General features: G+C 42.4%; 7 protein-coding genes and 2 pseudogenes across 10 annotated transcripts in view; 5 read left to right on the forward strand and 4 right to left on the reverse strand.

Moving 5' to 3' along the window:
- Window positions 1–973: 973 nt before the first annotated feature.
- Window positions 974–19031, reverse strand: LOC311135107 (CCR4-NOT transcription complex subunit 4-like). Its single transcript, XM_084168985.1, has 13 exons — window positions 18797–19031; window positions 16295–16512; window positions 15561–15758; window positions 13164–13250; window positions 10810–10911; window positions 10354–10479; window positions 9356–9483; window positions 9015–9236; window positions 6458–6515; window positions 5739–6000; window positions 5014–5577; window positions 4122–4385; window positions 974–3606 (listed from the first exon to the last, which is right to left on the reverse strand). Exons 2-13 carry the CDS (start codon window positions 16466–16468, stop codon window positions 3230–3232), a joined length of 2562 nt encoding a protein of 853 aa, XP_084025111.1. The 5' UTR covers window positions 16469–16512; window positions 18797–19031; the 3' UTR covers window positions 974–3229.
- Window positions 19032–19175: 144 nt separating this feature from the next.
- On the reverse strand, window positions 19176–29128 carry LOC311135108 (uncharacterized protein). 2 transcript variants are annotated; one of them, XM_084168987.1, is made up of 20 exons: window positions 29050–29128; window positions 25161–25245; window positions 24944–25044; window positions 24720–24834; window positions 24217–24391; window positions 24005–24116; window positions 23763–23869; window positions 23528–23654; window positions 23201–23321; window positions 22773–22858; window positions 22406–22548; window positions 22200–22259; window positions 22014–22077; window positions 21543–21637; window positions 21204–21332; window positions 20922–21036; window positions 20526–20663; window positions 20077–20243; window positions 19838–19920; window positions 19176–19728 (listed from the first exon to the last, which is right to left on the reverse strand). In XM_084168987.1, the coding sequence occupies exons 2-20, from the start codon at window positions 25199–25201 to the stop codon at window positions 19527–19529; spliced, it is 2181 nt and encodes a 726-aa protein (XP_084025113.1). In that variant the 5' UTR covers window positions 25202–25245; window positions 29050–29128; the 3' UTR covers window positions 19176–19526. The 2 variants fall into 2 exon arrangements, with proteins under 2 accessions (XP_084025113.1, XP_084025112.1); XM_084168986.1 differs by lacking the exon at window positions 29050–29128 and adding an exon at window positions 26149–26210.
- An 8204-nt stretch (window positions 29129–37332) lies between these two features.
- LOC311135130 (ragulator complex protein LAMTOR1-like) lies at window positions 37333–37809 on the reverse strand (the record flags this gene model as incomplete). Its single annotated transcript, XM_084169025.1, has 1 exon — window positions 37333–37809. One exon carries the CDS (start codon window positions 37807–37809, stop codon window positions 37333–37335), a length of 477 nt encoding a protein of 158 aa, XP_084025151.1.
- A 2853-nt stretch (window positions 37810–40662) lies between these two features.
- On the reverse strand, window positions 40663–44023 carry LOC311134846 (interleukin-17 receptor A-like; the record flags this gene model as incomplete). Its single annotated transcript, XM_084168624.1, has 6 exons — window positions 40663–41038; window positions 41161–41501; window positions 41776–41939; window positions 43138–43258; window positions 43386–43507; window positions 44008–44023. The coding sequence occupies 6 exons, from the start codon at window positions 44021–44023 to the stop codon at window positions 40663–40665; spliced, it is 1140 nt and encodes a 379-aa protein (XP_084024750.1).
- Window positions 44024–51563: 7540 nt separating this feature from the next.
- LOC311134847 (troponin I, cardiac muscle-like) lies at window positions 51564–55393 on the forward strand (the record flags this gene model as incomplete). Its single annotated transcript, XM_084168625.1, has 5 exons — window positions 51564–51614; window positions 52394–52525; window positions 54426–54515; window positions 54886–55056; window positions 55307–55393. The coding sequence occupies 5 exons, from the start codon at window positions 51564–51566 to the stop codon at window positions 55391–55393; spliced, it is 531 nt and encodes a 176-aa protein (XP_084024751.1).
- A 3964-nt stretch (window positions 55394–59357) lies between these two features.
- On the forward strand, window positions 59358–64186 carry LOC311135135 (troponin I, slow skeletal muscle-like; annotated as a pseudogene). Its single transcript has 4 exons — window positions 59358–59493; window positions 59579–59657; window positions 59811–59981; window positions 64111–64186. The product of its transcript is annotated as a troponin I, slow skeletal muscle-like (transcript).
- A 13607-nt stretch (window positions 64187–77793) lies between these two features.
- Window positions 77794–104900, forward strand: LOC311134848 (uncharacterized protein; the record flags this gene model as incomplete). The annotated part of the gene is made up of 11 exons (XM_084168626.1): window positions 77794–77804; window positions 84842–84896; window positions 85532–85663; window positions 85835–85924; window positions 86992–87165; window positions 90964–91031; window positions 101365–101449; window positions 102578–102709; window positions 104032–104121; window positions 104507–104677; window positions 104817–104900. 11 exons carry the CDS (start codon window positions 77794–77796, stop codon window positions 104898–104900), a joined length of 1092 nt encoding a protein of 363 aa, XP_084024752.1.
- An 818-nt stretch (window positions 104901–105718) lies between these two features.
- Window positions 105719–108050, forward strand: LOC311135128 (bisphosphoglycerate mutase-like; the record flags this gene model as incomplete). Its single annotated transcript, XM_084169023.1, has 3 exons — window positions 105719–105788; window positions 106480–107112; window positions 107875–108050. The coding sequence occupies exons 2-3, from the start codon at window positions 106512–106514 to the stop codon at window positions 108048–108050; spliced, it is 777 nt and encodes a 258-aa protein (XP_084025149.1). The 5' UTR covers window positions 105719–105788; window positions 106480–106511.
- A 33159-nt stretch (window positions 108051–141209) lies between these two features.
- LOC311134849 overlaps window positions 141210–144179 on the forward strand; it is a 32898-nt pseudogene continuing 29928 nt past the window's right edge. The window contains exons 1-6 of the transcript in view: window positions 141210–141406; window positions 142780–142920; window positions 143058–143191; window positions 143610–143746; window positions 143843–143936; window positions 144053–144152. The product of the transcript in view is annotated as an uncharacterized misc_RNA (transcript). The remainder of the gene's footprint in view (window positions 141407–142779; window positions 142921–143057; window positions 143192–143609; window positions 143747–143842; window positions 143937–144052; window positions 144153–144179) is intronic.

Here is a 144179-nt window from a genome sequence, read left to right on the forward strand (position 1 = left end):
ATCAACACCCACAGGCAAGAAGAATAACATAATATTCCAATTTTGTCACCACAGTACATTAATTAACGCATAGGGTGGGATCTCACAGGAAAGACCAGAAGTAAAATGATGAATAAGGTTGGATTCTTATGCCGTCATGATGCATTAGCGTAACCTTGACTATCCCTTATGTAACTAATACGAAGACATTCATTAATAATAAGGTAAACATTATTCTACCAGCGTGAGGTGTTGAAGTCACACCGGGATTCCGCCACCACAGTACATTACTGACAGTAGAGATATCACAGGATCAGTTTCCCCACTGTTACCTTAAATCTGCCAGAGGTCCTAGAGGGCAATGAGCTATAGCAGTACACTGCTATTCTGCTGCAGGTAGCTCCATAGTACTGCATAGGCTGACTGGCTGCATGGGCCAGGGTGCACTGCACAGGAGGAGGCTGAGGACTGCATACAGTATGCAAGAACTAAAACACACACAACTACATCTCTCCCTCTCAGACAAACACGTGCCATTTGGGACACATCCTAAATTTGGATTGCAGAGCTTCAGCAGGGAGTGAAGACAGACTATGCCCCCTAGTGGAGAGTAAGCTGAATTACAGTCCTGACGTTTTTGTGGTGGCACATTTAAGGACGTTCTAATTTTCTACTGGTCTTAAAATGCAGGTCTTCATGCTGTGGAGATCAAGCTTACGTTACATCAGAAACATTAAGGGTTTGTTCCCCGGGTGCAGATCAAGTCTAGTCCTGGACTAGAAAGCATGCTCAATGGACATTCTCCATTGAAATAGGTTTTTAGTCCAGGATAGGATAATTCCGTGTCCAGGAAACAGACCCTAGGAGTTGTTACACTGGCTGTATCAACATGTTATGCCAGTTTAGAACAACCAATGTAATACTTGAACTTGAATGACATGGAAACGTGAGAAACAGTGTGAATCTGTGAAACAAAAAGAGCCAAGTCGAGCACTGGGGTTTTCCGTTTTATTTAAGGTTTCTTTTTCCAGACCTGCAGAGGACAGTTCAATTCCTTTAAGCTCCTCAATGAGCGTTTAACTCAGCCCCATGTTAAAAACCACGGTAGTACGACGGACTATGTTGGTTTCTCCTGGATCAGTTCTTGTTTCTGGTGAATACTGTTTTAATAGGGGACAGCAGGAGAGAGAAAAAGGGAGAGATGAACAGAGAGAGAGAAAGAGGGACAGATCATAGAGTTAAGACTTAAAAAGAAAGAGGCTGTGAAGGGAGGACAGGTTATTCATTCTCTTGGCCCAGAGAAAGGCAGAGAGCTCCTTGGATTAAATTGCAAGCCGTCGTTTGTCATCTTGTCTTGTAGCACTTTCCGATATCACATTGCATTATTTAAAATTCTCATACTTTTTTATACAGATGCATATCAGAACATGGTGACACTATTTCCCAAGCCAATCACTCAAGCTCCTTTTCTCATTAATTCACGGTAAGGCCTCGTTGAAAGCCCTCACGGGTTTAACAGGGGGAAACTTGTTACGCTAGCGCTACCCTTATTAGTATTAGCTCTGACCTGCATATCTGGGAAGCCTTTTCATCAACCCCTTTTCTCTGTTCCATCTGCTTTCTGGTGACTCTCCTGATAAGGGTTTAGCTATTGTAGGTGCCACACAGTGGCACTGTGAGTATCATACTAAACCCTGGCTCTCAGGATGTCCCAGTATTAGCCTGTATCTTCACTCACAACACAGTCTTTAAATATTGTTCTTCGTTCTAACCTGGGACTCCAGCCGCTCTAAGTTTCCCCAGAATTAGCACTTAACGTGCCGAGGTCTGGTATCGCGAGACTAGGCCTATTCTTCTTCCAACCCGAGAATCGTGGTGAGACTATAACTCTTTAACCCCGTCGGCCGGACCTCCAGTTAGGCAGTGCTACATCCTCTGATACAGAGGTTCAACTGAATCTTCCCTCTACTACAGGATGGGGCACCATGACCCCTGAGCCCAAAGGGAACAACGTTGGTTTTAATGACCTGTACAAGACAAGTCATTGGTTGGGCGCGTTCCAGGCAGAGTACATTGTGGTTGCCTGCCAGATCTCACAACGCCTGGATTGGTGTTCTCAGCTAACCAGTTAATCAGGTATAGCTGATCGGTTATCTCAGCTAACCACATATATGATATAGCAGTCTGTCACCGACTTCAAAGTCGATCATTGGTTGCTGAGTGAGTGCAGCACGACTGCAATCTAGTCGGCCTGGAACGTGACCATTGCGACCCTGTCTAACATGGATCCCGTAGCATTTATAGCCTGGCTGTGCCCTCAACTCCCCCCTCCTAACGTCTTAGTCTGTGCCCATCTCGGTCCGCATCATTTTCTGTCATCTGAACTACAACAAGTCCCTCTCAACTATACTTCTCTAAAGATTCTCAACCATACCTCTTAAACCGTTAAACTAAGGCATTTTCTCCTTAAATGAACATGCCCAAAGTTAACCGCTCTGGGGCTTCTCTGCAGCGAGGGAGGGTAAACAATTTCATTCAGTCTCCTGTTCTGTTCAAAGGGGGGAGGATGAGTGTCTTTGGGGCAAAGCTTTAAGAGCAGATTTACCATTCAGCTTGTTGCTTCATCCTCAAAGAAGTGGAATTGTGACTTCATTTCTTTCACCCATTTCATATTTAATCATTAGTTTACTTCTTAAATTACTCACGTTAGCTAATCTTGTTTCCTGTGCGTTTGTAGTTATTGACTTGGGTGTCACAAAACCTAACACTGCTCCTGTTCTCATCTAGATCATAAAAGACGGACCTCAAGTGAAGCTCACAGAAGTCGGTCTGATCCCAAACAATTCACCTGGGTCGTATTCATTATGCACCAAACGCAAGAAAACTAACTGATACCGGCAGGGACTACATGGACTTATCTGTCCAGTAAGAAACACTAATTTCCCGTTTTCAAAACGTTTCACTACTGAACACCCCTGATTACTGGAGCTCACAGTAAGGCGGTTTACTTTAGACCAAAAGGGGTACCTGGCAATGCATGTCATGTGCCACGGAAAACTAAACGAACAAACAAATAGGCCGTCAGAACCGGAAAAAAATGAAGTTGGAAGGAGAAAGAAAGAAAGCTTTGTTATTTTGTTAGCTAATTATTTTTCATAATCTGATCATCTGTAGATTGGTGTGTGTACTGTATCTGTATGGCATTAGGTAGGGGATTGGAATTAGGAAACTGCTGTAATCCGTCTTTAGTTTAGTGTCGGTCCCCGGCTGCGGTACTCTGTAGCAGCTCTGCAGCGCTCTGGCCTGGGGGTCTGAAGGCTGTCTGGAAGCCTGGGGGAGGGCTGTGAAACTGGCTGGGGATGGCCTGTTTGGGCTGGGCCCAGCCGGAGCCGGCTCTGTGGTGGAGGGGGAGGTGTGGGTGTGAGGCAGCCTGGTCTAGGAGGCCATGGTGGTGGCTGTGGAGGGACTGGGGATGGTGCTGCTGGTTCTGGGGCTGCTGGGGAAGGGAGGAGCTAGGCAGGGCAGGGCCGTCCATCTCTGTCAGGGCCTGGAGGGACTTGAGCCAGTGGGGAGGGTTCTGGTCCTCTTGGAAAAGGTCTAAACTGTTACCTGCTGAGGCTGGGATGCCTGAAGAGAGGAGAGAGAGAGAGATGGGTGAGTGGGAACTGTAGGACAGGGTTTCCCAAACTCGGTCCCGGGGCCCTCCCTGGGTGCACATTTTGGTTGTTGCCCTAGCACTATACAGCTGATTCAAATAACCAACTCATCATCAGCCTTTGATTATTTGATTCAGCTGTGTAGTGCTTGGGCAAAAACCACAACGGACCCAGGGGGAGGGGAGTCCCCGGACCCAGTTTGAGAAACCCTGGAGTAGGAGAGTAGATGCCCCCACTTCCATTTAGTATCTTTAGTGCTTTCTACAGACCTCCCTGGAAAACAGTGACTATTGTTGGTGAGTAGAGTATCCTGGCTAAATAAAGATGAAATGTCAAGACTCTGCTTATAACACTTTCAAATGTATCTTAATAAGTTAATAGCGTAAATAATAACATAAATTGTTAGACAGAATGAATTTGATATAATAAAAGTAATCATCATCGTATAATACCTGTGTAATAAATGCGTCTGGGGTTACTCACTACCTGTGATGATCGCTGGGTCCATCCAGCTGGCCGTACCGTCCCAGCTGAGGCTGTGTGATAATCCCCCTGGCCCGTGGAGCCCACCAATGCCCCCCATGTAGTTGGGCCGCCCGATGTGGTTCACACTGGAGGAAGAGGAGGAGGAGGAGGAAGAGGAGGAGGAGTTGGGGAGACCACCGAAGTTGATGTTGATGTTGGGTAGGAGAGCTCTCAGGCCAGCCTGCCATTCTTTCACATTAAGGCCATCTATAGAACAGCTGCTTTCTAGAGAGAGAACATGTTTATTTCATTAAGGAGAAATTAGAAAATAAGCCGTGCTGATTTGCTTCTGTAAAAAAAATACATAAACGGTAGATATTTCTAGACATTTAATAAAGACGTTTGATGAATCCACATCTTCACAGGTGGCTTTGGACTGCCATCTTGTGGCCAAAACAGAACTATATCTACATGTAATTTGTTTCCCACAAGGTCAAAATAACATGGTAGAAACAGGGAAAATTATGACATTTTGACATTCAATGCTTGTTATGGTCATACTGGACAGATTGTATTAAACATGACTCAAACAGGTTTGGGGTCAATTGCATTTCAATTCAGTCCATTCAGGATGTAAACTGAAATTCCAATTCCAATTTTAGTTTACTTCCTGAATTGAGACAGGACATATAACTGACCCCTGACCTCAACACTCCCAGAAGACAGAGACAGGGTCTTATCCCGTGTAGCTCAGTTGGTAGAGCATGGCATTTGCAATGCCAGGGTTGTGGGTTCGATTCCCACGGGGGGCCAGTATGAAAAATAAATACAAATAAAATGTATGCACTCACTAACTAAGTCGCTCTGGATAAGAGCGTCTGCTAAATGACTAAAATGTCTTATAACAACCTACCTGATATGGGGATCCCTCCCAGCCCTGTACTGTGGCGCTGAGGAGGCATGCTCAAGTCCAGGAAGTTTCCGCGTCCCCCTCCAGCGTTGGCCGAGTGGCTCAAGTGTGAGAGGAGGTGGTTATTGCTGCGTGCCGAGGCCGAGGGAGGCATGTCCATCCAGGGATGCTGAGAGGCAGCGGCAGCATGGGCAGCCTGACCTCCACCATGATGACTGCTCTGACTCTGGGAACCAGGGAAACTAAAGGAACTATACATTTGCCTGTGGTGGAGCTGAGAAAGGCGGGGTGGAGGTCCAATGCTGCTGGGGAAATGGTTGGGGTTGGAAGGGGGGATGTGAAGGCCGTGGTGGGACCCGGGGTGGTGGAGGCTGAAGGGGCCAGGGGACCCCAGGGGACTGGGCTGGTCCTGGACTGACAGCTCCTTCTCTATGAGGTCAGCCAGGGCCTTCCGCGTGATGTCGAAGGGGTCGAAACCCAGGTCGTCGTCCTGCTGTTGTGTCTTGGAGGAGGAGCCGAAGCCGAAGGCCGCTTGCCAGTCTGTAGAGGACGAGACCGGTATTGTGTCTGGGGAAGGGAGAGAAGGATGAAACGTTATCTAGAGGTTATGTTTCAAACCATAATGAAGGCTGTCTAGCTGAAACGCAGTGGAGCAGACACTGCACTGTCAAAGGAAGCATCGTCTGCTAACAGTGTGTGTGTCAGTGTCTCTGCCCCACACAACCCACCTGATGCGAAGAGGCTCTGTGGTTCAGGGGTCATGGGCCAGTCGGATCCCCCTCTAGGCGAGCTGTGGAAGGGGGGCAGGCCGGACGGGATGGGGTTGGGGTGTCTGAAGTTACTGTTGTCTGAGAACAGGGACTGGGACTCTGCAGCGGCCCCCTCGAAGGGTGAGCGGGCAGTGAGGTCCACTACACTGATGGGAACCACCAGACTGCTGGGGGGTCTGGTCAGCCCCGGAGGAGGGGAGGGGGACTCACTGTTAGGCATCTGGAGAGGGGGAGGACAAGGGTAATGTCTGTGAGATTGTACTATTTGTAAGAAATAATAACTCATAATGAAAACCAACATTGGAAAAGGCTTAGAAGAGACTGTATACTCTGGATAGATATAACAATAATTTCCCTAATAACATCACTATGTACTTCATGTAATAAAGTAATTATCTATACATTTATAAAAATCATGAAAATACATTTAAAATTGTTAAATAATTTCTGTACTTCTACATGTGAATTTAACTCATTAGTAAAGGGGGCGGCAGGTAGATTAGTGGTTAAGAGCGTTGTGCCAGTAACCGAAAGGTCGCTGGTTCTAATCCTCGAGCCGACTAAGTGAAAAATCTGTCGACGTGCCCTTGAGCAAGGCACTTAACCCTAATTGCTCCTGTAAGTCGCTCTGGATAAGAGCGTCTGCCAAATGACTAAAATGTAAAATGTCTTCTTACCTGTTGTAAAGTCTCTCCATTCACCCTACCTATTGATTCCGGAGGTTTGTCGCTGGGACTAGAGGGAAACAGAAACAGACTATGATCTTCACGGCCCACCACCACCACCACCACCACCAGCATTTAAAAGGGACCAAAAGGAGACCAGTCTGGCCTGTGAGTTATAACCTTTTCACTCTATTGTGCTGACCTGAACCAAACTGGGCTGGCTTGGATTCTCTGTTCACACAGTCCTTTTCAGCACGTTTCCAGCAACAACAGTGAATGCATAACCAGTACAGAATAGTACTGCCTGGCTTCTCAGTACAGCTTGGTTTAACCCTCCACTGTATATTACCTGTTACTTTAACATTTCTGTTGTAATTGTAAAATGGACTAATAAAGTAATATTATTCTAAAATGCCTTCAGAAAGTATTCACACCCCTTGACTTTTTCCACATTTTGTTGTGTTAAAGCCTGAATTTAAATTAGATTGAGATTTTTGTCGTCACTGGCCTACATACAATACCCCATAATGTCAAAGTGGAATAATGTTTTTCACAATTTTTACAATAAGTATTCAAACTCATTGTTATGGCAAGCCTAAATAAGTTCAGGAGTAACAATGTGCTTAACAAGTCACATAATAAGTTGCATGGACTGACTGTGTACAATAATAGTGTTTAACATGATTTTTGAATGACTACCTCATCTCTGTACCCCACACATACAATTATCTGTAAGGTCCCTCAGTCGAGCAGTGAATTTCAAACAGATTCAACCACAAAGACCAGGGAGGTTTTCCAATGCCTCACAAAGAAGGGCACCTATTGGTAGATGGGTAAAAATAAATTAAGCAGACATTGAATACCCCTTTGAGCATGGTGAAGTTACTAATTACACTTTCGATGGTGTGTCAATATACCCAGTCATTACAAAGATAGAGGTGTCCTTCCTAACTCAGTTGCCGGAGAGGAAGGAAACCGCTCAGGAATTTCACCATGAGGCCAATGATGACCTTAAAACAGTTACAGAGTTTAATGGCTGTGATAGGAGAAGACTGAGGATGGATCAACAACATTGTAGTTACTCCACAATACTAAACTAATTGACAGAGTGAAAAGGAAGCCTGTAAAGAATAAAAATATTCCAAAACATGCATCCTGTTTGCAATAAGGCACTAAAGTAATACTGCAAAAAATGTGGCAAGCAATTAACACTTTGTACTCAGAACAAAAAGTTAAGTTTGGGGCAAATCCAATATAACACATTACTGAGTACCACTCTCCATTTTTCAAGCATAGTGGTCGCTGCATAATGTTATGGGTATGCTTGCAATCGTTAAGAACTGGGGAGTTTTTCAGGATAAAAAATAAACAGAATGGAGCTAAGTACAGGCAAAATCCTAGAGGAAAACCTGGTTCAGTCTGTTTTCCACCAGACACTGGAAGATGAATTTACCTTTCAATAACCTCAAACAGAAGGCCAAATCTACACTGGAGTTGGTTACCAAGAAAACAGTGAATGTTCCTGAGTGGCCGTGTTACAGTTTGGACTTAAATCTACTTTAAAATCTATGGTAAGACCTGAAAATGGTTGTCTAGCAATGATCAACTTGACAGAGCTTGAAGAATTTTGAAAAGAATAAATGGGCAAATATTGTACAATCCAGGTGTGGAAAGCTCTTAGGAGACTTACCCAGAAAGCTGTAATCGCTGTCAAAGATGATTCTACAAAGTATTGACTCAGGGGTGTGAATACTTATGTAAATTAGATATTTCTGTATTTCATTTTCAATAAATGCGCACAAATTTCTAAAAACATGTTTTCACTGTCATTATGGGGTATTGTGTGTAGATGGACAGAAATATATATATATTTAAAAAATATATATGAATTCAGGCTGTAACAACAGAATGTGGAATAAGTCAAGGGGTATGAATACTTTCTGAAGGCACTGTATATCAGGGGTTCTCAAAATGGGGTCATGGTACTGCATGGGGCCCGCAGCCAGATCTCTATATATCCATCTATCCACACACACATTTTTTAAATGAATATTACAAAGATACTTTTGGCCAAGGGATCCATGGATTAATTTACAAGTGTGTAATATTATTAATCTACAATTTAGGTTCTTAACCCTGGGCAACATGGACCTTGGAGGCTCACAGGCATAATGGTATCCAAAGTAATCCACCAATTATACATTTTTCAACTCAATACTATTCCCCCCATTTTTTTAGGTTTTACATAACTGCACTTTAATATAAGCTTTAAAAACAGCAAAGTTATCTCTGCCTCATGGCAAAATGTGTAGAATTACAGGAAATTAGCTTTAAAAGGTGCAACATTTTCTCTCCAATGCTAAGAGGTGTGCCTTTTAAATGTTTTTTTCCACGGGGCTGAGACTTGGTTCATCTGACCATACTACAGATGTCATAATAAAAACTCCTTGTAGGCGATTTTTTAAAAAAATGTTTAATCGCACTCAAGTTCTGTTCTGACTATGAGGGGGTGCTTTCACAAAAGGGGTCCACAGCCCCAAAACGTTTGAGAACCCTTGTTCCATATTACCTGTTGCTGTCACAGTTAGAGGAGAAGGGGGACAGGGCAGCACCCAAGTCAGTGTCCAGCCCCAGGCCAAGTCCTAACCCGTCTGAGGTCATGACATCTGGGTCCAGGCAGCAGTCTAGCAGCGGAGGAGACTTCCTGTCCTCTGACAGCCCATTGGCCAGTTTGCCACCATACCCCGATAGCGTCGGCCACCCATCCTTGCCATTGCCGTTGTTCGGTCTGCTGTGATAAATGGACAAATATCCAATAAAGGGATGTTGTGTGGAACAAATCGATAGAGGCCTCCAGGACAAATATTTTCTGTTGGGTAGAGGGAGGAGAACCAAAACACCAAAACATACCTTTGTGTAGAATTTGAAGATCTGCTTTTTGACTTTTCCCCTGCACACGTTGAGGTTTGTAGAAAGCTGGGGTTCATTTTGTAGAGGTCCTGGAGTAGTTTCTGCTCGTATTCTTGGTGTTTCCCGGCCTAAAGGACACAAACATAATAACGTTAAGTCATTTAAGCAGTGAATCATAACACACAATGCTCCCACTGTTCACCACAGACACCTGACACAAAGCTCCCACTGTTCACCACAGACACCTGACACAAAGCTCCCACTGTTCACCACAGACACCTGACACAAAGCTCCCACTGTTCACCACAGACACCTGACACAATGCTCCCACTGTTCACCACAGACACCTGACACAATGTTCCCACTGTTCACCACAGACACCTGACACAATGCTCCCACTGTTCACCACAGACACCTGACAAAGCTCCCACTGTTCACCACAGACACAATGCTCCCACTGTTCACCACAGACACCTGACTCAATGCTCACCACAGACACCTGACTCAATGCTCCCACTGTTCACCACAGACACCTGACACAAAGCTCCCACTGTTCACCACAGACACCTGACACAATGCTCCCACTGTTCACCACAGACACCTGACACAATGCTCCCACTGTTCACCACAGACACCTGACACAATGCTCCCACTGTTCACCACAGACACCTGACTCAATTCAAACGCATCACAGCTTCTACCTAGACCCAGATCTGGCATGACAACGACCATGTGAGTTGATTATACAGCACAAACAGATGTGGGACCAGGCTAGCTTCAAAATAACATTAATGCTGAGGTCCAAAGCCCCTTTAAGTAAGAACATGGTTGGAAAGGCAGATACAGAAACATCCTCCAAGAGAATAGGAAGAACATGATCTAACCCGGGACAAGGTAGACACACAGGCAAGTACACCGCATGACGTCAAGAGAAAGTACATCTGGCATCTCTAGTCACCCACCAACAATCACACAGGAAGAATAAAAGGTTTGTTTACCTGCATCTCCTCTTTAGTAAAGCTAGCTGCCTCATCCCCCAGCTCATGTAGATACATACAGTCTGGTTTGGGACACTGCATGCTTTTGAGGAAGTAACTGCAGTATTTTGTTGTACCTAAAGAAGCCTGCATAAAAAATAAAAAAAAACATACAGAAAGGAAAGCTCAGTTAAAATCTACTTGTGATGAATGTTCTCTTCAGTTGAGGTGCCCTCTAATGCATCATATTATTACTTATCCAAGACAAAGGTCATACAGCATTTAAGATTAGATAGTCCTTTATTTGATAACATTCCTTACAATACGTCAACAAAACAGTTACTTCTAGGACCAGTTTCCCAGACACAGATTAAGCCTAGTCCTGGACTAAAACACAAGCTCAATGGAATATCTCCATTGACAATTGTAATCCAGGATTTGGTTTAATCTGTGTCCGAGAATGTCTGTTCCGGTCACCTTGAGTGTTCTGCCGTCCACTACTACATTGTTTACACATTGTATCGCTCGGAGGGCGTCTTCAGAGCGGATATAGGTGACATATGCACTGGCACTGGGACCCTGTGGATCAGAAAACAGTGAAAATAATATTCAGAATAGGTCATAAGAAACACACAGCTAATTTTTTATTAGAGATGTAGTTCATGTCACCACCTTCCTATTTTACATTTGAGAAGAACCCACTTGCTTTTGAATTCAATCCCACTTCTTATGATCTCTCACTTAGCAGGCACTTTCCTCCAAAGTAATTGACAGTACAGTGAGTATGTAAACTCAGCAAAAAAAGAAACGTCCCGTTTTCAGGACAGTGTTTTTCAAAGATAATTTGTAAAAATCCAAATAACTTCACAGATCTTCATTTTTTAATTAAAAAAAAAAGATATATATATATATATATATATAACCTTTATTTAACCAGGTTAGCCAGTTGAGAACAAGTTCTAATTTACAACTGCGACCTGGCCAAGATAAAGCAAGGCAGTGCGATAAAAACAACACAGAGTTACATATGGGGTAAACAAAACGTACAGTCAATAACACAATAGAAAATCTATATACAGTGTGTGCAAATGTAGTAAGTTATAGAGGTAAGGCAATAAATAGGCCATAGTGCAAAATAATTACAATTTAGTATTAACACTGGAGTGATAGATGTGTAGAAGATGATGTGCAAATAGAGATACTGGGGTGCAAATGAGCAAATGTAAATAACAATATGGGGATAAGGTAGTTGGGTGGGCTAATTACAGATGGGCTGTGTTCAGGTGCAGTGATCGGTAAGGGTTTAAACACTGTTTCCCATGCTTGTTCAATAAACCATAAACAATTAATGAACATGCACCTGTGGAACGGTTGTTAAGACACTAACAGCTTACAGATGGTAGGCAATTAAGGTCACAGTTATGAAAACTTAGGACACTAAAGAGGCCTTTCTACTGACTCTGAAAAACACCAAAAGAAAAGATGCCCAGGGTCCCTGCTCATCTGCGTGAACGTGCCATAGGCATGGTGCAAGGAGGCATGAGGACTGCAGATGTGGCCAGGGCAATAAATTGCAATGTCCGTACTGTGAGACGCCTAAGACAGCGCTACAGGGAGACAGGACGGACAGCTGATCGTCCTCGCAGTGGCAGACCACGTGTAACAACACCTGCACAGGATCAGTACATCTGAACATCACAGGTACAGGATGGCAACAACAACTGCCCGAGTTACACCAGGAACGCACAATCCCTCCATCAGTGCTCAGACTGTCCGCAATAGGCTGAGAGAGGCTGGACTGAGGGCTTGTAGGCCTGTTGTAAGGCAGGTCCTCACCAGACATCACCGGCAACAACGTCGCCTATGGGCACAAACCCACCGTCGCTGGACCAGACAGGACTGGCAAAAAGTGCTCTTCACTGACGAGTCAAGGTTTTGTCTCACCATGGGTGATGGTCGGATTCGCGTTTATCATCGAAGGAATGAGCGTTACACCGAGGCCTGTACTCTGGAGCGGGATCGATTTGGAGGTGGAGGGTCCGTCATGGTCTGGGGCGGTGTGTCACAGCATCATCGGACTGAGCTTGTTGTCATTGCAGGCAATGTAAACGCTGTGCGTTACAGGGAAGACATCATCCTCCCTAATGTGGTACCCTTCCTGCAGGCTCATCCTGACATGACCCTCCAGCATGACACCAGCCATACTGCTCGTTCTGTGTGTGATTTCCTGCAAGACAGGAATGTCAGTGTTCTGCCATGGCCAGCGAAGAGCCTGGATCTCAATCCCATTGAGCACGTATGGGACCTGTTGGATCGGAGGGTGAGGGCTAGGGCCATTCCCCCCAGAAATGTCCGGGAACTTGCAGGTGCCTTGGTGGAAGAGTGGGGTAACATCTCACAGCAAGAACTGGCAAATCTGGTGCAGTCCATGAGAAGGAGATGCACTGCAGTACTTAATGCAGCTGGTGGCCACACCAGATACTGACTGTTACTTTTGATTTTGACCCCCCCTTTGTTCAGGGACACATTATTCCATTTCTGTTAGTCACATGTCTGTGGAACTTGTTCAGTCTCCGTTGTTGAATCTTGTTATGTTCATACAAATATTTACACATGTTAAGTTTGCTGAAAATAAACGCAGTTGACAGTGAGAGGACATTTCTTTTTTTTGCTGAGTTTATATATTTTAGTATGTGTGTGTGATCCCTGCAGCGATACAACTCAACTGAGCCGCCCTCCTCCCAACTGAGCCGCCCTCCTCCCAACTGAGCCGCCCTCCTCCCAACTGAGCCGCCCTCCTCCCAACTGAGCCACATAGAACCAGCTCTTACCTGTGAACCTGCATATGATGTGCTGTTGTTGATGACCACCTTGTGGATTTTCCCAAACTTCCCAAAATACTCTGGCCTTTTTAGAACCTGTGGAAAAAACGAAGACAGGAATGATGATTGAGACATGTTTCACAAACAGCGCTTAATAAATACAGTTGAGAGGGAAACAAGTACAGCTAGGTCAGCAGACCAGAAATATGATCAAGTAACAGAATAGTGAGATGAAATCTTCATCTAACTACTTAAAGCAGGGCTCTCCGACCCTGTTCCTGGAGAGCAACCCTCCTTTAGGTTTTAACTCTGACCCTGTTCCTGGAGAGCAACCCTTCTTTAGGTTTTAACTCTGACCCTGTTCCTGGAGAGCAACCCTCCTTTAGGTTTTTACTCCAACGCTGTTCCTGGAGAGCAACCCTCCTTTAGGTTTTTACTCCAACGCTGTTCCTGGAGAGCAACCCTCCTTTAGGTTTTTGCTCCAACCCCAGTTGTAACTAACCTGATTGAGCTTATCAACCAACCAATTATTAGTCAGGTGCGCTAGATTAGGGTTGGAGCGAAAACCTACAGGACGGTAGCGCTCTAGGAACAGAGTTGGAGAGCCCCGACTTAGAGATACTGCGAGATGTAGGTCCTTGTTCTACTTCCCCAGAGTCAGAAGAGCTCATGGATACCATTTTTGTCTCTGTGTGCAGTTTGGAGATGATTGAAATTAGCATATCGTTAGCTTAGCGCAATTGCTGGAAGTCTTCCGGTACATTAGCCAGCTCCTCTCAAAAGCAGGGAAATAAATCTAACTACCCAAAGCTGTGTGGTTGGTCATTTACTTACAAAGCTAATAAGCTATACATAGTCATCAATATTTCATACATTCGTTAAATTTTACTGATAATCTTTTAAAAAATAGATTTTATCCACTTCCTCATTCTCTGGCCCGTTGTCACATAGAGAATTATAGAGATCGCAACGTTGTATCCATCTGAATGGCACTGCCCACGGGCTCACAGACGCTGGCCACGGGCTCACAGACGCTGCCCACGGGCTCACAGACGCTGGCCACGGGCTCACAGACGCTGGCCACGGGCTCACAGACGCTGCCCACGGGCTCACAGACGCTGCCCACGGGCTCACAGACGCTGCCCACGGGACAGATACAACGTTGTGACCTCTATACATCTATATGAGAAAAACGACACCAAGTCTCGAAATCTCGCAGTATCCCTTTAATGACTGAAGCAAAGTGGAGGGGTGGGGACTTTAGGAGATTTGGCGCGTGTTCAAATTATTTCCAATCAATGTGCTAAATGCTTTTATCTCCATCGGCATCTGTGGACATCAAGTACTCTATGATACAACTATGTACTCAGCGCATAAGCAGCAAAAAACATTGCCCAGGCAAAAAGGTATGCATGGGTTAACTGTAGAGGGAATGGGATAGTATACTCACATTATTTTTTACTTACAGAAGAAACCTATGGCATTTAGCTGAAAACAGATGAGGAAAATATGGACATCCTATAACAACTAAGTACCTAGATGTCTCCTCCACTACTGGTGATGGACTCACCTCTGGGTCGGTGAGGCTTTAAGAGAAAAACCCTCAAAGGGTACTTCAACTAGGGTTACAAAACTCAGGAAACTCACAAAATCCCCAGGTTTTCCAAAAAATCCTAGTGGTAGGATTCCCAATTTCTGGAAAACCTGGGAATTTCAGGAAAGCTTCCTGGCATTTTGCAACCTTAACAAAAAACTAAAAAGATCTAGGCCTATCTTGATATAGTATATCTACATTGAGTATACCAAACATTAGGAACACCTTCCTAATATTGAGTTGCACCCCCTTTTGCCCTCAGAACAGCCTCAATTCATCGGGACATGGACTCTACAAGGTGTTGAAAGCATTTCACAGGAATGATAGCCCATGTTGACTCCAATGCTTCCTACAGTTGTGTCAAGTTGGCTGGAAGTCCTTTTTGGGAGGTGGACCATTCTTGATACTCATGGGAAAATGTTGAGCGTGAAAAATTAAGCAGCGTTGCAGTTCTTCACACAAACTGGTTTGCCTGGCATCTACTACCATACCCCGTTCAAAGGCATTTAAATATTTTGTCTTGCCCATTCACCTTCTGAATGGCACACACACACAATCCATGTCTCAACCCATGGCTTAAAAATCCTTCTTTAACCTGTCTCGTCCCCTTCATCTACACTGATTGAAGTGGATTTAACAAGTAACATCAATACGGGATCATAGCTTTCACCTGGTCAGTCTATGTCATGGAAAGACATGTTCCTAATGTTTTGTACACTCAGTGTATATTAATGTAGAAGGCTTATATTGTCGACTCGAACACTAGGTTTCTCTGCTCCATTTCTCTCTCGGTGTGTGTGTGTGTGTCTCACCTCTGGGTCTGCCAGCCTTTGAGAGAGCCCGACCACGAAGACCAGGTTTCTTTGAACTACCCTGACGCTGGCCAGGTGCTTCCTGTTCTCTGTCACCTTCTGTTTCTTCTCGGTCTGTTTCTGCTTCTTCTCGTTCTTTATCCTCTGGATCTCCTCCTGTGACAGAGGCTTGTACACCGCAGGGTCCTCCGGGTACGGCTGAATGTCAGGGGGAAGAGATAGAAAGACAGGTAAACTAACCTGTACATACTATAGGTATATCCTTCTGGGGGAGAGTTAGGAGCAGAGTAGAATCATTTCTGTCTCTGTTGGAAGAATAAAGTAGTATTACATTATAATACAACAGTACTCTCCAACTCTGTTCCTGGAGCGCTACCGTCCTGTAGGTTTTCGCTCCAACCCTAATCTAGCGCACCTGATTCTAATAATTAGCTGGTTGATAAACTGAATCAGGTTAGTTACAATTGGGGTTGAAACGAAAACCTACAGTGAGGGTAGCTCTCCAGGAACAGGGTTGGAGAGCCCTGTACTAGACTGTATGTCACATTTCCATAACCCCTGCATTGACATCAACATTTGTTCCTGGTCACCGTTGAACTGGGTATCAGTCCCCCACCCAGCCAGCCAGCCTATTTTCTGCAGGCGGGGCAGAGGCCGTTCTCGTCTGTGTGGCTGCGGTGCCAGCAGAAGTGTAGGAGAAGGGCTAGGGTTAGTGGTTAGGATAGGTTACGTACCTTTCTGCAGGCGGGGCAGAGGCCGTTCTCGTCTGTGCGGATGCGGTGCCAGCAGAAGCGGCAGATCTGGTAGCCGCAGGTGCAGGGGAAGAAGTTGACGTCGTCAATCTCCAGCGGCTCCATGCACAGAGGGCACTCCATAGGGTCTTCCTTAATCTCGGGGCTGTGGGACATCCTACGGCACGGTGAAGGGAGCAGGTGTCACGGCTGGTCACGGGCTGGGAGGGAGGAGCGTAGTATGGGATGGGAGAGGATCGAAAGTAGAGAGACAATTCAGCTACTTAGAAACTATCTGTTGTGTTCAACTTTAGTAAGAGATCAAGTTATCTTTATTGTCCCAATTGGGAAATGTGTTGTGCAGTCAGGATTCAACAATAAAAACAGTGACAACCATACAACCGATATACACATAACATAAAACAATGAGATCGATAAAAAGGAGCAGTCATTGTGCAAAAGTGCAGCAATAAATATACATTATTTCATTTCATGGGCAGATGAGACAGGATAGAGACTGGAAAGGCAATTCTGCTACTCAGAAACTATTTTTGGACTATTTTTGAAGTAGGTAAATAAATTGTAAACAATAGCTAGGCTTCCATTCAATAGGCAACAGATTTATGCAAATATTCTAAAATCTGCATAAAAGCAATATGCAAATGTTCCATCCAGAGATGTGTTTTCATCTAATTGACTTGTTGCTGATAACAGGCTGTGCGTGATGACCGAATAAAAAAAACACAGGTTCAATGTGTTTCCATCCCATTTTCAACTCTACTGATGGTTTTGGCACCAGCTCTAGCCAACAGCTCGCAGATACAGTGTGGGTTGGCTATCTACATGATGAGATTATTATGGACAAAAGAGTGACATTTTTATTTGTCAACAGCAGCCAAACATCGATCATCATGTCACCAGAATAAAACCCTCAATATTTAATGTAAAGGAGCATCAAGCTCATCACCTTACACTTTCATCACCCTGTTAAATTAATCATGTATTTAATCTGCAGCCTAATAAGGACCACACAATATCATCGCGTTACTCAAATGTACTTTGATATGATGGTTATTATATCAATAATTGCACATAAAAGCATTTCCGACGACATTTCTCGCAAAAAATTTTTTTACCAACACAAAAAGATCCCAACTCTTCTAGAGTATTTTGTTTAGTCGACATTTGCAAAATGTACTGACAAATGTGCTGTTTCCATCAACCCTGTAGTGACTTTTTATTTATTTATCTGACGTACTTTACTCGCATAAAAAAGGTTGGATGGAAAGCTGTTTAGTGGAGAACATGAATAGTACACTAGCGACAACGCAAAACGTAGGCCTAAATCAGACCTGCTCCCTTAGCTAGTGGTACTGGTAAAGGGATGTCTTAATATCAAGTAGTCTAAACTGAATGTTATGAGGATCATCACTAACTTCTGCCTGTGTTAGTTCCAGGTCATTGGCAACAGCTTGTTAACAAGTAGCAGATTGTGGTAAGGACAGCCAGCCACAAATATATTTTGTGGTGTTGTTTTGACAGTAGGAGGGCGTGCCATCTTGTAGCTGTCAACTGCAGTATATCAAAGGCTGATTGAAAAAAAAAAAACAGACCTATTGAATCTTGGGGTTTGTTGAGGATGAACTAGCGTTGGTCTTTAATGTAGATTGCAAATTGGTAGTCACTGAACCAGTGAGCTAGCTAGTTGATTGCAAGTAACTGTCATTGATAAACTAGCTACACTACATTCTAGCTAACGTTAGCGCCAAGGGTAACACTAGTTAGCCAACTAACATTAGGTACTTTCCAATACAATAAAATTGGTAAAATGCCTATTTCAAAATCCGTTGCTAAACTACAGCCGACATTCGCGCCCCTATCCACTCGCTCAACAAATGATGCAGGCGTACAAGTAAGCAGCAAATGTCAGATGACTGATACTATGTTAGCCAACTAGATAGCAAATTAACGTTAGCATGTTGCTAAAGGTTTTCAATGGTTCTCTCCTGTTTTAACTCGCGGCATAACATATGTTAGTTAGCTAGCTCGCAAAAAGCCGGTCAGATGCCCACACATTAAAATATGAGTAAGATCCAAGTCAACGAGTAAAATGCCGTCCATTTGGCATTTCGCGTTGAGCAAATACCCAAAGTTCACATGACAGGCACTGTCGTGTGAATACAAAGTGACAGCTTGTTAACCAACGAAAGTGCTAAAAGGCTAACATTAGCCAACAAGATAACTTCAGAACCAAGCTGGCATTCGGAGTTAGCTAGCTAGTTAGCGACTGCGGCCTACTAACGTTAGCTTGCGAGCTAACAGACTCCGACACAGTAAACCATTGACATTTCATTAAATCCACAACTAACTAGGCAACGATGCAAAAGGATGGCATTGAGGCAGAAACTGTATAAATTCGTTCATGCACCATGGAGCTAATGTTATTTTGCCACGAAATTATTAGCAGACAGTTACAATAATAGTTTCGACTAGCTAGCTACTTACTGTCCGTATTAAAGGGATTCCACTCCAAAGGGACAGTCACACCAAATTGGGCGGGGATTGCTGATGTCTCTGAACTGTCCAGTTTTGTATAGATAGACACTTTAGATTATGTTAGGTTTATTATTGCGCTATAATTCAAAAGGCTTGTTAGATGTTTTGCCCTTTTCTTGTTTTTTATCTGTAAAAAAGATACGCTTTAACCACCATCTTAGCTAGCATTAAAATAGGGAGGAGTGAATGGAGCGAGCATTCAGTACGTACTGAGGCTGCGCAGAAGGATACCAACAGTGCATTGTGGGAAATATAGTTAATTGATTTTTTTTATCAACATACTTGAAATACAGTAGTATAGTAAGTCGAAATACAGTAGTATAGTAAGTCGAAGTATTAAAGTATTTTATTGAAAATTATGACAAAATTGATGCAAATTAACAGCAGCCTGTCACCGTGATGGTAGGTGAGGTGGTTGAACTAAACCAGGGGTGTCAAACATAATCACGGAAAGGAAAGCTAGATGGTCGGGGACCATAATCAATTCCCAAAACGATGGATAGGGGATTTTATTTTGCAAATTTTGACAGCGAGGAAATATAACCAATGTTCATTGCAACCCTCTGGACCTCGTTGAAGACCCTGGGATAAAAAATGAGGTTGACACCCCTGAACTAAACATTGAGAAGTTATTTTGATGGTTCAACAAGATGACAACGTTATAATAACGGATCTTTCTTCATTGCTCCAGCCACAGGAGGTTGGGTTGAGGCCAGGGTTGGGGTGGTTGGACCTGGTTTGGGTCCACAGAGTCTGTGGTCAGAGTGGTGCAGATGGGGTGTGGGGAGGCCAGTGACAGGCGTGCTGCCAGGAGCCCCATCCTAACACAGCTGTGAGTGTCTCTGCTCTGGAACATCCCTGCCAATATCCCACCTGCAAGACTGAGGAGAGGGGAGAGAGGGGTGAGTGGGAAACCAACATTTCACCTATGGCGATACATTTTTTCATTTAAATTTTTTGGTTTACTCCCATCCCTAGATAGCTACTGACCTATCTCCGGCTCCTGAGACATTCACCGTTTCGTCTGCGGTCAGAGCCAGAGCAGAGTAGTGGACGGCACATAGCCGACCCTTCTGGAAAACAAAAAACATCATCATCATCACCATAATGTTTAAAGATATAAATGTTTGTCAAGATGCTCACGTTTAGTTTAGAAGTGAAACAGAATGTGAGAATGTGAGCTCACGATCAGGCTGGTTTAACAAGTCTATATAAAGGTATCCTATTACCCTTGTTCCTCTCCTAGGCTGCAGGTCTACAGACCCAGCGTTATGTTCTCCACACAGCAGCACTCCCATGGCACCCAGGGTCACCACCACACACTGCAGGTGGTCCAGCAGGGGGCGTGTGAGAGCCATGGCACAGCGCAGCACCTCCTCCACAGAGCTAGGCAGCACTGACACCACAAGACAAGACCACATTAAATCAGACAGCTCATCATCATGCACAAGCTCCTATCAAACAAAAACGTCATAGTGTGTGCATTACTTATTATATCTAGCCTGGTCTCAGATATGTTTGTGATGTCTTGCGAAGTGTCAACTGCTATGGTCATTGTTAAGCCAAGCATAGGAGTTGGCTCCACAGCACAAACATAGCTGGGTCCAGGATAATTCCGTATTATATACAGTAGGCTCCAGAAATGATCTCAGTGCGCAGGAATGACTGACTATCATACCTGCAGGTGTTGGGAGGCCCAATGCCTTGTTTATGGTACACAGCTCAGCCAGGTTGGGAGAGGTGTAGGCCAGGGCTTTCCAGCTGTCTGACAGGAAAGGCTTGCACGCCTTGTCACAATCAGTTGGCTCATACCACACTGCAACACAAGTTTATCACATCAGGGTCTGTATTCATATAGCGTCTCAGAATAGGAGTGCTGATATAGGATCAGTTTTGCCTTTTAGATCAGAATGAATAAGATTACATGGACAGGGGAGACCTGATCCTAGATCAGCACTCTGACTCAGATTCTTTGTGAATAGGGGCCCTGATCACACAGACATGCACTGATGGTGAGAAAATGGTAATCGATCACTATTGATGACTGTCAAAGCGGTCAGCTCTCCATGCTAACCTGGCACTGCATGCTTTTTGGCGAAGGAGCAAACATAGTCGATGGTGGAGACGGGTATATTGCCGTCCAGACACACGAGAGAGGCTGATGAGAGCTTCTCCTCAAACTGGGACACCTGTATATAGAGATAGGCAATGTGTTATTTTTCAGTGCTATTCTATATAAAAAACAAAACAATCATCATGACAAAAAACATTATATATGTGTACTTTTATGTGTAGTAAATCAGGTTCTCTTTACAGTTTAAAATGTAAATGAAGTACCCGCTTCAGAAATACTCACATACTGCTCTGTGATTTGCTGGTGGATGTCCATGTCGCCCAATCCGAGACTCAGATCCCCGCTCTCGGTGATCACGGCACAATAAGTAGCAGTCCGCTGCTCCTTAAGCCTAGCGACGCCACTGGTGTTCTAAGGAAAATCCAAAGAGGCAAGAATGTCATGCCAGAATACTACGGGAGAGGGATTCATTCCGCTTTGCATTTGGTCATATAAAATTGTTACTACTCGTTAAGGGCCCGATTTAGAGTTGAGATAAGTAACTCGCACAACTCTGATTTTAAATGGAAACGTGCTGATCTCAAGTCAGAACACCGCTCTAAATCTTCTCCACATACGTACCATGTGCCGACAGTAGTTCAGCACAGCATCACTGTGAGAGTCAGTTCCAATAGCTGAGATGAAGAGAGGTCTTTGGCCCATTCTGCTCAGAATGTCTGGTGGGTAAAATTTCACACAAGAACTCAACATTAAACTGTCTTCACTCAATGCAAAAGTTTGATTAACCTTTTCCGCATATAGGAGCTATGTAGACATAATTGCATGTTATAAACTGGGTGGTTCGAGCCCTGAATGCTGATTGGCTGACAGCCGTGGTATGACAAAACATGTATTTTTACTGTTCTAATTACGCTGACAACCAGTTTATAATAGCAGTAAGACACCTCTGGGGTTTGTGGTATATGGCCAATATACCACAGCTAAGGGCTGTATCCAGGCACTCCGCGTTGCGTCGTGCTAAGAACAGCCCTTAGCCGTGGTATATTGGCCATATACCACACCCCCTCGTGCCTTATTGATTAAATAACTAACCAGCGAGGTTCCTTCCTACTCCACCAAATGACTGGCAGACACTTCCAGGATTCGTCTGTCCAAACTGTGAAATATATAAACAGCCAATTGAGCAATCAAAGAAACCCATGTGTCATTGACGTTATTTGAATATTCTAGACGTGCAGTAGTAGATGCTTGATATAAGCAGGGTTAGTGTGAACGTACCACTAGCTTATCTGTTTTCCCCTTGGCAATAAAATCCACATTCACACCACCTATGACAACCTGTGATGAAAGAGCCACAGTGGTATTGTACAGCAAGCATGTTAAACACTGTCCATCAAGCTAAAACTAGAGTAAGAAAACTGATGTGCTCTACAAGACAAGAGTGGTTGGTTCATATCGATGATGAACACATGACTAGTACTCACAATGGTTGAGTGAGAGTCCAAATCTTTCTCTCTCTCCTTTGCGTGAGGAGCAGAAGGTGTCCTAGTCTTCTTCTGCATTCGTTCAGACAGTGCACAGGCTATCTGACTGCCCACCCTGGCATTATTATGGATGAGAGCGATATCTTTGGGAATATCAGATTAAGGACCTTAATTGTAATGATGATACAAATATTCAGTTATATATAGATAAAACAAGTTTAAAAAATCAACAATTATGATGTCAGATCTTTTTTTAATTTTTATACCTTACACTAAGAATGACTCTGATATGATCCCTCCCTCCCTCCCTCCCTCCCTCTCTTCAGCGTGGTTTTCTCACATCACGGTATTGATCAGAGAAGGATACTAGCCTGGAGGGACTTTCCTCGGGTCAGTTCGTTGACCTTTTGAAGGATGAAGGGCGTCACATCTCCTCCTCTTATACCTTTAGCACTACAGGGGAAATACGTACGAAGGCAACAGAGAGTTCATCGTGTGGCTGATACTTTTCTTCTCGTATATCAAGGCAACCAAACATAAACTCTGATAAGCAGACTTCCTGTGATGTCAGTCATGCAAGCAACTATCTAGAGATCAGGAAATAACCGTTTAGAAAACACCACCCGGCACAGACGGACCATGAGAAGTGCTCAATAAATAAGGCTTTAATGGCAATACCTAAGTAGGCAAAATACATGTATTGGGGATTCAACTACAGCCAAGATAGGTGGAAAGTTGATTTATGTTATATTTTGAGTGAAACATCCCTCTGAACCTAATGCATCGCTTCCTTACATGGCCTCTGCCAGTGCAGCCTGTATAGCGTCCTCAATCTGTTGTCCAGCTGCTGCATGCTCCTTAGGGATGGGCACAGCCAACAGCAGCCCACTCTGTAGACCCAGGGACAGCGTACCCGCTGTCGACCAGGGGGAAAGAGACCGGTGTAGTACATTATGATGCAGTCATAATACATTGGAAGATTTGTCGTAAGCACGTGTGACCCCCTTATAATGTCTTATGATCATGTCTATATTATCAGTTCAGAATGACCCTGAAATAACAGCAATATTGGGTCAGTTGAACATTTTGCTACTCAAGACATAAAATATTTATCTGCGTTACCAATGAGATCTGCAGCCTCCTCAGCATTGTTGACGTGGTAAGGGGAGGTAAACCCACTTTGTGGAGAGAAGAAAGCGGGGAAATTCTTGGAGGTCCCAAATGTGGCGACACACACACCCTGTGTCTCCTGAGAAAGTACACAATTGTTAATGATTATTTGCGATGCAATGGAATCTCTTGCAGTGGAATCTATGCATTTGACCATGTATAAAACCATCTAGCAATAACCACTAACCAAGTACTCCAGGGTGCGGCCAATGTCAAGGATGGACTTGACTCCAGCTGAGACCACAGCAATGGGAGTCCTGCCTAGCTCTGTCAGATCTGCACTGACATCCATACCTGAGAAGATGGTCAGTTAACAATTTCAGTACATTTTGTTGTTGTTTATTTCTGAATCCTAAGCATGAAGTCTCCCCACTGTGGATGATGATGTCATTTCACTGAGGCTACAGTAGCTTCAAACCAATAACGTACTATTCTCTCCATCTCGGTGCACTCCTCCAACACCGCCAGTGACAAAGACATGGATACCGGCTCTGTGTGCTGCTATCATGGTGCCCGAAACAGTGGTGCCACCACAGAGACCCTGGAGAACACACACACACCGGTAAGCAAGGTATTCAAACTGAATGAGACTGAATGGAGTGGCTTTTCGGTTGTTTGTCCAAACCTTGACAGGTGCTCACCTTGCTGATGGCGTAGGGCAGGTCTCGGCGGGACACTTTCAGCGATGTCTTACTCTGGGCTAGGTAGTCCAGTTCTTCTGAAGACAACCCCACATGAACCCTCCCCTGGAGCAGTCCAACAGTGGCAGGAGTGGCTCCCTCAGTCCTTACTATGGCCTCTACCTCTTTGGCTGTGCTGAATGAGGCAAAACAGTGACTGTTGAAGTAGTAACTTCCAATACTGAATTAAGGGCAGCAGGTAGTCTAGCGGTTAAGAGCGTTGGGCCAGTAACCGAAAGGTTGCTGGTTCGAATCTCTGAGCCAACTAGGTGATAAATCTGTCAATGTGCCCTTGAGCAAGGCACTAATTGCTCCTGTAAGTCACTCTGGATAAGAGCGTCTGCTAAATGGAGTAAATGTTGCCAGAATAAATTAGCTTTATAGCATGGCATTTTACTTTTTATATATCAGGAACTTTCTGTCTTACAAAGTCCTTCCCATTTTGACATCTTTGCAGCACATACCTCAGGTTGTGTGGGTATGGCATGCCATGGGTGATGATGGTGCTCTCTAGCGCCACCACTGGTCTGTTTTCTGCCAATGCCTGGGATACTGCCGGATGGACGAGGAAGAGACCATCTGGGGGGGGGGGGAGAATCCGACTTCAATACTACAATGAGGGTAAATTCAAAGTCAGTCTTTAATATTTTTTTTTATTATTCATTATTATAGAAGGGGCTGACTTTACCATTTTTGCATAATCTGCTGTGAAATGTTGAGATGCCACGTTTTAGGAGTTGTGCAGATACTTCTCTTAGCAACCTCAACTGAGAATCTCTAAGGGAAACACTGACAGCAGAATAAACAAATCAGAATTCAAGAATAACATTTTAAAACAACATAAATTACCAACGTTTTGTCAAATTGCATATCCAAGTTACAGAAAAATCTTCACAGGGAGTTACCTTAATTTCATGATGGAAAACAAAACAGATTTCTCAGCCATGGATTCCCGGCATCAAAAGCTGCAGTGAGTAGCGTACCACGTCACTGCAAGGCACACATACAATTCACCTATTAAGTAGATTTTCCATTCTCCAGTTAGTTGGGACTAACTAAGTCCCCCACTATTGGGCCCACACAGCGATAAATCTACACCCAAAACATCAGTGCAGTCTGCAACATTGTGAAATAAGTGTTTTGTGTTCTTATCGCTTTCTTATCCCACTACATTCAAGAACTGAACAAAGACCCTTTCCAATAAGGTATATGTAAAGTAAATTATTTAATTGTTCATATTAAGTCATAATGGTAGAGCAAAACACAGTCAACTGTTACTTAATAGAACTACTCCTTAAAAAACAAACTGAAGAAAGGGCTCTGTCAAAGACAGGGCCACATAATGTATCAACTTCACACACAAAAAAAGGCCTTATTACACATTATACAACAGGTGGGTCTAATCCTGAATGCTGATTGGTTAAAACTGCATTCCAGCCGGTGTCTATTCCACAAGTTACCACTTAAATAATAAAGGCTGAATCGTCACAGTTTGCATTTTATGCTAGACCAGCGGTGATACATTTAAGACTTCCATTCATTGCGTTAGCGCAATGAATGGAAGTCTACAGGAACAGCTAGCATGCTAGCTGTTCCCATGGACTTCCAGTCATTGTGCTAACATTTAGTTAGTAATTGTGCTAAAGCTAGTTAGCAACTTCCTTCAAACTGCACACAGAGACATAAAAATGCACATCCACAAGTTCATCTGACTCTGGGGATGTAGATAAAGGGTTTCATGCCATTATGATTTAAGACATACTCATTAATTAATTCCTTGATATCACTAACATATTGTATAAATGGTACCAGGCATTCCATTTCCCATAATTCATATCAGCTCATTATGAAATAAACCTCTTCTCTACCAACAATGCTGCTCTTAATGCTTACCTTCCCCAGCGTGTGAGAAATGAGAGAAACTGAGGAATGAGACTTTTTGCACAGAAGAGTGAGTGAACTTTGACCCTGCCATGCTTTTTGTTGACACAGCTTGCTTGCCTTTACCATAGAACTCTGGCCTCTATCTATTCACCCAGTATGACTGAGTTTATGCAACTGGAAATGAACATTATAAGAATAAGAAAACTGTATCTAAAAATATATCCGTTATCAATGCACACCGTTATACAATTTGCTAAGATCAGAGCTACTCTTGTATCAAAAAGTTTTATATATTATGAAACACATGAGTAATGAAATAAAATTAAGTCGATGCCACAGACAGACAAGCTCACTCTCCCTGCCTGTTTCATTAGGCCTACACTATGATCAGAGCCGGCTGCAGTCAATGCTTAGCTAGTGAGAAATCAGACGTTCAACCATTTGATGCCATATTTATAATTATATAAAATATATGCAACACATTTTCCACCAACAGGTTTCTGTGCCAATATATCACACAACCAATAAACAAAGCATACTGACTTTGGGCACTTCAATATCATGGTTTACATTTTCAACACCACAATAAATAGACTATGTCAATCTCGACAAACAGAACGAACATCCCACCCCACCTTGTAGGCCTACCCAGTATCGAAGGCTTGGATTGACAATCTCTGAATGCCATTAAACTTTTGGGGTGTTTTTAAACAGTTGTCTTTTTCAATTTATCAAAATGGCAGCTGCACAGTTTGGATTGATTGATTTTATTTGTCAGTAAAAATAAATACGGAACGTATTCAGACCCCTTGACTTTTTCCACATTTTGTTAAATTAGAGCCTTATTCTAAAATGGATTACAAATAAATAAATCCCTCAGCAATCTACACACAATACCCCATAATGACAAAGAAAAACAGATTTTTAGACATTTTTTCAAATTTATTAAAAATAAAAAACAGAAATACCATCTTTACATTAGTATTCAGATCCTTTGCTATGAGACTCGAAATTGAGCTCAGGTGCATCCTGTTCCCATTGATCATCCTTGAGATGTTTCTACAACTTGATTGGAGTGCAGCTGTGGTAAATTCAATTGATTGGACATGATTTGGAAAGGCACACATCTGTCTATATAAGGTCCCACAGTTGACAGTGCATGTCAGAGCAAAAAACAAGCCATGGGATTGAAGGAATTTTCTGTAGAGCTCCGAGACAGGATTGTGTCGAGGCACAGATCTGGGGAAGGGTACCAAAAAATGTCTGCAGCATTGAAGGTCCCCAAGAACATAGTGGCCACCATCATTCTTAAATGGAAGTAGTTTGGAACCACCAAGACTCCTGAGCAAACTGAGCAATCTGGGTAGAAGGGCCTTGGTCAGAGAGGTGACCAAGAACCCGATGGTCACTGACAGAGCTCTGGAGTTCCTCTGTGGAGATGGGAGAACCATCCAGAAGAACAACTATCTCTGCAGCACTCCACCAATCAGGCCTTTATGGTAGAGTGGCCAGACAGAAGCCACTCCTCAGTAAAAGGAACATGACAGCCCGCTTGGCGTTTGCCAAAAGGCACCTAAAGACTCTCAGACCATGAGAAACAAGATTCTCTGGTTTGATTAAATCAAGATTGAACTATTTGGCCTGAATGCCAAGCGTCACGTCTGGAGGAAACCTGGCACCATCCCTACGATGAAGCATGGTGGTGGCAGCATCATGCTGTGGGGATGTTTTTCAGCGGCAGGGACTGGGAGACTAGTCAGGATTGGCGAAAAGATGAACGGAGCAAAGTAGAGAGAGATCCTTGATGAAAACCTGCTCCAGAGCGCTCAGGACCTCAGACTGGGGGCGAAGGTTCACCTTCCAACAGGACAACGACCCTAAGCACACAGCCAAGACAACGCAGGAGTGGCTTCGGGACAAGTCTCTGAATGTCCTTGAGTGGCCCACCAGAGCCCGGACTTGAACCCGATCAAACATCTCTGGAGAGACCTGAAAATAGCTGTGCAGCAACACTCCCCATCTAACCTGACAGAGCTTGAGAGGATCTGCAGAGAAAAATGCGAGACACTCCCCAAATACAGGTGTGCCAAGCTTGTAGCATCATACTCAAGAAGACTCAAGGCTGTAATCGCTGCCAAAGGTACTTCAACAAAGTAGTGAGTAAAGGGTCTGAATATTATGTAAATGTTATATTTCAGTTTTATTTATTTTTTATAAATTAGCAAAACATTCTAAAAACCTGGTTTTGCTTTGTCATTATGGAGTATTGTGTGTAGATTGGGGGGGGGGGGTCAAGGGGTCATCATGGGAAAATCTGCCTCCTAGAGATGAACGTACTTTGGCACGCGTAAACAAGATGGCGTATTGAATAGAAATCGGTACAAAACACCTCAAGATAAAAACATAATATTCAAAATCAGTAAGTTAGACTAAATATTAGCATTTCATATATTCGCAGTTCATATAATTCAATCTGGATAATAACAGAAATAAGATCATAAGGCTAGAGAAATATATCGACAAATATTACTACAACAAGCAACACCCAAACATGACTGAAGACAAGCGTGGAGAGCCGATCCCCAAAAGAAAACGCGACTCATCGACAGATACAGATGATATATGCTTTTCACCACTAGGTATGGTAAGTGTGGAAAGCGACCTGTTGAAGTCGATAAATGACAAATTGGGCATATTAGAATTGGTCAGTAAAGACGTAAAAGAGTTGAAAGCGAGTCTTCAAATGAGTGACGAAAAAGCTTTGGTAATGGAGAAAGAAACCAAAGAAATAAAAGTGACAGTCTCTAAAATGGAAACGGACGTTAGGGAATTAAAAAAGGAGAACAATCTTCTGAGAGAAGCCTTACTAGACATCCAAACTAGATCGATGAGGGAAAATCTAGTACTTACGGGTATTCAGGAAAAGGAGGGAGAAATAACAGAGAATATTATGAAGGACTTCCTGCATACAGCGCTACAAATCCCACTCGAGGCTGTCGATAAAATCCAACTCGAACGTGTACATCGTTTCGGAAAAAGAGGACAGAAATGAGTTTTTTTATTGGTAAATTTACAAACATATATAATGATAAATAGACTTGAAACTTGTATCTCATTATGGTGTATGGTGAAATAAGTATAGCCAGTTATAATTGTAATGGCTTAGCTGATAATAACAAAAGAAGAACAATATTTACATGGCTCAAAGAGAAGGAATATAATATCTATTGTATACAGGAAACTCATTCAACAATTCGAGATGAAGTAGCGTGGAAAAAAGAATGGGGGGGGGGGGAAATATACTTCTCCCATGGGCAAAGAAATTCAAAAGGGGTGATGATATTAATTAATAGTAATTTCGATCCGAATGTGCAAATTGTCCAAATAGATACGCAAGGTAGATGGATTATTTTAAATATGGTATTGGACCATAAACAGATATGGCTCATTAACCTTTACGGACCAAATAATGATGATCCACAATTCTTTGACAATATATATAATAAATTATCAAGCCTGCAAGCAACTCAAGACAATATTATTATGGTGGGGGATTATAATACTGTTTTAAATGGCTCAATGGACCGAAAAGGAAATCACACCACAAACAATCACCCACATGCTCTTAAGGAAATTGTGAATGTCATGGATACATTAGAACTAGTAGATATATGGAGGCTTAAATATGCTGATCTAGTGAGATATACATGGCGGAGACTGAATCAAGCTAGTCGTCTTGACTTCTTTCTTATCTCATTCTCGTTGGCACCAAAAGTAAAAAAAGTGTTGATAGGGGACAGAATGCGGTCGGACCATCATATAATAGGCATATACATTACTCTGACTGATTTTCCACGTGGGCGAGGATATTGGAAATTTAATCAAAGCCTATTAGATGATAATTTATTTATAATTAGAACAAAGGAATTTATAACTGACTTTTTCCAACATAACATAGGTACAGCGAATCCCCTTATTGTATGGGACACCTTTAAATGTGCCTTTAGAGGCCATTCAGTACTCATCTCGAAAACAAAAGCAATTTAGGTCAAAAGAGTTTATACTAAGAAAGGAAATAGAAAGTCTAACAGAACAGATAGATGGCAATAAAAACTGTAACATAGAGGCTCAGAATAAATTAGAGGAAAAACAAAAAGAAATGGAAAAACGTATTCAAGAAAGATCAAGTGTAATATATTATAAAAATAAAGCAAACTGGATGGAATATGGGGAAAAATGCACAAAATTCTTTTTTAATCTTCAACATAGGAATGCTACCAAAAAGAACTTAATGAAACTGGTTACAATTGACGGAGTCACCCATAATTCACCTAATGATATTTTGAAGGAAGAAACAAAGTATTTTAAGCATATGTTTTCTTTTCAGTCGCCTCCATCTCCTCTAACTGAAGCTAATTGTAGAGATTTTTTTCCTATTGATAATGTCAAATTAACAGCCACACAGAAAGACTCATGTGAAGGTGAAATTACAGAGGAGGAACTTCTGGATGCAATTAAAGACTTTAAGTCCGGGAAAACTCCAGGGTTGGATGGCATACCAATCGAGGTATACCAAACCTTTTTTGATATACTAAGAGGACCGTTATTAGCATGTTTTAACCACTCCTATGTAAATGGTAGATTATCTGACACTCAAGAAGGTCTGATCTCATTATTACTGAAACAGGATACAAGTGGAAAATATAAAGATCCAGTCCATTTACAAAATTGGAGGCCCCTTACACTTCAGTGTTGTGATGCAAAAATCCTAGCAAAATGTATAGCGCATAGAATTAAAAAGGTATTGTCGGATATTATTCATTCTAATCAGACAGGTTTTTTACATGGAAGATACATTGGAGATAATATAAGGCAAGTATTGGAAACAATAGAACACTATGGAAAATATGGGAAACCAGGCCTGCTATTCATAGCAGACTTCGAAAAGGCATTTGATAAAGTTTGACTGGAATTTATATATAAATGCCTGGAGCATTTCAATTTTGGAGAATCTCTTATAAAATGGGTCAAAATCATGTATAGTAACCCTAGGTGTAAAATAGTAAATAATGGCTATTTCTCAGAAAGTTTCAAACTGTCAAGAGGAGTGAAACAAGGTTGTCCACTATCGGCATATCTATTTATTGTGGCCATCGAGATGTTAGCTATTAAAATCAGATCCAATAATAATATCAGAGGATTAGAAATACAGGGCTTAAAAACAAAGGTGTCATTGTACGCAGATGATTCATGTTTTCTTTTAGATCCACAACTAGAATCCCTCCACAGCCTCATAGAGGATCTAGATACATTTTCTAACCTCTCTGGATTAAAACCAAATTATGACAAATGTACTATATTACGTATTGGATCACTAAAAAATAAAAATTTTACATTACCATGTAGTTTACCAATAAAATGGTCTGATGGTGATGTGGATATACTCGGAATACATATCCCAAAGGAAATAAATGATCTCACTTCAATAAATTTTTATAGAAAGTTAGCAAAAATAGATAAGATCTTACTACCATGGAAAGGAAAATACCTGTCAATTTGTGGAAAAATCACCCTGATTAACTCTTTAGTATTATCCCAGTTTACCTATTTGCTTATGGTCTTGCCTACGCCTAGCAAACAGTTTTTTAAATTATATGAGAAAAAAATATTCAATTTTATTTGGAACGGCAAGCCAGACAAAATTAAAAGAGCATATTTATATAATGAATATGAATTCGGAGGACAGAAATTATTAAATATTAAAGCATTAGACCTATCACTAAAATCTTCAGTCATCCAAAAGTTATACTTAAATCCGAACTGGTTCTCAAGCAAATTAGTAAGATTGTCTCACCCACTGTTCAAGAAAGGCCTTTTTCCCTTTATTCAGATTACAACCTCTCACTTTCAGTTATTTGAAAAGGAAATAATCTCCCAAATGTCACTATTTCTAAAACAAGCCATAGAAAGTTGGTTGCAATTTCAATTTAATCCTCCAGAAACGACAGAACAAATAATGCAACAAATATTGTGGTTAAATTCAAATATACTAATTGACAAAAAACCTTTATTTTTTGACAGAATGTTTAAAAAAGGCATAATCTTCGTAAATGATATCATCGGTAGGACTGGTGGAGTTAGTGGGGGAAAAAAGTATTTAGTCAGCCACCAATTGTGCAAGTTCTCCCACTTAAAAAGATGAGAGAGGCCTGTAATTTTCATCATAGGTACACGTCAACTATGACAGACAAATTGAGAAAAAAAATCCAGATAATCACATTGTAGGATTTTTAATGAATTTATTTGCAAATTATGGTGGAAAATAAGTATTTGGTCACCTACAAACAAGCAAGATTTCTGGCTCTCACGGACCTGTAACTTCTTCTTTAAGAGGCTCCTCTGTCCTCCACTCGTTACCTGTATTAATGGCACCTGTTTGAACTTGTTATCAGTATAAAAGACACCTGTCCACAACCTCAAACAGTCACACTCCAAACTCCACTATGGCCAAGACCAAAGAGCTGTCAAAGGACACCAGAAACAAAATTGTAGACCTGCACCAGGCTGGGAAGACTGAATCTGCAATAGGTAAGCAGCTTGGTTTGAAGAAATCAACTGTGGGAGCAATTATTAGGAAATGGAAGACATACAAGACCACTGATAATCTCCTCGATCTGTGGCTCCACGCAAGATCTCACCCCGTGGGGTCAAAATGATCACAAGAACGGTGAGTAAAAATCCCAGAACCACACGGGGGGACCTAGTGAATGACCTGCAGAGAGCTGGGACCAAAGTAACAAAGCCTACCATCAGTAACACACTACGCCGCCAGGGACTAAAATCCTGCAGTGCCAGACGTGTCCCCCTGCTTAAGCCAGTACATGTCCAGGCCCGTCTGAAGTTTGCTAGAGTGCATTTGGATGATCCAGAAGAAGATTGGGAGAATGTCATATGGTCAAATGAAACCAAAATAGAACTCTTTGGTAAAAACTCAACTCGTCATGTTTGGAGGACAAAGAATGCTGAGTTGCATCCAAAGAACACCTTACCTACTGTGAAGCATGGGGGTGGAAACATCATGCTTTGGGGCTGTGTTTCTGCAAAGGGACCAGGAACGACTGATCCGTGTAAAGGAAAGAATGAATGGGGCCATGTATCGTGAGATTTTGAGTGAAAAACTCCTTCCATCAGCAAGGGCATTGAAGATGAAACGTGGCTGGGTCTTTCAGCATGACAATGATCCCAAACACACCGCCCGGGCAACGAAGGAGTGGCTTCGTAAGAAGCATTTCAAGGTCCTGGAGTGGCCTAGCCAGTCTCCAGATCTCAACCCCATAGAAAATCTTTGAAGGGAGTTGAAAGTCCGTGTTGCCCAGCGACAGCCCCAAAACATCACTGCTCTAGAGGAGATCTGCATGGAGGAATGGGCCAAAATACCAGCAACAGTGTGTGAAAACCTTGTGAAGACTTACAGAAAACGTTTGACCTGTGTCATTGCCAACAAAGGGTATATAACAAAGTATTGAGAAACTTTTGTTATTGACCAAATACTTATATTCCACCATAATTTGCAAATAAATTCATAAAAAATCCTACAATGTGATTTTCTGGATTTTCTTTTCTCATTTTGTCTGTCATAGTTGATGTGTACCTATGATGAAAATTACAGGCCTCTCTCATCTTTTTAAGTGGGAGAACTTGCACAATTGGTGGCTGACTAAATACTTTTTTCCCCCACTGTATGTCGCACATGCAGCTAACAAAAACATATGGAAATGTCTGCTCTACCCAAAATTACAACCAAATAATTGCAGCCTTACCGCAAAAGTGGAAGAGGAAAGTTGAAGGGGGAGAAAGTAAGGAACTTGTCTGTCGGCCTTGCATTAAAGAACATAATTGGTTAAGGAAAACTGTGATAAATAAAAAAGTATATCAGTTTCACTTAAGGACCAAAGGATTGACAGCAGTCCCATATAGATTGCAAAATAGTTGGGAAGAGATCTTTGACGTACCGATCCCATGGCATAGTGTTTATGAACTGACACGCAAAACGACACCGGATTCGAAAATTTGAATCTTTCAATTTAAATTATTATATAAAATTCTTGCTACCAATAGAATGTTATTTATATGGGGGATACAATCTTCCCAGCTCTGCAGATTTTGCTGTGAAGAGATAGAATCATTAGATCATTTGTTTTGGTTCTGTCCATTTGTAGCTTGTTTTTGGACACAGGTCCAGGAATGGCTAAAGGATTGCAATATTTACCTGGAACTAACCTTGCAGATAGCATTACTGGGTGATCTGAAAAGTCATAGTCAATCAATCAATAATATAATAATACTTTTAGCAAAAATGTTTATTTTTAATTCACAATCTGTAGAAGCAATGAGAATAGAAAGGTTCAGAACTTTTGTAAAACATCACAGTACGGTTGAAATATATATGGCAAATAGAAATCCTATATGGATGGTGTTAAGAGATAGATGGGAGGTATTGAATAGAGTTGAAGGGTGGGACTAATAACAAATAACAACAAATAATAACAAAGATAGCTAATAATGTAAGCATACTGTGTCCATAATAAGTATATAGGTTGTAGGTTGGGAGCTTTTGGGAAAGAGCACAGTTAGAAAGATATGGCATATAGAAGCAAACCGGATGGACATCATGAAAATGATCTGAGAGGTTGAGAGTAGAGGAAGTTCAGGAGAAAAAAAAAAAAATATATATATATATATATATAGAATTATTGTAAAATTAACTCTGTCCATAAGGTGTAGATAGTAAGTATAGACCGGAAGTAGAGGCCTGGGCGTTGTTGTTCACTAATTTACTCCAAGTAGGGAAAGGATGGTGGGGTTGAAAAGTAATAAAGGGGAATATATATATATAAAAAATAAAAAAAAACATGGGGGATTGGAAGTGATGCAGACAATTACATTGATAGAAGATACAATCTATCTGCAATATTAAGCTGATCCATCCCCCCCCAAAAAAAAAAAAAAAAAAAAAAAAAGAGTCAAGGGGTCTGAATACTTTCTGAAGTACGGGGATTGCACAATAATGTCGGGAATGTAAACCAGGGAAAAAACGTACTACCCTCCTCTGTGCCCAATAAAAAAAAATGCACTACCCTCCTCTGTGCCCTATAAAACAAACACACAACCATCCCCAAAGCAAAAAAAAAAGTTTGACAACCCTCCCCTATTTTGGATCACTCCCCCACCCAAGTAAATATAAAACTGTTACCTGATCAAGTCAATTTGTCATATGCATAGGATACAGTGCAGTGTACACAGTACAATGAAATAATAATATTATAATAATATGCCATTTAGCAGACGCTTTTATCCAAAGCGACTTAGTCATGCGTGCATAAATTTTTGTGTATGGGTGGTCCCGGGTATCGAACCCACTACCCTGGCGTTACAAGCGCCGTGCTCTCCCAGCTGAGTTACAGAGGACCACTTGCTTACTAAACGCTTACTTACTGAGCACAGCAGGATAATAGTAGAGCGAATTGAACACAGTGAGTCTCTATGAACACCTTACTGTTGTACTTGTCTTTCTTGCACAAACACTCGTCTTTTCTAACTAGCACTGATTTAGCTAATAGCTGCCTTATTGAGGAAGGTTTTAAAACATGCAATGACTGTGATATGTGGTTGTCTTACCTACCTTAGTTGAATGCACTGACTGCTCTGGATAAGAGCATTGGATAAATTACCAAAATGTTAAAATGTCTTTAAACTGTTGAGTTGCAGGTGGGTTTGAGAGTAGTTACTCCGTTCTGTCCTGGACACATTCCATGTTCCCCTCACTCCACAATTCACAACTGAGAGCCTTATGAGATTCCACCGCGACTGTTACACGTGCGTGGTCTTCACTCTCAGTCTCAAAGGTCATAGGAAGGCAACGGGGGTCCACATTCTTGTGGTGGGGCCTGTAACATTAGATGAGTTGCAGTATGTGACACAGACAACCCCTCATAGACCTCTCCTTGGTATGTCCCTGTTGACCCCATATAGACATTAGTTGAACCCAAGATGTCTTCAAGATTATGTTGTGGTGCACTGCATGGGCTTGGGGATGGATCACCACCAAATGGCATCAGTGAACATACACTGCTGTTCATTCTTTAAGTGTGCTGACAGAGGGATCATAACCTACCAAGACAGAGTTACAGGACCCATCTTGCTCAGCTGGATGGGAAACATATACAGTGGTTTGCGAAAGTATTCAGCCCCCTTGGCATTTTTCCTATTTTGTTGCCTTACAACCTGGAATTAAAATATATTTTTGGGGGGTTGTATCATTTGATTTACACAACATGCCTATCAATTTGAAGATGCAAAATAGTTTTAATTGTGAAACAAACAAGAAATAAGACAAAAAACAGAACTTGAGCGTGCATAACTATTCACCCCCCCCTTTGACTAGGCCATTCCAAGACATTTAAATGTTTCCCCTTAAACATTTCACATTTACATTTTAGTCATTTAGCAGACGCTCTTATCCAGAGCGACTTAAAGTTAGTGAGTGCATACATTTTTCATACTGACATGAGACATGAGGGGTGGGATGTGTGTTCTGGGTGACGGGTCCACACAGTGTCAGAACAACAGCATCCCCATGCTGACTAGTGGGTTGGCTGGCTGTGGACATCTTTTTTTGTCCTGTTACTGTGCTACATTTGGACATGCTTAATTACCCTCTTTTCCTAGCTGTGGTTAGTTAGTTAATTAGTATTTTACCGTAGCTGCATATCAGACGAGGCTAGCTACTCCTGAAACTCACAGCCAGAGCTAACGCCACCAGCAGCCTAGCCATGTCGCGCAGCTAGCTAACCGTTTATTCATTAAATCAGACTCAGTCACTCTTCAAACAAGAAACTTTAAAATTACAAAAACTGCCCTAACACCATTATCGTTATACTACCATATGAGAGTTAAAAAAATCCTTGATGGCTGGTGAAGGAAGGATGAATGGTGGCTTTGAAAGGTGGTTCTGAGGAGTGCAGGGCAAGGTTGGTTAACCTTTTCAGCAGGGGAGGCCTGGTTGTCATAGTCCTCAGCTGGAGCAGCAGGTAGCTAGTGGCATAGCTGGGTAGCACAGGGACTGGTAATCATAGATGCATTGTGGGCATGGGGGACGGGACGGGACAAGTATTATGGAGGCCAGAGGGTAGATCAGGGGATGGCAAATTTAACCACTAGCTCTTCTTTAGCATCCACCTTGATCTGAGAGATTGCACTGTAAGCATAGGCAGCTATCTTGGACACCTGTTGTACATCCAAGTCTGGCACCAGATCGAGCACTTGGTGCGGCTGGCTGGTGAGGGAAGGGAGAGGGAGGGGCTTCTTCTGAGACAGACTGTTACTCAACAAGGCCAGTTTTGTACTGTATTGCCGAGCTTTGTCCATGTACTCATGCTGCTCCATGCCTTGAGAGTCTGCAGCCGAGACATCGATGATGTTCAGGGCTGTCTTGGTAAGGATGGATGTGAGTAAGGCCTGTTCGTCTGTGCGGGCTGAGGGTACACTGGCGGAGCTCCATTCTGTGCCGTTGAGGGGCTTGCTGTCGGGGTTCGGGTGGGGGATCAGCGGCTTACGCTCATCAGGGTCCTGCTCGGTGGTCTCGCTCTCACTGCTGTAACAACAACCCATGGCGTCCGCTGGGCGTTCGCCAATCTCCAACTACTCCACCCCGGAAACTATAGCTATAATAAGAGAAACAGACCCTGTCTCAGTCCAAAGGAAAGGAATCAAACTTCTTTCCTTGTTTCTCGCTGACCGCTTATGTCAGCTAAAACCACTCTTAAACACACTTAATCACACTATTAATCACACTTAAACCTCTCAAGTGTTGCTTTAGCAGTATGCTTAGGGTCATTGTCCTGCTGGAAGGTGAACCTCCGTCCCAGTCTCAAATCTCTGGAAGACTGAAACAGGTTTCCCTCAAGAATTTCCCTGTATTTAGCGCCATCCATCATTCCTTCAATTCTGACCAGTTTCCCAGTCCCTGCCGATGGAAAAACATCCCCACAGCATGATGCTGCCACCACCATGCTTCACTGTGGGGATGGTGTTCTCGGTGTGATGAGAGGTGTTGGGTTTGCGCCAGACATAGCGTTTTCCTTGATGGCCAAAAAGCTTTTTAGTCTCATCTGACCAGAGTACCTTATTCCATATGTTTGCCTTTTGGCGAACACCAAACATGTTTGCTTATTTTTTTCTTTAAGCAATGGCTTTTTAATTGGCCACTCTTCCGTAAAGCCCAGCTCTGTGGAGTGTACGGCTTAAAGTGGTCCTATGGACAGATACTCCAATCTCCGCTGTGGAGCGTTGCAGCTCCTTCAAGGTTATCTTTGGTCTCTTTGTTGCCTCTCTGATTAATGCCCTCCTTGCCTGGTCTGTGAGTTTTGGTGGGCGGCCCTCTCTTGGCAGGTTTGTTGTGGTACCATATTCTTTCCATTTTTTATAATGGATTTAATGGTGCTCCGTGGGATGTTCAATTTTTTTTTTTTTTATAACCCAATCCTGATCTGTACTTCTCCACAACTTTGTCCCTGACCTGTTTGGAGAGCTCCTTGGTCTTCATGGTGCTGCTTGCTTGGTGGTGCCCCTTGCTTAGTGGTGTTGCAGACTCTGGGGCCTTTCAGAACAGGTGTATACAGTTGAAGTCGGAAGTTTACATACACCTTAGCCAAATACATTTAAACTCAGTTTTTCACAATTCCTGACATTTAATCCTAGTAAAAATCCCCTGTTTTAGGTCAGTTAGGATCACCACTTTATTTTAAGAATGTGAAATGTCAGAATAATAGTAGAGAGAATGATTTATTTCAGCTTTTATTTCTTTCATCACATTCCCAGTGGGTCAGAAGTTTACATACACTCAATTAGTATTTGGTAGCATTGTCTTTAAATTGTTTAACTTGGGTCAAACATTTCGGGTAACCTTCCACAAGCTTCCCACAATAAGTTGGGTGAATTTTGGCCCATTCCTCCTGACAGAGCTGGTGTAACTGAATCAGGTTTGTAGGCCTCCTTGCTCGCACACGCTTTTTCAGTTCTGCCCACAAATGTTCTATAGGATTGAGGTCAGGGCTTTGTGATGGCCACTCCAATACCTTGACTTTGTTGTCCTTAAGCCATTTTGCCACAACTTTGGAAGTATGCTTGGGGTCATTGTCCATTTGGAAGACCCATTTGCGACCAAGCTTTAACTTCCTGACTGATGTCTTGAGATGTTGCTTCAATATATCCACATAATTTTCCTTCCTCATGATGCCATCTATTTTGTGAAGTGCACCAGTCCCTCCTGCAGCAAAGCACCCCCACAGCATGATGCTGCCACCCCCGTGCTTCACGGTTGGGATGGTGTTCATCGGCTTGCAGGAACCCCCTTTTTCCTCCAAACATAACGATGGTCATTATGGTCAAACAGTTCTATTTTTGTTTCATCAGACCAGAGGACATTTCTCCAAGAAGTACGATATTTGTCCCCATGTGCAGTTGTAAACCGTAGTCTGGCTTTTTTATGGCGGTTTTGGAGCAGTGGCTTCTTCCTTGCTGAGCGGCCTTTCAGGTTATGTCGATATAGGACTCGTTTTACTGTGGATATAGATACTTTTGTACCTGTTTCCTCCAGCATCTTCACAAGGTCCTTTGCTGTTGTTCTGGGATTGATTTGCACTTTTCGCACCAAAGTACGTTCATCTCTAGGAGATAGAACGCTTCTCCTTCCTGAGCGGTATGACAGCTGCGTGGTCCCATGGTGTTTATACTTGCGTACTATTATTTGTACAGATGAACGTGGTACCTTCAGGCGTTTGGAAATTGCTCCCAAGGATGAACCAGACTTGTGGAGGTCTACAAAAACATTTCTGAGGTCTTGGCTGATTTCTTTTGATTTTCCCATGATGTCAAGCAAAGAGGCACTGAGTTTGAAGGTAGTCCTTGCAACACATCCACAGGTACACCTCCAATTGACTCGAATGATGTCAATTAGCCTAGCTTCTAAAGCCATGACATAATTTTCTGGAATTTTCCAAGCTGTTTAAAGGCACAGTCAACTTAGTGTATGTAAACTTCTGACCCATTGGAATTGTGATACAGTGAATTATAAGTGAAATAAACAATTTTCTGTAAACAATTGTTGGAAAAATTACTTGTGTCATGCACAAAGTAGATGTCCTAACCGACTTGCCAAAACTATAGTTTGTTAACAAGAAATTTGTGGAGTGGTTGAAAAACGAGAAAGTACTTTTTTTCATTTCACTTCACCAATTTGGACTATTTTGTGTATGTCCATTACATGAAATCCAAATAAAAATCCATTTAAATTACAGGTTGTAATGCAACAAAATAGGAAGGGGATGAATACTTTTGCAAGGCACTGTACCTGTGTGTGCTCCGAGAGAGGAAATGGTTTTGATTCATTTAAAGTGGAGCCTTTGAGTCCATCTGTCATGTGAAGGGTTGCAGAATACACCCTGTGATTCCTCTCGGAAGGTGTCACATCATTGATGAGAGTGGGAGGTCCATCTTCTTTGCACTCTGGCACACTCTGTCTGATGGTGATGATGGCACACTCTGTCTGATGGTGATGGGGCTCTCAGTTGGTTGTCCTATAGCATGATGCTCCAGGGTAGGCTCCTCCTCTTCCACGTCCGCATCTGTGTCCTTTACTAGTTCATCCTCAAACCAGTTTGGATGCTCCAGCTGATAGGCATGGAAAGCCTCCACTGCGCCCCGCAACGCTTTCCCTGAGGGACAGTGAAAATACTCGTCCTCTGTGATGCCTTCAATGCGATTCACCCTCCCTGGCTCATGTTTCTCTTTATCCAGGAGCCTGAAGAGGAGCTCCTCAAAATGCTTCATCAGTTTGTACCTGTAAAGGGGAATAGGAATGAGCCATGGCAGGTATCCTTCCTTCCCTCCCTCCCTCCCTCCCTCCCTCCCTCCCTCCCTCCCTCCCTCCCTCCCTCCCTCCCTCCTTCCCTATGACAGTACCTCACTGTGATGTTAAACGGAGACGGAACATCCTCCTCGGAACACACGTCCTCAAAGTAAGCCACCATGTAGTTCTGGAACGTCCCAGATCTCACGAAGCTGGGCACCAGGAGGCTGAGTGCAGGGGTGAGCATGTCCCCCATGGGGGAACGTACATCCTCTCTCAGGGTCACCTGGGTTTTGGCACCATCACACATTGCTCTCCATTTGGCCCTTACCCCCCGCGAACACAGGATTAGGATCTTGTCTGAGGACTTAACAATCTGTTCCCTCTGCCAGTCCAGCCACTGGACACTACCCACAACTCCCAGCCGGGCAGAGTCCAGCAAGTCCAGCACCACCTAAATGAGTCAATTAATTAACTTTATTTGACAAATTGAAAATACATATAGGGCTGGTTTCCCTGACACAGATTAATCCTACAGTATTTCATTACGCTATTTCAATGGAGATTCATTATTGAGTAGGATTTTAAATCCAGGACTAGGCTAGAACCGTCCCATAGAGTTACCCGAGCAACAATCCATACATACATAAAAAATCAAAAAAATCATAGAGGATTAAAAACACAATAATGTCAACAGACAAAATGTCCATTGTGGTGCTCGTTCTCACCTCTGTGCCACACTTAACCATGAGGAAAGCACAGAGCTTCAGGATGATCTCTATGTACAGAGGATGGTCCAGAGAGTAGACGATGAAGACTTTCCTCCTTTTCTCTTGTGCTTGGACACCCTCCAGTTCACTTCTGGGAGTGGTCAGGAGCTGGTTTCCTGGATCTAGGAAGGAGACGAAGAAATGGAATAGAGTGATACTACGCAAGTGCGCAGAAATATGAACGATATTTGACCAGTTGAGGCATGTAGTTTACTATTTTGTTTTTATTTAGTGAAAGGTTAATCTATTAACCAACAAACCTGTATGGGATGTTTTTTGCAGCAAATAAGCCAGGAAACCACTAGCAATGGTCAGCCCCAGTAATGCTTTTATCATCAAAGATCGGCTGTAAGTGGGCGGCCTTTGATAGTCTTGAGAAAAAACAATGCAATAGATTTATCAGACGAAGATAAAAGTGAAAATCAATGAGCTGACCTTTGAACAAAATAAGTCATTTAGATGGCAAATACATTTGACTCACAGGAGCAGTAGTTAACCTTTGTCTGGTGATGCAAACAGTTGCTCTTGCACCGTATGAAAAATGGCTGAATCTTTTGAGAAAAAAGTATGTTTGTGGTTAGTTCAGTCAGTGAAATAGAAAATAAATGTTGCCATAGGAAATGTAATGGTCTTCATGAAACTTACCACAATGATCATTTCACATGGAGGCAGCTGCCATACATCCAGTTCAAAAGTCATATTCAATGATGTTCTATTCTCCTGAAACATGTGAATTGAAGGTAAGACATCATTTAAAAAAAAAAAATTGTTTACCTTTATTTAACTAGGCAAGTCAGTTAAGAACAAATTATTATTTACAATGACGGCCTACACCGGCCATCATGACATAGTAACAGTATTAAGTTCCAGTAACACAGTAATCAATTCACAATGTTTCATCATTGAGTTTTGTTGACTACAGATACCTACCCTCATGACATGCTGTGAGTGTTGAGTGTTCTGGATGGATATCTGGTACTCCTCAGAGAACTCCGATGTTTTAAAACCCACTGTGATGATCAGTCTCTCTCCTCCATCCACTGGCACAGTCCAGGACAGCTGGGGGTCCCAAAGACTGCCTGGAATGATGCAACATACTCAGTGTTGTTGTAGATATATCCAAGCCCTTGATTACTTTCTGTATTAACTATTACCTGACTTTAATTGTGAGCCTTACCGTTTTCCAAACACACTTTGGCTTCTTTTATTCTTGGATCCTTGCATCCTGATCACGATAACATACAGGTATACATTTTAATGCAATGCACATTCAGAAGTTTAACCTAAGCACTTTTCCATCGACTTCCATGTCTGCCTCACCTGGGATTGTAATGATTTTGTCAAGTCTGTAATTCCCCAGGTCTGGTTTTGGTAAATTGTAGACAGAAACAGAATACCTGTGTTCAGGGTCCACCACAATTCTGTCCAAGGAAAATGTCCACTAAAAGAAAGTAAAGTAGACAGAGATCAGTCTAACAAAGCAGAAGGTTATTTTCATATCTGATCATTCATTTCCACCTTTTAGCAAACCTCCATCCCTTAGATTCAGATCAGTATCATTGTCTTACCGGGTTCCAGTTGGTCATCATGTTTTTGATTTTGTTATGGAAGATGTATCGGACACATATGCTTTGATTACTGGCCTCTTCAATGACGTGCACCTCGGTCCCACGGATGGCGACTACACCTCCTGTGGATTAGATCAAGGAAGAAGAAGATGATTACTTTATCGTTGGAGCGGTTAGAGCACAGGGTATGCCACAATGCAGTGCAGCGCACCAGGAGCAGATTAGGGATTAAATGCCTTGCTCAAGGGCACAACTGCAGAAGCAAGCATCTAGTTTTACTTGATGATCAAATAATAAGACATTACCATTAAACATTAATAATGTGTACATTACCATTAACTTGTAGACTCCAGCTCAGAGAGATCACGGGCTGCAGATAGCCACTCTCCCCTCTACTCACAAACACATGCTGCTGTGAGCCTGGGAGCCACTCCGGACTGTTAGGTGCCTGACGTCTGGGTTTAATCCAACCCTCATCTGAACAGTTATCTGGCAGATTCAACAGATGGTATGACAATGAATGATCTTTATTCAGTGTGTGTCATCATTGAACATATTGAAATGTATTGAACAAAATACATGTTAACAATATATATGTAAAACTGAACACGGCACGATTTACCATTGTACTCTGCCATTTTATAGTACAGAGACCCCCTTGGGTTTTTCCAACTTTGTAGCCTGTATTTACAACAATCAAAATGAGATAATTTCCCTATAATCAGATGACACTTACTAATGTGAACGCTGCATTGAAGATCCTGGAAAACAAAAAGAAAAAAATGCAAGAATGCTTTGCAATAGACTATTACAATAAATACAATAACGTGAGTGTAAGTGGACCCTCGGCGGTCTTGTCTGGCGGTCCAATTGAGAAGCATATGAAGTCAATGCAAAATTGTGGTATTTATTTCCAGGTGCAGAAGGTGAGCTGGATACATGGATATTTACAAAACGTTGACGAACACTGCCATATAAACGTAGAATTGCTAAATAACAAACAGCTTAAAAATCCCCTGAATAGAGTACCTCAGCATGAGTCATAACACCCATAAAACCTAGAGGTCAAACAAGGAAATGGTTACAATTGTTTTTCCACCGTTCATTTTTCATTTTAGAAACACTTAAAATAAGGGCTGTGTTTCGTGTAGGCTTACCTTGGCGTGACGTTTGATAACCATGTAAATTTTCAGGTCTGAGAGTAAATAGAGCTGAATATATTGATAAAATTCACCTTGTCCGAGAGAGATTTACATGGTAATCAAAACCTCAAGCCAGGGTAAGCCTACACGAAACACAGCCCTTATTTGAAGTGTTTCTCAAATTCCCTGTGGGAAAAATGAATGGTGGAAAAACGATTGGAACCATTTCCCTGTTTACCGCTAGGTTTTATGGGTATTATGACACCTCCACTGTGGAGCTCTATGAGCAACTTGAACAGATTAAAACCCAACCCTTAAAACTGGGATAATCCAAAATGCACCTAAACAGGTTTTTCTTCAATTACATTATCTTATTATATAATCAATACTCTCAATGCATTAGCCTATACATTTCAACTTCTCAGGACATAATAATATCACATAAACATTTAATGAATAAAGTTTAGGAGAAAAAAAACCCTAAGTGGCTATGAGAGTAGAACAGAATTACTGAGCACCCTCACCTGCTGGATAAATATGTGACGTGACCTGCGTGCGCCATCCTTATCAGTCCACAGACATGTACTCACCACTATTCGGTTCTGAGTACAGGTCTATTTAAAATTAATTTCTCGCATATGATATTTTATATAGAAACTTGGGACATGTCTACTAGCAGCAGGCATATGCTTGAAACATGAACGCTAGCACCATGAACAAACATCTGCTAAATGTGTTTGGCTGTTTTGCGCCAAATGAGTAAAATACAATGGAGTATGTCACGTAACGGGCGCTCTCCAAGCGTAAATTCACTTTGGCAATCTACTCAGATTTCAGAGCACTCTCGTCTGAGTGTGCCAGAGCGCAGAATAACTGATGAATTTACGAACGCTCAACACCCGTTGAATATGGCCGGTGTCAGTAAATTCGGCAAAAAAAGCGTCATTAAGTTGTTGCCAGCAGTACAGTTACAGTCAACAACGCTCTAGATAACAGCCTAACCAGCTCTGCTAGGGGGAGTAAAATGGTCAGAGTGAGGTGTTCTCTCGTTTGTGTCTGGAAGTAGCTTGCCAGCTAGCCAACGCTTTGGTGCTTGACTGCGGGTGTTCGGGTCAGAACGCTCGGATCAACCCTACTCCCATGCACTCCTCGGCCAGAGCGTCCAGTGTGCGCTATGAACGCTCCGAATTTACTGACAATCTGACAACGCTCTGAATTTACCAACGCCCTGAGCGCACTCTGCCACTCCAGATTGAATTTACAAACACACCCATTGTCACAGGGTGTTTTGATTATTTGTGATGCATTTTTACAATTAATAACAGTAAAGAACAACTGTGTTGGTTAAAACATACCTGTTGTGTGCAGTTCAGGGGTGGCCATTCCAGAACCCTGAGAGTTGATGTCAGAGTAAGTCCGGAGATGATCAACCAAATACAGTACAGGTCCATTCTCCTCGAGAAATGTTCCGCAGGCCTACGTGCAAAATAATGTGTAGTGACAGGCACAATGTGATGCCTTCAATTCTGAGAATGAAATAAAGGTAGCTTACAGGAAGACATGTTCAGACATGAACAAGGAAATGCTTTGAGGTAAATGTCTTTCTCTGGTGAAGTTGTTTTGATAAACATCAGAATTCGCAGGAAATTACAAATCAGGTTTATTTTTTAATCAAACATCAGCCACTAGAGGGAAGCACCAACTAAATGTATTTTCCCTGTCTAGTCAGTATCCTGTACCCAGTATTCTAGATTGGTACAGGTATATTTTGATCATATGGATATTAGCCAATCTATGCATTTCTGATTGTATATAGTCGAATTTCTACACTATAGATAAATAAAATATGTTAGGATTTTGAAACCTTTCATAAAAATACATACAATAACTCATATAAAAAATGAACCTGTTGATTACTGTATATTTAACTGTAGTCTAGACCTACTACTCATCAACGCCAAGGGGGAATGTGTCATAGGAATGTGTTGGAATATCCCTCCGCGAATCCCCAAAGGATCTGTGTACATTGTCAACCTCATTCACAGGCTCAACACTGTGATCTACAAACACATTGGTGTCTTATCTATGCTGAACCCCAAATATCCCATTGTTTGTTGTTTAATTATCGGGCTTTAAGTCCTAAAGCTTGATCTGTGACCAGGGATTGTGTGTTAAATCCTGGCTCTTCTTACAGCTGTTTCTGTACTGTTCACTGACCGCAAGCTAGGCTCTGTGTCCCAAATGGCACCCTATTCCCTACATAGTGCACTACTTTTGACCAGCGCTCATAGTGAACTATGTAGGGAAGAGGGTGCTATTTGGGACGTAGACCAAGCTCTTGTCAGATCAGTTTACACTATGGCAGATTGACTTGCCTGGTCCCAGATCTGTTTGTGCTGTCTTGCCAACTCCTATGTCTGCTATGGCCGTATGAGTTGGCAAGACGGCACAAACAGATCTGGGACCAGGCTAAAGATTGACACCTGCCCACTTGCTGCTATTTGGAACCATTACATAGATCAGGGGTAGGCAACCCTGTTCCTGGAGTGCCAAAAGTACTGCAGGATTTTGTTCCAACTAGGCACCACACCTGACCAACTGAGCTAATTGATCAGTTCAGTGATTGCCTAAATTCAACACACCTGGTCTTCCAGGTTGGTTAAAATAAAAACATGAAGTGGCAACGGAGCTCCAGGACCAGGGTTACCTACCCCTGACAGATGAAGGTGTACTAGTGCGTGAGCACCGAGCAATGTATCAAATCAAATGCACACTCCAATCCAGTTGAGACAGAAACCATCATGGGGTTTGTTTATTTTGATCCAAAATCGTTAATGTAAAAATAGATGTTACAGTAGTGTTTTGTTACAGCTAGAAAGGAACCGTGGTGGTGGTGGTGATCTTCATAAAGAGTGTTTGGTGTGATGTTCTATGTACTGGTATTTGACAGAAGGATTACCAGTGTTGAAAGACATTGCCGTTCTTATTTTATTCGATCACACTGCATCTCTGTTTACAGTATGATCCAAGCCAATTATCCCTGTGTGGAGCACTCATGACCCTGAGCAACGATTTCTAGCTAGACCTTGTGCCTAAGAATCTATTTTGCTAGAGAAACTGGCATCAAATGATGGTTCCATGTTTATGGTCTTAGAGCAGGTGGTCTTAGATATCAGACTGTTCTGCCAGTTTTTCAGAAGTACTTTTTTTTTCAGAAGTACTTTTATAGCACTGTGTGTGTGTGTGTGTGTGTATGTATACAGTGAGGGAAAAAAGTATTTGATCCCCTGCTGATTTTGTACGTTTGCCCACTGACAAAGAAATGATCAGTCTATAATTGTAATTTTTAAAAATTTGCATTTTAATGAGGGAAATAAGTATTTGACCCTTCTGCAGAACATGACTTAGTACTTGGTGGCAAAACCCTTGTCGGCAATCACAGAGGTCAGACATTTCTTGTAGTTGGCGACCAGGTTTGCACACATCTCAGGAGGGATGTTGTCCCACTCCTCTTTGCAGATCTTCTCCAAGTCATTAAGGTTTCGAGGCTGACGTTTGGCAACTCGAACCTTCACCTCCCTCCACAGTTTTTCTATGGGATCAAGGTCTGGAGACTGGCTAGGCCACTCCAGGACCTTAATGTGCTTCTTCTTGAGCCACTCCTTTGTTGCCTTGGCCATGTGTTTTGGGTCATTGTCATGCTGGAATACCCATCCACGACCCATTTTCAATGCCCTGGCTGAGGGAAGGAGGTTCTCACCCAATATTTGACGGTACATGGCCCCGTCCATCGTCCCTTTGATGCGGTGAAGTTGTCCTGTCCCCTTAGCAGAAAAACACCCCCAAAGCATATTGTTTCCACCTCCATGTTCGATGGTGGGGATGGTGTTCTTGGGGTCATAGGCAGCATTCCTCCTCCTCCAAACACGGCGAGTTGAGTTGATACCAAAGAGCTCGATTTTGGTCTCATCTGACCACAACACTTTCACCCAGTTATCCTCTGAATCATTCAGATGTTCATTGGTAAACTTCAGACTGGCCTGTATATGTGCTTTCTTGAGCAGGGGGACCTTGCGGGCGCGGCAGGATTTCAGTCCTTCACGACGTAGTGTGTTACCAATTGTTTTCTTGGTGACTATGGTCCCAGCTGCCTTGAGATCATTGACAAGATCCTCCCGTGTAGTTCTGGGCTGATTCCTCACCGTTCTCATGATCATTGCAACTCCACGAGGTGAGATCTTGCATGGAGCCCCAGGCCGAGGGAGATTACAATTATTTTGTGTTTCTTCCATTTGCGAATAATCACACCAACTCTTGTCACCTTCTCACCAAGCTGCTTGGCGATGGTCTTGTAGCCCATTCCAGCCTTGTGTAGGTATACAATCTTGTCCTTGACATCCTTGGAGAGCTCTTTGATCTTGGCCATGGTGGAGAGTTTGGAATCTGATTGATTGATTGCTTCTGTGGACAGGTGTCTTTTATACAGGTAACAAGCTGAGATTAGGAGCACACCCTTTAAGAGTGTGCTCCTAATCTCAGCTCGTTACCTGTATAAAAGACACCTGGGAACCAGAAATCTTTCTGATTGAGAGGGGGTCAAATACTTATTTCCCTCATTAAAATGCAAATCAATTTATAACATTTTTGACATGCGTTTTTCTGGATTTTTTTGTTGCTATTCTGTCTCTCACTGTTCAAATAAACCTACCATTAAAATTATAGACTGATCATTTCTTTGTCAGTGGGCAAACGTACCAAATCAGCAGGGGATCAAATACTTTTTTCCCTCACTGTACATATGTGTGTGCAACGTGCGTAACTGTGTGTGTAACTGTGTGTATGCTCACGTGTGTGAACTGTGTACAGCTTTTACATGTGCATCATCTGGGAACGGATGTGTGCTAGGTTGGGAACAAAGAGTGATGCATTCCATTAAATGTTAAATGTCAGGAGTAGGAGAGGCGTTGCAGGGGGTCTATTTTAGTGAGCCATTCACACAAGGCTTTCAATCCATAAATCTATCATCTCAAATCATAAAATGCTTTTTCCTCTCCTCCCTGCTCCCACACTCCTCTCACTCTCTCTGATTGTCCTCACCTTGAAGGTAAGTTTGACACAACAATCAAGTAATTAAATTACGCAAATTAAATGGGCACTGTGTAAAGTTATGTATTGGAATTCGGAAGAAAAATTCAGAGTTACAATGCACATTAAAAAGGGCTACTTAACGGTAGAACTTCTGACATTGCAAGATACAGTAGAAGGAAGAACGGACCCAGCCATAGCTCCTGCTTAGTAGCGTTAAGACGGCAGTGCAGTTGCCTGGGTGGGTTTCAGACGCTCTCTACACTGTACAACTGGGCCGAGGCAGGTGGAGCAGCCTTAGTTTTAATAGCGGGATTAGTGAAGATTGCATGTCATTGTGACCGGCTGTGACACGGATACTGCTGTTTGTATTTACGTCATGGAATCTGTTGTTATGCCACTGCTTTTGTTGTGTGTGTGTGTGTCTTAGTCAGAGCAACCATCCGATTATGTGTGACTTATTTTGACCCTCTCTGGGCCCACACACCATGAACGACTGACTGATCTCTCAGAGAGGAAAACATGTAACCCGAAGCTTATACACACCCCCAATTGCCAAAAGTCTGATGGCAGGTTTCAACCACTTCACCCCTTGATTCCTCTTTAGTGGTCAAGAATCTGGGGTCAAAGGCCATTCTTCCTCTACTAGTTTACCTTGACTTGAGCACCTTTGTCAGTCATTGATAGGCTTAGCTTCATAGGCTGCATATTGTGCATTTGTGTTCGTTCCACTATACATTAATGATATGGTACAGAACCTGTCATTCTCATGGCTCATTCTATGGTACATAACCTGTCATTCTCATGGCTCATTCTATGGTACAGAACCTGTCATTCTCATGTCTCATTATATCTACACTCTTAGAAAAAAAGGTGCTATCTAGAAACTAAAAGGTTTCTTCAGCTGTCCCCATAGGTTAACTCTTTGAAGAACCCTTTTTGGTTCCAGGTGGAACCCTTTTGGTTCCAGGTAGAACCCTTTTGGGTTCGTTGTAGAACCCTTTCCACAGAGGGTTCTACATGGAACCCAAAAGGGTTCTTTCTACCTGTAACCAAAAGGGTTCTACCTGGAACCAAAAAGGGTTATCATATGGGGACAGCCAAAGAACCCTTTTGGAACCGTTTTTTCTAAGAGTGTAGGATAAGGAAAAATAGCAGATCATGTTTTATTGTCATCAAAATATTTCAACAACAAGATTTTTCATTGTGTCAGCCATGTATTGTAAGGTTCTCTGCTATATTTCAAGACAAGCTGCCATGTGTTAAAGGGAAGCTAAAAGGAGAGCCACATTAAATCTGTTTCCTACCAGAGAGAGAGAAAGAGACAGAAAAAAGAGAGAGATGGAAAAACAGATCATCCTCAGTGCTCTGCCAAAACCTCTTTCCTGTCAGGTCTTCTATCCACAGGCCTTCTATTGCCAGTCCTTTGACTGGCATCACCAAGGCCACAGCTGCTACTTGGCATCTATCTGGGACGTAGGAAAGCATGGCAGCAATGTGCTACACAAATATAGCCAGACAGGAGCTTTCACACAACCTTAGCCCCTGATTACAAAGGGAAATATTATCCCATGGTGTAAGCACACTGACATTTTGTCCCCATCAAGTCCTATCGGACAACCAGGCCTAACTGTAATCATTAAATGATCTGTGGGAGATTACTGTATCAGCATAAATGTTCCATAAAGCTTGTAACGCTTGTTTGAATCGGTTCCTCAGGTATCCTGACCAACAGCAGCCATGTCTGAAGGGTGAGTAGTGACTTTAACGTCTCTTGATCCAAAGCTTGGTCAAAATGTATGTTATGTAGAGTCAATTAACTGGTCTTGTCTTGTTGTTGTTCCTTACCAATGGGGAAAAAGACCGGTGAGTTCTTTGTTCTTTATCCACATCAACACATCCAAAGCAGTTGTTTATATACAGAGGTCAGTGTATATTGTCTATAGTGAAAATGTTTCTCTTTCAGAAAAAGTATTCGGCAACACGCCGGCTGCTCCTAAAGGTATGTTTCACTCTCAGGCCTCGCTGTGTTGATGACGATAGTAGGCCTATGACAGAATCCACAGAAACAAGGATGCGTTAGTTATCTGCATGTACCCCTACAATATGGATACATATTGAATCCTGTGTTAAAAATTCCAGGTCTTCAGACATGGACCTGCCCTTTCAACCCCTAGGTTGTCCCTTTATTTAGACTGCCTGGCTGCTTATTGGTCCTTCGAGACGGATATGGACAACCGCTATTGGGGTCAGCCGCTAATTTAGAATGGGAACAACCGTTATTGGGGACAGCCGCTATTGGGCACAACCGCTAATTTAGAATGGGAACAACAATTATTGGGGACAGCCGCTATTGGGGTCAACCGCTAATTTAGAATGGGAACAACCATTATTGGGGGCAACCACTCAGTTACCCTTACACACTCTTAGAAAAAAAGGTTTTCAAAAGGGTTCTTCGGCTGTCCCCATAGGAGAACCCTTTTTGGTTCCAGGTAGAACCCTCTGTGGAAAAATGGTTCTACCTGGAACCCAAAAGGGTTCTACCTGCAACCAAAAAGGAACAGCCAAAGTACAATTTAAGGTTCTAGACAGCACCTTTTTTTCTAAGAGTGCAGCTACACCTTTTATTGAGAATTAATTATAATACATGATAAACAGATAGTGTTAACTTCAAATGAGAAGAGATGTTAACCTGTATACCAAATGCCACATTAAAAGTGATTAACTGTTGGTGAGAAGGAACATTAGCAGGGGTTAACTGCTGGTATTGTCTTTCCTCAGACCAAACTGCTGAAAAAGGCAGGGATAATGCTGGTGGCTGAGTTTGCGGACAAGAAACGTGAAAGAGAGAGCGCTCTGAATGAGAGAGCCCCACCCCTCAAACTGTCTGGCCTGTCTGTGCAGGAGCTACAGGTAAGTCTTAATATATCTATAATACTTAATATATCTATAATACTTAATATATATATAATACATCATATATACTATAAAATACACTGCTCAAAAAAATTAAGGGAACACTTAAACAACACAATGTAACTCCAAGTCAATCACACTTCTGTGAAATCAAATTGTCCACTTAGGAAGCAACACTGATTGACAATACATTTCACATGCTGTTGTGCAAATGGAATAGACAACAGGTGGAAATTATAGGCAATTAGCAAGACACCCCCCAATAAAGGACTGGTTTTGCAGGTGGTGACCACAGACCACTTCTCAGTTCCTATGCTTCCTGGCTGATTTTTTGGTCACTTTTGAATGCTGGCGGTGCTTTCACTCTAGTGGTAGCATGAGACGGAGTCTACAACCCACACAAGTGGCTCAGGTAGAGCAGCTCATCCAGGATGGCACATCAATGCGAGCTGTGGCAAGAAGGTTTGCTGTGTCTGTCAGCGTAGTGTCCAGAGCATGGAGGCGCTACCAGGAGACAATCCAGTACATCAGGAGACGTGGAGGAGGCCGTAGGAGGGCAACAACCCAGCAGCAGGACTGCTACCTCCGCCTTTGTGCAAGGAGGAGCAGGAGGAGCACTGCCAGAGCCCTGCAAAATGACCTCCAGCAGGCCACAAATGTGCATGTGTCTGCTCAAACGGTCAGAAACAGACTCCATGAGGGTGGTATGCCCGACGTCCACAGGTGGGGGTTGTGCTTACAGCCCAACACTGTGCTGGACGTTTGGCATTTGCCAGAGAACACCAAGATTGGCAAATTCGCCACTGGCGCCCTGTGCTCTTCACAGATGAAAGCAGGTTCACACTGAGCACATGTGACAGACGTGACAGAGTCTGGAGACGCCGTGGAGAACGTTCTGCTGCCTGCAACATCCTCCAGCATGACCGGTTTGGCGGTGGGTCAGTAATGGTGTGGGGTGGCATTTCTTTGGGGGGCCGCACAGCCCTCCATGTGCTCGCCAGAGGTAGCCTGACTGCCATTAGGTACCGAGATGAGATCCTCAGACCCCTTGTGAGACCATATGCTGGTGCGGTTGGCCCTGGGTTCCTCCTAATGCAAGACAATGCTAGACCTCATGTGGCTGGAGTGTGTCAGCAGTTCCTGCAAGAGGAAGGCATTGATGCTATGGACTGGCCCGCCCGTTCCCCAGACCTGAATCCAATTGAGCACATCTGGGACATCATGTCTCGCTCCATCCACCAACGCCACGTTGCACCACAGACTGTCCAGGAGTTGGCGGATGCTTTAGTCCAGGTCTGGGAGGAGATCCCTCAGGAGACCATCCGCCACCTCATCAGGAGCATGCCCAGGCGTTGTAGGGAGGTCATACAGGCACGTGGAGGCCACACACACTACTGAGCCTCATTTTGACTTGTTTTAAGGACATTACATCAAAGTTGGATCAGCCTGTAGTGTGGTTTTCCACTTTAATGTTGAGGGTGACTCCAAATCCAGACCTCCATGGGTTGATAAATTTGATTTCCATTGATAATTTTTGTGTGATTTTTTTTGTCAGCACATTCAACTATGTAAAGAAAAAAGTATTTAATAAGATTATTTAATTCATTCAGATCTAGGATGTGTTATTTTAGTGTTCCCTTTATTTTTTTGAGAAGTGTATAATCCAGTATATCATCCATAGTAGGAGCTGGTTATAGAGGTGGAGAATCATCCATAAAAACATTTTACTCAACAAATCTGCCAATATAGAATTTATAGAATTCTCTATACTCTATAAATTATTTATTTTGCAATTGATTGGCTAAATATTTTAAATGATCTGTAATTTCAATAATACCATTATCTGTAATTAATGTGTTGTTGGTTGTCTATTCTACATTAAATCATATTCTTGCAGGACCTCTGTAAAGACCTACACAAAAAGATTGATATCGTAGATGAGGCACGATATGACATGGAAATCAAAGTGGGGAAAAATGATTTAGAGGTATGCTAAATTCTCTGTTATTGTGTTTGATATATTCACCCAACCATAAACCTGTCCACAATGACGACACATCCTATAGAATTTATCTTACAGTAATTGAATGATTACATTCCTAGCTATATTAAATAAAAAGTGGAGAGAGTGTACACCCCTATCTTGTGCCTCCATTGCGAAGGAAAGTATTCCTAATCATTAACAGCAATAGCAATTGACTGATTGGACACATGCTAGATAAGATAATATTGTACTTTATTAATCCCTTTTTAAGGGAGATCTGATCTGATTACACCAGCCATACAAACAACAACAATAAATACACAACAAAAATAACAGACATTAAAAAGCAGCACATCATCAACACTGTCCACAGATTAAGTCGCTGACCCAGAAGATCGACGAGATAAAGGGGTCGAAGAAGCCTACTCTGAAGAGGGTGAAGAAGTCTGCTGCTGATGCCTTGCTGGGAGCCGTGGCCGACACTGGCAAAATGAAGGCTGACTTCACATCCGGCCTCAAGAAAGTCAAGAAGGAAGAGGAGAAGGTTTGTTTGTTTTTAGACCACAATGAGGTCTAAAGCTGTCCCAAATGGCACCCTATTCCCTATATAGTGCTCCACTTTTGACCTCTGGTCTATATAGGGAATAGGGGTCAAAAGTAGTGCACTATATAGGGAATAGGGTGCCATTTGGGATGCTACCCTAATCTTCCAAGGGTCCATGAAAAACAGATAATACAGTACCTGATAGTATTTTTGGTATCAAACCTAATGATATGATTTCTGGTCTCCACAGAAAGAGGAGGTGACTGACTGGCGTAAGAATGTGGATGCCATGTCTGGCATGGAGGGTAGAAAGAAGCTGTTTGATGCTGGAAAATAAGAAGGTATTGATTATGATTAGCAACATTGGCTAAAGTACCCTTTAGGACACATGTCAAACTAATTCCGAGTGTCTGCGGGTTTTCACTCCTCCCCTTGTACTTGATTGATGAATTAAGGTCACTCATTTGTAAATAGCTCCCCTCACCTGGTTGTCTAGGTCTTCACTGAAAGGAAAAACCAAAAAACCCGCAGACACTAGCTCCTCCATGGAATGAGTTTGACACCCCTGCTTTTGGACAATGGAAAATGTCTGTTGCACGTATTATATATTATCAAGGAGTGCTTCAATACAAGCTTAAATACAAGCTTAAATACAAACTGAAATACAAGCATTCTTATTCTCATCTCTTTCTCAATTCAAATATTATTGTAGGGTCCTGTTGTAACCACCATTAAGAGAGAAGTATGCCAAGACTGCAAGATCCCACAAAGAGAAGAGAGAGAGAGGACGTCAGTTCTAGAAGAGAGGTGAATTTCATGTTGTGATATGAAATAAATGTTATAATGAATCATGTCAACCATGTAAATTCTACGTGTGTGTGTCCCCTGTTTAATGTGATATGAGAGTTTGCTCGTTCACAGGGAATATTGTTGATATGATATATTGTAGATATATTATAGATAGTTGTAGAAGATAGATATGTTGCATGTAAATTATGTGTTGATAGAATCAGTTATTTATGATATATTGGTAGTATCCCTTATGGAAAATCCACATGATTTCACATGTGAAATTTCCAAGTTTTGCACATGTAAAAGTTTATTGTGAAACCATGTGGTTTTGGAACACTTCACATGTGATTATATTTCACATGAAGTTTCACATGTGGATTGTCACTTGTGATCACCTAACCTTTCACATGTGGATTCAAATTTTCACTTGTGTATATTTTTCACGTGAGATTTCACAAGTGACGATGCCCTGCATACAATCATCTGTTATTAGGATGTCCCCCGGAATGTCACAAAATAGTTGCAGTGTTTTCAACTTACATATTTGACACACATGATTATATTGTGCATGTTTATTTCAGTGGAGGCTGCTGAGGGGAGGACGGCTCATAATAATGACTGGAACGGAGCAAATGGAATGGCATCAAACACATGGAAACCATGGAAACCATGTGTTTGATGTTGTTGATACCATTCCACTTATTCTGTTCCGGCCATTAACACGTGCCTGTCCTCCCCAATTAAGGTGCCACCAACCCCATGTGGTTTATTTATACAGTAATTACTATTCAACATGTCCTCACCGTCCTGCCACACCACCATGTCTGTGTCAATGACTGATTTCACCTGTATTCATACACTTTGGACTTCAAAGTTAATCTCAGCTTTGTTAAAAATACACTCAAGAAAAACAATTATATTGATCATAGTGATTCAGGAGTAACATTAAAACAGAATAATATGCCCCACCAACATTAGACAACTATACAGAAAACCCTAAAATTGCAGAAATAAATCAACTAAATCAATGATGAGAGAATAGTCAGATTAAATTATAACACCAATATCAGTGCAGGTGGTACTATTATGCAGACGGTACAGCAGAAAGACCAGCGGACCCCAATTTCCAGTTGGGGTCATATTGAAAAAGAATGTTCAGTTTCACATGTGAAACCATATGTATTACATTTAGAGTTCATATGTTAACACCAGCTTTTCACATGAGGCGAGTAAGATGTTTGTGAAATGTGCAGATTCACATGTGAAAAACCTTCACATGTGAAAATCGAATTTAGCATTTTAACATGTGAAAAACTTTCACATGTGGAATTGCATTTTCACATGTGAAAATCGAATTTGTCACGTGAAAATGTATCATGCATATGTGGAATTGCAAGTTCACATGTGAAAAACAAACTTTGCAGTTCCACACGTAAGAAACATTCACATGTGAAAATCTAACCTTCACAAATCGAATTTGCGGTTTTACATGTGAAAAACATTCAAATGTTGTCACAGGTGTAATTTCATGGTATCACGTTGAGATTTACATCCCCAATGTTGTCACATTTATTTCACATGAGATCATGTTTTCATGTAGTTTCATGTTATCACATGTTGCTTTTACATGTTGTCACATGTTATCACATTAACTTCACAGAAGCTCACGTGATCACGTGAAATTCCTGTGTTTTTTTCCGTAAGGGATTGTAGTTCTGTAGGTGGATGGATAACTCTCAATATCATCTGAATTGGTACACTGTAGCTATTGCAGGTAGGACGACGCGGTAAGACAGGAATGTGACGATATTAACTGTACAGTATCTAAACGTTGTATATTTTCAGTTGATTTAGCAAAACAAAAGATGGTCGCTATTGAGAGAGTGAAGCCATGTTATTGTGGTGTACAGACTTGGTGTAGCCTACAAACATTTAATTTGACTGAATGTACAGAATTGGTGTGCAGACTGCTACATTTGACTGAATGGTTTAAAAGTTATTTATTTACTTGATATGAATGTAAATGCCACTCCACTATTTAATAAAAAAGAGCTTGATAGTTTTGCAGTCTGGTGTCTCACTTTTTATTACTGTGGAAAGATGGCCGCTGCAGGTTTTGGGAAGTTCCAGAACAACACCCTCTCTTCCCATCTAGGGCTGAACAATGGAAGATACTGTAGTGTAGTAGGGGACCTGACACCGGGATTGGGGGAGTTCTATATACATGATATAGCGTTTAGATGTTATGGCCTGGTTCGTCAGGATGAAAAGACAGTCGACAGAGGGTTTATTTCAGTTATTCACTCACAGGAGGCCATAAAAGTTATCATATTGTCTAGTTATTCTATTGTCCACCAGTGAAGCTCTGAATAGCTCACTCTTCCAGCTTTTCTTCATGCAGAGAAAAAGGTATGTTTCTTTAGTATCCGACGTGGCATGGGAGCATGCTCTGAGATCAGATATCAAGATATCAAGTTAATTATATATCATTTTATATTCCAATATCAGGTACGTTTGAAGCATTATGTACATGCAGTTTCATATTTCTTATACTCAATTTAATATTCAAAATTAAATATTCAATGTATATTATAATATGTTCTGTTCACAATTGACTAATGTCTACCATTGTTATTTAGACACATTCTGGACAAGAAAGATATTTGATTTTTAAAAATAAAGATATTTAGATCTTTCTGAAATAGGGGCAGATGTATGCCTCTCAAAAATATATTTCAAATCAATTTCTTTGAACAATCTATGGTATTCAGGCATGTCCTGTTGCTAATTTAAAGGCTAAGGGCCTGCGTATTACCAATACCTTGACTTGAATAGTTCACATTCAAGTTTCAGCTGCATGGGCTTCACTCAACAAGAGGCTTGATATAGGAGAAATACACAAGGTTGTGAAGCTAAAACCATATTCTATTCTACATGCAGGGAGATGCGTTTGGCAATTATCCTAGAAATAAGCCATAGTTGACGAGTTGAGGCTACGGACTAATTGATCTGATTCTTAGCTTCAGACATGTGTAAAAGTTGTGTACATTAACTTGTCAGCAATGTTGTGTTAGGTATGTTTTTTTTTTTTTTTTTAACGATTATACAGTATGGAGAGAATAAGAAAATAGGAGATAAAGATAATCCTAATTATAACAGACAGTCACCAGAAAAAGAGGTAAACATGACATGTAGTTAACCTCTATGTTCATGTAGAAAAAGCAGAAGATCGCTGCATCCCGCTGACTGGCTCTAAAGGTATTGTCCTCCCCATTCCCCACCTCTATGCAAGACACAAACGCTACACATAGGAAACCCTTCTTATCTGCTCCTGCATCGTCACTTTATCACACGGATAACAACACAGTCAAATAGATCTCAGGAGGCCTAGGACATCATTTAGCTTTGTAATAACATGTATTTATTTGATAGGAGATACTTAGTGGCATTAATCATGCATTATTCTATTATAATTCCGAATATTCCTCCTGTTATTTCAGATCAAACTGCTGAAAAAGGCAGGGGTGATGCTGGTAGCGGAGAAAGAGGAGAAGAGGCTGGCGAGAGAGAATACTCTGAGTGAAAGAGTTCCTCCTTTCAAGTTCTCTCTGCTTTGGCTCTCGTTGACCTTCAGGTATGTCTCAGGTGTCATAGGACTGGGGTCATAGGTCACAGGGGTTGATTGACTCCATCAATCATGAGCCTAACTGGAACATATTTGATGGTGTAGAGAACTGCACCATAAGGTCGATGTTGTAGGTGAAGAGCGGTATGACATTGCTATGAAGGTGTCCAAGAATGAAAAAGAGGTACTTATTTACATGTACTGTATATGTAAACATTTACATACACAAACTCTGTGTAAAACACTACCGTATGCGTTGACGTTATTAATGCTTTGTATAGGCTAGGGTTTGTTCTTTATATACTCAACATACTGTACTACGCTATATTTGCCATAGATTGAGAATCTGAATCTGAAGATAGTTGAGCTGAAGGGTAAAAAGAGACCTACCCTGAAGAGGGTGAGAGTACCAGCTGAAGCCATGATGGGGGCTCTGCTGGGAGCCAAGATCAAAGAGTCTGTTGACTTCAAGGCCAACCTCAAGACTGTGAAGAAGGAGGAGGAGAAGGTAAGGTTAGTGTGCTTCAATTGTCTACTGCTATCTCAAGCACACGTCAGCTGCTATAGACCTTGGTCAAGAAAGGCAATTTTGCTATCCAAGCAATGTAAATATATATATATACAGGTACAGTGGGGAGAACAAGTATTTGATACACTGCCGATTTTGCAGGTTTTCCTACTTACAAAGCATGTAGAGGTCTGTAATTTTTATCATAGGTACACTTCAACTGTGAGAGACGGAATCTAAAACAGAAATCCAGAAAATCACATTGTATGATTTTTAAGTAATTAATTTGCATTTTATTGCATGACATAAGTATTTGATCACCTACCAACCAGTAAGAATTCTGGCTCTCACAGACCTGTTAGTTTTTCTTTAAGAAGCCCTCCTGTTCTCCACTCATTACCTGTATTAACTGCACCTGTTTGAACTCGTTACCTGTGTAAAAGACACCTGTCCACACACTCAATCAAACAGACTCCAACCTCTCCACAATGGCCAAGACCAGAGAGCTGTGTAAGGACATCAGGGATAAAATTGTAGACCTGCACAAGGCTGGGATGGGCTACAGGAAAATAGGCAAGCAGCTTGGTGAGAAGGCAACAACTGTTGGCTCAATTATTAGAAAATGGAAGAAGTTCAAGATGACGGTCAATCATCCTCGGTCTGGGGCTCCATGCAAGATCTCACCTCGTGGGGCATCAATGATCATGAGGAAGGTGAGGGATCAGCCCAGAACTACACGGCAGGACCTGGTCAATGACCTGAAGAGAGCTGGGACCACAGTCTCAAAGAAAACCATTAGTAACACACTACGCCGTCATGGATTAAAATCCTGCAGCGCACGCAAGGTCCCCCTGCTCAAGCCAGCGCATGTCCAGGCCTGTCTGAAGTTTGCCAATGACCATCTGGATGATCCAGAGGTCATGTGGTCTGATGAGACAAAAATATAGCTTTTTGGTCTAAACTCCACTCGCCGTGTTTGGTGGAAGAAGAAGGATGAGTACAACCCCAAGAACACCATCCCAACCGTGAAGCATGGAGGTGGAAACATCATTCTTTGGGGATGCTTTTCTGCAAAGGGGACTGGACGACTGCACCGTATTGAGGGGAGGATGAATGGGGCCATGTATCGCGAGATCTTGGCCAACAACCTCCTTCCCTCAGTAAGAGCATTGAAGATGGGTCGTGGCTGGGTCTTCCAGCATGACAACGACCTGAAACACACAGCCAGGGCAACTAAGGAGTGGCTCCGTAAGAAGCATCTCAAGGTCCTGGAGTGGCCTAGCCAGTCTCCAGACCTGAACCCAATAGAACATCTTTGGAGGGAGCTGAAAGTCCGTATTGCCCAGCGACAGCCCCGAAACCTGAAGGATCTGGAGAAGGTCTGTATGTGTGGGCCAAAGATCCCTGCTGCAGTGTGTGCAAACCTGGTCAAGAACTACAGGAAACGTATGATCTCTGTAATTGCAAACAAAGGTTTCTGTACCAAATATTATGTTCTGCTTTTCTGATGTATCAAATACTTATGTCATGCAATAAAATGGAAATTAATTACTTAAAAATCATACAATGTGATTTTCTGGATTTTTCGTCTCTCACAGTTGAAGTGTACCTATGATAAAAATTACAGACCTCTACATGCTTTGTAATTAGGAAAACCTGCAAAATCGGCAGTGTATCAAATACTTGTTCTCCCCACTGTATGTACATAAGTATATGTCATTGTATATGAAATACATATTGTATAAATAAATGTATCCCGAGTGGCGCAGTGGTCTAAGGCGCTGCATCGCAGTGCTAGCTGTGCCACTAGAGATCCTGGTTCGAATCCAGGCTCTGTCGTAGCCGGTCGCGACCGGGAGACCCATGCGACGGCGCACAATTGGCCCAGCGTCGTCCAGGGTAGGGGAGGGAATGGCCGGCAGGGATGTAGCTCAGTTGGTAGAGCATGGCGTTTGCAACGCCAGGGTTGTGGGTTCGATTCCCACGGGGGGCCAGTATGAAAAAAATATATTAAAAAAATAATGAATGCACTCACTAACTGTAAGTCGCTCTGGATAAGGGCGTCTGCTAAAATGTAAATAAGTTAATATATGTATATCTATAATAGTGAAGACGTCAAAACTATGAAATAACACATATGGAATCATGTACAGTGCCTTAAAAAAGTATTCATCCCCTTTGTGTTTTTCCTATTTTGTTGCATTACAACCTGTAATTTAAATAGATTTTTATTTGGATTTCATGTAATGGACATACACAAATTAATCCAAATTGGTGAAGTGAAATGAAAAAAATTACTTGTTTCAAAAAATTCAAAAAAATCTATAACGGAAAAGTGGTGGGTGCGTATGTATTCACCCCCTTTGCTATGAAGCCCCAAAATAAGATCTGGTGCAACCAATTACCTTCAGAAGTCACATAATTAGTTAAATAAAGTCCACCTGTGGGCAATCTAAGTATCACATGATCTGTCACATAATCTCTGTATATATACACCTGTTCTGAAAGGCCCCAGAGTCTGCAACACCACTAAGCAAGGGGCACCACCAAGCAAGCGGCACCATAAAGACCAAGGAGCTCTCCAAACAGGTCAGGGACAAAGTTGTGGAGAAGTACAGATCAGGGTTGGGTTATAAAAAAATATCTGAAACTTTGAACATCTCACGGAGCACCATTAAATCCATTATAAAAAAATGGAAAGAATATGGCACCACAACAAACCTGCCAAGAGAGGGCCGCCCACCAAATCTCATGGACCAGGCAAAGAGGGCATTAATCAGAGAGGCAACAAAGAGCAAAGAAAACCCTGAAAGAGCTGCAAAGCTCCACAGCGGAGATTGGCGTATCTGTCCATAGGACCACTTTAAGCCGTACACTCCACAGAGCTGGGCTTTACGGAAGAGTGGTTAAGGGCAACAAAGTCAAGGTATTGGAGTGGCCATCACAAAGCCCTGACCTCAATCCTATTGAAAATGTGTGGGCAGAACTGAAAAAGCGTGTGCGAGCAAGGAGGCCTACAAACCTGACTCAGTTACACCAGCTCTGTCAGGAGGAATGGGCCAAAATTCACCCAACTTATTGTGGGAAGCTTGTGGAAGGCTACCCGATACGTTTGACCCAAATTAAACAATTTAAAGGCAATGCTACCAAATACTAATTGAGTGTATGTAAACGTCTGACCCACTGGGAATGTGATGAAAGAAAGAAATAGCTTCTCTCTACTATTATTCTGACATTTCACATTCTTAAAATAAAGTGGTGATCCTAACTGGCCTAAAACAGGGAATTTTTACAAGGATTAAATGTCAGGAATTGTGAAAAACTGAGTTTAAATGTATTTGGCTAAGGTGTATGTAAACTTCCGACTTCAACAGTCTTTGGGCTGCAATTTCTGAGGCTGGTAACTCTAATGAACTTATCCTCTGCAGCAGAGGTAACTCTGGGTCTTCCATTCCTGTGGCGGTCCTCATGAGAGCCAGTTTCATCATAGCGCTTGATGGTTTTTGCGACTGCATTTGAAGAAACTTTCAAAGTTCTTGAAATGTTCCGTATTGACTGACCTTCATGTCTTAAAGTAATGATGGACTGTCGTTTCTCTTTGCTTATTTGAGCTGTTCTTGACATAATATGGACTTGGTATTTTACCAAATAAGGCTATCTTCTGTATACCACCTTGTCACAACACAACTGATTTGCTCAAACGTATTAAAAATAAAATAAATTCCACAAATTAACTTTTAATAAGGCACACCTGTTAATTGAAATGCATTCCAGGTGACTACCTCATGAAGCTGGTTGAGAGAATGTCAAAAGTGTGCATAGCTGTCATTAAGGCAAAGGGTGGCTATTTGAAGAATCTCAGATATAAAATATATTTTGATTTGTTTAACACTTTTTTGGTTACTACATGATTTCATATGTGTTATGTCATAGTTTTGATGTCTTCACTATTATTCTACAATGTATACAATAGAAACATAAAGAAAAACCCTTGAATGAGTAGGTGTGTCCAAACTTTTGACTGGTACTGTACATATTTTTAATATACACTGCAAATATATTTCTCAGTATGTATTTTATGCTTTGTGTTGTGGCTCATTGCTGAGAAGGATTGTTACCTTATTCATAGAAAGGGGAGGTGACTGACTGGCGTAAGAATGTGGATGCCATGTCTGGCAGGAAGACTGTTTGATGCTGGACAATAAATATAGGTAATACGATACATCAAGAAAATATATTTTTTATACACAGTATATATTTATATTTTTTGCATAGTTTACAGATAACTTTGTGTATGAGATGGTTGAAAAAATGTTTTTAATTTTTTGGGGATTTCCAACGAGCACCTAACCCTTAAAGGGATAGTGTGAGATTCTGCCAATTAAAAATGGCTTAATTGCCTAAATCTAGCCATATCCCTTTAATTAATCATCACAGTCGAAGAGACATCTTCTGAGGAGGGGTGCAATGGTTGTTAAGATGAGGAGAGGTTTGTCTGTATTAAAGAGATGCTCTGCTTTTTTGATACCACACTCCACAAAGCAAGTCCTGCAGGCTCTACTTTTGTCTTATCTTGATTATTGTCCAGTCGTGTGGTCGAGTGCTGCAAGGAAAGACCTAGTTAAGCTGCAGCTGGCCCAGAACAGAGCGGCATGTTGCTCTTCATTGTAATCAGATGGCTAATTTAAATACTATGCATGCCAGTTTCTCTTGGCTAAGTGTTGAGGAGGGACTGACTGCATCACTTCTTCTTTTTATAAGAAACCTGGTTTCAAAAAACAGATAAAGCAACACTGTGAGAGTGTGATTAGAAGGACTCAGGCGCAGGAGAGTAAATCACCAAATATAGAGTTTATTCTGTCGTACACAGTTGCGCTGGATAGTGACCACAAAATACAGGCACAGGGGAACAATCTACCCTGGCAATACAAGGTACGAGTAGCTCCACCGAGCTACACTCAACTCACATTAAACAATCACCCACAAGGACAAGGGGGCAGAGGGAACACTTATACAAGGACTAATGAGGGGATATGAACCAGGTGTGTGTAATTGACAAGACAAGACAAATGGAATGATGATATATGGAGCGGCAGTGGCTAGTAAGCCGGTGACAACGAATGCCGAAGCCTGCTCGAACAAGGAGGGGAGGCAGCCTCGGCGGAAGTCGTGACAGTACTGCGCCGAAAACAGTCATCCACCGCAGGAGCCTCGGTCTGGCTCTGGTGCCACAACCGGTTGATAACATAAAACACATTGGAATGGTGTCAGGTTAGTAGAGGAGTGGCGGAGAGAGTTCTGGGCATATTCTGCCCATGGCAAGAACACCGACCACTCCCCCGGCCGGTCCTGGCAGTAGGACCGCAGGAACCTACCCACATCCTGATTTTCCCGTTCCACCTGCCCATTAGACTCGGGGTGGAACCCAGAGGTCAGGCTGACCGAGACCCCCAGACGCTCCATGAACGCCTTCCAGAACTTGGATGTGAACTGGGGACCTCGGTCAGACACTATATCCTCTGGTACCCTGTAGTGCCGGAAGACGTGTGTAAACAGAGCCTCCGCAGTTTGCAGAGCCGTGGGGAGACCAGGCAGAGGAAGGAGGTGGCAGGCCTTGGAAAAGTGGTCCACAAAACCAGGATGGTGGTGTTACCTTGGGAGAGGGGAAGATCAGTCAGGAAATCAACACTTAGGTGAGACCATGGTCGTTGTGGAACTGGTAAAGGTTGTAACTTACCCGCTGGGAGGTGCCTAGGTGCCTTACTCTGGGCGCACAACAAGCAGGAGGAGACATACACCCTCACGTCCTTAGCCAAGGTAGGCCATCAGTACTTTCCGGTCAGGCAGCGCACTGTACGACCGATACCTGGGTGACCAGAGGAAGGTGACGTGTGTTCCCAGAAGATCAGACGATCACGGATAAGAGCAGGCACGTACCGCAGCCCAGCTGGACACTGAGGTGGAGATGGATCTGTGCGTAATGCCTGCTCTATATCCGCGTCCATCGGCCATACTACCAGCGCCACAATGCAGGAGGCCGGGAGTATGGGGGTGTTGTCTCTGGGCCTCTCCTCTGTGTCATACAGCCTTGACAATGCGTCTGCCTTCACGTTCCTCGTACCCGGGATGTATGCAGTGTAAAACCGAACCGGGTGAAGAATAGAGCCCACCTGGCCTGGCGAGGATTCAGCCTCCTCGCTGCCTGGATGTACTCCAGGTTACGGTGGTCCGTCCAGACGAGGAAAGGGTGTTGTTTCGCCCCTTCGAGCCAATGCCTCCACACGGTCAAGGCTCGGACAACAGCCAACAGCTCCCGATCACCAACGTCGTAGTTCTGCTCCGCCGGGCTGAGCTTCTTAGAGAAGAAGGCACAGGGGCGGAGCTTGGGTGGCGTACCCGAGCGTTGAGACAGGACAGCGCCTATCCCTACCTAGGACGCATCCACCTCCACTACAAACGGTAGTGATGGATCAGGGTGGGCCAGTACCGGGGCTGAGGTGAACAGACCCCGCAGTTTGCTGAAGTCAGCCTCAGCAGACCAGCGGAGCCGGGACGGCCCACCCTTCAACAGGGATGTAATGGGAGCTGCGACCTTGCCAAAGCCCCGGATAAACCTCCGATAGTAGTTGGCGAAGTCAAGGAAGTGCTGCACCTCCTTAACTGTGGTTGGAGTCGGCCAATTACGCACGGCTGAAATGCGATCTCCCTCCATCTCCACACCTGAGGTGGTAATGCGGTATCCGAGGAAGGAGACGGACTGCTAGGCACTGTACCCTACCTATCTACTTTCCCAATCACATGGTAGTTCCCCAGTGTAAGGCGCTAGTCGATACAGGCACAGGGGAACAATCTACCCTGGCAATACAAGGTACGAGTAGCTCCAACAAGCTACACTCACCCACAAGGACAAGGGGGCAGAGGGAACACTTATACACAGACTAATGAGGGGATATGAACCAGGTGTGTGTAATTGACAAGACAAGACAAATGGAATGATGATATATGGAGCGGCAGTGGCTAGTAAGCCGGTGACGACGAACGCCGAAGCCTGCCCGAACAAGGAGGGGAGGCAGCCTCGGCGGTAGTCGTGACAAACACCTCACGGCACATTATTAATTACAATGTTTTGATTTATTTTAAATTGATGTAGTTCTGTCCTTGAGCTGTTCTTGTCTATTAATGTTCTGTATTATGTCATGTTTCATGTTTTGTGTGGACCCCAGGAAGAGTAGCTGCTGCTTTCACAACAGCTAATGGGGATCCTAATAAAATACAAACAATTCTAGAAAAAGGTAGAGGAATTATCCCGCTTCAGTGAATTAACGGTTTTCCAGAATTTTGAGGGATCACTAACAGAGTCTGTTATAGAGATAAGGAAGTAGTTTGATTTGGCCTGTTTAACTGAGGCAGTGCACCTATTTCTCAATTGCCTAAATAGCTGCCAATCAGCTAACGAGAGTTTGTCTAGCCTTGGCCCAGGCTTGATTTCTTATCGAAAGGAGGTCTGAGAGTACATGAGAGTACCATGGGTTAGTTCGAAGTTGCTTGAAAGGGGCATGTTTATCAGCCAGAGAGGTAAAAATGGATGAGAAAAAAGTCAAATGCCAAAACAGGGTCTGTTATGCAGCTAGTAGAAAAAAGCTCTGAATAATATAGATCATGAAGGAACGCCTTGGGTGAGAATTATTTTTACATTTTAAATTTGTCTTCACAATTATACGAGGGCCACAGTTTTCAATTTGGTATCTCTAATGCAAGCAATAGGGCAATGGTCGCTGATATCATTTGCAAAAACACCACTAGCCAAATACTTATGGGGACGGTTAGTCAGAATAAGGTCAATCAATGAGGAGTTTGCTAGGTGATTGACAAATTACTTACTTACTTACTAATTAATTTGCTTCTTCTGGGTATTATAAAGTATTTTACTCTAGAGAGTACCTCAGCGATAAGCTAGCTGGTCATTGTATCCACATTCAGTCTCTCTTTATACTTCAAGGTCTCCTCAGAGAACAGTCAGTCAGCCGTAATGTTTTAACAACGTTTGTAAATCAAAGAAGACATAAGACACATATTACGATCTCAGACCTTTCCAAACATAGTGAGGGTCACAGGGTCAGGGTTGCAATTGTTCTCTTATGTGTTTCAAAGTGGCCTGCCTGACCACAGGCATGAGAGGACGCCATTCCATCGCTCACATACCCGAAGAGACTGGCTCCGTAACTAAAGACATTTAATCGAGGATATTGTGATTGACAATAGACACGTGGTGTTCTGTACCAGGAGTTTAGTTTAGTGTTGTGTGGGCCAGGAGTATATCCTGACCATGTGGACTGACCAGTTAAAACTATGGGTCCCACTCAAGTGACGTCTTAAGATGATCTACCAAAAACAGCACTGAACCACTAAAAAAAGAAACCCAGAGTGGTAATGTTCAAGTGGTCCAATACCACAGTATATTTGCTGACTACTTCTATGCTGACAGGCTACTCATTGCATTAGGTGCCACCTACTGTACCTAATAAATAGTCTGTTCCACAGAGATATAAATATACAGGATATAGACATGATAAATATACAGGATATAGACATGATACATGTACAGGATATCAAAGACATGATAAATGTACAGGATATCAAAGACATTATAAATATACAGGATATCAAAGACATGATAAATGTACAGGATATCAAAGACATGATAAATGTACAGGATATCAAAGACATGATAAATATACAGGATATATACATGATAAATGTACAGGATATCAAAGACATGATAAATATACAGGATATCAAAGTAATGTACAGGATATCAAAGACATGATAAATATACAGGATACCAAAGTAATGTACAGGATATCAAAAACATGATAAATATACAGGATATCAAAGACATGATAAATATACAGGATATCAAAGACATGCTAAATATACAGGACATCAAAGACATGACAAATATACAGGATATCAAAGTAATGTACAGGACATCAAAGACATGATACATATACAGGATATCAAAGACATGATAAATGTACAGGATATTAAAGACATGATACAGTGGGGGAAAAAAGTATTTAGTCAGCCACCAATTGTGCAAGTTCTCCCACTTAAAAAGATGAGAGAGGCCTGTAATTTTCATCATAGGTACCCGTCAACTATGACAGACAAAATGAGAAAAAAAAATCCAGAAAATCACATTGAAGGATTTTTAATGAATTTATTTGCAAATTATGGTGGAAAATAAGTATTTGGTCAATAACAAAAGTTTCTCAATACTTTGTTATATACCCTTTGTTGGCAATGACACAGGTCAAACGTTTTCTGTAAGTCTTCACAAGGTTTTCACACACTGTTGCTGGTATTTTGGCCCATTCCGCCATGCAGATCTCCTCCAGAGCAGTGATGTTTTGGGGCTGTCGCTGGGCAACACGGACTTTCAACTCCCTCCAAAGATTTTCTATGGGGTTGAGATCTGGAGACTGGCTAGGCCACTCCAGGACCTTGAAATGCTTCTTACGAAGCCACTCCTTCGTTGCCCGGGCGGTGTGTTTGGGATCATTGTCATGCTGAAAGACCGAGCCACGTTTCATCTTCAATGCCCTTACTGATGGAAGGAGGTTTTCACTCAAAATCTCACGATACATGGCCCCATTCATTCTTTCCTTTACACGGATCAGTCGTCCTGGTCCCTTTGCAGAAAAACAGCCACAAAGCATGATGTTTCCACCCCCATGCTTCACAGTAGGTATGGTGTTCTTTGGATGCAACTCAGCATTCTTTGTCCTCCAAACACGACGAGCAGGGGGATACGTCTCGCACTGCAGGATTTGAGTCCCTGGCGGCGTAGTGTGTTACTGATGGTAGGCTTTGTTACTTTGGTCCCAGCTCTCTGCAGGTCATTCACTAGGTCCCCCCGTGTGGTTCTGGGATTTTTGCTCACCGTTCTTGTGATCATTTTGACCCTACGGGGTGAGATCTTGCGTGGAGCCCCAGATCGAGGGAGATTATCAGTGGTCTTGTATGTCTTCCATTTCCTAATAATTGCTCCCACAGTTGATTTCTTCAAACCAAGCTGCTTACCTATTGCAGATTCAGTCTTCCCAGCCTGGTGCAGGTCTACAATTTTGTTTCTGGTGTCCTTTGACAGCTCTTTGGTCTTGGCCATAGTGGAGTTTGGAGTGTGACTGTTTGAGGTTGTGGACAGGTGTCTTTTATACTGATAACAAGTTCAAACAGGTGCCATTAATACAGGTAACGAGTGGAGGACAGAGGAGCCTCTTAAAGAAGAAGTTACAGGTCTGTGAGAGACAGAAATCTTGCTTGTTTGTAGGTGACCAAATACTTATTTTCCACCATAATTTGCAAATACATTCATTAAAAATCCTACAATGTGATTCTCTGGATTTTTTTTCTCAATTTGTCTGTCATAGTTGACGTGTACCTATGATGAAAATTACAGGCCTCTCTCATCTTTTTAAGTGGGAGAACTTGCACAATTGGTGGCTGACTAAATACTTTTTTTCCCCACTGTAAATGTACAGGATATAGACATGATAAATATACAGGACATTACATTTACATTTTAGTCATTTAGCAGACGCTCTTATCCAGAGTGACTTACATGAGCAATTAGGGTTAAGTGCCTTGCTCAAGGGCACATCGACAGATTTTTCACCTAGTCGGCTCGGGGATTAGAACCAGCGACCTTTCGGTTACTGGCACAACGCTCTTAACCACTAAGCTACCTGCCGCCTTATAAATATTATAAACATTATAAATATACAGGATATCAAAGTAATGTACACGACATCAAAGACATGATAAATGTACAGGATATCAAAGACATGATAAATATACAGGATATCAAAGACATTATAAATGTACATGATATCAAAGACATGATAAATATACAGGATGTAGACATTATAAATATACAGGATATCAAAGACATTATAAATATACAGGATATCAAAGTAATGTACAGGATATCAAAGACATTATAAATACAGGATATCAAAGATATGATAGATATACAGGATATCAAAGTCATGATAAATGTACAGGATATATACAGTGAGGGAAAAAAATATTTGATCCCCTGCTGATTTTGTACGTTTGCCCACTGACAAAGACATGAATATTGTTGTAAAGTGGTTAACCCACTGGCTATAGGGTGAATGCACCAATTTGTGAGTCGCTCTGGATAAGAGCGTCTGCTAAATGACTTAAATGTAAATGTAATGATCAGTCTATAATTTTAATGGTAGGTTTATTTGAACAGTGAGAGACAGAATAACAACAAAAAAATCCAGAAAAACGCATGTCAAAAATGTTATAAATTGATTTGCATTTTAATGAGGGAAATAAGTATTTGACCCCTCTGCAAAACATGACTTAGTACTTGGTGGCAAAAACCCTTGTTGGCAATCACAGAGGTCAGACGTTTCTTGTAGTTGGCCACCAGGTTTTCACACATCTCAGGAGGGATTTTGTTCCACTCCTCTTTGCAGATCTTCAACTCCACGAGGTGAGATCTTGCATGGAGCCCCAGGCCGAGGGAGATTGACAATTATTCTTCCATTTGCGAATAATCACACCAACTGTTGTCACCTTCTCACCAAGCTGCTTGGCGATGGTCTTGTAGCCCATTCCAGCCTTGTGTAGGTCTACAATCTTGTCCCTGACATCCTTGGAGAGCTCTTTGGTCTTGGCCATGGTGGAGAGTTTGGAATCTGATTGATTGATTGCTTCTGTGGACAGGTGTCTTTTATACAGGTAACAAACTGAGATTAGGAGCACTCCCTTTAAGAGTGTGCTCCTAATCTGAGCTCGTTATCTGTATAAAAAACACCTGGGAGCCAGAAATCTTTCTGATTGAGAGGGGGTCAAATACTTATTTACCTCATTAAAATGCAAATCAATTTATAACATTTTTGACATGCGTTTCTCTGGATTTTGTTGTTGTTATTCTGTCTCTCACTGTTCAAATAAACCTACCATTAAAATTATAGACTGATAATTTCTTTGTCAGTGGGCAAACGTACAAAATCAGCAGGGGATCAACTACTTTTTTCCCTCACTGTGATAAATATACAGGATATAGACATGATAAATGTACAGGACATCAAAGACATGATAAATATGCAGGATATCAAAGACATGATAGATATACAGGATATCAAAGACATGATAAATATACAGGATATCAAAGACGTGATAAATGTACAGGATATCATAGACATTATAAATATACAGGATATCAAAGACATTATAAATATACAGGATATCAAAGACATTATAAATATACAGGATATCAAAGACATGATAAATATACAGGATATCAAAGACATTATACATATACAGGATATCAAAGATATGATAGATATACAGGATATCAAAGACGTGATAAATGTACAGGATATCAGACATTATAAATATACAGGATATCAAAGACATTATAAATATACAGGATATCAAAGACATTATAAATATACAGGATATCAAAGACATGATAAATATACAGGATATCAAAGTAATGTACAGGATATCAAAGACATAATAAATGTACAGGATATCAAAGTGGTTATTTCCTTTGTGCCATTGATGTCTCGTACTGCATTCACACAGAGAATGAACTCTGGCTGGATCGGGTTACACCACATCAAGATCTGCCACCTTACACTAACACCTGTTAGTCCCACGCTAAATAAAGCACCACTAAGATTTATATAGCTTGATCTCAGGTCACAGGTGGCGGTCTGATGTGTTGGCTAATTATCACATAAAGAAACCTAAATGTGATGTGGTACACACAGTTGAAGTCGGAAGTTTACATACACTTAGGTTGGAGTCATTAGAACTCGTTTTTTAACCACTCCACAAATTTCTTGTTAACAAACTATAGTTTTGGCAAGTCGGTTAGGACATCTACTTCGTGCATGACACAAGTAATTTTTCCAACAATTGTTTACAGACAGATTATTTCACTTATAATTCACTGTATCACAATTCCAGTGGGTCAGAAGTTACATCAAATCAAATTTTATTGGTCACATGCGCCGAATACAACAGGTGCAGACATTACAGTGAAATGCTTACTTACAGCCCTTAACCAACAGTGCATTTATTTTAAACAAAAAAGTAAGAATAAAACAACAACAAAAAAGTGTTGAGAAAAAAAGAGCAGAAGTAAAAAATAAAGTGACAGTAGGGAGGCTATATATACAATAGAATAAAGTGACAGTAGGGAGGCTATATATACAGGGGGGTACCGTTGCATAGTCAATGTGCGGGGGCACCGGCTAGTTGAGGTAATATGTACATGTGGGTAGAGTTAAAGTGACTATGCATAAATACTTAACAGAGTAGCAGCAGCGTAAAAGGGATGGGGTGGGGGGGCAGTGCAAATAGTCCGGGTAGCCATGATTAGCTGTTCAGGAGTCTTATGGCTTGGGGGTAGAAGCTGTTGAGAAGTCTTTTGGACCTAGACTTGGCACTCCGGTACCGCTTGCCGTGCGGTAGCAGAGAGAACAGTCTATGACTAGGGTGACTGGAGTCTTTGACAATTTTGAGGGCCTTCCTCTGACACCGCCTGGTATAGAGGTCCTGGATGGCAGGGAGCTTTGCCCCAGTGATGTACTGGGCCGTACGCACTACCCTCTGTAGTGCCTTGCGGTCAGAGGCCAAGCAGTTGCCATACCAGGCGGTGATGCAACCAGTCAGGATGCTCTCGATGGTGCAGCTGTAGAATTTTTTGAGGATCTGAGGACCCATGCCAAATCTTTTTAGTCTCCTGAGGGGGAATAGGCTTTGTCGTGCCCTCTTCACGACTGTCTTGGTGTGTTTGGACCATGATAGTTCGTTGGTGATGTGGACACCAAGGAACTTGAAGCTCTCAACCTGTTCCACTACAGCCCCGTCGATGAGAATGGGGGCGTGCTCAGTCCTCTTTTTTTTCCTGTAGTCCACAATCATCTCCTTTGTCTTGGTCACGTTGAGGGAGAGGTTGTTGTCCTGGCACCACACGGCCAGATCTCATACACTAAGTTGACTGTGCCTTTAAACAGCTTGGGAAATTCCAGAAAATGATGTAATGGCTTTAGAAGCTTCTGGTAGGCTAATTGACATAATTTGAGTCAATTGGCAGTGTACCTGTGGATGTATTTCAAGGCCTCCAAAATAAATCAGCCAAGACCTCAGAAAAAATATTGTAGACCTCCACATGTCTGGTTCATCCTTGGGAGCAATTTCCAAACGCCTGAAGGTACCACGTTCATCTGTACAAACAATAGTACGCAAGTATAAACACCATGGGACCACGCAGCCGTCATACCGCTCAGGAAGGAGATGCGTTCTGTCTCCTAGAGATGAATGTACTTTGGTGTGAAAAGTGCAAATCAATCCCAGAACAACAGCAAAGGACCTTGTGAAGATGCTGCAGGAAACAGGTACAAAAGTTTCTATATCCACAGTAAAACGAGTCCTATATCGACATAACCTTAAAGGCCGCTCAGCAAGGAAGAAGCCACTGCTCCAAAACCACCATAAAAAAGCCAGACTACGGTTTGAAACTGCACATGGGGACAAAGATCGTACTTTTTAGAGAAATGTCCTCTGGTCTGATGAAACAAAAATAGAACTGTTTGGCCATAATGACCATCGTTATGTTTGGAGGAAAAAGGGGGTTGCTTGCAAGCCGAAGAACACCACCCCAACCGTGAAGCACGGGGGTGGCAGCATCATGCTGTGGGGGTGCTTTGCTGCAGGAGGGACTGGTGCACTTCACAAAATAGATGGCATCATGAGGAAGGAAAATTATGTGGATATATTGAAGCAACATCTCAAGACATCAGTCAGGAAGTTAAAGCTTGGTCGCAAATGGGTCTTCCAAATGGACAATGACCCCAAGCATACTTCCAAAGTTGTGGCAAAATGGCTTAAGGACAACAAAGTCAAGGTATTGGAGTGGCCATCACAAAGCCCTGACCTCAATCCTATAGAAAATTGGTGGGCAGAACTGAACAAGCGTGTGCGAGCAAGGAGGCCTACAAACCTGACTCAGTTACACCGGCTCTGTCAGGAGGAATGGGCCAAAATTCACCCAACTTATTGTGGGAAGCTTGTGGAAGGCTACCTGAAACGTTTGACCCAAGTTAAACAATTTAAAGGCAATGCTACCAAATACTAATTGAGTGTATGTAAACTTCCGACCCACTGGGTATGTGATGAAAGAAATAAAATCTTAAATAATCATTCTCTCTACTATTATTCTGACATTTCACATTCTTAAAATAAAGTGGTGATCCTAACTGACCTAATACAGGGAATTTTTACTAGGATTAAATGTCAGGAATAGTGAAAAACTGAGTTTAAATGTATTTGGCTAAGGTGTATGTAAACTTCCGGCTTCAACTGTACATGTATGTTATATAGGAAGACAGTTCTACAATTGACATCAGGCAGCTACTGTACACATGGGGATCCTTAACACTTCTATCAAAGTACTTCATGCAGAGAATCAACTCAAACAAATACTAAACCAAAACACTTAGCTAGCCCACCCCATGTGTTTCCTTGGTATTGACCAGTGCTAATATTAGATGACCTGAGATTGATTATTTTGGGTATAAGACCAAATTCAAACAGATGCCTCTGACTCTTAGAACCATGCCAAATACCGTGTCATACCTAAATGTACAAACATAAATAATTGAATTTTTTTTTTAATTACATTTTCTAGGGGTGTCAGATACGGATGTCCTTTATCACCGTACAGAATATAATTATTATAGCAATTTAAATACTCACTAGAAAGGTACGATTATATTAATATCTAAGGTTTCAAAATTTGAGGTAAGAATTAACCAGAGGAAGGGCAGCAAGATTAAGGACATGGTTACGGTATACATTTTAGGACATCTCTATTCCCGTTGACATTTTAGGACATCTCTATTCCCGTTGACATTTTAGGACATCTCTATTCCCGTTGACATTTTAGGACATCTCTATTCCCGTTGACATTTTAGGACATCTCTATTCCCGTTGACATTTTAGGACATCTCTATTCCCGTTGACATTTTAGGACATCTCTATTCCCGTTGACATTTTAGGACATCTCTATTCCCGTTGACATTAGTCCCTACTTTGTACAGAGTTCAAAAGATGTACGTGTGTGAGACTGGCCTCTTGGCCTACACAGAGGGTCTATAGTTGCCCTGAGACAAGTTGGTAGACTCCTATGGCATCTAACCATAGGATGCTGTAGGAGTCTACAGACAAGCCACAGGGGAGGTCTAGAGGGGATCTAACACTGAATGCGTCATGCTAACTTGCCACCAACGGGTGGCGTCAGAACCACGCGACAGACAGAAAGTGTATTGCCCAAACGTCCAAGTCCATATAAGTTGTTTTATTGCAGCCCTTTCCTGCCTGAATAATGTTTGTAAACGTCAGTGTCAGCAGGAGAGTGGCTTGGACAGAGAGCAGTCTATTTTAGTGAGCCATTCACACAGGGGTTAGAAACTATAAATCTGAATGATTTCCCCCCTATCCTCTCTCAGCTACTCTCTCAGCCTGCGCTCGCTCACTCCCCTCATTCTCTCCCTCTCTCAGCCTTTTCTACATCTTAAAAGGTACGTCTCCAATGACCACTTATGTTTTTTTATATTTCATCTTCTGTGTAGATTACATTTATTAAATTTTATGTACAATATGAATGCAGGAAGAGTGTTGAAAAGGCGGTGGAAAACATAGTTTGGCAATGTGTAATTTTTCAGTATAGGTGAATTGTATTTATTTCTGGAGGGTCTGCTAGAATTCAGATAGGAAATAGCTGATATGACGACACACTGGATTAATATTTTGCTGAAGACAGCAGCAAGATAGTTAGTGTTAATTAGTTCACATGCCTTTGAATTTGTGGGCTATGGTCTATATTGACACATACTGTATGCAGAGACTCGTGTCAGTTATGGAGATAAATGTTAGCTCCTCACATTGTAAATCTTATATTTTCAATGAAATGTTTTACAATATTTATATATTTAACTATTTAAATATAACATTCAGTCACATTGTTTCTACTCTACTTTTTACCTGGGAGCAAAAAAGAAACCAGCACAGCCTTTGAAATTGATAGAAATGTCAAATGCAAATGTATTGTAATGGTTTGTCACTTGGGTGTTACATGCTCTCACATTTTCCCAGAAAATAATGATATGTAATATATAATAGTATCTCAAAGTTTCATTGCATGATATGTTGACCTTTGCAATCAGGTCATGTGAGCTACAAATATCAATAACCCTATTCTGCCTCACAATTCAAATGCGCTACAATAAAATAACTTCCTTCCTCAAGTATGGACTGAGGCCTCTTTTGGACTTGGACACAGGCTTAACCAGCAGTGCACAATAAATTATCTAAGAGAGGTTTAATGAGGCAACACATGCACTGAGTATGTGACATAGAACCCAACGAGGATACAACCAGTCATCAATCCCCATCCTCAGCATTGGCAACAACTCAATTGGTGCAACCAGTCATCAATCCCCAACCTCAGCATTGGCAACAGCTCAATTGGTGCAGAAGTGAAAGATACATTCACTGAATTGTATTTGCAATACATAGTATATAAATAAAGAACAATTATTCCAACATTAAAAAAAATATATCATGAGTGGATAAAAAGGCTAACCTGGATGTTCATCTACAGTATATAAGCCTGAATGTTCTGTTCACTCTTTTTATCTTTATGTAAAAATGCTATTTTCTTTCCCTCTCTACATTTCAGTAAGATAAGAAGGCAAACATGGCGGACGCGTAAGTATTCATGTTCACGTGTGTATCCAAGTTATTATAGTAAACTAAAACTGAAACTAAAACGAAAACTAATCATGAAAAAACTATTTAGTATACTGAAATAAAATAATGAACAAACCCATTAGAAAAACTAACACTCTACTGAAACTATTATATTTGACTCCAAAACTAACTAAAATAAAATAAACATTAATTATGTTCAATTCTAGTTTTTGGGGGGTCAAAAAGCGAAGCTTTTTTTTCTTCTTCTAATGGGGTTTTCAAGCTTCTGAATCTGGCAGATCACATTGAGATTTAATTTACAATTTAAAGGTAGACTCGCGAGATGTCGTTGCCACTAGCAGTACCGTTGATAGTGGGTGTGTTTGAGTGGTAAGGCTGAAGCAACCGACTGTAGACGAAAGTCGAGGAGTGGAGCCCGGGGGAGGTGCATCTGTGACAGCCAAAAGTTAGAATTGTTTATAAACATGGTTTTAATAATATTATGTGTGTACACATTGTAAAATCAATTAGTGATAGAGAGCCTCAAATATCACATTTACTTGTAGGCATTTATCCATACATACAGTGCATTCGGAAAGTAGTCAGACCCCTTCACTTTTTCCACATTTTGTTACGTTACAGCCTTATTCTAAAATGGATTTAATTGTTTTTTTCCCCTCATCAATCTACACACAATACCCCATAACGACAAAGCAAAAACAGGTTTTAGATTTTTTTGCAAAGTTATTAAAAATTAAAAACTGAAATATCACATTTACATAAGTATTCACACCCTTTACTCAGTACTTTGTTGAAGCACCTTTGGCAGCAATTACAGTCTCGAGTCTTCTGGGTATGACTCTACAAGCTTGGCACACCTGTATTTGGGGAGTTTCTCCCATTCTTCTCTGCAGATCCTCTAAAGCTCTATCAGGTTGGATGCGTTGTCTTGGCTGTGTGCTTAGGGTCATTGTCCTGTTTGAAGGTGAACCTTCGCCCCAGTCTGAGGTCCTGAGCACTCTGGAGCAGGTTTTCATCAAGGATCTCTCTGTACTTTGCTCCATTCATCTTTCCCTCAACCCTGACCAGTTTCCCAGTCACTGCTGCTGAAAAACATCCCCACAGCATGATGCTGCCACCACCATGCTTCACCGTAGGGATGGTATTGGCCAGGTGATGAGTGGTGCCTGGTTTCCTCCAGACGTGACGCTTGGCATTCAGGTTAAAGAGTTCAATCTTGGTTTCATCAGACCAGAGAATCTTGTTTCTCATGGTCTGAGAGTCCTTTAGGTGCCTTTTGGCAAACTCCAAGTGGGCTGTCATGTACCTTTAACTGGGGAGTGGTTTCCGTCTGGCCACTCTACCATAAAGGCCTGATTGGTGGAGTGCTGCAGAGATGGTTGTCTTTCTGGAAGGTTCTTCCATCTCCACAGAGGAACTCTGGAGCTCTGTCAGAGTGACGATTGGGTTCTTGGTCACCTCCCTGACCAATGCCCTTCTCCCTCGATTGCTCAGTTTGGCCGGGCAGCCAGCTCTAGGAAGAGTCTTGGTGGTTCCAAACTTCTTCCATTTAAGAATGATGGAGGCCACTGTGTTCTTGGGGACCTTCAATGCTGCAGAATTTTTTGGTACCCTTCCCCAGATCTGTGCCTCGACACAATCCTGTCTCGGAGCTCTACGGACATTTCCTTTGACCTCATGGCTTAGTTTTTGCTCTGACATGCACTGTCAACTGTGGGACCTTATATAGACAGGTGTGTGCCTTTCCAAATCCTGTCCAATCAATTGAATTTACCACAGGTGGACTCCAATCAAGTTGTAGAAACATCTCAAGGATGATCAATGGAAACAGGATGCACCTGATCTCAATTTCAAGTCTCATAACAAAGGGTCTGGATACTTATGTAAATAAGGTAATTCTGATAAGGTCTAAAAACCTGTTTTCGCTTTTTCATTATGGGGTATTGTGTGTAGATTGATGATCATTTTTATTTATTTAATCCATTTTAGAATAAGGCTTTAACGTAACAAAATGTGGAAAAAGTGATAGGACCTGAATACTTTCCGAATGCACTTAAAATCATGGCAAATTGGTTCCTGTGTCAGTCACGTTCGCGTGGGTAAAACAAAAACATCCTAATGATTGGTTGAAAATAGAGCCTCCCACAATGCAGGTGATGGCTGAGGGATGAAGAACAACTGCAGAAACTTGCTCTCGACTGCAGTCAAAACTTCATGACCTCTGATCACGTGATTTTTTAAAAGATCATGCAGTCGACCTGTAGGCGCAAGTCAGAAAATGTGTATTCCCAGAAAGCAACACACTTTGAAAGGCATGACCAACAATGGTCACCGACTTGGAGACCAGACCACTGAGCACTGCCACCGACGCGGTTCCACAGAGATGAGAGAGAGAGAGGGAAGATGGCGGAAACGGATGTTCTGTTGGAAACTGATGGTGAGTCGGGTGAAGAAGAGAGAGAACCACTGAGTTGCAGTGGTGAAAAAGAAAGGAAACAAAAGAAGTAAAGTTGTGATGGAAACTAAGAAATCTCTAGATTTGTTTATAGTCGGAGTGAGGGTTTTGGATCAATGTTACCTGGGGGATCCGTTTTGAAGTCACAAGGAGCATAATGGATGCATTGGGTGAGGTGGCATCAGCATAATGGATGCATTGGGTGAGGTGGCATCAGCATAATGGATGCATTGGGTGAGGTGGCATCAGCATAATGGATGCATTGGGTGAGGTGGCATCAGCATAATGGATGCATTGGGTGAGGTGGCATCAGCATAATGGATGCATTCGGTGAGGTGGCATCAGCATAATGGATGCATTGGGTGAGGTGGCATCAGCATAATGGATGCATTGGGTGAGGTGGCGTCAGCATAATGGATGCATTGGGTGAGGTGGCATCAGCATAATGGATGCATTGGGTGAGGTGGCATCAGCATAATGGATGCATTGGGTGAGGTGGCATCAGCATAATGGATGCATTGGGTGAGGTGGCGTCGGCATAATGGATGCATTGGGTGAGGTGGCGTCGGTGAGAGTCACAAGAGCTGGTCTTATTCCGTTTTTTTGTGTGTCCGTGGAACAGAAGAACCTTTAAGCTTTGAGCCTCAAAATTATTTTGGAATGGAACGTTTTGTGCATGGATTTCCGAAGCAGGGCGTCTGTCAAGGGGATTATTTCTGGGGCTGCGCATGAAGTGGATGCAAATTATATACCTGAGGAAGTAGGTGAAGTGATTGGTGCGCGTCGACTGACCTGTATGGTGAATGAAGTAAGGAAACTAACTTCGTCCATATTATAGTTTTTTAATGAGTCTCTCCCTTCCCATGCAAAGCTAGGCTTTATGGGATACCCTGTAAGAGCTTTTGTGCACAAGCCCCTCCAGTGTTATAAATGCAAAATATTTGGGGATGTATCAAGTGTATGCAGACTGGAAGAATATTGTATGCCAGCTGAGGTTATATGCTGCAACTGTGGTGGTAAATTATTGCGAGTGCAGCAGAACCCTTTTTGGGACTCAGTGAGTGTCACGCCCTGGCTCTAGGGACTCTTTTAAGTTGAGCCAGGGTGTGTAGAGTTTATGTTTTGTGCTCGTTGTGTCTAGTCTAGTTTTGTATATCTATGTTGGCCAGAGTGGTTCTCAATCAGAGGCAACGAGTATCAGCTGTTGCTGGTTGTCTCTGATTGGGAACCATATTTAGTCAGGTGGTTTTCCCACAGTGTTTGTGGGATCTTGTTCCGTGTTGGTTTGTGGTTTGCACCTGTGGACGTCACGTATCGAGTTGTTGTTTTGTTCGTGTATCATTTAATAAATAAATAAGTATGTTCACCTTCCACGCTGCGCCTTGGTCCTCTATATCCGACGATCGTGACAGAAGATCCCACCAATACAGGACCAAGCAGCGTGCCCAGGCAGGAGAGGAGAAGCGGCGCCAACCGGGCAGTCGTCGGACAGGCGAGGGGCACCCCCAAGAAATTTTTAGGGGGGGGGCACATGGCAGGGACGATGGGGACACTGGAGGCAGATAAGGGGCGAGTTGGTGGACGAGGAGAGAAGGCCACCGGGTTACGGGAGCCATTGGTGTATAGAGGGAAGGAAAATGTAGAGGCACGGCGAGAGGTACTGAAGTGTGTTGCCAGTCCGGTCCGGCCCGTTCCTGATCCCTGTGTAAGGCCAGTGGTGTGTGTTCCCAGTACGGTCCGGCCTGTTCCTGTCCATCGCGCCAAGCCTATGGTGCGCGTCGCCAGCCCGGCCCGGCCTGTTCCTGCCCCTCGCACCAAGCCTATGGTGCGCGTCGCCAGCCCGGCCCGTTCCTGCTCCCCGCACCAAGCCAATGGTGCGTGTCGCCAGCCCGGCCCGGCCCGTTCCTGCTCCCCGCACCAAACCTGTGGTGCGCATCGCCAGCCCGGCCCGGCCTGTTCCTGCTCCCCGCACCAAGCTAGTGGTGCGCGTCGCCAGCCCGGCCCGGCCTGTTCCTGCTCCTCGCACCAAGCCAATGGTGCGCGTCGCCAGCCTGGTCCGGCCTGTTCCTGCTCCCCGCACCAAACCTGTGGTGCGCATCGCCAGCCCGTGCCCGTTTCACTGGTGCCTGGTCAGGTACCGGTCAGCTGCTCCACACCGGAGCCTGAGCAATCCGCTCCACCGAAGTCCAGTCCAGCTCCAGCCAGTGGGGCTAGACCAGACCAGGGGCACTACGGGGGGGTTAGTAGAGGGTGGTGGTCAAGCCCGGAGCCGGAACCGCCTCCGAGGAGGAATGCCCACCCAGCCCTCCCCTGTTCGGTGATGTTTAGGCGCGGTCGCAGTCCGCGCCTTTAGGGGGGGGGTACTGTCACGCCCTGGCTCTAGGGACTCTTTTAAGTTGAGCCAGGGTGTGTAGAGTTTATGTTTTGTGCTCGTTGTGTCTAGTCTAGTTTTGTATATCTATGTTGGCCAGAGTGGTTCTCAATCAGAGGCAACGAGTATCAGCTGTTGCTGGTTGTCTCTGATTGGGAACCATATTTAGTCAGGTGGTTTTCCCACAGTGTTTGTGGGATCTTGTTCCGTGTTGGTTTGTGTTTTGCACCTGTGGACGTCACGTATCGATTTGTTGTTTTGTTTGTGTATCATTTAATAAATAAGTATGTTCACCTTCCACGCTGCGCCTTGGTCCTCTATATCTGACGATCGTGACAGTGAGTTTACAGCCGAGGCATTGCAAGAAATCCTGTCAAAGGATGTTCCGCCCTCACCGGCCTCTGAGCATGTGTAGGGATGTGACTTGAATTGGAATGTGACTGAAGGAGTCTGATGGTTTTTTTATGTGTCTATTTTTGTTTTTATCTTACCACCCGTAGAGTAGGTGGCGGCATGCACCTCTAACGTTTTTTTTTTTTTTTTTTAGGGGGGGTAGATCAGCTTAATATTGCAGATAGATTGTAATTTCCATCAATGTAATTGTCTGCATCACTTCCAATCCCCCATGTTTTTATTTATATATACATACATACATACATACATACATATACACATACATACACACATACATATCCTTTAAAAATATATATATATTCCCCTTTATTACTTTCCAACCCCACCACCCTTTCCCTACTTGGAGTAAACTAGTGAACAACAATGCTTAGGCCTCTACTTCCAGCTTATACCTACTATCTACATTTTATGGACACAGTCCATTTTACAATAATTATATTTTGTTTGTTTTTTCTCCTGAACTTCCTCTACTCTCAACCTCTCCGATCATTTTCATGATGTCCATCCGGTTTGCTTCTATATGCCATATCTTTCTAACTGTGCTCTTTCACAAAAGCTCCCAACCTACAACCTATATACTTATTATGGACACAGTATGCTTACATTATTAGTTATCTTGTTATTATTTGTTGTTAGTTGTTATTAGTCCCATCCTTCAATTCCATTCAACACCTCTAATGCTTGTTTGCGGACCGCCATAATACCATAGAAGAAGAAGAAGAAGAAGAAGAAGAAGAAGAAGGTCACCAACTTGACAAAAGTGATCCACTCGAACATACCCATTAAGATGAGCAGATGCAAGACTTTGCTCTCACACAGTCACACAGAGTGTCTGCACGTGTGCTCTTCACTCTGCTACAACGTGGACCAAAACAGCAGAGAGGTTTAGCCTAGCGCTTCAATGCTCCTGAGGCGTATAATACAAAGTAAGATCAGTGACTTAGCCAGCTAACTTCCCAGAATATTCTGAAATAACAATACATTTTTTAAGCGGATAAGCATGATCTAATTGACTCAACAACCAAAAACATATATTTAAGGTGAGATTTCTTAATGAACCAGAAAATCTATAGTTATTTCTGGTTGTTTATCAAAGTTAGCTTGCTAACTCGTTGATCCTGCTTTGTAGTATACCCCTCTGGTTGTTGGGGAAATTGACCCAGCACTACTGTTAACTTCGTGCATCTACTTCATCTCGCTGAGTCTACCTTTAAAGCTGAAATCCTCAATGGTGAAACAGCCACGTCCGTTTGCAATATTACAACAACAAAGAAGTTACTGCAAACAACCAACAGTTTTTTTTACCATGCTGCGCGACGTCTCCTCAGCTCGGCAACAAAAACAATAACAACGATAGTGGGGCGGCTGTGGTGCTGTTGCCGCCTACTGTGGGATCCATCTTTAAAACTAACCTAACCTTATGTATTAGTGGCAAGAAGTGGCATCCCCAAAAACACAAACTATACAACACATAAATGGCTCCTCCCACGCATAGGCTACTTTCTGTCCCTAACAGTAAAACTAAAACTGAAACGAAATAATATAAAAATGAAATATAAATGTTTTATAAAACTTAAACTAAAGAAAAAATTGTAAAGTGGATCTGAAAACTAACTGAATCAAACTGAATTTGTTTTAAAAAATCTTTAGACTAATAGAAATAAAAACGAATATAAAAACACAAAAGTATAATAACCTTGGTGTGAATTTTATAAATTAATCACTATAAATGACAGGTTAATACATTTAAATGTTATCTCTCTCTCTTTCTTTTTTCCCCTTCTAATGACACAGACCGAAACCAAAAGAAAAGTCCAAGATCTCCTCAGCCCGACGGTTGGGGTTAAAGGTGAGCGTTGCATTCCATTGTCAACACAAGAAACAAACAAGTAGTCTTACACTTGCGACATGAATGTTATATAAACAGAATGCATGCCATAATGTGTTGCGCATGTGTAGCTCACGAACCCTGACCTCGTAACCTTTTTTGCCTCTTTTGGATGTAAATGGTCCTATAGATCAGATAGACTCTAGCTTTATGCTCCTTCCTAAAGATCAGAAGTTACCAGATTGCTGACTCTAGCTTTATTCTCCTATAGATCAAATTGCTGACTGTAGCTTTATTCTCCTATAGATCAAATTGCTGACTGTAGCTTTATTCTCCTATAGATCAGATTGCTGACCGTAGCGTTATTCTCCTATAGATCAGATTGCTGACTGTAGCTTTATTCTCCTATAGATCAGATTGCTGACTGTAGCTTTATTCTCCTATAGATCAGATTGCTGACTGTAGCGTTATTCTCCTATAGATCAGATTGCTGATAGTAGCGTTATTCTCCTATAGATCAGATTGCTGATAGTAGCGTTATTCTCCTATAGATCAGATTGCTGACTGTAGCTTTATTCTCCTATAGATCAGATTGCTGACTGTAGCGTTATTCTCCTATAGATCAGATTGCTGACCGTAGCGTTATTCTCCTATAGATCAGATTGCTGACTGTAGCTGGCCAGATGCTAGAGGTTGAGGTGGAGGAGAAGAAGAGAGAAAGAGATGAAGCTCTGGCTGAGAGAGTCCCTCCTCTCAAACTTTCTGGCTTGTCTGTGGAGGAGCTCCAGGTACACACTGATGCTCACACTGACATTGTATACAAAACTGTTATGAGTGCATTTATAACGACATATGAGCCGTCCATAATGCATTATAATGCACGACACAGTTGAAATTCCTTACAGAAAGTGTAACAAAATAAAATAAGATAAATTAGCTGTCTTTTGTTCTCTTGGCAGGATTTGTGCAAAGATCTGCACCATAAGATCAATGTGGTAGATGAGGAGCGATATGACGTGGGACTCAAAGTTACCAAAAATGACAAGGAGGTAGGATACCCCAAAATAATTTGTAGAAAACAAATAATTCCAGAGGGAAATGACAAAAGATAGTTGAAATGTTTTATAGATTATTGTATATATGGTATAGTGTGCAGCTATGATATCATAAAATGATTGCAATATTCCTCTAACACATGAATCACTTCTACTTCTATCAGTCCAACCTGCACCTTTTTTGAACGCTTGGACCGTATATTTCAAGATGACACTGTCAAAACACTGCCTCCCGGTGGTTATGAGTTTAGAACATACATTTAGAGTGAAGGTCGGCAGGTAGCTTAGTGGGTAAGAGCGTTGTGCCAGTAACCGAAAGGTGGTTCTAATCCCCGAGCCGACTAGGTGAAAAATCTGTCGATGTGCCCGTAAGCAAGGCACTTAAACCCTAATTGCTCCTGTAAGTCGCTCTGGATAAGAGCGTCTGCTAAATGACTAAAAATAATAATAATAGGTCAGCCACAGTACATACTAGTTACTGCACAACTGGGAGGACTAAGTGTGCAAATTGGACTGATAGAAATATAGGCCCTGGTCAAAGGTAGTACACTATAAAGGGAATAGGATGCCATTTAAGACATATATAATGTCAATGATCACAGTTAATGTGAGAGCCTGTATTGGAGCTGAAAGTTACTAATCCTGCTTACTGTGATACGTGGTCGTCTCTCTCTTAGCTACTCTACAGGAAAAATACACTCAAAAACTAACTTTTGGTATTTTTCTTAATTAGTCCACTGTTAATACAGTCCAAAAAATGTTTTGCATGTCAGCAGTCAAGTTTTCAAGATATTGGACTTTCAAGAAGCAAAGTGTCACTTCCCACATCATCATGATGATATGGCAAGTGACACATCTTTAAAACTTGACTGATGACATGCAAAACATTTTGAGACTGTATCAACAGTGGACTAATGAAAAAAAAATACCACAAAATAGTTTTTTGGGGTGGATTTTTCCTTTAAGATGAATGCACTAATAAGAGTCACTCTGGATAAGAGCCTCTGCTAAATGTCTAGAATGTAAATGTAAAATGTCCTCTGTTCTTTGTGCTCTGCCAGATCCATGAGTTGGGACTAAAGATCATTGAGCTGCAGAGCAAGTTCAAGAAACCAAACCTGAGGAGGGTGAAGATCTCAGCTGAAGCCATGCTTAGTGTTCTGCTGGGCTCCAAGCATAAGGAGACCATCGACTTCAAGTCCAACCTCAAGACAGTCAAGAAGGCAGAGGAGAAAGTAAGACTGGTGCATGCTCAGCCTGTTGTACTTGACGTTGTACAACATTTAACATTTAAGTCATTTAGCAGATGCTCTTATCCAGAGCGACTTACACATTGGTGCATTCAACTTAGGATAGCCAGTGGGACAACCACCACTGGGGGGGGGGGGGGGGGTGTAGAAGGATTACTGTTATACTATTCCAGGTATTCCTTAAAGAGGTAGGGTTTCAAGTGTCTCCGGAAGGTGGTCAGTGACTCCGCTGTCCTGGCGTCGTGGGGGAGCTTGTTCCACCATTGGTGTGCCAGAGCAGCGAATAACTTTGACTGGGCTGAGCGGGAACTGTGCTTCCGTAGAGGTAGGGGGGCTAGCAGGCCAGAAGTGGATGAACGTAGTGCCCTTGTTTGGGTGTAGGGTCTGATCAGAGCCTGAAGGTAAGGAGGTGCCGTTCCCCTCACAGCTCCGTAGGCAAGCACCATGGTTTTGTAGTAGATGCGAGCTTCAACTGGAAGCCAGTGGAGTGTGCGGAGGAGCGGGGTGACATGAGAGAACTTGGGAAGGTTGAACACCAGACAGGCTGCAGCATTCTGGATAAGTTGTAGGGGTTTAATGGCACAGGCAGGGAGCCCAGCCAACAGCGAGTTGCAGTAATCCAGACGGGAGATGACAAGTGCCTGGATTAGGACCTGTGCCGCTTTCTGTGTAAAGTAGGGTCGTACTCTGCGAATGTTGTAGAGCATGAACCTGCAGGATTGGGTCACCGCTTTGATGTTAGCGGAGAACGACAGGGTGTTGTCCAGGGTCACGTCAAGGTTCTTTGCACTCTGGGAGGAGGACACAATGGAGTTGTCAACCGTGATGGCGAGATCATGGAGCGGGCAGTCCTTCCCCGGGAGGAAGAGCAGCTCCGTCTTGCCGAGGTTCAGCTTGAGGTGGTGATCTGACATCCACACTGATATGTCTGCCAGACATGCAGAGATGCAATTCGCCACCTGGTTATCAGAAGGGGGAAAGGAGAAAATGTATTGTGTGTCGTCTGCGTAGCAATGATAGGAGAGACCATGTGAGGATATGACAGAGCCAAGTGACTTGGTGTATAGAGAGAATATGAGAGGGCCTAGAACTGAGCCCTGGGGGACACCAGTGGTGAGAGCACGTGGTGTGGAGACAGATTCTCGCCACGCCACCTGGTAGGAGCGACCTGTCAGGTAGGACGCAATCCAAGAGTGAGCAGCGCCGGAGATGCCCAACTTGGAGAGGGTGGAGAGGAGGATCTGGTGGTTCACAGTATCAAAGGCAGCAGATAGGTCTAGAAGGATAAGAGCAGGGGAGAGAGAGTTAGCTTTAGCAGTGCGGAGAGCCTCCGTGACACAGAGAAGAGCAGTCTCAGTTGAATGACCAGTCTTGAAACCTGACTGGTTTGGATCAAGAAGGTAATTCTGAGAGAGATAGCAGGAGAGTTGGCTAGAGACGGCACGCTCAAGAGTTTTGGAGAGAAAAGAAAGAAGGGATACTGGTCTGTAGTTGTTGACATCGGAGGGATCGAGTGTAGGTTTTTTGAGGAGGGGTGTAACTCTCGCTCTCTTGAAGACGGAAGGGACATAGCCAGCGGTCAAGGATGAGTTGATGAGCGAGGTGAGGTAAGGGAGAAGGTCTCCGGAAATGGTCTGGAGAAGAGAGGAGGGGATAGGGTCAAGCGGGCAGGTTGTTGGGCGGCCGGCCATCACAAGTCGCAAGATTTCATCTGGAGAGAGAGGGGAGAAAGAAGCATAGGGTAGGGCAGTGTGAGCAGGACCAGGATCTCTGCAGGACCAGCGGTGTCATTTGACTTAATAAATGAGGATCAGATGTCGTCAACCTTCTTTTCAAAATGGTTGACGAAGTCATCCACAGAGAGGGAGGAGGGAGGGGGAGGAGGAGGAGGATTCAGCAGGGAGGAGAAGGTGGCAGAGAGCTTCCTAGGGTTAGAGGCAGATGCTTGAAATTTAGAGTGGTAGAAAGTGGCTTTAGCAGCAGAAACAGAGGAAGAAAATGTAGAGAGGAGGGAGTGAAAAGATGACAGGTCCGCAGGGAGTCTAGTTTTCCTCAATTGCCTGGAGCCCTGTTCTGTGAGCTTGCAATGAGTCGTCAAGCCAAGGAGCAGGAGGGGAGGACCGAGCCGGCCGGGAGGATAGGGGACTTAGAGAGTCAAAAGATGTAGAAAGGGAGGAGAGGAGGGTTGAGGAGGCATAATCAGGAGATCGGAGGGAGAAGGATTTAGCAGAGGGAAGAGAAGATAGGATGGAAGAGGAGAGAGTAGCGGCAGAGCGAGAGCGAAGGTTGCGACGGCACATTACCATCTGAGTAGGGGCAGAGTGAGTAGTGTTGGAGGAGAGCAAGAGAGAAAAGGATACAAAGTAGTGGTCGGAGACTTGGAGGGGAGTTGCAGTGAGATTAGTAGAAGAACAGCATCTAGTAAAGATGAGGTCAAGCATATTGCCTGCCTTGTGAGTAGGGGGGGACGGTGAGAGGGTGAGGTCAAAAGAGGAAAGGAGTGGAAAGAAGGAGGCAGAGAGAAATGAGTCAAAGGCAGACGTAGGGAGGTTAAAGTCACCCAGAACTGTGAGGGGTGAGCCATCCTCAGGAAAGGAACTTATCAAGGCGTCAAGCTCATTGATGAACTCTCCAAGGGAACCTGGAGGGCGATAAATGATAAGGATGTTAAGCTTGAATGGGCTAGTGACTGTGACAGCATGGAATTCAAATGAGGAGTTAGACAGATGGGTCAGGGGGAAAAGAGAGAATGTCCACTTGGGAGAGATGAGGATTCCTGTGCCACCGCCGCGCTGACCAGATGCTCTCGGGTATGTGAGAACACATGATCAGACGAGGAAAGAGCAGTAGGAGTAGCAGTGCTTTCTGTGGTAATCCATGTTTCCGTCAGCGCCAAGAAGTTCGAGGGACTGGAGGGTAGCATAGGCTGAGATGAACTCTGCCTTGTTGGCGGCAGAATGGCAGTTCCAGAAGCTGCTGGAGACCTGGAACTCCACGTGGGTCGTGCGCGCAGGGACCACCAGATTAGAGTGGCAGCAGCCACGTGGTGTGAAGCGTTTGTATGGCCTGTGTAGAGATGAGAGAACAGGGATAGACAGACACATAGTTGACAGGCTACAGAAAAGGCTACAATAATGCAAAAGAGATCGGAATAAAATTAACTAAACATCTGGGGAAGCGAGAGAGCGGGGCCTCCCTCACTTACCTTTTACTGAAACACTCAAATATAACTCTCCCAACTTCCACTTTAGAAATTATAATTGTTGTAAACTACAGCGGTTCAATGTTTTCTGGGAATATACTCTAACTTAGTTTATTCAGCTAGCTAACTTGGTACAGTATTCTTCCGTGAAAACCGCCCAGGGCACCGTATCCTATGACGCCATAGCTAACTAGCATGCTAGCATCCAATAACACACGGTTTAGCACCAATACTTGGTTACAACAAACTACCAATAGTGTGTTAACACACTAAACAGATAATTCGTGTCCGTGTCTAGTTCCTTTCATAACGCAGAAATAATTAAACGTTGGCTAGCTAGCACAATGTCAGTCATGCTAGCTACACAAGTGGACTACACATCTCGAATGTTCCGAAATTGAAGTTTTACGTTGCAAAATTCTCATTGACTAAAATGATATTGTATTTAGTTGTTACAGTACTGCTAGCTGGTAGTGTTGGCTAGCTAGCAATGGCTGCGGTGTTGACTTTGTTTGAAAAACAAGGTAGTTTGTTTGTCAATGATTGATTGAGTGTAAATAATACATTTCTGGTCCACACAGAAGGAAGAGGTCACCGACTGGCGTCAAAATGTGGATGCCATGTCTGGCATGGAGGGCAGAAAGAAGATGTTTGATGCTTGAAAGGTACACAAAACGTTATCTGTACTGAGAAGATCAATTCCAGCATTCAATGTGCAGAGCCTTCAGAATGAATTCATACCCCTATTGTTGTGTTACAGCCTGAATTCAAAATAGATTAAATATATATTTTTTCTGACCCATCTACACACGATACCCCATAATGACAAAGTAAAAAAATGTTTTTAGACATTTTTGCAAATGTATTGAAAATGAAATACAGAAATATCTCATTTACATAAGTATTTACACTCCAGAGTCAATACTTGTTAGAATCACCTTTGGCAGCGATTACAGCTGTGAGTCTTTCTGGGTAAGTCTCTAAGAGCTTTGCACACACGGATTGTACAATATTTGCAGATTATTCCTTTTAAAATTCTTCAAGCTCTGTCAAGTTGGTTGTTGATCATTGCTAGACAGACATTTTCAAGTCTTGTCTTAGATTTTCAAGCCAATTTAAGTCAAAACTGTAACTAGGCCTCTCAGGAACATTCAATGTCGTTTTGGTAAGCAACTCCAGTGTATATTTGGCTTTGTGTTTTAGGTTATTGTCCTGCTGAAAGGTGAATTTGTCTCCCAATGTCTGTTGGAAAGCAGACTGAACCAGATTTCCTCTAGGATTTTGCCTGTGCTTAGCTCTATTCCATTTCATTTTATTTTTAAAAAAAAACTCCCTAGTCCTTGCCGATGAGAAACCATACCCATAACATGATGCAGCCACCACCATGCTTGAAAATATGAAGAATGGTACTCAGTGATGTGTTGTGTTGGATTTGCCCCGCAGATTTACAATAAAGTAAATTTCTTTGCCACATTTTTTGCGGTTTTACTTTAGTGCCTTATTGCAAACAAGATGTATGTTTTTGGAATATTTTTATTTTGTACAGGCTTCCTTCTTTTCACTTTGTCAATTAGGTTAGTATTGTGGAGTAACTACAATGTTGTTGATCCATCCTCAGTTTTATCCTATCACAGCCATTAAACTCTGTAACTGTTTTAAAATCACCATTGGCCTCATGGTTAAATCCCTGAGTAGTTTCCTTCCTCTCCGGCAACTAAGTTAGGAAGGACGCCTGTATCTTTGTAGTGACTATGTGTATTGATACACCATCCAAAGTGTAATTCATAATTTACCATGCTCAAAGAGATATTCAAAATCATTCTTTTTTTTTTTTTACCAATCTACCAATAGGTGCCCTTCTTTGTGAGGCATTGGAAAACCTCCATGGTCTTTGTGGTTGAATCTGTTTGAAATTCACTGCTCGACTGAGGGACCTTACAGATAATTATATGTGTGTACATAGTACAGAGATGAGGTAGTCATTCAAAAATCATGTTATGCACTATTATTGCACACAGAGTCCATGCAACTTATTATGTGACTTGTTAAACACATTTTTACTCCTGATTTTATTTAGGCTTGCCATAAAAAGGGAGTTATTGACTCAAGACATTTCAGCTTTTCATTTTTAATTAATAAAAAAATAATCTAAAAACATCATTCCACTTTAACATTATGGGGGTATTGTGTGTAGGCCAGTGACACAAAATCTCACTTTAATCAATTTTACATTCAGGCTGTAACTCAACAAAATGTGTAAAAAGTCAAGGGGTGTGAATACTTTCTGAAGGCATTTTAGAATAATATTACTTTAGGTCTGTAACATGGAACTATAATTACACCTACTGTGTTTACTTAATGTTTTGCAGATTATTGATGGTTATCAAGGTATCCTCCAAGGATGGCTTTGCTGATTGAAGATAAATGACGATGCAACAGAAATGGAGAGGGCAACTGAAGGTATCAAGAATAATTGTAGGAGATGAAAGATACACTACCAGTCAAAAGTTTTAAAACACCTACTCATTCAAGTTTTTTTCTTTATTTGTACTATTTTTTACATTGCAGAATAATAGTGAAGATATTAAAACTATGAAATAACACATTTGGAATCATGTAGTAACCATAAAAGTGTTAAACAAATTAAAATATATTTTATATTTGAGATTCTTCTAATAGCCACCCTTTGCCTTGATGACAGCTTTGCACACTCTTGGCATTCTCTCAACCAGCTTCACCTGGAATGCTTTTCCAACAGTCTTGAAGGAGTTCCCACATATGCTGAGCACTTGTTGGCTGCTTTTCCTTCACTCTGCGGTCCGACTCATCCCAAACAATCTCAATTTGGTTGAGGTTGGGGGATTGTGGAGGCCAGGTCATCTGAGCAGCACTCCATCACTCTACTTCTTGGTAAAATAGCCCTTACACAGCCTGGTTGTGTGTTGGGTCATTGTCGTGTTGAAAAACAAATGATAGTCCCATTAAGCCCAAACCAGATGGGATGGCGTATCTCTGCAGAATTCTGTGGGAGCCATGCTTGTTAAGTGTGCCTTGAATTCTAAATAAATCACAGACAGTGTCACCAGCAAAGCACCCCCACACCATAACACCTCCTCCTCCATGCTTTACAGTGGGAAATACACATGTGGAGATCATCCGTTCACCCACACTGCATCTCACAAAGACACGGCGGTTGGAACCAAAAATCTCCAATGTCCATTGCTCGTGTTTCTTGGCCCAAGCAAGTCTCTTCTTATTATTGGTGTTCTTTAGTAGTGGTTTCTTTGCAGCAATTTGACCATGAAAGCCTGATTCACACAGTCTCCTCTGAACAGTTGATGTTGAGATGTGTATGTTACTTAAACTCTGTAAAGCATTTATTTGGGCTGCAATTTCTGAGGCTGGTAACTCTAATGAACTTATCCTCTGCAGCAGAGGTAACTCTGGGTCTTCCATTTCTGTGGCGGTCATGAGAGCCAGTTTCATCATTTACATTTACATTTTAGTCATTTAGCAGACGCTCTTATCCAGAGCGACTTACAGGAGCAATTAGGGTTAAGTGCCTTGCTCAAGGGCACATCGACAGATTTTTCACCTAGTCGGCTCGGGGATTAGAACCAGCGACCTTTCGGTTACTGGCACAACGCTCTTAACCACTAAGCTACCTGCCGCCCATCATAGCACTTGATGGTTTTTGTGACTGCACTTGAAGAAACTTTCAAAGTTCTTGAAATTGTCCGTATTGACTGACCTTCATATCTTAAAGTAATGATGGACTGTTGTTTCTCTCTGCTTATTTGAGCTGTTCTTGCCATAGTATGGACTTGGTCTTTTACCAAATAGGGCTATCTTCTGTACCCCCCACCCCCACACACACACCTTGTCACAACACAACTGATTTGCTCAAACGTATTAAAAATAAAATAAATTCCACAAATTAACTTTTAATAAGGCACACCTGTTAATTGAAATGCATTCCAGGTGACTACCTCATGAAGCTGGTTGAGAGAATGCCAAGAGTGTGCAAAGCTGTCATCAAGGCAAAGGGTGGCTATTTGAAGAATCTCAAATATAAAATATATTTTGATTTGTTTAACACTTTTTTGGTAACTACATGATTCCATATGTGTTATTTCATAGTTTGTTGTCTTCACTATTATTCTACAATGTAGAAAATAGTAAAAAATAAAGAAAAACCCTTGAATGAGTAGGTGTTCTAAAACTTTTGACCGGTAGTGTAAATACATACATTTGTTCTTTTTTTGTACGTGAAATAAACATTTTGATTTAAATGACTGTATGAGAATGTTGAAGGAAATATAGATCGTGTGTGTACAACAAGCTTAATATTATTGTGTGTGAGCCAATGCATTTCCTTATTTTCAATGCCTTAATGCAGAAGTTACAAGCCAATTATTTTTCTTGTTTGTTGAACAATTATCCTCAACTGCCTGATGATGGCAGTGTTAGCTTGAGGTCGGAGAACATTGCTTCGGCCCTCTAAGTCGCTCTTTTCCTATATTATTGGTTGTCTACTGTTCAAATGTATTTTTGTATATCTATATACACCCCATCAAGAGTTACGTGTTTCAACATTTATGAGCTGATTAATACCAATTAAATAAACTTTTAACTCAATTGTAAATCAACTGCTTGTGAAATGATTATGGGGCATTATGGATCGCTGTGGTAGGGATCGGGTCAAACAGTGAACAATATAGTCTCTCTGTTTAGGAAGTAAATACTCTGGATATCCATTGGTTTACTAAAATAATGTAAATGTATTTGCGAATTTGTGCAAAATAGAATAAGGTTGACAGAGGTACATCTATGTCCTTGGGAACTCTTAATTCTTATAATAAACAGTTCGGTTAATTAAAATCTCAGCGTGATCATTATTAATTTCCAAATGACATGGCATTGTACAGTTAGTTATGTGTCACGGACCAAACTCTCTGAAGTGCTCTTAGTTGTGTTCACCAAGTATAATGTATCACTTACATAGACTTAAATTACACTCTCAAATCACATGTATTACAATATAAAGTACCACCACTAAAACTCAAACCAAGTCACTCCATCCACTTTGTCCCACCTTGGCCACTGTATGGACAGACAACCAGACAGAGGCACATGTAGAAGGTCACACATAATAAGAATGGTGAGGACAGATGGTCTATTTTAGTGAGCCACTCACATGAGGTCCAGAATCTATATATTAACCCACTTCCCATCCCTCCAGCCTCACAAAGACAACTAGTAATATTACAGTAGCTTTTTCTTCACCTGAAAGGTAAGTTTCCAGTATTAATGTAACGCCTCAAAGGAGGAAAGTGTAAAATCTGATTATGGTAAAGATTTCAAAAAAAAAATTTGACAGTATCTTGCTGTCAGTGTGAGTAGTCACCCCAACAAAGAGATGTCAAGTTGAAGTAATAAATACTGTGGCTTTGAAGTTTGTACACGTGATTTACGTGAGGCATGTTTTAGTTTGCCAACAATTTCTATAGCAAATTTTTGCTGAGCTTTATTGCATTTATTTCATGCTAAATTTCATGCTCATTTTATGAATTGGCGAACGACCAGAGAATTGTTATCCATTATGTATGTTACCTATATTATTTTTGTGAGATATTACAGAAGATAGCTAACCAGTTTAGCTATTAGATCTCTGAACTCTATCTCTATTTGTGCGTACAGTTCATGCAGTCTAAAATCTTCAATACTAAAAAGGAGATCTCTTGGGAGAAGACCTTCCTAAATGAAGTTATATATCTTATATCTGCATTAAAGCATTACTTGATAATGCCCCAAATACTAAACACTAGTCAGATATGTTTCTAAATACTAAATTTAAAAAAAGAGTGAATTAAATAAAGACTAAATACTAGTCCGACAGATTTATTGTGTGTTAACGGTACTGACTTTCAACCATTCTTTTATTACTCCAAGGTCATGTAGTGTAGTCGTATCTTGTACGTTTTTATCACAGTTATTTGCAGTAGTTCTCAAGAAACAAGATTGTTTTTATTTGATAATCTGCTAGAATAGATTGGAATATCATAAAAATGAACAAAATGTATTGTTTTATGTATGTTTTATCTAAAATAGTTTAGCTATATTTCTGCATGCTGAAAACGGTCCATAATATAATAACATGTCTGTAATATGATGATGTAGTTTCGAAAACATATTTCAGTCTGTTGTAACTGTTTTACTTTTTTACATTGTGAAATATGTAGGAGACACACAGAACCGCGACCATGTCAGAAGCGTGAGTACCAACAGCTCATATTGCATTACATTGCTGTCAACATGTACTGTGCCCATGGAAAGTCTACACCCCCTTGAACCTTTTTCACATTTTGTTGCGTTACAAAGTGGGATTGAAATAGATTTAATTGTATTTTTTTTGTCATTGATCTACACAAAATACTCCATAATGTCAAAGTGAAAAGAAAATTATAATTATTTTTTACAAAGTAAAATAATATATATATATATATATATATATATATATATATATATATATATTATTTTACTTTGTAAAAAATAATTATAATTTTCTTTTCAATTTTCTTTTCACATATATATATAGTTGTTGCATAAGTATTCACCCCCTTAGTATAGGCAAGCCTAAATTAGTTCAGAAGTCAAATCTGGCTTAACAAATCACATAATAAGTTATATGGACTTACTCTGTGTGAAATAATATGGGTTGAGATGATTTTTTAATGACTACCCCTTACTCTGTCCCCCATACATACAGTACAACATCTGTGAACTATTGAATTTCAAGCACAGATTCAAATACAAAGACCAGGGAGCTTTTCGAAAACCCCATAAAGAAGGGCAGTGATTGGTAGATGGGTAACAATAACAAATCAGACATTGAGTATCTCTTTAAGCATGGTCAAAGATGCGTTCGTCCTTCTGAACTGAGCTGCAGGACAGGAATGAAACTGCTTCGGGATGTCACCATGAGGCCATTGGTCATTTTAAAACAGCTACAGAGTTCAATGGCTGTAATGGGAGAAAACTGAGGATAGAGCAACAACATTGTAGTGACTCCACAATAATGACCTAAATGACAGAGTGAAAAGAAGAATCGAAAATATACAGAATACAAGTATTCCAAAACAGTGCAGTAGGAAAGTGTTCAGACCCCTTGACTTTTTCCATATTTTGTTAAGTTACAGCCTTATTCTAAAATGGATTTAAAAAACTAAATTCTCATCAAAACAGGTTTTTAGACATTTCAGAAAATATGTATATATAAAAGAAAACTGAAATATTACATTTACATAAGTACTTTGTTGAAGCACCTTTGGCAGTGATTACAGCCTTGATTCTTCTTGGGTCTGACGCTTCAAGCTTGACACACCTGTATTTGGGGAGTTTCTCCCATTCTTCTCTGCAGATCCTCTCAAGCTCTGTCAGGTTGGATGGGGAGTGTCGTTGCACAGCTATTTTCAGGTCTCTTCAGAGATGTTCGATCGGGTTCAAGTCCGGGCTCTGGCTGGGCCACACAAGGACATTCAGAGTCTTGTCCCGAAGCCACTCCTGCGTTGTCTTGGCTGTGTGCTTAGGGTCGTTTTCTTGCTGGAAGGTGAACCTTCACCCCAGTCTGTGGTCCTGAGCGCTCTGGAGCAGGTTTTCATCAAGGATCTCTCTGTACTTTGGTCCGTTCATCTTTCCCTCGATCCTGACTAGTCTCCCTGCCGCTGAAAAATATCCCCACAGCATGATGCTGCCACCACCATGCTTCACCATAGGGATGGTGGCAGGTTTCCTCCAGACGTGACACTTGGTATTCAGGCCAAAGAGTTCAATCTTGATTTCATCAGACTAGAGAATCTTGTTTCTCATGGTCTGAGTCCTTTAGGTGCCTTTTGGCAAACTCCAAGCGGGCTGTCATGTGCCTTTTACTGAGGAGTGGCTTCCGTCTGGCCACTCTACCATAAAGGCCTGATTGGTGGAGTGCTGCAGAGATGGTTGTCCTTCTGGAAGTTTCTCCCATCTCCACCGAGGAACTCTGGAGCTCTGTCAGAGTGACAATTGGATTCTTGGTCACCTCCCTGACCAAGGCCCTTCTTCCACGGTTGCTCAGTGTGGCCGGGCGGCCAGCTCTAGGAAGAGTCTTGGTGGTTCCAAACTTCTTCCATTTAAGAATGTTGGAGGCCACTGTGTTCTTAGGGACCTTCAATGCTGCAGAACGTTTTATTACCCTTCCCCAGATCCTGTCTCGGAGCTCTACGGACAATTCCTTCGACCTCATGGCTTGGTTTTTGCTCTGACATGCACTGTCAACTGTGGGACCTTATATAGACAGGTGTGACCCTTTCCAAATCATGTCCAATCAATTGAATTTACCACAGGTGGACTCCATTCAAGTTGTAGAAACATCTCAAGGTGGATCAATGGAAACAGGATGCACCTGAGCTCAATTTTGAGTCTCATAGCAAAGGGTCTGAATACTTATGTAAATAATGTATTTCTGTCTTTAAGTTGCAAACATTTCTAAATATCTGTTTTTGCTTCATCCTTATGGGGTATTGTGCGTAGATAGAATAAGGCTGTAATGTAACAAAATATGGAAAAAGGGAAGGGGTCTGAATACTTTTCAAATGCACTGTATGTATGCAATAAGGCACTAAAGTAATACTGCAAAAAAACACGGCAAAGGAATACACTTTTTGGCCTAAATGCAAAGCCTTATGTTTGGGGCAAATTCAACACAACACATTACTGAATAACTGCCTCCTTATTTTCAAGCATGGTGGTGGCTGCATCATGGTATGGGTATGCTTGACACTGGAAAATACTGGGGATGAAAAGAAATTGGATGGATAACAGGCAAAATCCTAGAGGAAAATCTGCTTCAGTATGCTTTACACCAGACACTGGGAGAGGAATTCACCTTTCCGCAGGACAATAACCTACAACAGAAAGCCAAATATACACTGGAGTTGCTTACCAAGAAGACAGTGAATTGACTTGAGAAGCCCAGTTTTGACTTAAATCTGCTTGAAAATCTATGGCAAGACTTGAAAATTGCTGTCTAGCCATAATCCCAACACCTTGACAGAGCTTGAAAAATTCTGAAAACAATAATGGGCAAATATTGCACAATATAGGTTTGCAAAGCTCTTATGAGACATACCCAAGAAGACTCATAGCTGTAATCACTACCAAAGGTGTTTCTAACATGCATTGACTCAGGGGGGTGAATACTTATCTAATCAAGGTGTTTTATTTTTCATTAATCTTTCAAAAATGTTAGAATTTTTCTTCCACTTTGACATTACAGAGTATTTTGTGTAGATCGTTTACAAAACAAATGACAATTAAATCCCTTTTAATCCCACTTTTTAACACAATAAAATCTGAAAAACATCCAAGGCGGGTGCAGACTTTCTATGGGTCCTGTAGTAAACAATATGCAAAGAACACAAATGTGACAATCTTCTTATTTTGGGTTTTTGTTTCTTTCTCTCCAATTGGCTGATGTTGGTCCAGGCCGGTAAGTGAATTTTCATATTCAAACCAGAACAAATGTGCAGAAATGAACACTGCCCGTACACTATGATCATTATGACAGGCATTATCAACATTTACATTTTAGTAATTTAGCAGACACTCTTATCTGAGGCTTCTTCTTACAGGCTATGGTGTGAGAAAACTGTGCAGACACTATGATCTGAGCTATCTGATTGGCCAGCGGTAGGCCTGTAAGTGCACTTGATTTGCTCTCTGGGCCTGCCGATTAGGCGGACTTCTAGCTTCAGACACATGAAATGGTTCCAAATGGGAACACTTCGCCTTCCCAGCGCTAGGGCTGCTGAATCATGTGCACCTACCGCCAACAGCGCAAAACAAATAAAAAAAATAGGAACGCAAGGCTTTATCGTTGAGTTTTTTACAGAAATGTTTGGTGATCGACTAGGAATGCCTTGGAGATCGACCAGTCGGTCACCACTGTTGTAGAGCATGAACCTGCAGGAGCGAGTCACTGCTTTGATGTTTGCAGAGAATGACAGGGTGTTGTCCAGGGTCACGCCAAGGTTCTTTACACTCTGGGAGGGGGACACCGTGGAGTTGTCAACCGTGATGGAGAGGTATTGGAGCGGGCAGGCCTTCCCGGGGAGGAAGAGCAGCTCTGTTATGTCTATGGTTGAGCTTGAGGTGGTGGGCAGACATCCAAGCTGAGATGTCTGTCAGAAGGGGGGAAGGAGAAAGGTAGTTGAGTGTCATCCACATAGCAATGATAGGAGAGACCACGTGAGGATACGACTTGATGTTAAGAGAAAAGAGGAGAGGGCCTATAACTGAGCCCTGGGGGACACCAGTAACATGGTGCAGACGCATATCCTCTCCACGTCACCTGGTAGGAGTGACATGCCAGGTAAGATGCAATCCAGGAGTGTGTAGAACCTGAGACGCCCAACCCTGAGAGGGTGGAGAGGAGGATCTGATGGTTCACGGTGTCAAAGGCAGTGGATAGATCTAGGAGGAGGAGAACAGGAGTAACGAGGAGAGAGAGTCAGCTTTGGCAGTGCGGAGAGCCTCTGTGACACAAAGGAGAGCGTTCTCAGTTGAGTGAGCCGCCTTGAAGCCTGACTGGTTAGGGTCAAGAGGATCGTTCAGAGAGAGGTAACGAGAGAGTTGTTCAGATACAGCAGGCTCAAGTGTTTTGGAAAGAAAAGAAAGAAGGGATACCGGTCTGTCATGTCAATCACAATAATTTATGCCTAGAAGGAGCAGTTGCAACATAGCGTGAAATTCAGGATATTTTATGTTCTGGATTTCTGGACTTTTGATCAAATCAATCAAATGTATTTTATAAAGCCATTGTTACATCCGCTAATTTGAGGCAGCAACAGTACAAAGACAAACATTTCAAGTGTACTGTCCATAAAAGCCAATTAATAATTTAACATGAAAATATTGATCATGTATATTATCGTTTACTCTGTGTTTAGCAAGGAGCTTAATATATCTTCTCTGTCCTCATTTCAGCCAAAACCAAAGTCAAAGATCTCTGCATCTCGCAGACTCTTCTTGAAGGTAGCTTTTGTGTCTTACTTCACTGTTATTGGAACAGTCACAACTAAACAACACTTCTCCATAATGTGTGTGAGTTGTGATTTGTGGATAACGCATACATAGATACACTACTGGTCAAAAGTTTTAGAACACCTACTTTATTTTTACTATTTTCTACATTGTAGAATAATAATGAAGACATCAACACTATGAAATAACACATATGGAATCATGTAGTAACCAAAAAAGTGTTAAACAAATCTAAATATATTTTATATTTGAGATTCTTCTAATAGCCACCCTTTGCCTTGATGACAGCTTTGCACACTCTTGGCATTCTCTCAACCAGCTTTACCTGGAATGCTTTTCCAACATTCTTGAAGGAGTTCCCACATCTGCTGAGCACTTGCTGACTGCTTTTCCTTCACTCTGCGGTCCGACTCATCCCAAACCATCTCAATTTGGTTGAGGTTGGGGGATTGTGGAGGCCAGGTCATCTGATGCAGTACTCCATCACTCTCCTTCTTGGTAAAATAGCCCTTACACAGCCTGGAGGTGTGTTGGGTCATTGTCGTGTTGAAAGACAAATGATAGTCCCACTAAGCCCAAACCAGATGGGATGGTGTATTGCTGCAGAATGCTGTGGTAGCCATGCTGGTTAAGTGTGCCTTGAATTCTAAATAAATGACAGACAGTGTCACCAGCAAAGCACCCCCACACCATAACACCTCCTCCTCCATGCTTTACAGTGGGAAATACACATGTGGAGATAAAATCGTTCACCCACACTGCATCTCACAAAGACACGGCGGTTGGAACCAAAAATCTCCAATTTGGACTCCAGACCAAAGGACACATTTCCACCTGTCAAATGTCCATTGCTCGTGTTTCTTGGCCCAAGCAAGTCTCTTCTTATTATTGGTGTCCTTAAGTAGTGGTTTCTTTGCAGCAATTCGACCATGATGGCCTGATTCACACAGTCTCCTCTGAATTATGTAGAAAATAGTAAAAATAAAGAAAAACCCTTGTGTTCTAAAACCTTTGACCTGTAGTGTATATAAAACATAATAGCAGTTACACTACTATTACACTGCTAAACATAATAGTATAAGGGTGTTCTACATGTAATTATATGGTGTTGTATCCCAGACCAAACTGGTGAAGAAGGCCATGGCTATGTTGGTGACTGAAAAGGAGCAGAAGGTGATTGACAGAGAAACCACACTGAGTGAACGAGTCCCAGCACTCAAGATATCTGGGCTGTCTGTGCAGGACCTGCAGGTACTATTAATATTAGTTAGATACATGACTATGAGTATATTCATGTATATTCAGGTACAGTACTATGAGTATAGTCATGTATATTCAGGTACAGTACTATGAGTATATTCATGTATATTCAGGTACAGTACTATGAGTATAGTCATGTATATTCAGGTACAGTACTATGAGTATATTCATGTATATTCAGGTACAGTACTATGAGTATAGTCATGTATATTCAGGTACAGTACTATGAGTATAGTCATGTATATTCAGGTACAGTACTATGAGTATATTCATGTATATTCAGGTACAGTACTATGAGTATAGTCATGTATATTCAGGTACAGTACTATGAGTATAGTCATGTATATTCAGGTACAGTACTATGAGTATATTCATGTATATTCAGGTACAGTACTATGAGTATAGTCATGTATAATCAGGTACAGTACTATGAGTATATTCATGTATATTCAGGTACAGTACTATGAGTATAGTCATGTATATTCAGGTACAGTACTATGAGTATAGTCATGTATATTCAGGTACAGTACTATGAGTATATTCATGTATATTCAGGTACAGTACTATGAGTATAGTCATGTATAATCAGGTACAGTACTATGAGTATAGTCATGTATATTCAGGTACAGTACTATGAGTATAGTCATGTATATTCAGGTACAGTACTATGAGTATATTCATGTATATTCAGGTACAGTACTATGAGTATAGTCATGTATATTCAGGTACAGTACTATGAGTATATTCATGTATATTCAGGTACAGTACTATGAGTATATTAATGTATATTCAGGTACAGTACTATGAGTATGAGTATATTTAGGTATGTTCAGGTATATTTAGGTAAAGGTGTCGGATCTTAATTTGACCAGTTTCATCGCAGGAGTAAAAGAATCCTGCAGCAGCAAGTTTTGATTATTCTCAAAAAAAGTAATAATTTCGAACAGGAAATTAGTTTTGATAGGACCTACAGTAGTAGGACATTTATTTGGTCTGGTGCTTTAGCGTTTGAGCGAGCAAGAGAGAAGGAGAACTGCACATTTTCAGTGAATTTATGTAAATCATGTGGCTCAGTAAAATTCTCTGCGTCAACAGAGTGATCAGAATTACCAAATATGTAGGTTGCTATGAGTATGAATACAGTATAGTTAGTTATATTCAGGAAAAGTACTATGAATATGAGTTTATTAGTATATTTAGGTATATTCAGGTACATTAGTCTGAGTTAAGTACATTCTGTATATTCTGAAATATTCAGATACTATGGGTATGAGTACGGTATATTCAGATATGAATCTGCTTTCTCTTCACAGAATCTTTGTAAAGAACTGCACCAGAAAATTGATGTTGTTGATGAAGAGCGGTACGACATCGCGATGAAAGTTTCCAAAAGTGACGCAGAGGTACCCGATCCGCAGATTCTCAAATTCAAATATTACAAACAGTTAATTTCACAGTATGATCTTTAAATGCACACTCTATCCAAGTATGGGATATTTTATTAAGAATAATAGTATATAATAAACCTTTGTTCAGGTCGATATTGTAAAATAATGTGTTACCATAAACGCAACATATGCATTTATTTTTTACAATAACATTTCAATCAAATCAATGTACAGACAGCAAAGTTTGAAATATGTTCTACCCTCTTGTGGCTTTGTGTCAGTGACTCTTTTCACAGAGTGACATTTTAATCGCAGAGTGAATATTTGTGTTTGTATGTGGGACTTTTATTTAGAAATCGAGACTTTTATTTTTTGACACCTTGCTATGTGGGCGATATAGATTGAAAATCTGACCATGAAGATCATTGAGCTGAAGGGCAAGAAGCGACCTCAGCTGAAGAGGGTGAGAGTATCAGCTGAAGCCATGATGGGGGCTCTGCTGGGAGCCAAGATCAAAGAGTCGGTCGACTTCAAGGCCAACCTCAAGACTGTGAAGAAGGAGGAGGAGAAGGTAAGGGAGACATTCACTGCACAGTACAGCCTGTCCCAATACTTTCTTTCTTTGCTTATTTTTTTGTAATGTGCACTTGCAATACAACTGGGTGTGCAGTACTTCTGAACTGGTTTCACTGTGTTGTCATCCCCCACAGAAAGAGGAAGTGACTGACTGGCGTAAGAATGTGGACGCCATGTCTGGAATGGAGGGTAGAAAGAAGATGTTTGCCGCTTCCTAATAATAGTCATGGGTAGAATGATGAAATCATATGACTTCTCAGTGTTTAACTTACATTATGACAGTCAAGGAACAAAGTTAGTTTGCATAGTTTAATGTAGCTACGGAGTCTCTTGCATTGTTATTTGTTTTTTGTGTGTATGCAAATCCCATTTATATCATATGATAATTATAGTCACTCAATGGAAAATGATGTATTATGTGTATGTAATATGTTATGGAATGTTTCCATAACATATTTAACATTCCATAACATATTACATAAAAATAATACATTATTTTCCACATATTATGGTATGTATAAATAAAATGTTGGATGTTAGAAGTTATCCAAATATGATTTTGTTACTGACAATAAAGCACTTGTGTTATCATTGTCACTTGTATGGTCAACAGTCAGCTGCACACAGTTTATTCCACACTGTGTGTGTGTGTGTGTGTGTGTGTGTTTGCGTGTTTGCGTGTGCGTGTGCGTGTGTGTGTGTTTGCGTGTGTGTGTTTGCGTGTGCGTGTGTGTGTGTGTGTGTATGCGTTTGTACATTCATGCGTGCGTGTTCGGATCAATCATAGTTCATACTGTAGTTTTTTCCAAGCAAAACATTGACATAGCAGATACTTTACTCTAGCCACGTTCAGTGACTGTTACAATGTAGCTAGAATCTGTCATGCCACGCCTTCTTCCCCCGTGATGACGGTTCCAGAGAGCCCTTTTCGTTCATCCGTCTATATATGGGCAGCACACATGACTCAAAATCCCGCCCTAACGTGAGCTTTGCCGTTTCGATTCGACCACAAGCTTTTCAATTCTGTAAACGCTCTCGATGGTGATCCACATTTCTGTCAACAGTCACGACTTCACGACAATTGGGACGGTCTTGTAACTCGCAGGGTAAGATAGTATCCATGCTATTATTATGATGCATTTTTCGTTACTTTGATGTTTTGTAGCGCATTTTGTAGCTTGCTGTCTTGCAGTCTCGCGCGTAAACGCATGCCCACTTGCAGCCTACCAATGACATGACAAGTGCGAAAGGCGACCCAGCTGCTGCTTTCTACCGTTTCACTGTTGATGCTATGTAAAAGGTATTAATTAGGGAATGTGTAATAGACACATTTCCATGTTTAGTTTCTGAATTGCCCTGTTTAATTTGGGGTTGAACATAACCCGTTGTGTTGTGTTGGCATGTAGCCTTTTAGCCACTCGAAATGCCTGACCTTTACTGACCCACTAGACCGATTCCTAACCCTCTCAGCCACAGAATAAATGACATGGCTACTGCTTCTGTCATCAAGCTTAGTAACAGCAGAGTTACATAGTAACAGTAAAATAGCCTATAGCAAGGGAAGTTGTGTAGACTGACTACATGTAGCTAATCATAGACAGCACCACTGGACTATTGCTGGATATTTAGGTGATGAAACTCATCAAGTAGCTTATTCAAGAGATTTGTTGAATGATGTTTGTTTCACTTCTGTGTTAAGTGTCTGGCCACAGTACAGTAAAGTACAATACTGTATGTGACTGCACCAGTCCAGCACCACCCTCATCTAGTTACTGTAAACCCTTTGTTTGTGTACAGTACAGGGTCCTGCTGCCAGACAGTCCTTCCGGATGTCAAAGTACAAAGTCTTTGTGATGAGGCATGGAGAAGGGGCCTGGACCAAAGAGAACCGCTTCTGCAGCTGGGTGGACCAGAGGCTGAGCGAGGACGGGGTCAAGGAGGCCCTGGCGTGTGGTCACCTCCTGAGGGAAGCAGGCTACCACCTGGATGTAGTATTCACCTCCCTGCTCAGCCGATCCATCCACACAGCCTGGCTGTTGTTGGAAGCCATGGGGCAGGAGTGGGTCCCCGTGGTCAGGTCGTGGAGACTCAACGAGCGCCATTACGGTGCCCTGATCGGGCTGAATAGAGCTCAGATGGCCCTAAACCACGGCGAGGAGCTGGTGAAACAGTGGAGGAGGAGCTATGACCTCACGCCGCCCCCTATCGACGAATCACACCCTTACTTCCTGGAGATCTACAACGACCGGCGGTATTCTACCTGTGACGTGTCTAAAGAGGATCTTCCGAAGTCAGAGAGCCTGAAGGATGTCTTAGAGAGGCTCCAGCCGTACTGGGATGGCACCATTGTGCCGGAGATCAAACAGGGGAAATCGGTGCTCATCTCTGGGCATGGGAATAGCTGCAGGGCCCTGCTGAAACACCTGGAAGGTATGCCTGGTGGCTGCTCACTGGTGTGTGTGTGTGTGCGTGTGACTTTTGCTGCATTGCTATTGTTCTCTTTTGTTCATGCAGATTTTAGTATGAGCTGCATGGCCACTTTCACTTGCATTTGAATGTTTGAATCCACAAAGGCCCTTGTATGGGAGTTTGCTAGGCCCTCCATGCTTTAGACCTAGCTCGTAACTATCATTCACTCCCATTTGGATGAGAGCAATATACTGAATATTACTTCCAGAAATGGCACACGGTTGAACTTGTACAAAAAGGCCACTAGGTTTATGTTACATCAGGCTACTGCCATGAAATCCATATTGACCTTTTATCTTCTCCACAGTCTTATAGAGACGTCGTTTTGTCGTAGCTGGCCGCCCAGTTACTTTATAGGCCGTTATGTAATAGGGATATTATAAATTATCGATGTTATGCAGCTGGAAGAAACTTAGCGACTGTGTAAAGATGATCTACATATAGACATGCACTAGTCTGGTATACATAATAAAGTTATTCCCTTATCTGTGTATTTTGATTTGGTTTTAATTGGTAATTGAGCGCTTTGATAAGCTTACTTCAGACAGCCCATGTACAGAAATCAGAAATGTTGCTGGCGCTTTACATAACAGCATGGGATAAAGCTGTACTAACGGTTCTATTATGTTTATGGTGATAGTGTAATAGTATGGTTGTTTGTTTACTGTGGTTCACAGAAGCAGAACACTACAACATTCAATATTATCTCTATTATATCAACAGGTATATCAGATGCTGATATCGTCAACGTGACGTTACCGACTGGGACACCCATTCTGATTGAGCTGGATGAGAACTTCCGGCCCACCAAACCCATGCAGCTCCTGGGAGACCAGGAAGCCATCCAGGCAGCCATCAGGAAGGTGGAGGACCAGGGTAAGGTTAAACAAACGACCTGAATATAGTCAACCGGATTCTAGTCATTCTAGATTCTGGATTGTAGAATCTAGTCAACTGGATGCTAGTTTTTCTGGATTGTAAAATATAGTCAACTGGATTCTAGTCATTCTAAATTCTGGATTGTAGAATCTAGTAAACTGGATTCTAGTCATTTTAGATTCAGGATTTTAGAATCTAGTCAACTGGATTCTAGTCATTCTAGGTTCTGGATTTTAGAATCTAGTCAACTGGATTCTAGTCATTCTAGGTTCTGGATTGTAGAATCTAGTCAACTGGATTCTAGTCATTCTAGATTCTGAATTCTAGAATCTAGTCAACTGGATTCTAGTCATTCTAGATTCTGAATTCTAGAATCTAGTCAACTGGATTCTAGTCATTCTGGATTCTAGTCATTCTAGATTCTGGATTGTAGAATCTAGTCAACTGGATTCTAGATTCTGGATTGTAGAATTTAGTCAACTCGATTGTTGTCATTCTGGATTGTAGAATCTAGTCAACCGGATTCTGGATTGTAGAATTTAGTCAACTCGATTCTAGTCATTCTGGATTGTAGAATCTAGCCAACTGGATTCTAGTCATTCTGGATTGTAGAATCTAGTCAACTGGATTCTAGTCATTCTACATTATGGGATTCTAGAATCTACAGTAGTCAATCTATGGTAGTCAATTGGCTATAATACTTGCCTACTATGAAGATCCCCAGGCCAGCATTTATAGTTGCCTAATATAAAACATTTTAATCCGATGCACTCAAAACTGGATTCTTGATTTGAAGTCTTACAGTAAAATGATGGTATGGACTGGACCCTATTTGGTGCAACGTGGAAACAAAAGAAGATAGTTCATACAGAAACTGAATTGTCTTCCTTCTTAGTGCTGTGCTTACAGGAGTTTCACTTCTAATGTTTGCCAATATAACTCTCTCAAAGTTATTATTAACAAGCATAGATCTGGTAAAAGTTCTAATTAACAAGATAATAGGCTGACCCTTGTATTGAGGTTCTTTGGAATTGAATACATACTAAGATGTGTAACCACGTGTCCCCAACAAAACTATTTTTTGAAAGATCTGTCGCACGTGCCTTCATTGCCAATATTTGTAATTTCTGTATGACTTTTGCAATGCCAATTAAGCTTGTTTTTACAGTTGAATTATGACAGAATCGAGCAGGAGAGAATGAGCCAGCACTAACTAGTACAAGCTATTTTATTTATCAAAAAACTCTTTAAAGGCACTTCATAACAAGTATTACCTCAGTGAGACCAGCCTGGCTATTCTTTCCAAGACAGGGCGGTGATTGTGTGAAGCTTTTTCTTAGTACAGAAATACTGTAAATGTGTTGTTGAAACAGATAGGTCAAACTTGATAAGAGCATGTCTTCCAGTGGAGGCTGCTGAGGGGAGGACGGCTCATAATACTGGCTGGAACGATGCGGATGGAATGGCATCAAACACATGGAAACCATAGAAACCATAGAAACCATTTGTTTAATGTATTTGATACCATTCCACTATTCCGCTCCAGCCATTACCACGAGCCCATCCTCCCCAATTAAGGTGGCGCCAACCTCCTGTGATGTCTTCTTATAGGCTACATGCTAGTTTGAGAGACGTTCATATGAAATAACTGTTGCGCTTATTCATAAAATACCTAAATTGACATGCTGTAATAAAGTCTGATTAATGATTTGCGGTATTATTTAGCATAAAAGCTTCTCTTATTTCCATTTTTACTGTTCAAAGGTATATATCCCCAATCATACCTTTCCTCTCTACCCCCACTTGTCATTGTAATGTTTAGTGATTATTTTATTTCATTTTGTGACGATAAACAAAAACATTTGAGTCCAAGTGTTACCTTAAGACTATTCTTAACACAGGTGAAGTTATAGTTTAGGTTATGATCTACACTGTGTGAACACCCACTGCATTTGCAATTGAATACATTGCTACTAAAGATGTTTTAGATTGCACCTTGTGGGGATACTACTGTTAATATATCCACCAGTAGTGACTTGTTTTTCAAATGAAAAATGATTGACTGATGCACTTGTTTAGACAAATCCCCTTCTCCACTTTTAAATCATAATATTTATTTTCTTGTGGAACTTAATATATTACATTTCAGAGGTTGATGGTAACAAAATGATTGTGAATTGATAACCAAACAACAACCACTTGTAGTGATTGTAACATAATTTTTATGCACTGTTAATGTAGGGAAAATGATTCACTCCTTACATGAGTGTTGCACTGTATGTTACAAGCTTGCTATTTTTTACACAGGAAAGATGTATGTATGTGTTTGTGGTGTGCCTCATTTTTTTTTTATTGTTCGTCTGAGTCTGTCGAATATGTTTTTTGTGCTCTCTCCATCTGTGTCATAATAACCACCATCTTTGGTCATGAAGGAAATGCTGACTAATATCATTAGTTAAGCCCTGAAACCGTAAACGTGTAAATATATCGATACTAGAATACTGTAGTCATGTCCTGCAAAATTGTTGTAATGTAATGCGTTATACCCACAGTCATCCTAAATGTTGATAATATGATGGTGATGATAGGAAGTATTGGACTCAGTTTGAAAACTTGACTTTTGACGGTGGAAATTGAATAAAAAGGGAACTAAAAAAATGTCCCACTCAGTAATGATATAACTGTTGTCTCAGATTGCTTTTTTTCTGTGGTAATAATGCCAAAGATGTTTCAAGGATGTGAAAGTATGGTAATGTAGAGTAGGGTAGTGTACAGTAATGTCAGAATATGTATTTTCTTGTGGAACTTAAGTGTACAGTAGGGTAGGTTAGTGTATTATGATGAAAATGTTCCTTGAAGAAAATGTCTGTGTCCTTCCAGTTGGAGGAGCTACAGTTTTTCCTAATGAATCATGATACAGTCAAGGGAGCTGCAATGAGCATAGCCCAGACAAATGAATCTCATTGTCAGGGTAACCACGGACGGATACAGGCGGGAGCTGCCATGCATTTCTACCCTGTTTTAGTTATGTGCCCTGAAGGAGTGGATGAAGGAGATGAAGGGACTATGCCAGAGACCATCACTCTGGGTGTAAACACTGTAAACACTGTAGCTTGATTAGGCTTGCCTGTTGCAATGGAACCAATAGAAAAGTCCCAAAAGTGCAAAACCCACCCACCTTGCACTCCAGAAAGGCTAAAGCAAGATTTCAAATGGTATTTGAACCAAGGTCTGTTTAGATTATAGCGCTTTGGGACGGGTGTAGACGTACAGTTGAAGTCGGAAGATTACATACACTTAGGTTGGAGTCATTAAAACTCGTTTTTCAACCACTCCACACATTTCTTGTTAACAAACTATAGTTTTGGCAAGTCGGTTAGGACATCTACTTTGTGCATGCCACAAGTAATTTTTCCAACAATTGTTTACAGACAGATTATTTCACTTATAATTCACTGTATCACAATTCCAGTGGGTCAGAAGTTTACTAAGTTGACTGTGCCTTTAAACAGCTTGGAAAATTCCAGAAAATGATGTCATGGCTTTAGAAGCTTCTGATAGGCTAATTGACATCATTTGAGTCAATTGTAGGTGTACCTGTGGATGTATTTCAAGGACTACCTTCAAACTCAGTGCCTGTTTGCATAACATCATGGGAAAATCAAAAGAAAAGGCCGCTCAGCAAGGAAGAAGCCACTGCTCCAAAACCGCCATAAAAAAGCCAGACTACGGTTTGCAACTGCACATGGGGACAAAGATCGTACTTTTTGGAGCAATGTCCTCTGGTCTGATGAAACAAAAATAGAACTGTTTGGCCATAATGACCATCGTTATGTTTGGAGGAAAAAAGGGGTTGCTTGCAAGCCGAAGAACACCATCCCAACCGTGAAGCACGGGGTGGCAGCATCATGCTGTGGGGGTGCTTTGCTGCGGGAGGGACAGGTGCACTTCACAAAATAGATGGCATCATGAGGAAGGAAAATGTGATAAAATAAATAAAAGCTGAAATAAATCATTCTCTCTAATATTATTCTGACATTTCACATTCTTAAAATAAAGTGGTGATCCTAACTTAGAAGGATTACTTTATCCTATCCCAGGTATTCCTTAAAGAGGTGGGGTTTCAAATGTCTCCGGAAGGAGGTGAGTGACTCCGCTGTCCTGGCGTCGTGAGGGAGCTCGTTCCACCATTGGGGTGCCAGAGCAGCGAACAGTTTTGACTGGGCTGAGCGGGAACTGTGCTTCAGCAGAGGTAGGGGAGCCAGCAGGCCAGAGGTGGATGAACGCAATGCCCTCGTTTGGGTGTAGGGACTGATCAGAGCCTGAAGGTACGGAGGTGCCGTTCCCCTCACAGCTCCGTAGGCAAGCACCATGGTCTTTTAGCAGATGCAAGCTTCAACTGGAAGCCAGTGGACTGTGCGGAGGAGCGGGGTGACGTGAGAGAACTTGGGAAGGTTGAACACCAGACGGGCTGCGGTATTCTGGATGAGTTGTAGGGGTTTAATGGCACAGGCAGGGAGCCCAGCCAACAGCGAGTTGCAGTAATCCAGACGGGAGATGACAAGTGCCTGGATTAGGACCTGTGCCGCTTCCTGTGTAAGGCAGGGTCGTACTCTCCGAATGTTGTAGAGCATGAACCTACAGGATCGGGTCACCGCCTTGATGTTAGCGGAGAACGACAGGGTGTTGTCCAGGGTATAAATGCAGGATATCCATAGGCAGGTAATTTATCTCACAGTCAAAGGAATCGTTAGTCTTTTCCAGCAATCACCACTTTACTTTGTATTTATTGACCTCCAAATAGCTGCCATTATGGTATGGATAGTTATTAGCCTCAGTAATACTCTAACCCTGGTTACGGCCCTGATAGTAATAAACTATTTATTAGCCTCACTAATGCTCAAACCCTGGTTACGGCCCTGATAGTAATAAACTATTTATTAGCCTCACTAATGCTCAAACCCTGGTTACAGCCCTGATAGTAAAAAATTAGTTATTAGTCTACACACATCTTTATTAAAAGCCCTGATGTGTTACCCAATGCTCTTCGAGTTAGGTTTACTCTGAAGGATGGTCTCCCACCAATCGTCTACCTTCAACAGTTTAAAGGGAGAATCAGACATTTCCACCTGGACTACATCATGGATCCCCTCTCTTGTTTTTGCAGGTGTGGAATCAGCCAGAATTATAGGATTGTTTTCATTGCTCTGTCACATTTTTGTACATTTAACATATTTTGCCAAACCTGCTACAGTATATGGCAGCTATAGCTCCAAGACTGATGGGATAGTGGCAACTTTCTTTACAAGTAGTTGTTGAGGCCAGCCAAAGTCCAATATTATGTTTCCTATTTATTTATTTTCATGCATAAATGTTTTGGAATTGATTGCTGAAGTTTAATTGTGGTGATAAGGTTGCTTCATCATATTAGAACGCAATAGTTACTTTTTTAGAAGAAAAATAAATTAAAGCTCTTTATTTTTGTTTTTATCTTGAGCGTTTCATAATAGGCAAAGCCAACTGTCTCCCGTCCACATAGTGAACTACAAGTATAGAGAAATAGCCAATGTAAACATCTTAGAGACAGGAGCCAAAACTGTACTGTAGCCAGTAGATAAATAAACTGTTCCAACTCTCTCTCCGAAGCTACTGACTTCGAACATAAAGAAACAACTGAACTTGGATTTCTGCAGGACAGGTACGTTTTGAAAACTTTGCATGCATTTATGTCAGACGTGAGAATATGTGCCACAACTCATCACAGAGCATCTGCTGCAATGTGCAGATTATGCGCGCTTCCCATTTTCCAAAGACACGTGAGGTGTAGGTATTGCAGGCTACCTTGCAGTAATATTTTAAAGAATAAGAAGCTATTCCTCATAATATAAACATATTATTTTGCAAAAAGTGTTTGCCATGTTTGCAGGATGTCCTTTAAACGGATACTCAACTAATTTCTATGTAGTTTATTGACTGAGTAAATGTCGGTTCTTAAAACCCTGTAAAAAAAAATATATATATATATATTAATAAGTATAATAATGACAAATATATATATATATATATATATATATATATATATATGAAAAACTAGCCTATTTGATGTATATGCTGCATATCATATGCATTTAGTATCAATTTGCATGACAATTTAAACTCTATACTTTTTTATTACCAAATGATGGAGCCCATAACGAATCACACTCGGGTAATACAGGGTGACCTGAAAAACCTCTATGGAAAAGCAGCCGATATCAAGACACATTTTTATGATAGCTTTTGTTGTAGCTACAAATCCTATTATATTGACTGAGTTACTGACTGTTATTACAAAGTTATAATCAATGATGACATATTGCAAGGGAAATTATATAAATTGGGGAGGACAGTTTTTGGGAGCAAGTTAAGAAACAATGAAGAAAGCGTATTTTCGTATTCTCTAGAACAGAGTTCCCCAACTGGTGATTTTATTTGTACCCTGTGTATGTGATCGTGTAAGCAAGGTTTGAAATGATTATGTTTTAGTCAAATATTATATCTGTTTGGGGCCTCTTGCAGTCAATTTGCAGTCTACAAATTATTTGTAGTTATGTTCCGACCCCCTGACCATCTGCTCAAGAAAAAAATCGGCCTGCGCTGAATCTAGTTCATGATCCCTGCTCTAGATTCTCAAGATTAATTTGAGTCCATTATTCAATCTGAATAAAAATATATAAAGTACAAAGTTACCTCTTTTACAACATCCATTTACCAAAGATTCTAGCTGCGTTCCGCGTTCCATTTGAAGGGAGGAAAGCCTTCGGCTCTCTCAGCCTTGTAACAGACCCATGGTCTAAACTAAATCACAGGCCTCGGGCACCTTTGTGAATCAGACTCTTTGTTTTTAAAGCTTGGTTAGTTAGAACTCTTATTCCAGACGTGATGACGAGCATGAAGCCAGTCTGACGATATGAAAGCAGCCACAGACAGACTCAACTTGTTTGAAGTATTTTCTTGGAATGGAGCATTCCTCTATCGTGAAGTAAGAGTAAGCTGAAACCAATGGATTTTTTTGATAAAGGTCTGTGCCAGTATGCTGAAAGTAGCATAGCTTACAGATATTTTGCCAGCCAGTGTGAGTGTGTGTCTGTGTATGTGTGTGTTTGCGGGCACTCTACCCAGGCCCAGGATACTATAATTAAGCAATAAGGCCCGAGGGTGTGTGGTAGATGGCCAATATACCATGGCTAAGGGCTGTTCTTATGCACAACGCAACACGGAGTGCCTATACACAGCCCTTAGCCGTGGTATATTGACAATATACCAAACCCTCGAGGAGCCTTATTGCTATTATAGACTGATTGCCAATGTAATTACAGTGCATTCGGAATGTATTCAGACCCCTTGACTTTTCCACATTTTGTTACGTTACAGCCTTATTCTAAAATTGATTACATTGTTTTTTCCCTCATCAATCTACACACAATACCCCATAATGATAAAGCAAAAACAGGTTTTTAGAAATGTTTGCCAATTTATTAAAAATATAAAGCTGAAATATAAAATTTACATAAGTACTCAGTACCTCAGTACACCTGTACTTGGGGAGTTTCTTCCATTCTTCTCTGCAGATCCTCTCAAGCTCTGTCAGGTTGGATGGGAAGCGTCGCTGCACAGCTATTTTCAGGTCTCTCCAGAGATGTTCATTCGGGTTCAAGTCCGGCCTCTGGCTGGGCCACCTGCTGGAAGGTGAACCTTCGCCCCAGTCTGAGGTCCTGAGCACTCTGGAGCTCCGTTCATCTTTCTCTATATCCTGACTAGTCTCCCAGTACCTGCCGCTGAAAAACATCCCCACAGGATGATGTTGCCACCACCATGCTTCACCGTAGGGATGGTGAATTTACCACAGGCGACTCTAATCAAGTTGTAGAAACATCTCAAGGATGATCAATGGAAACAGGATGCAACTGAGCTCAATTTCGAGTCTCATAGCAAAGGGTCTAAAAACCTGTTTTCGCTTTGTCATTATGGTGTATTGTGTGTAGATTGATGAGGAATTTTTTTTATTTAATACATTTTAGAATAAGGTTGTAACGTAACAAAATGTGGAAAATGGGAAGAGGTCTGAATACTTTCCGAATGCACTGTAGAGCAGTAAAAATACATGTTTTGTCATACCCCTGGTATACGGTCTGATATACCACGGCTGTCAGCCAATCAGCATTCAGGGCTCGAACCACCCAGTTTATAATTTGACTTAACATTCTGTTTGTCATGCTGACATCCTGCAGTGGAAAAGCTGTGTGTCTTAGAGTACATGCCAAGTCAGGCTCCTATTCCTTAGATGGTATCCAAAGACAGAGCCACTTTGTGTGTGTGTGTGTGTGTGTGTGTGTGTGTGTGTGTGTGTGTGTGTGAGCCATCGTCTGCTGATGAACAATGAGCTTGTCTCCTGGGTGATCAGGAATTTGTTCCGGCTGCAGTTAGCTCTCATTCTCTCCTCTCCCCGCCACCTCTCTCTCCTCCTCTACACAGAATGGGATTTGTGAATCTCATTGTAGAAAAGAGCACAAGGCTCTCTTTCTAATACACCTGCAGATGGACCTGTCTAGGTCACCTGTAGAAGGACCTGTCTAGGTCTGTGTTTTTGTGTCCTTATACTTATAGGAATATTGTCTTAGTGTTTAAACCAGCAGTAAAATTAGATTTAACAGATAAAAATACACCTTATGGAACAGCGGGGACTGTGATGCAACACAAACATAGACACATGCATACAAACTGTCACGATCGTCTTGAAGCGAAGTAGACCAAGGCGCAGCGTGTGAAACAAACATGACTTTATTTAATTAAAGTATCAAACAAAACACGACTCGTGAAGTCCACGGTTAACAATACCGACACGGAACAAAAACCCACAACACCCAAGGGAAAACATACAGTTTAAATATGGCTCCCAATCAGAGACAACCCACAACAGCTGACACTCGTTGCCTCTGATTGGGAGCCACTCTGGCCAACATAGACATAGAACAACTTAGAATACCCAACATAGAAAATGAACACATAGAATGAACACACCCTGGCTCAACATATAGAGTCCCAGAGCCAGGGTGTGACAGTACCCCCCCTAAAGGCGCGGACTGCGACCGCGCCTTAACAAAACCCCAAACAGGGGAGGGCTGGGTGGGCATTCCTCCTCGGAGGCGGCTCCGGCTCCGGGCTTGACCACCACCCTTCCATAATTCCCCCGTAGCGCCCCTGGTCCGGTCTGACCCCGCTGGCTGGATCTGGACTGGACATTGACGGAGCGGATTGCTTACGCTCCGTTGTGGAGCAGCTGACCGGTCTTACCAGGCTGACGACTCGCACCCCGGGCTTGGTGCGAGTAGCAGGAACGGGCTGAACCAGGCTGACGACTCGCACCCCTGGCTTGGTGCGAGTGGCAGGAACGGGCTGAACCAGGCTGACGACTCGCACCCCTGGCTTGGTGCGAGTGGCAGGAACGGGCTGGACCAGGCTGACGACTCGCACCCCTGGCTTGGTGCGAGTGGCAGGAACGGGCTGGACCAGGCTGACGACGCACACCGTAGGCTTGGTGCGTGGAGCAGGGACAGGCCGGACAGGGCTGGCGACGCACACCGTCGGCTTGGTGCGTGGAGCAGGGACAGGCCGGACAGGGCTGGCGACGCACACCGTAGGCTTGGTGCGTGGAGCAGGAACAGGCCGGGCTGGGCTGTCGACGCACACAGTAGGCTTGGTGCGTGGAGCAGGAACAGGCCGGGCAGGGCTGGCGACGCACACCGTAGGTTTGGTGCGTGGAGCAGGGACAGGCCGGGCTGGGCTGTCGACGCACACCGTAGGCTTGGTGCGTGGAGCAGGAACAGGCCGGGCAGGGCTGGCGACGCACACCGTAGGCTTGGTGCGTGGAGCAGGAACAGGCCGGGCAGGGCTGGCGACGCACACCGTAGGCTTGGTGCGTGGAGCAGGGACAGGCCGGGCTGGGCTGACGACGCACACCGTAGGCTTGGTGCGTGGAGCAGGAACAGGCCGGGCCGGGCTGTCGACGCACACCGTGTGCCCCCCCCTAAAAAATTATTGGGGGTGCCTCTCGTCCGTCCGACGATGGCACTGCTGACGCCGCTGCTCCTCTCCTGCCTGGGTCTCCCCCTTCATAGCCCTCCGGTACCGGACGGCCTCCTCCTCGGTAATCTGCCCCCAACCGAGGAGGACATCCACCAGCGTCACCTCCTGCGTGTGTTCCTGGACACGCTGCTTGGTCCTGGTATGGTGGGTTTTTCTGTCACAATCGTCTTGAAGCGAAGTAGACCAAGGCGCAGCGTGTGAAACAAACATGACTTTATTTAATTAAAGTATCAAACAAAACACGACTCGTGAAGTCCACGGTTAACAATACCGACACGGAACAAAAACCCACAACACCCAAGGGAAAACATACAGTTTAAATATGGCTCCCAATCAGAGACAACCCACAACAGCTGACACTCGTTGCCTCTGATTGGGAGCCACTCTGGCCAACATAGACATAGAACAACTTAGAATACCCAACATAGAAAATGAACACATAGAATGAACACACCCTGGCTCAACATATAGAGTCCCAGAGCCAGGGTGTGACACAAACACACAATAACATGCCTTGGCAGCAGCTAATGGAGATCCATAATAAATGCAAATACAAACCTGTGTCTTAGTGTTTAAACCTGTGTCTTAGTGTTCGAAAGCGTGTGTCCTGTCTGCCATATGACTGTTTTAGGCCACTGAGCTCAGGGAGCTAATGCAAGTCTATGAAACTCTGAACTCCGGTGCTTCTCTCCTCAGTGTGCACCAGTATTGAGACTACTCTCTCATTGTGTCACGGTCATAAAGGCAGCTTAGAATTGTGAATTTAATTACATGTTTAGTTCAGGATGAGATGCTGGCACCCTCCCTCCTCCCTACTAAAAGCTGTAACACATTATGTTGGATTGAAACAGTTTTGTCCAATGTTCCCTTGAAGCTGCCGTGCAGAGACGCAAGAGATAGATTGAACTTTACTGAGTTCGCCTGTAACAATGACGCTGTTAGTCTAGAAGCAGGTGCAGGTGAAACGTTTAATAAAACATTAAACGAGACAGCGTAACAGTGGCGATATAGCATGATAACAGGAACAATACCTGACCATTTGACTGAGGACCAAATGTAAGGGAGGGACATATAAAGGGGAGGTAATGGAGTCCAGGTGTGAATCATAATGATCTGCAGGTGTGCGTAATGATGAATCCCAGGACCGGTGGTTAGTATTCCGGCGACTTTGCACGCCGGAGGGGAGGAGCAGGAGTAGACGTGACAGTACCCCCCCTCTGATGTGCGGCTCCCGCCGCAGGACGACCCCGAGGACAAGGAGCAGGTTGGTCCGGGCGGCGAAGGTGGAAATCACCGGAACCCAACACCGCTCCTCTGGGCCATACCCCTCCCAGTCCACAAGGTACTGGAGCCGACCCCCACAACGCCGGGAGTCCAGTAGGGATCTGACAGCATACGTCGGACTCCCCTCGATGTCCAGGGGGGTGTCGTGGGGGACTGCATCAGCTAGGGGGCCAGGAACCACCGGCCTGAGAAGGGAGACATGAAAAGAGGGTGAGATACGATAGTGAATGGGCAGCTGTAACCTATACGTCACCTCGTTGACCCTCCGGAGAACCTTGAATGGCCCCACAAACCGGGGGCTCAGTTTCTTGCAGGGCAGGCGGAGTGGGAGGTTCCTGGACGGCGCGATGGAGTCTCACATGAGCGCCGCGCCACACTTCTTCTGCGCACCGGAACCACTCGTCAACCGCAGGAGCTTCGGTCTGGCCCGGGGTCCACGGAGCCAAGGCTGGCTGAAAACCCAGAACACATTGGATGGGGGAAATCAACCCAGTGGAGGAGTGACACAGCGAGTTCTGGGCGTACTCTGCCCATGGAAGGAATCGTGCCCACTCACCCTGCCGGTCCTGACAGTGACTCCTCAGGAACCTCCCCAGCTTCTGGTCCATCCTCTCCACCTGCCCGTTGGACTGAGGCCGGTACCCGGAAGTGAGGCTGACCGTGACCCTGAGCTTCTCTATGAAGGCCCTCCATACTCGTGATGTGAATTGGGGGCCACGGTCGGAGACTATGTCCTCCGGAAGGCCATAATGCCGGAAGACCTGCTGGAAGAGTGCCTCAGCGACCTGGAGAGCAGTAGGGAGACCAGAAAGAGGGATTAAACGACAGGATTTAGAAAATCTATCCACTACCACCAAAATGGCAGTGAAACAGTCAGAGGAGGGGAGATCAGTTACAAAGTCAATGGATAGATGTGACCAGGGTCGCTGAGGTACGGGAAGCGGCAGGAGCTTCCCTGCTGGAGCGTTCCGGTGGGACTTGGTTTGAGCACATACGGAACAGGAGTTGACATAGCGAGTGATGTCCTGCGCTAAGGTGGGCCACCAGTATTTCCCAGAGATGGATTGGGTTGTGCGAGAAATATCTGGATGTCCAGCAACGACAGCTGTATGCGCACAGGTCAGCAGCCGATCCCTTATCCCTGTGGGAATGTAAATGCGCTCCGGAGGACAATTAGTGGGTGCGGGCTCCCTCTCCAGAGCCTGGCGGATGTCCGCATCTACGTTCCAGACCACAGGAGCTACGACTCTGGAGGATGGAATTATGGGCGCATTCTAGACAGGACACTCCCCCGAATCGTAGAGACGGGACAGAGCATCGGCCTTGGTGTTCTTAGAACCTGGGCGATTAGGTCAGCGTGAAGTCAAACCTTGTGAAGAAAAGGGCCCACCTTGCTTGGCGCGGATTCAGCCTCCTCGCTGTCCGTATGTACCCCAGGTTCCGATGGTCGGTGAGGATGAGAAACGGGTATGTGGCGCCCTCCAGCCAGTGTCTCCACTCCTCTAATGCCAACTTCACCGCCAGCAGCTCACGTTCACCGACATCGTAATTCCTTTCTGCAGGGGACAGTTTCTTAGAGTAAAACGCACACGGGTACAACTTCTGGGGTTTACCCTGTCGTTGAGACAGAACTGCCCCCACGCCTACCTCTGAAGTGTCCACCTCCACCACAAAGGATGTCATGGGATCTGGGTGTTTGAGCACTGGGGTGGAGGTGAAATGTCCTTTGAGTAGACAGAAGGCCTCCTCGGCTGCTGGGTTCCACACCAACCTACGGGGCCCTCCTTTAAGGAGAGAGGTGAGAGGAGCGGTGACAGAGCTGAAGTTCCTGATGAAGCGGCGGTAGAAGTTGGCAAACCCCAAAAACCGTTGTAACCCCTTTAATGGTGGTTGGAACTGGCCATGACCTGACTGCATCTACCTTCTTGTCGTCCATTCTCACACCCTGCGGGCTGATTTGGGTAGCCTAAGAAGGACACCGTCCTCTGGTGAAATTGGCACTTCTCAGCCTTGACGGACAGGTGGTTGGCGAGGAGGCGTTCCAGGACTGTTCGAACGTGAATGATGTGATCCTCCAAGGTAGCCGAGTAGATGTTAAGAGAGGAGGCAAGGGTATAGTCAATAAAGTTCCCAGCGGCACCGGAATCCACTAACGCTGTAGACACAGTACATGAGGGACAGTCAGATAGTGTAATTGACATCAAAAAGAGCCTAGTAGACAGTGATGAAGATGGAATACTCACTCCTGCCCTAGGGGGTGGAAGATCACGAGCCCCAGCTGTATCCGTCTGCAGCGCTCTGCCGCGGGGAGACGAGTGACCCCTACCTCCATGGGTTCAGACTCTGATTCAGAGTGTTCACTGAGGGAGGGAGAGAAGCCTGAAGTAGGTTATCCAGACGGATGGCCATCGCAATGAGTGCGTCCAAGGTGAGGTTGTCGTCTCGACAGGCCAGTTCCATCTGGACCTCTTCACACAAACCTCTTCTAAATAGTGTACAAGGCGCCGGCTCATTCCATCCACTGGATGCTGCTACTGTCCGAAAGGTGAGCGCGTACTCAGCAGCCGTCTGGTTACCCTGCCGTAATTGCAGTAGCCGCTCATCGCCCTCTCTTCCCTCCGTGGGATGATCAAAAATACATTTAAACAGAGCCATGAACCCCTCATAAGAATCAAGCTCCTCCTCTCCTCTCTCCCAGACGGCCGTAGTCCATTCCAATGCCCGCCCAATCAGCAGAGAAATCACTGTGGCAACCTCGGACCTCTCGGTGGTGGGAGCTCCCCTCTGAAGAGTAAAATAGAGGGAGCACTGAAGTAGGAAGCCATGGCATTTGGATGGTGTAACGTCATATCTATCCGGGAGGGATAAATGGGCATCGCTGACCTGAGCAGGTTGCTGAATGGGCTGATGTGCTGGCTCGCTGGGTTGACTGGTTGTAGAGTATCCTCCACTGGATGAAGACAACGCCTCCTGGGTGTGTTCGAGACAATGCACACTACTAAGAACCTCCTCCATAGCCGATCCCAGTTGTGCCAGCTGGTCATGGTGTTGACGTAGAAGATAACCCTGTTCATCGACCGTCTGAGAGATATTCAAATTTCCTGCTGCTTCCATGGTTTGAGTCGGTATTCTGTAACAATGACGCTGTGAGTCGAGAACCTGTCGAGCCTGACGGGCCGGCCGAGGCATGGGAACCTGTCGAGCCTGACGGGCCGGCCGAGGCATGGGAGCCAGGGAGGAGGAGCGGGTGCAGGCGTGACAAGTGGTTGTATTAATTTGTGATCTATTGCCCACAACTGTCCCAGACTATGTTTGGAATATTTATTTATTGCACAGAATAGAATGGGTCGACTTTTTTACTATGGGGGATAGTAGATTGACATAGGCTAGTGCTTTTGCTGTTCGTTAGGCCTACTCATCTTGTTGGCTGACGAAAAGTAAATGTGGACAGGTCTTCCAATATCTTCAATAAGCACCTCGGAATTGGATAAGGATGCGCGCAGTTGCGTCCCCGATGTGTCTGTCTTCACTTGTAGCCTGTGAGAAAGACCTAATCAGCTCTCGTCCTTCGCCTCTCCCGCAGTGATGGGGACAAGACTGTAACTACCAATTGGATATCACGAAATTGGGGAGAAAAAGGGGTAAATACAAAAAAAAATAAAGACCCGATTACGTGATGGAGAGCCATGTGAGTGAGAGGTGCTTCGGATTGCGCAGCACTCAGGGAGAAGGGCACAACGCAGCACTCCTGGCTGCAAAAGGCATGGATTTTTTTAGGGTGCATTACTGCCACAAAGGGGATGCCGCTGTGAAATTCGAGGCATTATCAAGTGCTTGTCAAATTGTGAATGAGAGACTATTGAAGTGTGTACAGCCTGCTCAAAAAACAAAGCAGAGCTCGTGCCTTTCAAGCGACTTTTAAAAAATCATCATTAGAGTCTCATCATGCAGCCTTACAATGTATTAAACATATAGACCAATGTTTGTAGAACAACTAAAGTTACATTAATAACTCTAAATTAAGCATATAGGAGTACCTATTTCTTTGTTAACCGCTCAACACAGAATGTGCGCTCTCCCTCAAATCATTTGGAGATAATATTAAAATGTTATTCAGCTTTGTTTAATTGAATTCTTCATACTATAAAATAATATAAAATAACGCCACGGAATTCTAAGCAAATATTGTCTGCTAAATGAACTAGTGTAGCCCACAGCCGTTAGGCATAGCCACATCAGGACAACTCAGAGTATGCTATTCTCTTCTTCTGAAATAGACTACATTTTCTTCATATCATACTTCTTTAGACCTGTCTAAAATAAATAATGGATTTATTGTGAAGGTGTAGGCTATATTATATGGATTTATTAGACTTTTTTAAATGTAGATGTTCCAAAGGTCTGCATCAGTGGCTTGTAGGCTATGTGTGGAAGCAAAAATGTTTTTATGTTCAATAATGGTCAATTACCGTGAGACGGGCAGTTATTTGCTTGACAATCACCGGCTGACAACATTTTGTGACCGCCACAGCCCTAATACAGACCAAGTAAAAAAATCATTAATTCATGTCGAGCCCTTCATAATGTAAAAACATTTTTTAGTCTAATGGAATGTAGGCCTGCATTGAACACCACATATACGTACAGTGGGGAAAAAAGTATTTAGTCAGCCACCAATTGTGCAAGTTCTCCCACTTAAAAAGATGAGAGAGGCCTGTAATTTTCATCATAGGTACACGTCAACTATGCCAGACAAAATGAGAAAAACAATCTAGAAAATCACATTGTAGGATTTTTAATGAATTTATTTGCAAATTATGGTGGAAAATAAGTAGTTGGTCAATAACAAAAGTTTCTCAATACTTTGTTATATACCCTTTGTTGGCAATGACACAGGTCAAACGTTTTCTGTAAGTCTTCACAAGGTTTTCACACACTGTTGCTGGTATTTTGGCCCATTCCTCCATGCAGATCTCCTCTAGAGCAGTGATGTTTTGGGGCTGTCGCTGGACAACACAGACTTTCAACTCCCTCCAAAGATTTTCTATGGGGTTGAGATCTGGAGACTGGCTAGGCCACTCCAGGACCTTGAAATACTTCTTACGAAGCTACTCCTTCGTTGCCCGGGCGGTGTGTTTGGGATCATTGTCATGCTGAAAGACCCAGCCACATTTCATCTTCAATGCCCTTGCTGATGGAAGGAGGTTTTCACTCAATCTCACGATACATGGCCCCATTCATTCTTTCCTTTACACGGATCAGTCGTCCTGGTCCCTTTGCAGAAAAACAGCCCCAAAGCAAGATGTTTCCACCCCCATGCTTCACAGTAGGTATGGTGTTCTTTGGATGCAGCTCAGCATTCTTTGTCCTCCAAACACGACGAGTTGAGTTTTTACCAAAAAGTTCTATTTTGGTTTCATCTGACCATATGACATTCTCCCAATCCTCTTCTGGATCATCCAAATGCACTCTAGCAAACTTCAGACGGGCCTGGACATGTACTGGCTTAAGCAGGGGGACACGTCTTGCACTGCAGGATTTGAGTCCCTGGCGGCGTAGTGTGTTACTAATGGTAGGCTTTGTTACTTTGGTCCCAGCTCTCTGCAGGTCATTCACTAGGTCCCCCCGTGTGGTTCTGGGATTTTTGCTCACCGTTCTTGTGATCATTTTGACCCCACGGGGTGAGATCTTGCGTGGAGCCCCAGATCGAGGGAGATTATCAGTGGTCTTGTATGTCTTCCATTTCCTAATAATTGCTCCCACAGTTGATTTCTTCAAACCAAGCTGCTTACCTATTGCAGATTCAGTCTTCCCAGCCTGGTGCAGGTCTACAATTTTGTTTCTGGTGTCCTTTGACAGCTCTTTGGTCTTGGCCATAGTGGAGTTTGGAGTGTGACTGTTTGAGGTTGTGGACAGGTGTCTTTTATACTGATAACAAGTTCAAACAGGTGCCATTAATACAGGTAACGAGTGGAGGACAGAGGAGCCTCTTAAAGAAGAAGTTACAGGTCTGTGAGAGCCAGAAATCTTGCTTGTTTATAGGTGACCAAATACTTATTTTCCACCATAATTTGCAAATAAATTCATTAAAAATCCTACAATGTGATTTTCTGGATTTTCTTTTCTCAATTTGTCTGTCATAGTTGACGTGTACCTATGATGAAAATTACAGGCCTCTCTCATCTTTTTAAGTGGGAGAACTTGCACAATTGGTGGCTGACTAAATACTTTTTTCCCCCACTGTATTTCACAGAGCGTGAGACATTTGTTTATTTACATTGTAGCCAGTGAAGCAGAGTGAGCTCTCAGACAGAGAGCCTAAAACAACAGTTACAAGGATGGCAAAAACAGCTTGACTGCAGTAGCAACATCAGGGAAACTGGGCAAGAGGAAGTTGTGCTTCAAATACAGCAGTTCTGTAACATCTTTGATTGAGCCTCTCATTCTCCTTAATTGCCGGCCTCAACACATTACGGAAAGAGATGAACTGTATAGGAAGCTCTGGGGACAGGTTGCCTGGATACTGGACAGCCAATAAATTGGCAGATGCAAACAGATTATCATCTTTATCAGAAAACAGTTCTTGAGGGCTTGAACAAAAAAAAGCTGTTTGCGATTTCGTTCATACTGGTGAACCGGCGTTTGAGTTGTGTGGTTACAATATCAACAGTCCCTTATCTCTGGTATGCTGTATCTTGGCATGCATCATTCTAGACTAAGTTTAAATTGTGTGCAGTGCAATGGACATATAATGCCAGTCTCAGGAAAGACTGTCTGAGGCAATACTCAGTAGAGAAAACAGTCGGGCCTACAGGCTGTGACTTTAGAAACACCAAGGCAGTCTCTCAAGTTGGATTTAATTTGATTTAATTTAATTTACCTTGAATATTGCAGCCCATTTCTGTAGGTTATTAGCCAGACAAAACCAGCTAAGTTCAACAATAAATAGTGGCTGAATTTATCCTCAAGCCGACTACTTCTTTCCTCATTGTTAGGGTATTTGATGTAGAATTTTTATACAAAGTTTATAAATAGCAGCTAAATACGGCATATAGCTATAGATAGTACTCAGCATAATGAAACAATCCCCAGTAACCTAGTATTTTGAGGGTGGACTGACTGTATTATTTGGCATTATTAATAGATTGGTTTTACGCACAACTTTCTATCCAAGCTGGGAGAGAGCGTGAGGACGGCTCATGCCATGCTGGTTCAGGTAGCCTATTTGATTTGATTTGATTTATTAGGATCCCCATTAGCCAACGCCAATGGCAACAGCTTGTCTTACTGGGGTCTGACACATAACGAAAAATACATTACAGACAAAAAAAAAGACTACAATTTACATACATTTAAAAACATGAACATGGAGTGTGTGTGTGTGCATCTATCAGTTACACATACATGTCAGTACACAAACACAACAAGTAGGTCACGGGGGGGAGAGGCGTTGTGCCGTGAGGTGTTGCTTTATTTGTTTTTTGAAACCAGGTTTGCTGTTCACTTGCGCTATATAAGATGGAAGGGAGTTCCATGCACTCATGGCTCTGTATAATACTGTAAGTTTCCTTGAATTTGTTCTGGACCTGTCTGGTGGGGTAAGTGTGTGTGTCAGTGCTGTGTGTAAGTTGACTATGCAAACAATTTGGAATTTCCAACACATTCATGTTTCTTATAAAAACAAGAAGTGATACAGTCAGTCTTTCCTCAACTCTTAGCCAAGAGAGACTGGCATGCATAGTATTAATATTAGCCCTCTGATTACAATGAAGAGCAAGACTTGGCGCTCTGTTCTGGGCCAGCTGCAGCTTACCTAGGTCTTTCTTTGCAGCACTTGACCACATGACTGGACAATAGTCAAGATAAGATCAAACTAGAGCCTGCAGGACTTGCTTTGTGGAGTGTGGGGTCAAAAAAGCAGAGCATCTCTTTATTACGGACAGACCTCTCCCCATCTTTACAACCATTGAATTTTGACCATGACAGTTTACAATCTAAGTTAACGCCAAGTAATTTAGTCTCCTCAACTTGTTCAACAGCCACACCATTCATTACCAGATTCAGCTGAGGTCTAGAACTTAGGGAATGATTTGTACCAAATACAATGCCTATACAGTATAGTTGTATATATATATATATATATATATATATATATATATATATATATATATATATATATATATATATATATATATATATAATATATATTGGTAGCTGATTAGTTGCTGTTGCAATAAGTAATTACTGAACAAGTAATGACATCATCGCCACCAGCCAGCAGTCTAAATATGGCAGCATTGTGACACCGTGTATAGCTTCGTGAAATGTTAAGCTTAACATGAGAAAATGAAGACCAAAGGCTTACCAATAAACACGTATCCATTAGCTAAAGCAAAGCTAAGCCCTGGCACCACAGAAAGCCTATCATCGAAAGACATGTTGCAATTTCAACGCCATGGACAGCGATCGGTTCGTCTACACTTACAATGTTTTATTTTTATTTTAGGGAGGCGAACTCCAGGGAAACTGAATTATGCCAGTGATGGCTAGAATAAAGCTGACTGAAGCTTCCAGTTTTAACAGTTTGATTAAAGGGATTGATGGTGGGTGTGCTGTTGCTTCATGTGTTGTATGTGTGTGTTTACTGTGACTGTCACTCTGATATAGGCTACTGGGTAGCTACTTCTCACGCCACTTGACAGTAGTGCTTGTCAAGCGGGAGCGAAGGGCACTGTGTCCCGGTGTTGTTCATGCCCTCCCCATTGAGTAGTGGACTATTTGTATGTATGAAGGTGACATCTAGATGGTTATCAATATTAGTAATTTCTTGTGTAGGCTGTTATCCTACTTGAAATAAAATCATGTGAGAGAAAGAAATGGCCACGTTAGCTACCTCCGGCGACACGACCATGATACCCAGTAGGAAGCACTTCAAGTCGGCAGGCACGTCAATACAACACTGGTCGCTGGTTTATCGATTTGTCGTGCAGCCCAATCAGCCACGCAAAACGGTCTTGAGTGGCAACAAATCTGCCCAATTAGCTGATTTGCTCTCCATACACCCACTCCTTTTGACACCCATACTTCGGTCGCCATATTGGGCTGCAGCCACCCATACTTGAGATTTCCTTGAAAACAACGGTCAGACATCTCGGATGCAGTCTCCAGTTCTTATTATACCTCATGGGTGAGAGAGGGGAGAAGAAGCTTTGGGAGAGGATTGCGCAATCTTGTAAGGTAAGGGAAAATGCTGTTTTATGAAAAACCGGTAACAGATTAAGTGATTTAGCGGGTGTATTTTCACTACACTACACTACATGTAAGGATGCTCAAAATGTACACAAACACAGCTGAAGTCTAACTATCAGTCGTCATCCTGTGTTGTCTGTGATGATGATGATGGGTTACCACGATTTACTTTTACAACTGACACACCACACACACATGATTCAATTAAAACTCATGGTAAGGTGTATACAGAGAGCAACATTATATCTTGCCGATAGTATCCTGTTTTCTCTGTCAAAATCTGTAAATCCCCTTTGCACAAATTCAGTTTATGATATCAAATGTAGAAATGTAATAAGGATGCTGTCCAATATACACGATGCACAGTATGTTAACTACATAGGTTACCATTTACTTTGAATGCAAATGTAGTATTTTAAGCTCTGTCGGGAACTATTTTTGAGCCACATAGTCAGCTATTGACGACGACAACGTCTATAAACAGTAATGTGATGTCTGATCATGTCTGATGCTTGAGCGTGTCAGAGAAATGAACAGAACTGTAGTGATTAGTGGTTGGCTGTCAATGGACTAGAAGGTTGTCTATGAGTATTCAGCTCTGGCATAGGTATGACACTGAATGGGGAAAGGAAATGGTTATCCACAGCCACAGGGGCAGATTACAGGGAGAGGTTAGAATGAGTCATTCATCGGCCATCATTTTACCATCAGGGCGCTTATACACCATAGAAATAGAATGACTTGGGCCCTTCTAGTAAATCTAAGTTAGAGACATAGAAAAGACGACCGTGTCCCAGACAGATATCTATAAGCAGACAGATGTCTGCCAATATAGTATACTAGAATCAAGTGAATGTGCTGGCATGGAAAGACGTTCTGCATCCTGTCGGCTACGATTTCTCTTTTCCTCCATGGATGACATCATAGTAGAACAGACAATGTGATGGATTGGGGGTTACAGAAATAGATACAGAAAGAAACCCCTTAAGGTGCTTTTGGATCAGAAGAGGACTTTGTAGGTACTGTAGATGTTTCATTTGCACAGTCAACTTTGTCATCCATCAGGGGCCTCCCGAGCGGTCTAAGGCACTGCATCGCAGTACTTGAGGTGTCACTACAGACCCGGGTTCAATCCCAGGCTGTGTCACAGCCGGCCGTGACCGGGAGACCCATGAGGCGGCGCACAATTGGCCCTGTGTCGTCCAGGTTAGGGGAGGGTTTGGCTGGCCGGGATTTCCTTGTCTCATCGCACTCTAGCGACTCCTTGTGGTGGGCCAAGCGCCTGCAAGCTGACCTCAGTCACCAGCTGGACGGTGTTTCCTCCGACACACTGGTGCGGCTGGCTTCTGGGTTAAGTGAGCAGTGTGTCAAGAAGCAGTGTGGCTTGGCAGGGTCGTGTTTCGGAGGACGCATGGCTCTTGACCTTCGCCTCTCCTGAGTCTGTAGGGGAGTTGCAGTGTTGGGACAAGACTGTAACTACCAATTGGGGAGAAAAAGGGATTAAAAAATAAATAACTTGTCATCCATTACCTATTTAGGCCTATTTACCTTCTTCCTGTCCTTCAGGTTTCAGCTTGCAGACACACAATGGCTTTTAGCATTATGGAAAACGGATTCATTATTCGTCATGGAAAAAAAGTTATTCCTGGATCACCTCTTGAGTACATCCCAAATAGCACCCCTGTCCCTATTTAGTGCACTACTTTTGTACATAACCCCATGGGTCCTGGTCAAAAGTAGTGCACTATATAGGGAATAGGGTGCCATTTGGGACACAGAGCTTATCTCTGGATAGCAGCAGCCAACAGGTATTTGTTAGAGTAAACCATGCTTTCTGTATTATGTTCATGGTCATTCCCTGTGTACACATGCTTCCTTAAAAGGAGTGATAGTACCAATGCTTTTTCAGTTGACGGGACGCGGTAGGGACAGGGAGAACACACATACAGTTTCTATTAGTTTAAAGTTGATGGTGACGCCAAGGGAAACTCCAAATCAAATCACATTTTATTTGTCACATACACGTGTTTAGCAGATGTTATTGCGAGTGTAGCGAAATGCTTGTGCTTCTAGCTCCGACAGTGCAGTAATATCTAACAATTTCACAACTTCACAACATATACCCAAGGGAAACTCCAACGCAAGAATTTGAATGGAGCCTGCGTAATCATCGGAACACCAATGCCACAAGACTAATTAGGAGTGGAGGGGAGTGCTCCGTTTTGTGTTCCATTCCATCATATGTCCTAGTCCCAGTGTGTATGTGTCCCAGTTGTAAAGGTCAATCGTGGTAACCCATCATCATCATCACAGGCAGCTGCTGGCCTCTTGGGTAGATTCGATTTTATTGAGAGGAATGCTTGTCAGTTTTTTGGAGTGAGTGAAGTGAGAGCTACAGGCACAGAAAAGCCAGGTGGAGAGGTGGCGAGTTGAAGAGTGATTTTACTGATGATAATCTTGTTATTCTAAGTCCTTTGACACCACTGAGTGGACTCAAGCTGAGCCAAAGCACTCTGAGCTGGCCCAGTAGTAGTTACCCATCCACCATAGTTACTGGAACGTGTATTTATTCCTCGTGGTATTATTTCTCTCTCTGTATTGTTGGGAAGGGCCCGTAAGTAACCATTTAACTGTTAGTCTACACCTGTTGTTTACGTAGCATGTGACAAATGAGATTTGATATGATTTGATTTGACGATGCTGAAAGGACAGTGTAGAAAGAAAAGTGACCTTATAGAAGCCAGGGACAGTATGGTCCGGTTGGCACCATACGATAAGTGACCTTCACAAAGATGTTATTCCCTTCATGGTGCAGTTTCCAACCGACGGGAACATGGACTGCTACTCTCTATCACCAGGTCTGTAAACTACACAGACCTGCTCAAACACACACTGAGGGACCACAGCTGCCTGATTCCCTGAAGGTCAGTGCTACACTGCATCTTATAACCTTTCCTGGATAAAGGACAGTACCATATTTGGTCACTTGAAAGCAGCTGCCATTTCTTGATCGATTGCACACACCTCTTTGACATGTTTATCTGGTGTCTGTTATAGTCTCTATCCTCCTCTTTAAAGGTCTCAAAAACAAAGTTCTGTTTGAAATTGTATTGTTTATCATTTAACAAGGGTGCTCTTCTCTCTGATTCTGTGATAGTGAAGTGAACTCCCCTCGTCTGAACGATCTAAGGAGTTATATAGTGAAGTGGTGTTGTAGTATACAGGAGAGACAACCCATTCACAGTGTAGCTGAACGTCATCCTCTGTCTCTACATCCTCTGTTTCCACATCCTCTGTCTCCACAGCCTCTGTCTCTACATCCTCTGTCTCTACATCCTCTGTCTCCACATCCTCTGTCTCTACATCCTCTGTCTCCACATCCTCTGTCTCCACATCCTCTGTCTCCACATCCTCTGTCTCCACAGCCTCTGTCTCCACATCCTCTGTCTCTACATCCTCTGTCTCTACATCCTCTGTCTCTACATCCTCTGTCTCCACATCCTCTGTCTCCACATCCTCTGTCTCTACATCCTCTGTCTCCACATCCTCTGTCTCCACATCCTCTGTCTCTACATCCTCTGTCTCCACATCCTCTGTCTCTACATCCTCTGTCTCTACATCCTCTGTCTCCACATCCTCTGTCTCTACATCCTCTGTCTCCACATCCTCTGTCTCTACATCCTCTGTCTCTACATCCTCTGTCTCCACAGCCTCTGTCTCCACATCCTCTGTCTCTACATCCTCTGTCTCTACATCCTCTGTCTCTACATCCTCTGTCTCCACATCCTCTGTCTCTACATCCTCTGTCTCCACATCCTCTGTCTCCACATCCTCTGTCTCTACATCCTCTGTCTCTACATCCTCTGTCTCCACATCCTCTGTCTCCACATCCTCTGTCTCCACATCCTCTACTTCTTCCCAGGATATTTCCTAATGTGATTTGTGTCTTTAGTTCTTCAATTGCCAGCGCTAATGCAAATTATGCATTTAAAAGGAGGGCTTTAAAGGAAAATAATGTTTTACTGTGCCTTGTCTTTGATGTCGCTGATTAATAAAGTTGTAGACATGGCTGTAAACAAGCTATTATTTCATCTAGTTGAGTCATTACATGGCCAGACATGATCTAAATAACACATATATATCAAACAGGAATGTATGAAGACAGACATAAGGAAGTGGTATGTGTTGATCTATTTATAAATTATTAATATTTTAATGGGTCGTCCAGACTGTATTCAACGTCCAAGAAGCTAGGCTATTACTATGATTGTGGACTACATTACTCAGAATATTGTTGGCTTTAGAACAGTAATTTACAGAGCACCAGTTACTTTGTGATTCACCAATGTCTCTTTTTGATAGACAATGCAATACTTACTGTACTGCTATATTGAGACTTTAAAAAGCAACATATTTTTTTCAACAAAGTAGACTACCCATCAATTGCACGCTGCAGCCCAGGTAACCTCAACCAGGATTTAGTTAGGAGTCATCAGGCTAATCCGGGCATACGCACCATTGTCTAGGAATGCTGAAGTCTTATTTCTCCTCCTAAAATCTTGACATGAAAACATCAATAAACACACATAATACATCCAATAACTAATTTCAAATTGCCTAGAAACATGCATGTTGATTGTAATGTGCTAGGTACAACAGTGAATAATGGCGTAGTCGGCAGCATGGTCCTTTCCTGTATTGTTGTGCCCAGGACATTAAGCTGAGTCAGATATTGGACATGTCTTTCAAAGGCTACGATGTTGGGGCCTCCCAAGTGGCACTGCTTGAGGCGTCACTACAGACCCGGGTTCGATCCCAGGCTGTGCCACAACCGTCCGTGACCGGGAGTCCCATAGGGCGGCGCACAATTGGCCCAGTATTGTCCGTGTTAGGGGAGGGTTTGGCACGGGGGGGCTTTACTTGGCTCATCGTACTCTAGCGACTCCTTGTGGTGGGCCGGGCGCCTGCAGGCTGACTTCGGTGGTCAGTTGAACGGTGTTTCCTCTGACACATTGGTGCAGCTGGTTTCCGGGTTAAGAGGGCGGGTGTTAAGAAGCGCGGTTAGGCGGGTCATGTTTCGGAGGACGCATGACTCGACCTTCGCCTCTCCCGAGCCCTTTGGGGAGTCGCAGCAATGAGACAAGATTGTAATTGGATTGCAATTGGATACCACGAAATTGGGAAGAAAAAGGGTGTAAAATACAAAAAAAGATATACATACACTACCAGTCAAAAGTTTGGACACACCTACTCATTCAAGGGTTTTTCTTTATTTTGACTATTTTCTACATTGTAGAATAATAGTGAAGACATCAAAACTATGAAATAACACATATGGAATCATGTAGTAACCAAAAAAGTGTTAAAGAAATCAGAATATATGTTATATTTGAGATTCTTCAAATAGCCACCCTTTGCCTTGATGACAACATTGCACACTCAAGAAAAACCCTTGAGTGAGTAGGTGTGTCCAAACTTTTGACGGTTACTATATATATATATATATATATATATATATATATATATATATATATATATATAAGGCTACAATGTTTGTTGTACAGTTAGTTGTAGAGTAGATTCTTTGGCCCAAATGCATTTCTCATACTACAAAATTCACAATCTTTTTAACTCTGCTGCCCCTATTACCAGATGGATGAAGTTTAACAGACAGAAAGTCAAAGTATGCTGTAGAAAAAGGGGTATGAGTTAGAGATGTACAGTAGGAGATATGTTTACTGTTAGCAGACAATACATAGGCACCAGCAGCCAGTCAGGCTTTGAGTGAGTGAGTGAGTGAGTGAGTGAGTGAATGAGGAAGCGAGTGAGTGAGGGAGTGAGGGAGTGATTGAATGAGGGAGTGAGTGAATGAGGGTGTGTGTGTTTGTGTAAGAGAGAGAGAGAGAAAGATGTCGATACAGTTGAAAGAGAGAGAGAGGAACATTTTGTCGATACAGTTGAACAAGAGAGAGCTAGAGAGCCAGGAAGATGTTGTTGATACAGTTGAAAGAGAGAGAGAGAGAGGAAGATGTTGATACAGTTGAAAGATAGAGAGAGAGAGGAAGATGTTGATGCAGTTGAAAGAGAGAGAGAAAGAGGAAGATGTTGTCGATACAGTTGAAAGAGAGAGAGAGAGAGGAAGATGTTGATGCAGTTGAAAGAGAGAGAGAAAGAGGAAGATGTTGTCGATACAGTTGAGAGAGAGAGAGAGGAAGATGTTGATACAGTTGAAAGAGAGAGAGAGAGAGAGAGAGAGGAAGATGTTGATACAGTTGAAAGAGAGAGAGAGAGGAAGATGTTGATACAGTTGAAAGAGAGAGAGAGAGAGGAAGATGTTGATACAGTTGAAAGAGAGAGAGAGAGAGAGAGAGGAAGATGTTGATACAGTTGAAAGAGAGAGAGAGAGGAAATGTTGATACAGTTGAAAGAGAGAGAGAGAGAGAGAGTGGAAGATGTTGATACAGTTGAAAGAGAGAGAGAGAGAGGAAGATGTTGATACAGTTGAAAGAGAGAGAGAGGAAGATGTTGATACAGTTGAAAGAGAGGAAGAGTCCAACTCCAACTCTGGTCCAGATCCAGCTGTCTTTTTCATGACTTGCAGCAACCACAAAAAGGGAGAGAGATGAGAAGAGGGCAACATGCCCAGGAAGTGAAACCAGCTCCAGATGTGTAAATTAGAATGTCCTCTGCCCCATCATGTGGAAGTGATTTGTGGACTTGATTCTACCTTGTGGGAGGAAGGACTGGACATAACATGGGAAATCTATAACACGCTGCTCCCAGTTCCATGCATCAATGAAGAGATTATTATGGGACTCTTTTTTTAGGAAATGGAGAGGTGGACAACATGTAAAGACATCTGTCTGTAGTGTACTGTGATTGAGAACAGCTGGTTTCCACTCCGTTTCCATGGCATTGGGTTGAATGTTCTTTCTGCACATGTATTTTGGCACTGTTGATAAAAATGAGCAAAACATACTGTATACTGTAAATAATACAAATACTGAGCTATATTGTATGCAAAAATATATATATATATATTATTCATACTAGTACAATTGCTCAGAGAAAGAGATTTGTTTATTTATTTAAAAAAATATATTAAAAAATAGGTGTCAAAATTATTGCCACCCCCTAAAGATTCTTTAAGGAACTGCATTGTGGCCTTCCATGGCTTCCTGTTTCACTGGGATATAAAAATGAGGTAAAACGCATGTAAAACCCATTTGTCATCCATCACCATGTGGAAAGGCAAAGAACTCACAAACGAAAAGAGACAAATGGTTGTTTAGGCAATAGGTACAAAACAATAGCTAAAAAACTAAATATACCACTTACCACTGTTAGGGCAATAGTTAAGAAGTGAAACCACTAGAACAGTGATAAACTTGCCTGGTAGAAGACTCGTGTGTATGTTTTCGCCATGCACAGTGAGGACAATGGTTCTGGAGGCAAAGAAAAGTTCAAGGGTCATAGAGAATCACAGAACTTAGTCGCTTCTTGGGGTCGCCAAGTCTCTTAATCTACAATTAGACGCCACCTCCATGCCAATACCCACTGGACGCAGACGTCAGTTCAACGTCTAGTTTTGATTTACATTTGGTTGAGTTGTCAACTAACGTGAATTCAACCTGAAATCCACAAAACATTTCACCATGTCATTAGATTTAGGTTAAAAGTTGGGAAATGTCCTTAGGTCAATGACTTTTTTCAAATCCAATCAGTTTTCCACGTTGATTCAACGTCAACACATAGATTTTTTTGTTGTTGAAATTATGTGGAAACAACATTGATTCAACCCGTTTTTGCCCAGTGGGTAGGCTCTTTGGAAGGGTTGCCAGAATAAAAGTATTTATTGAGAGCAACCAACAAATATAAACGTTTGGAACTTGCTAAACAGCATTGGCACTTGGATTGGAACCAGGTGGTATGGACATATGAGACGAAAATAGAGGCCACGCACACCAACGGTGTGAAAGATGCATATGCAGAAAATTACCTCATACCCACTGTAAAATATGGTGATGGATCTTTGATGTTATGGGGCTGTTTGGCTTCCACTGGTCTTGGAGTCCTTGTTAAGGTCAACAGCATCATGAACTCTACCAAGTACCAGGGCATTTTAGCCAAAAACCTGGTTGCCTCTGCCAGGAAGCTGGAACTTGGCCACATGTGGATCTTCCAGCAAGACAATGACCCTAAACACACATCAAAATCCACAAAGAAATGGTTAATTGACCACAAAATTAACATTCAGTCTCAGGACTTGAATCCCATTGAAAACCTGTGATTGAATTGAAGAGGGCAGTCCATAACCACAGACTGAAGGATATCAAGGATCTGGAAATATTACGTATGGAGGAATGGTCTAAGATCCATCCCAATGTGTTCTCCAATCTCATAAAACATTCTAGAAAAAGGCTCATTGCCATTTTCCTTGCAGAGGGAGGGTGCACAAAGTATAGAAAATAGGGGTGGCAATAGTTTTGACCCCTATCTTTTTGAGAGAAAAAAGTATTACTTTTTTGGAGCATACAATATAGCTCAGTATTTGTATTATTTATTTTACACAGTCTTTTTTTTGCTCATCTTAATCAAGGGTGTCAATAGTTCTGGAGGTGACTGGAATTCCAAAGCAGATCTGGGTTCAAATAGTATTTGAAATCATTCAAATTCTTTGAGTGTTTGCTTAAGCCTGCCTGGAGTTCCAAATGGGCAGGGTTCACACATTTGGGACTATTTCATTAATTCTAATGCTCCAGGCAAGTTCAATCAAGAGCTTGAAAAGAGGCAGACCGACATCCCAGGCTACCAAAGCAGGAGTTGGGAGTTTTCTTCACATGTGAAGTAGCCTCTCCACTCCATCCAGTTTATGATTCCTTATTGATGTCACTTGTTAAATCCACTTCAATCAGTGTAGATGTCCCATGTAGTCCTGTGTAGCTTCGTTGGTAGAGCATGGCGCTACTATAACATTTAGTTTAAGAAAGCTGCATTCCTTTTTGTGCTCTGGCAAACATAGACTATATTTTGATTATTTTATTTGGTTAAAGTGGTTACAGGCATGGTAAGCCCATTCTGTTTTTAAGCCTCTGATAGATAAAACATGTAATGGGACAGTAGCAGTGAAGTGGACCATCGTAGCTGGCGAGAAACCCCGCATTACCTCTTAAGGCTACGTTTAAAGGCCCATTCCTTCGGGAAAAACATCAAAATGGCAGCGCCACCACATGGTTTGCTATAAATCTGATAGATGGAGAAATTTACAGCTGTAGCATCTTAATTTGATTACTCTTTTGTTGCTGAGAATTTTCCTGCAAAGCAGCAAATGCAAACTTGTAGTGTATTTGAGTTTTAAAAAGGCTTCTAAAGTTAGTGATTTGTATGAATGTATGAACCCCTACAAATTAATTATAATATACACTGAGTGTACAGAACATTACGAACACCTGCTCTTTCCATGACATAGACTGTCCAGGTGAATCCAGGTGAAAGCTATGAAGGGGAGGAGACAGGTTAAAGAAGGATTTTAAAGATTTGAGACAATTGAGACATGAATTGTGTATGTCTGACATTCAGAGGGTGAATGAGCAAGACAAAAGATTTAAGTGCCTTTGAACTCGGTATGGTAGTAGGTGCCAGGCACACCGGTTTGAGTGTGTGAAGAACTGCAGCGCTGCTGGGTTTTCCACACTCAACAGTTTCCTGTGTGTATCAAGAATGGTCCACCACCCAAAGGACATCCAGAGAACTTGACACAACTGTGGTAAGCAATGGAGTCAACATGGGCCAGCATCCCTGTGGAACACTTTCGACACCTTGTAGTCCATGCCCCGACGAATTGAGGCTGTTCTGAGGGCAAAAGAGGGTGCAACTCAATATTAGGATGGTGTTCCTAATGTTTTGTACACTCAGTGTACAGTATAATAAAATATACAATCCACATAATAATTCACATTTCTTGTTGCTGCAGGATTATTTTCCTGCTGTATCAAACTGGCTCAAATTAAGATCCTACATCTGTAACCACTCTCAAATGTATAGAAGGATCTATGGCGGCAAGGACTGACAATCCATGAGATCAACATTATCATTTTGTCTGGTCTGTCTCCTCTCATTCATTGAATGCTGAGATTGATGTGATGTCACAAACCTTCGCTGTCCAGTCCTGTCACTCCTCTCTGTGCACATATTTCACCCCTGGAATTCACAGTTGTCACTTGTCAACATGAGTAGGGACAGCAAACAAGGGGGCGGGACAGTGGGTCAGATGAAGAGTGATAACATTTACATTACATTTTAGTCATTTAGCAGACGCTCTTATCCAGAGCGACTTACAGTTAGTGAATACATATATATATATATTTTTTTTATACTGGCCCCCCGTGGGAATCGAACCCACAACCCTGGCGTTGCAAACGCCATGCTCTATCAACTGAGCTACATCCCTGCCGGCCATTCCCTCCCCTACCCTGGACGACGCTGGGCCAATTGTGCGCCGCCCATGAGTCTCCCGGTCGCGGCCGGCTGCGACAGAGCCTGGAATCGAACCAGGATCTCTAGTGGCACAGTTAGCACTGCGATGCGGCGCCTTAGACCACTGCGCCACTCAGGAGACTGAACAGGAGAATAACAGTTCACTCCATCTCCCAATGATCCAATGAGCTATCATGTTACCCAATAAGTAGACACATATGAAAGAAGGCTCGCTCGCTCTGTTGGCTTTGCTTTGTGATTGCCGTATTACCGTATTATCATTCATATTTTATGAACTGGGAGACGTGTAACACATCCAAGGCCTAATTTAAATTGATAGCAGCCTCTAATATCTTAAATATTTTTTGGGATGTTTTAAAAATGCACAGGAAACTGGAGCCTTAAACAACAGCGAGGAGTTTTGATTTCTTTTTATTAACTGTTCTAAGCCAAAATGTCTGGAATTGAACTGTTTCTGTTGGGGTTTCTTTTTCCTTCACCTTCTCTGAGACTGAAGTTAAAACATGAATTTTCAGTCTTCAGAAATTACACATTGTGTTACCTTGCTCTGTGACTGTTTTATTCTCCCTCATCCTCACCCTGTTCGTCTCACTCTGGATGGAATTGGCAGTGAGCAGAGTGACTGAACAGACTGTTGGCTAGTTGGTTAAAACTCAATGTGAATTTACAGTAGAGGCAGCTGTCAATGACATACCAAGTCAGGATCAGGATCATATCAAAAGAGCATTTCATTGGCAGTAGTTATGAACACACACCCATCCCATAATTCACTTCTTTCAGCATCTGTTTATTCCTCAACGACTATTCTGTTTTTGTATCTGCCAATCACGTCTCTTCTCAGTGGAAGCAGACTCTCTTTGAACAGCACAACCTTCAAATAATAAGTCAGTCAGTCACTTGTGAACGTAAAATCATCAATGTCCTACATCAAATAATGTTGAGTTAATATGGTGACGTATCATTTAAGAAATTGGGCTGCTCTGACAGATTTCACATCTCAGTTCAGAGGAGCTGTATCAGCCAGCCGGTCAGAGTTTTGGCGTTAGTGTTTGTGAGTTAGCAAGGGTTTCTACAGACTTATAATGTTACGAAATGGACTGCACTTCACTAAATACATCCTGGTCTGCCTGGCTGTACAGCCCTAAATACAGATGTATTATGACTAACTAACACAGTGTTTTATAGATAGGTTTGGCAGAGATACCCAGTGTAATATCTTCTCTTAAATCTCTTTTGTTATTTACATTTACAATATGTGGTGAATTTCAGAACCTCTTTTTCCTCCTTTCTGCCGTGATGAGAAGCGTTGAGACACACTTTAGAAAATTTGGAAATCGTCCAATACCAAGGCTGTAAATGCACAAATATTTCTCTTGTTTTTCTTTTTCATAATGACATCATGGCATTATGTGAGTGCCATAGACATTGGCTTCTGGAGCGCAGAGGGAGAGGGATGGAAGAGGTTTGAGGGAATACCATCTGCAACGCTGTACTGTACTGTCCTGGGGCCGCGCAGTATCTCCCTGGCATGTTTGTGTCTTTCCTGTCTCTGCACCAGCCCTGAGTCCTGCGTCCTGCCCCTACCCTGTTCCACTCTGTGGGCTGAAAAATAAGTTGTGGGGTAATTTTGGCCGCTCAGAGGAAGTGGAGGCCTCCGGCTCAATGCAGGAAACAATTTAGGAGACTGCCAGCCAGCCAGCCAGCCAGCCAGCCTCCCTCCCTCCCTCCCTCCCTCCCTCCCTCCCTCCCTGCCAGCCTCCCTCCCTCCCAGCCTCCCAGCCTCCCTCCCTCCCTCCCTCCCTCCCTGCCTGCCTCCCTGCCAGCCTCCCTCCCTGCCCCCCTTCCTGCCTGCTTAGCCTGCCCTTAACACCATATTCAAGCCAGCACTGCTGAGTTTAGCTAACCAGTGACAGCTCTGTAAACACAAGCTGACTAAAAAAGAAAAGGTAGATATTGTAGGAGGGAGGTAGAGATGGGTGAGAGAGGGGGGGGTATACACAGTAAATTCCATAGTGTTAAATATGCAGTGTCAAAGTACATTGACTCTTACAGAGTTATTACTACAACAGTTGGAGTAAGATACCGCCCAGTGTTGGTGAAAAAGTACGTTGTTAAAAGACGCAGTGTCAGACGTACTCTGGAAAGCTCCGCCCACCTACGACTCGTCTCAAACGGACCACACATTTTCACGGCGCCATTTTCTTCATGTGGAATGACTGCGGTAAGTTTCTCCTAAGCGACTATACACACATTATTTGTCATTTTAACAGAAGCAGCATTTAAGAATTACTTTATATCGTTGCTAACAGTGCACTCTAGTTGGTTTTAGGTCTTAAAATGTCGAATTTTAAAAAGGCTAACGTTAACATGTTGTGACTGACTTCTGTCCAGTCCATGTGCCAGCAGTATTAAGCTAACGTTAATTAACATTAACTGACGAACATAACGTTCAAACTAGACAATGTCAGCCCGATTTATTGTAAGTTATGTTAATACAACGTGGAGGGGGGATTGTGTACTTCTTGTTAACGTTCAGATATTACAGGAACATAGCAAAGACTAAGGGGAGTTGGCTAAACTAGCTACAGTTAGCTACGTTAGCTTGACTGGCTAACTATGTGCGGGTGGCATGGATTTATTATGTTAACGGCGGGTAGACATTAACCTTGGACACTGCTTAAGCGGTGTGCCTTTATTTTTTTCCTGGATATTATACAAAATGACTTTCGGGTTTCAAAGCAGCAGCAGTACTGTTAAAATACTTAAGCACTATCTTAGCACACACTTATGGTGTAACGTTTAGCTAACATTATTCAATTCAATGTTATTTATATTGTCAAATCATAACAAGAGTTATCTCAAGACACTTTACAGACAGAGTAGGTCTAGACCACACTCTATAATATACCAAGACCCAACAATTGCAGTAATTGTGCGGGCAAGGCGGTAACATTAATGTTACAAGGATGAAAATCAGACGTTATCCTTTTTAATGTGTTTGACAGTAACTTCAATTTAACTGGCCATTTCTGCAAAAGTGCTGATCATTTCTCAGCACTTTGGTGGCTTGAAACAATATTTTTTCTTATATTTGAGGAAATACTGCTAAAATAAGACCATCAACTTTTTAACTGTGAGAAATTGTACTGATACTATTTGCAGGGAGCATGCTGCTTAAAGCTAAACTTGGAGATGTCCAAAAATTTGTCAGAATAACTGAGCCAAATCTGAAAGACTTTTTGATTGCAGGTAAGAATTTGACAATGTTAGTAATAACTGTCTGAATTTAGCTGTTTAAAATTGATATACTGGAATATTCCTAAAATGATGGGACATGTTAAGTTCTCAGGTTTTTGGAACTGGTCCATTTTTGTACGTCTAAATTTCTTCTGTTTTGCCCTTGGTAACTACACTTTAATTGTGGATGCATTGCTTAAGGTATAGTTATGATGCTACAAAAAAAAACATTTTAATCACTTAATAGTGTTTGTTTAAAACCTATTTTATAGGGTAAGGTAGGTGTACACAGTGAAATTATTATATAAATAATGATTTACTTTTGTTTACACAAGCTTTTATCCCTGTTTTTTCTAGCATTTGCAAAGTTTGGTGTCCCAGCTGTAACAGAAGGTGTGAAAATTGTTGACAGTTCAGGGACTGAATTGGATGATGATGTTTTTGAGGATATTATAAAGGATCCCTCAACTGGGGTGCTAACCATCAAATATGACTCAGGTTTGTTTCAGTTAATTAGACTAATTAATGAATACGTTATTTCTTTGTTTTATGAAGTTCATGGTGTCTATTAAATAAGTGTCTTAGATTATGAGGGAACTATATATAATTCTTTTTCTTCTAAAAATCATGGTTAGAATCTGTCTCCATGGTGGCCTCTTCTGAGCAATCCCAACCATCATCCCTTGATACCTTGGACTCTGAGGATACAGTCATTATTTCAGATAGCCCCTCCAGAAAACGCCAGAGGCTGGATACAGAAGCCAAGCAAGTAAGACAATTCTGACATTTTAAATTCTGTTCTTGAATCTGTTCTCAGAGAATTAAAATTACATTAATATACATTGTAAATTACATGGTTTCAAAACATTTTTGAAGTCCTGATTAGGGATGTCCCGATCAAGTTTTTTTAAGCGCCCTATCCGATTAAAAAAAGTATCTGCTGATATTGAGTCCTGATCAGATACTTTTATTTATTTATTGATAATACAGTGCACACTTCGAGTACATTCAAGTTATTGTCGCTGTCTGGAGGGAGTTTCTTACCATTATTGGCTTTTTCATTGGATTTTTGTAGCACTTGCAATCTTTGAGATTGGATCGGGACATCCTCTGACATCATATTAGTTTATTTCCAGTTTATTTGCAGTGGACATAACATGCAGAATTGTTATGCATTTTGTTTTAAGTTGGTGGAATCAGCTCTTACCAACAAAACCGGTGGGGAACGTATAATAAATGAATACAACCGAACCAAGTCCTTGACGGATGAAACAAGACGCAAAATGGTGAACATGCTGGCAGCTGACATGACAGAAATGAATGGGTAATTTGTTAATAGTCCTTGTGTTCTCAATCTGTAAATCTAAATCTGAATCTAAGTGAATATGACTGCACAATCCTTTCTTCTTCAATTTTGCAGTACATCTCCACCCAGACAGGTGAAAGAAATGTATGCCAAAGGAATAGTGACCTTATTCCCGTACCTCAGTGACCCATTCTCTAAGAATGGCTATGTGAGTTGCACACAGTAATAGTTGTAATGTTAAATATTATTGGAAGTTTTTGAATCCTACCAGACCATGTTGTTTTCAATGAAGTATCCATTTTTGTTATCCTTTCATCCTTCAAGGAGCATTATTATGATGGCGAGAGTGGAACTGGGTACTTGGCCTGGAGGATTAAAACTATTCAGAGAGGCACCGCCAAAGACAGGCGATCATCATTCGGAGGTAATACTGGAAAATGTATGGAACAAA

The sequence above is a fragment of the Coregonus lavaretus genome (assembly GCF_964263955.1).
Source record: "Coregonus lavaretus genome assembly, chromosome: 9".
In the NCBI taxonomy this organism is placed as follows: domain Eukaryota; kingdom Metazoa; phylum Chordata; class Actinopteri; order Salmoniformes; family Salmonidae; genus Coregonus; species Coregonus lavaretus.

Bases quoted from the DNA above. Each gene is read 5' to 3' on its own strand.
- LOC311135107 (XM_084168985.1), bottom strand. From the start codon at position 16,468: ATGTCCCACAGCCCCGAGATTAAGGAAGACCCTATGGAGTGCCCTCTG. The intron at 5,578-5,738 runs GTGGGTTGTGTG...TCCCTTCCCCAG, and splicing joins ACAGAGCCTCTTCGCATCAG to ACACAATACCGGTCTCGTCC. The intron at 3,607-4,121 runs GTAGTGAGTAAC...TCCTCTCTTCAG, and splicing joins GGACCCAGCGATCATCACAG to GCATCCCAGCCTCAGCAGGT.
- LOC311135108 (XM_084168987.1), bottom strand. From the start codon at position 25,201: ATGGCTGAGAAATCTGTTTTGTTTTCCATCATGAAATTAAG. The intron at 22,859-23,200 runs GTAAGGAAGCGA...TTTCCCCTGTAG, and splicing joins GCTGCACTGGCAGAGGCCAT to TGCTAAAGGTATAAGAGGAG. The intron at 19,921-20,076 runs GTAATAGGATAC...TTTGTTTTCCAG, and splicing joins AGCCTAGGAGAGGAACAAGG to AAGGGTCGGCTATGTGCCGT.